Source organism: Nannobrachium achirus, assembly GCF_963921795.1.
Source record: "Nannobrachium achirus genome assembly, chromosome: 17".
NCBI lineage: Eukaryota > Metazoa > Chordata > Actinopteri > Myctophiformes > Myctophidae > Nannobrachium > Nannobrachium achirus.
In genome coordinates, this window is record NC_137824.1 from 31,051,996 (window position 1) to 31,196,174 (window position 144,179).

Sequence of the window (144,179 nt, forward strand, 5' to 3'; positions counted from 1 at the left end):
CATGGTTATGATTTTGTTCAATTTGGATGAAGCGATTAACGATTTCCTCTGACATGCATAATATTGAACTGAGATCACTCCGCAGAGACAGGACAGTGTCTTTCTCAAGCGGTTTCCCTCCCAGAACAAATTGCAGCAGCATCTCACGATATGCATGTAATATTAGTCAATACTGCGATGTTGATAATTATGCTGTTCAGCCTTATCTGTGTCAGTTGTGAGCCTCGAGTAAACCCTGCAATGAAGCCAAGCAGGTCCAGATGTTCTGTAGAGTTCACTGCCCTGCACTCTGCTCTGCTCTGCTCTGGCCACCGTCTCCTGCTTGCAGGCACGTGCACATATAGACATCTAAGGGGGCTTGAGCCCCTGCTCTTTTATCCATCTGTAAAAAGGGCCCTCTCTCCAGACCATGAATGCAAATGCCTCCTTTCCAAGCCATACCTGAAGGCAGCATTCAAGAGAATTGACTTGTCCAAACTCACCTGAACTTGAATGCCTCATCTTATGTTGAAAGAATTGCCCTCTCTGTGTAGAAATGCATGCCGCATCTCCTCTATTGACTTGATTATGCTTAGTTCAGTGTAGTATCAAGCTCCGAAAATAGCCGACCTCCAAGCTCACAACGCGTCGCGTTGCGACACGTTGTGAGCTTGGAGGTCTCCTTTTTCGATATTTTCATCAAAAAGCCCTTTTAGAGATTTCAGCCCCTGCCTCTCTGCACGTCCCTGCCTGGTTGATGGATCAGAGAGAGGTGGAGAGAGAGTGGGAGAGAGAGAGAGTTTGTGGGAGGAAAGGATGAGAGGAGACAGAGAGAGAAAGATACCAGCTGTGAGCCAGGCCCAAGTTTATGAATGAAAACAGGAAGAATGGATTGACAGACTTGGAAGGAGAAAGACAGGAAAATAAGCATCTGTAGGAGATGTAAATATTAACCCAGTACATTGACAAACAACTGTCGGACAGAAACCGCATGAGTCAAAACATTATACAGTACGTACATGCACGGCGACCGCACGCACGCGCAATTGAGAATGCTGTGTAATTGTTCTCTCACTGTGCGTGTCTGCTAGAAGAACTTTTCTTCTCTTCAGCCCGGCACGAAATGTTTTCATGATTCTGAAAATGGAGAAGGTCCAGAGACCGAGAGAGAAAAAGAACGGCTTCCACAGCCATAGGAGTATTTGGGTGAATAATAGCCCTGTCAGCCAAAACAACACAGCCCTGCGCACATCAGTGGACAGATCTTCCACTGCTGTGACTGCTTCAGCCATTAAGGTCAATAAGGGATTCTGTGTCTGAGCTGAAGATTGAGTGAGCTACACCACTGGTGCCCAAACACTGGGTCGGGACCCATATGAGGGTCGCGGACCTATTTTTATGGGTTGTGAGTAGATATACCCTTTTCTTTGTGTTCGTTGTGTTGTTTTTAATTTTTCCAAAATATACATACAAAAAATCCCCCCAAAATAAAAATAAAATCATGATTTAAAACTGATTTAGACATTTTTCAAAATAATTTCATAAATAAATACCAAAGGTCTATGAAAATCGACACGTTGTGATCTGCTATTTTCACTAGTTTGGGCCCCGGGCAAACTTCTAATTTCTCTTTTGGATCCCTAAAATGTTTGGGAACCACTGAGCTACACAATGCAGTGTGCATGAGGTCGTGTTTTCCTCTCAGCTTGGAGAAGATCTTTCGTCCAATGCTCTCAAGCTCCTGCTGTAGACCATGAATGTTTTATGAGCTATGGAATGTCTAAGAGAACCTCTTATATCTGTCTACTGTGTGTATCAATGCATCACCATACTGTGACTGTATGTACAGTATGTATGTATGTATGTATGTGTGTGTGTGTGTGTGTGTGTGTGTGTGTGTGTGTGTGTGTGTGTGTGTGTGTGTGTGTGTGTGTGTGTGTGTGTGTGTGTGTGTGTGTGTGTGTGTGTGTGTGTGTGTGTGTGTGTGTGTGTGTGTGTGTGTATGTATGTATGTATGTATGTACGTACCGGTGTATGTATGTATGTGTGTATATATGTATGTATGAATGTATCCACATCTATCTATCTACCTACCTATCTCTATCTCTATCTCTCTCTCTCTCTCTCTCTCTCTCTCTCTCTCTCTCTCTCTCTCTCTCTCTCTCTCTCTCTTCACCCATCTAGCCATTCATCCATCCTTTCAATTCCAATAGACTGCATATCTACTCCAACACTACATGTACTCAGGGGCGTCACAAGGGGGGGAGTGGGACTGAGTTACTAGGGCACAAGGTGGAGGGGCCTTAATTATTTTATACTTTAGCTATTGAAAAATAAAAGATCTACAAGCTCGCAGCGCGGCACTTGGTGCCTCACTGTGAATTCTTCAAAAATAGCAGATTTACAAGCTTGTAGCGTGAGCTTTTATATCTGCTATTTTTCAATAGTTAAAGTACCCAGGGCCTAGAATCTGGTGCGACACCCCTGCTAACACTACATGTACTCTCTTTCTCTCTCTCTCTCTCTCTCTCTCTCTCTCTCTCTCTCTCTCTCTCTCTCTCTCTCTCTCTCTCTCTCTCAGGCAGCTCCTGGCTCCTGGGTATCAGGACATATGGTACAGCCCCAGTGGGGAGCGCAGGTCCTCGTCTCCCAGCAACACGGTAAGTCTGTGGGACAGTTTGGAGCAGGGAATCCTATTTGTGGCCCGCTCCAACAAAATGGGTCAGATGTCAACACAGAGAAACACGTTTTGTGTTATATGCACATTGGGCACTTTCACGTTCCTAGGGTTTCTAATATGATACCAAATATTATCTTTGCTCTCCAAATGTTCAGAGAGATAGGTCATATTACATATCGGCCGTGACCAATCGGACAGTTGAGAAAAAACTGCCTGGCAAGTGGTCACTTAAAATACGCGTTCTTTTATTCTCTTACAGGAATGCAGATATTGTTTTCATGAAACATATGCATTACATGGCACATCCTTGAGTCTTAAAACCTCAAGCCTGGACTTTATTTAAATAATTTACCCAATTGTATCCAATCTGTATAGCAGATTATGTTCATACAATCTAACTAAACCCATCTGCAGTGATTGCAATGGAGGTGGTCTCCCAGGCCAACACTAACATTGAGAAATGTTAATGTAGATAGAATACAGACTGATGGACAATGTCAGTAAAGTTATTTGAAGCAGATGGATAACAACAAATTGCATTTTGACCATCGTTGTAATTAGCTCTCCGTCAGAAGAGAGAGAGAGACACAAGTAACTGATATAAAATGTACATATTGTAGCTTAAATAAACAAGTTCTGTCTTGAATGGTCAAAGCAAGCATGATTACTGTTTAACAACTCGTTAGCTTGTTCTTAGCAGTTCTCCACAAGCCCTTCACAAGCCTTTTCATCATACATTTACAAACCTCAGGAATATAATTTTTCGGGCGATTATATTTTAGACATGAAGAAGGCAGCAGTAGCTCAGGCGGTCGTCTTGGAATCGGAAGATTCCATGTTTGATCCCCAGCTCCCCCTGGCTATGTGTCGAAGTGTCCTTGAGCTTCTGAACACCAAACTGTTCCCGCTGAGCAGGTTGGTGCCTTGGTTAGCTCTGCCATCGGTGTGTGTATCTGTGAATATGAAATACATCGCCTTGGAGAAACGCACTATATGAATGAAGTCCATTTACCATTTATCTATGTTTAACTCAATTTAACTCAAACATAAAATCATGTTTCTACCACTTTTTGTGGTCACATGTTCAGATACTTGATTCTGATTGGCTTAAAACAGTGGTAAATGAGTCAACAACCTTGAGTTGGCTCATGGACCCTGCCCACTGTTGTGTTGCAGTTGTAACATTTCCAAGATCTTGCAAGTTACAACTGTGTTTTCTTTCATTTATATGGTAGAAGTGGTAGAAAAGCAATTTACCATTCGAGGGTTGTGGGTTGTTGGTTGTTGGTTGTTGCTGTTTCAGGGTTGTTTGGCACTCGGCTTCGTCTCGTGCCACAACCCTGAAACAGTGGTAAATCAGCCAACAACCCACTCCCTCTCATGGTAAATGGCTTACTTTTCTCCTGGTGAATGTTTGAATTTCTACATTGGTAAATAAAAAACAAAACAAAACGTAATGCTATTGTAAGATTCAGATGCGTCAATTGGGTATGGCGAGGTATCGCAGCTGCCCTACCTTGGCTACAGGGAATAAAATGCACCTTTCTGTTCCAGGATCAGTGTTTCTACCATGGGACGGTACAAGGCATAGAGGAGTCCAGCGTGGTTGTCAGCACCTGCTCAGGACTCAGGTAAGACACACTGCTGCCGTGGGAATAAATGGGAATAGAAGGAAAGGATGGGACAATATGAACATTTCATATAATGGTTATTGTGACAAAAGAATTGCGCCGCGTTTTGAGCTTGTAGATCGGCTAGACATCGGCAGAGGTATTTGATAGAGAGTGGAAAAAAAGACTGTATCAAGTACGTATATTATAAGTACCTTTTACCAATTATATAGATGGTTTAAGTGGTACTGGATATGCAGCTCGGCAAATAAAAGGTGAATTGGTCCCAGTGCATGACGGAGGACGATATCACGATACATTAACTCTCCACGATACGAGTGTTTTTTATCACGATAAACGATAATATCGCTTATCCCATCCCTAATAGAATAAGAGCAGCAACAACACTAGTATATCGTCATTGTCGGGTGGAAAATCCGTATCTCAAAATGCGTATGTTCTTTCGCAAAGTAAAGCTCCGCTTCATCAAACAAGGCCGTCGCACAAAAGTAGTGAAAACAGCAGATCTACAAGCACGGTGCGAGGCGATGTGTGCTTGTAGATCGGCTGTTTTCACTAGTTTAAATCATTTTTAAAATGATAAATGCAAAACGAACGGTTTTGGACATACAAGATTTTCACCCGACAACAACAATATCTGAACTGTCACTGGAGTAGCGGGAACGCCATCGTCACCCCCTGCAATGTTGGCTTGGTACCCTAGACATAATTTGGCCCTTTTTTATCACGATAAATGATAATATCGCTTATCCCATCCCTAATAGAATGTTGTATCATATCCCTTATGGTCCCATCCCTAATAGAAGGCTGCTTGTTGAGTACAGTAAGGCGTGTACAGTAAGCCAGTTCAGTGTGTCAGTAGGTCAGAGGTCCCACTGGTGGGTCAGTGAGTCCAGTCCAGCATGGAGAGGAGAGGAGAGGAGAGGAGAGGAGAGGAGAGGAGAGGAGAGGAGAGGAGAGGAGAGCCAGCAGTGATATTTCCTGCCACAGATGAGAGATCGGGTAGACAGCAGGAGAACAGACAGGCATTGACAGAAATCTCAGTGTGTGTGTGTGTGTGTGTGTGTGTGTGTGTGTGTGTGTGTGTGTGTGTGTGTGTGTGTGTATGTGTGTGTGTGTGTGTGTGTGTGTGTGTGTGTGTGTGTGTGTGTGTGTGTGTGTGTGTGTGTGTGTGTGTGTGTGTGTGTGTGTGTGTGTGTGTGTGTGTGTCTGTGCTTTGTTTTCCTTTCTGTGCTGCTCCAGAGAAAGTACATTTGTCAAAAGACGTATTCTTTCATTCATCTTGCAGATGTGGAACAATGCGCATGCACGCGCGCACGCACGCACACACACACACACACACACACACACACAAACGCATGCACACACACACATATACACAGACACACATAATATACACATAGATTATGCTGACACACTCACACACATGCACACTCCAGGCCTCAGGGGTTTTCATCAGGGAGATGTATAATACTGGGGACATGTGGGCGTTCGACCTCCAGATGCTTTCTACAGCTGCTTGACTGTGTGTGCGTGTGCGTGTGCGTGTGCGTGCGCGTGCGTGCGTGTGTGTGCTAACACGTGTGTATTTGCGTCTGTCCTTATGTATACATGCATGAGGAAGCCAGAGAGCCGCATAGCGTTCCAACGGTCCAATCTGATAATTTCTAAACAGCCGTAATGCACCTGAGCCCTGATGTGTCTCCATTCCACCCACACACGCACAACTCATCCTGTAATGCAGTTGTCTCCGTTTTTGATGTGCAACCATATGGTTTCTCTCATGCTTCAGTTTGACAATCTAATCAATCTTTGGGTGGCCGGAGATAGGATGAACTTTCGAATAACCTTTTGATCTGGATTTGCTATGTTTTTATTTTTTATTATTTTTATTATCAATGTTGCCTGCCAGAGGTGTCAATTGGGTATGGCAAGGTATGGCAGCTGCCATACCTCAGTTTTGTTTATTTGCAAGACACCAGTCATGTTGCCATACCTTAGCTTATGCTGAACTGACGCCACTGTTGCTTGCAATGAAAAGCGTTAATTTCTTTACAGCTCACCGCAATGACAAGATTAGTTTCTCAACAGCAGTGGCAAACATTAAAGCCCTTTTTTCCTCTCGGCTCCCGCGCCTCGGGGCGCTTTGAGCGGAACCATGAACAGTGCCTTCTTGTTTCCCCAGGGGGCTGATATCTCTGAACACCAGCGTCAGCTACCTGATAGAGCCTCTGCCCGTCTCCATGGAGACGCAGCCGCACGCTGTGTTCAGGGCAGAGAGCCTCCGCCTGCCTGGCGGGACCTGCACGCATCACCATGGCAACCAGGAGCGCCAGGAGGAGGGGCTGAGTAAATTCATCCAAGGGATGACGCTGCCGCCGTCCAGACGAGTGAGTTGATTGATTGATTGATTGATTGATTGATTGATTGAATATTTAACAAAAATGGAGAACAGTACAAGTAGGCCTATATCCCACTACATAATCAGAATCGCCCCAAAAAAATGCGTGTGTGTGTTTCCATCTGTAACTCCACGTTCAGCAGTTGTTCAATTGTCTAAAAAACACAATACAAAAATCAATAACGCATGTACCTTGCCCAACATCAACTTTATCACCTTCAGATGTGTCTCTACTTCTCATAATCCCAAAATGTTTAAAATTTTCCCCCACATTTTGGCCTGTAGGCGGCATATTGCGCAATCCATAGTTGGGAGCAAAGTGTCATTATCATCACCAGGTCTCAGGTTACAAGAGGGAAGGGGGGGGGGTCAGGTGCACACACACACACACACACACACACACACACACACACAGAGAGAGAGAGAGAGAGAGAGAGAGAGAGAGAGAGAGAGAGAGAGAGAGAGAGAGAGAGAGAGAGAGAGAGAGAGAGAGAGAGAGAGAGAGGGGGGGGGGATCTAGAACAAGAATCAAAAACATAGATCTAGAACACAGAATTCATAGTTCTAGAACACATAGAATTCATAGATATAGAACACAGAATATGTACAGTACAGTACAGCAAGGTACAGTAGAGTACAGCAAGGTACAGTAGAGTACAGCAAGGTACAGTAGAGTACAGCAAAGTACAGTACAGTAAGGTAAAGTACAGTAGATTACAGTAGAGTACAGTACAGTAAGGTACGGTAAGGTACAGTAGAGGATGGATGGATGTGGATGGATGGATGATGGATGGATGTGGATGGATGGATGTGGATGGATGGATGGATGTGGATGGATGGATGGATGGATGTGGATGGATGGATGGATGGATGGATGGATGGATGGATGGATGCATGGATGGATGGATGCATGGATGGATGGATGGATGGATGGATGGATGGATGGATGGATGGATGTGGATGGATGGATGGATGGATGTGGATGGATGGATGGATGTGGATGGATGGATGGATGGATGTGGATGGATGGATGGATGGATGGATGGATGTGGATGGATGGATGGATGGATGTGGATGGATGTGGATGGATGGATGGATGGATGGATGGATGGATGTGGATGGATGGATGGATTGATGCATGTGGATGGATGGATGGATGGATGGATGGATGGATGGATGGATGGATGGATGCATGGATGGATGTGGATGGATGGATGGATGGATGTGGATGGATGGATGGATGGATGTGGATGGATGGATGGATGTGGATGGATGCATGGATGGATGGATGGATGCATGGATGGATGGATGGATGGATGGATGGATGGATGGATGGATGGATGTGGATGGATGGATGGATGGATGGATGGATGGATGTGGATGGATGGATGGATGGATGGATGGATAGATGGATGGATGTGGATGGATGGATGGATGGATGGATGGATGGATGGATGGATGGATGGATGGATGCGGATGGATGGATGGATTGCCATTTACACTATTTTGCATTTTGGAAAAAACTGCATATTTAATGTTGAGCTATCCTACATTTGTATTGCTTAGCTGCCCACTGGACTGTATCCATCTCTGGGTACAGGGGACTTTCACATAGGAAAGGGGCCAGGCCCCCGCAGGGGGCTTTTTTCTAGTTCAATACAATAAAGAAATGTAGTACAGTACATGTACAGTTAAACACCCTGCCTGAAAGGAGCATCCCAAATAAGTCCTTTTACGGTCTTGTTTACGTCGGATGTCCTTGGTATTCAATTCATGGACATAACAAATAAAAAATAAAAACATTCAAAAATCATCGCAGTTATAAAAACACTATTTGTACAGGATAGGGGAAACAAGGGGATGGGCTAAGGTATGGGGGGATGTTGTCTCAACTTTCAAGAGTGCATTTTCTCCTTATGTGACACTCAACAGATTTGAGAATCCCAGGGCTAAATTATTAGTATCACAACCAATAATTATTATAATAATTGTGGTATAAGAGCAGCAACAACACTATATCTGCACTGTCACTGGAGTAGCGGGAACACCAGGAATGCCGCCTCCACCGCCACCCGCAATGTTTTGGCCCTCGGCTTGGTACCCTAGACATAATTTGGCCCTTGAGGGAAACTAATTGGGGAGCTATTGACACTGACGGCAGCCAATTGCCTGGGGAAAGTGAACAATTTGGGCAAATGTTAACTTTCTTTGTTTGAGTGTTTTAGAGATTGGGAAGCAACTTTTCTTTTTGTTTGCTAAGCTTAAAAATTAAATATTCCGTTAAAAATAGCCAATAAAATAATAATGTTCACACGTCAACAGTTGTTTAGTCTTTCAGAATTATAGTACATTCCTTCAGTAAAGAAAACATCCCACTGTCCCTTAAGTGTGAGATTTATTAAGCAAACATTGGCCGCAGCACACAAAAAGTTACTTTGTAAACACTACTGACCCATATAACAATTTTGAGTTCACTGTGACTCTTAAGTTGGCCTGCCAGGCATGGTCATTGTTTTTGAGAAATATTAACCCACGGCAATGTTTCAATTATAGCACAGGCCACCTTTACCCCATTTTTCTCCCCAATTTAGTAGTTATACCAATTAATTTCTCCCCAGCACAAATTTCTGTGTTGTCTCTGTTGTTATATCCTACTGACATAGGGAGGAAGTAGGTAGGGATGGAGCTCGTTCGTTTTTATTGATAATGAACACCTTATCGATCCTGCTTATTGAACTGGGCTTTTATCGAGCCCACTGTTGAGCGTTTTCTAATATTTTGTCGAAAGATGTGAGATGTAAAATTCTGAACAGAACTGGTAGCTTTTTGTATTGGCCAGTTGTTGGGACTGTGAATTTGTGGCTGACCACCATCTACGAAGATGACAATTGACAAAAATAACAAATATTATTATTAAATATCATTAAAACAATCATTCATTAGTGTGCAATAAGAGTTAAATGGCTTTATATTATGAATAGTACTGTAATCATTTCTTGATCGCCTCTTGTCTTGATTGTTTAAACATGACGTCATGCTTGATAAGCCCAAAGCTTATTGATACCGGGTACTATCGAGTTTGTAGCGGGCTCTTGTTTCAAGCTCCATCCCTAGATGTAGAGCCTTCGTCTTACGGGATGGTGTTTTCTGCTGGTGTTTCAGTCCGAGTGTATCAAAGGGTGCGTTTGGAAATGCGCACCGGGTGTGTGCTCAGTGTAGTGAGTAAACCTAACCCTAATCCTAACCCTAACCTCAGTAAAACTATGCCTAACCCTAACCCTAACCTTAACCTCAGTAAAACTATGCCTAAACCTAACCATAACCCCTAACCCTAACCACAAACGGGGCGCATTTACGAACGCACCCTTTGATACACTCGGACTGAATCACCAGCAGAAAACACTCTCCCTTCGTCTTACTCCACCTGTCCAACACTTCCTGCTGGCAGGTGCCACCCCAGTTCGTAGGAATACATATACATACAAATATCACCCTCCGCGCCAGACTTCCCTCCCCAATTGTGTTCACATAGACGCCCGACAAAGCCAGACATGAATGTGTTTTAATTGTTTTGCAGTTACTTAACAAAATTGTAAATACGACATCATTCTCTGCTTAAAGGAACGAAGGGACCTCAGCCAAAACATGAAGTATGTAGAGCTGCTTCTGGTGGCCGACCATGCAGAGGTGAGAGCACGTTAATGTCATTTGACCAGTTAACCCTAGCGTCCCTATTGTGAACTAATTAAAAACAAAATAAACTGGATAATAATAACTTTTTTTTTTTATGTTTCAAAATGTTTGAAAAGACTGAAAAAGCTTATATATAAACTCGCAACACGTTTCATCTTGAGCTGGTATTGTTGTTGTCGGTTGGAAACCGACCACACCTCCAAAACAGCTTGTTTTGTATTAATCATTTCAAAAACGTGTGCTTGTAGATCTGCTATTTTCACTATTCGCCTGCAACAGTCTTGTACAATGAAGCAGGGCTTTACTTTGCGAAAAAACATACAAATTTGAAACTTATATATCCGCAATTTGTATTACGATAAAGCACATGGACAAAGTGCAGTGTTAAGGATTCTTTAAATCAGGGAGGGGGGTGGTGGTGGTGTTGATGTGGTCTCTCATCACTCTTCAGAAATGATTCTTTGATGCGATGACATCTTCATGACAGCCCACAGCTCTTTATTCAGGCCTAATTAGCTGGCCCAGTGGGAGATGTGTGATCATCTGAGGCTATTATTATGCCTCTGATTCACTTCCTGTTGTCTCTGTTGATGCTTCACATATTGCCTTTTGAAGTTTCTAGAAGTGCCGAAGTAAATGTGTGTGTGTGTGTGTGTGTGTGTGTGTGTGTGTGTGTGTGTGCGTGTGCGTGTGCGTGTGCGTGTGTGTGCGTGCGTGTGTGTCTGTATGCGTGCGGCCACGTGCATATTTCCTACCCAGTTTGAGAAGCAGGGGCGAGATCTGGAAATGACTAAGATGAAACTGCTGGAGGCTGCCAACTATGTAGACAAGGTGAGAATTACCTGCAGTCAAATAGATATACCAGTGAATTGCAGGCCTTTCAAGGAAGTGTCAATGCGGTTGTAGTGTGAAAACCATAAACATGTCAAGCTCTGAAAAATCAGCTGAAACTCTGCATCTGTCTGTCATCACTGTCTCTGTATCTGTGACTGTTCTCATCTGCTGGGGGGCTCTGCTTTTGTTATCCTACTTTCAGCAGGGATATGTTTTATCCCTGCTTCTGGTATGACTGACTTATATACATGCATTTATTTTTGGGAAATGTGTAGACCCATATGCTTGATATTTATAGCATGTTTGATGTTATCACAATTTAACAATTACATAAAAATGTTGCATCCCTATTTTATGCATCTTATACATTTGTCAAAATCTTTCAAGAATGTTCTGTTTAAAAATAATAATAATATTCATTCTTAATTTAATAATAGTTAAAACTATTATTATTAATAATAACAATTCTGAAAATAGCAGATCTACAGTACAAGCTCAGTGAGCTTGTAGATGGGCTATTTTCACTATTTGTCACACAATGAAGTATACAGAGCTTAAATGTTTAAGAAAATGTCCCCCATCTGTTTTCTTTCATGGTACACTGCCACTCTCCATGCACTGCTCCAGTACTACAAGGCCCTCAGCATCCGCGTGGCGGTGATCGGCCTGGAGGTGTGGTCGCACCAGGACAAGATCAACATGTCTGCCAACCCCTACAGCACCCTGGGGGCCTTCCTGGCCTGGAGGCGCAAGCAGCTCCACGTACTGCCCAACGACAACGCTCAGCTCATCACGTCAGTAGCTAATAGGGCATTCACCAAATATTCGAATATTTGAATATCAAAGTCACTATTCGACGTTGTTCACCGAAGTCGAATATTCGCTTATTTTTATATTGTTTTCTCTTTAAAAAATATATAGTTTATAAAGCTTGGCTAGATAGGAAGTCATAAGAATGAGTTGTCAATGCCCCTGGTGGGTGAATTTGTTAATGCTCTATACCAGGGATTCTCAAACCTTTTTAGGCCGTGACCCCCAAAATAAACATATTTGAATTGGGGACCCCCACCCTGACAAGCACTCGGAATTGTAGGTATTACATTTAATGTGACTTGGTTCCGCAGAGGCGTTGCGAGGCGTTGTGAGCATGTAGATCTGCTATTTTCACAATGTCCGCCTCTTGCTTACTTAATATTTGCCAATTTGGCCAGTCCTGTCGAATGTTCGACTATTCGAATACTTTGAGATCGAATAATTCGATTACTAAAAATCACTATTCGTGAATGCCCTAGTAGCTAACCCTTTCCTCACAAGATAAACGTGAACACATGAAAGTTATTAGTCCATTAAGACCTGAGGCTGATGCTATGAATGTCCTCTAAATCTAAAACTGTTTTCTGAAAATGTCGCTATATCAGTGGTGCTCAAACATTTTTCCCCCAAATTGTTATTTGTCCGCCGACCCCCCCATGTCAAAATGTTTTGTTCCAAGGACCCTCAGAAGCAAAGATTAAAGTCGTTGGGTTTAAATATATACAGTATATAGCACTGTATATATTCAATGATTAACACACTTTTTCACGAAAAAAAGCAGATCTACAAGCTCGCAGCACAGCACGTGGGGCCGTGCTATGAGCTTAGTATATTTTGACGGTTAAGTAAGTAAGAAATGTATTCAAGATTAAGAGCTAAGAATAAAAGTAGGTGGACCTAAGGTCTGATCTAGCCATCTGCACTGAATTAGTGTAATGACCTGTGCAGACTATTGACAGGGGATATGATGCTGATATAATTATGTACAGTGTCAACCAGCCCATTTTTGATTGATTGGACACTTTATTAACAGTTTGCGTGTATATATGGATAATGGACAGTATATATACAATATATGTACAGTCAATCAACAGCAGCAGCAGCAGCAGCAGCGTATAATGAGAAATGTACTGTATCTGTCAGCTGTAAAACATTTACCAACAGTTAGACTACATTGTGCTGCCATATTGTGCCACAAATTGTTTTGTAAGAGGTGTCACTTTTTTGGAAGGCTGGATGTATTTTGGATGGAGTCTGTTCATGTCGTACAGTAGATCTCTCACGAATCCAACTTGACGTGGACTGATTACATTCCTGCGGGTCGTTCCCCAACTGGAACTAATCAGCTGTGGTGTGTGTTTTCATTCTCAGGGGGATGTCATTCGAGGGGACCACCATTGGGCTGGCACCTCTCAAAGCCATGTGTTCTGAGTACCAGTCTGGAGGAGTGAACTCGGTTAGAAACCATCTTTATTGACTGTACGCAATGGAAGAGGCGCATACATCACTTGCATTAGTGGACAATGCGGATGTGTATTTACAGTTCAAGTATCTGATTTCAGCTGTTGAATTTAAAGGACTTCCCAAATAGTTTGACTAGGCTGAGAGTTCTCACCTGTCGCCTCTAGAGACAGTACATGGAAGTCATTCCCAACTAATTGTTCACATTGGCTGCAGAAGTGCTGAGGTTTTTATAGGCACTTCTAATAGGCGTTGTGTATCATAATGGTTCTACAAGAAAGTTATTGTGTTTACTAGGTGGTTAAATAAAATTTACTTTTGAATTCCGCTATATAGCAAGTACTCTTGTACTTTAACTCAAGTAAAATGTAGACTGAGCGACTTTCACTTGTAGTGAAGGAGTATCTATAATTTGACTCGAGTACTTTGTCTACCACGATGTAAACAGAGCCTTGTGAGGGCAGGAAACATTCTAAACATTGTCTAGAGCTTGTGTGTTGCAACATTGCAACTATCACTTGAAAATTATAACATTTTGGCTTGAGAACTAAAGGGGTTGGTTTTTTAATGCTGCCTCAAACGAAGGAAACATACTGTAGGAAATCAGATTCTAACGGCTTTACGGTTAATATAAGTAGAACACCACACGTCTCCAGTTATGATGGTGTTTATAAACAACAACATTCATAAACATTGGATAAGCAGTAGAGCATTGACGACTTGTGATAATTTGCAAGTCGACTCGACTCAGTAAAAAGTTGAGTTGAAGTCGACTTTATCGCTTGATGACAAGTCGACTGAGTCGACTTGTCGACTTTTTCGTTAATGGCCTAATAAGCAGTTCCTTGTTGAATCGTCTCCAACCCCCGGGCCATCTTTTCAACAGGACCACTCAGAGTCTGCAGTGGGCGTAGCAGCCACCATGGCCCATGAGATGGGCCACAACTTTGGAATGAGTCACGACAGCTCCGGCTGTTGCCAAGCCAGAGCAGATGATGGAGGCTGCATTATGGCTCCTGCCACTGGGTGAGACACACACACTGACTGAAACACATGGAAGGTCTGCACACTGTAATTCTGCTAAGTGCAATTTATATTGGCACATCCACAAGTGCCAATAAATTGCACTTAATGGAGCTACGGCGTACGGACCTTCGTTCATCTTAGTATGTTGGTCCAGCACCTGCTTAAATCCATTAAAAGAATACCTAAAAATATCTTCTGAATACTAAACCTATGTTTCTTTATCTGTGGTGCTCAATGTTTTTTAATGTCAAGGACCCTATTTATATGTATTTGCATCCCCATCTCAGAACATTTTGTTCCAGGGACCCCCAAGAAGCAAAGATTTGAGTTTACAAGAATATATATTCAAAGATTTGCAAAAAATGAAAAAAAAAAAAAAAAAAAAGAAAATCTTCAAAAATAGCAGATCTACAAGCTCATAGCGCTATGAGCTTGTAGATCTGTTATTTTTGAATAGCCAAAAGTATTAAAACAAAAAAAGGTTTAAGTGATTACGTGGCAGATGCATTCCAGGTCTTAATGGCTTTAACCTGCTTTGGATGTGTGTATTGAGATGCACAAATCAACACACACACACACACACACACACACACACACACACACACACACACACACACACACACACACACACACACACACAAAATTAGTATGGTTAATTAAATAAACAGATGCTATGTGTGTGTTTTTTCCCCTTCGCCCTGGCCCAGCCACCCGTTTCCACGTGTGTTCAACTCATGTAACCAGAGGGAGCTGAAGCGCTACCTGAGCTCTGGAGGGGGCAAATGTCTGTTTAACATGCCCAACACCAGAGCCATGTACGGGGGGCAACGCTGTGGCAATGGCTACCTGGAGGAAGGAGAGGAGTGTGACTGCGGAGAGGAAGAGGTAAGCTGAGCACTGGTGGGAAAAGTACTCAAATGTTTTACTTAAAGGAGTAGTTCACCCCCAAAATGATTTTTTTTCTATTGATTACTCACGCCATGGAGAGTAGAGTTCAATAATATTTTTTGGTTTTTGTCACATTCCTAAGACAAAAATGTGATTTGAGTAAATTTACCCCCATTGATTCCGGATGGTGACCCGTTTCGAAACGGGTCACCATCCGAAATGAATGGGGGTAAATTTATTGTTATCACATTTTTGTCTTAGGAATGTGACAAAAACCAAAAAATATTATTGAACTCTACTCTCCATGGCGTGAGTAATCAATAGAAAAAAAATCATTTTGGAAAAAAATAGAAAAAAAGTCATTTTGGGGGTGACTACTCCTTTAAGTAAAACTATCAATACTGCAATATAGAAATACTCTGTTACAAGTAAAATTCCGGAATTCAAAATGTACTTGAGTAAAAGTATGAAAGTATTGGTATCAGAATATACTTACTTTCCACCACTGGTTGTGTGTGTGTTGAGTACAAAGATGACACATGATACGTGTAGTTCGCCAGTAATTCCCTGTTTTGATTAGAAGATATTCATTTGATGAATTCAAAAAATATAAATTAAAAAGCATTGAGATGACATAATAAATTCACAGATTTCAACCCTATTGACCAGAGTCCATCCAGGGTCAATACGCTGTCTAGTAGGCCATTCAAAAACAAAGTCTGTACACTGTGGCTTAAAGGGCTTCCAGTCAAAGCTTTATTTAAATAAAGCTTTGACTTTGACCTTTAAGCCACAGTGTGCAGACTTTTATTTTTGAATTGTCTATTTATCTACCCTTCAGTTGATGAGCAAGCTTGTTTTCTTTTCTATCCGGACGGACACACGCACGCACGCACGCACGGACGGACGGACGGACGGACGGACGGACGGACGGACGGACGGACGGACGGACGGTCAGGGGCGAAAACATAGTCTCCCCATGCCTTTCGGCTGGGTGAGACAATAAGGGACACTATAGGGAAGAAAACAGAAAAAGTGAACAATGCCACAATACATCCACATGGGCACACGTCCAGCAGTCATGTTCTGACCCTTGTTATACAATGAAAATGTATTGAGATCAGCCTGATGTCTAAATGCAGTTTGTTCTAGTTTATAGCACTTGATTCAATTAATGTATTGTGTTTTCGCTGTAAGAATGCACGACTAGTCACTGCAGCAACACAAACAACACCTGATTAAATTATTGTTTTATTGTTTCCTTTTTTTTTTTTTTTTTTTTTTTTCAATTATTTTTATTAACTTTTAAACATTTCATCCATGTTACAAAATTTTGCTTTAAAATCATTACAACACTATTACAAAATGCATAGCTATCAAAACCCCTACCCTAACCTATACCAGTACAAAATTCCCACAATGCATGATTCCCTTTTCTATTACCATAAGACATACTGTACATAACACATTTGAACATGATTAGACTTAATTATTATTAGACATGATTATTAGACATAATTATTGGACTTAAGTGAACATGGCATAATGTAGGCCACATACCACTGTACACATGTTTTATTGTTTCCTATAGAAATGTATCAGTCCTTGCTGTAATGCAAGCAACAACTGATTAGAGGAAATTATTGTTTTATTATTTCCTTTAGGAATGCACCAGTCCCTGCTGTAATGCAAACAACTGCACTCTGAAAGCTGGAGCAGAATGTGCTCATGGAGTCTGCTGTGAAAACTGCAAAGTAAGTTAACACTAGGTTTCTTTCTTTCTTTCTTTCTTTCTTTCTTTCTTTCTTTCTCTCTATTTTTTCCCATCCTTTTCTTTCTTTCTTTCTTTCTTTCTTTCTTTCTTTCTTTCTTTCTTTCTTTCTATTTTTTCCCATCCTTTTCTTTCTTTCTTTCTTTCTTTCTTTCTTTCTTTCTTTCTTTTTTCTCTCTCTCTCTCTTTTTATCATCTCAGCAGCTGTACTGTATGTAAATATCTGTTGATGAATACCTCCATTAAGAATGATTAACATTACCGGACTCAGTTCTTCAATATTTTACCAGTTAGGATTTACTGGTGACATCCAAGTATGTACAAACGTATCACTCCCACATAGAAAATAGAATAAATGTTTACAAATAACGTCGTAATAACAATAATTCTAACCGCTCCTCTGCTCTCCTTTTTCTCAATCTATGCAGCTGAAGAGCCCAGGTGTGCTGTGTCGCGGTTCCTCGGGGTCATGTGATCTACCAGAATACTGCGATGGCAAGGCAGAGTCTTGTCCTGCTAACTTCTACCTGGTGGATGGCTCGTCCTGTGCAGGAGGCAGGGCCTACTGCTATACAGGCATGTGTCTGACTCTGGATCAGCAGTGTCAGTCGCTCTGGGGAAGAGGTGAGTGTATGTTCATCGTTTCCCACTGATTCAGTTTTTCAGGGTTCCCACGGTCATGAAATTCCTGGAAATATTTTGAAATTAGAAAAATATTTTTCCAGTACTGGAAAAGTTTTGGAATGTATCAAGGGTCCTGGAAGGTCCTGGAAAAAATAGCTATGCTTTGTCTTTGATTATTGATTTTGTTAATACCTCTGAAATGACAAATTAAACATGGGCCAAATTGTCAAATATTAGAGGCAGAAATTGTGAAAATAGCCGATCTACATGCTCTATTTTCACAATGGAAACGTGTTATACAAAATTCCTCAACTCTTAGTGCTCGTCAGGTTGGGGGGTCCCCAGTTAAAACATGATTATTTCGGGGGTCATGGCCTGAAAAGGTGGTTCAATTCTAAAGTGACAAAGATTTGCGTTCCGGCCTAAATGGGTTAATAAAAGTGATTGCTTACAAGAAAGAGAAAAATAGAATGTATATTTTTTCAATTCATGTTTCAAATGTATTGCTTATTTAAAAAGCGTGAAATCCAAGGCATTCTATATTTTTTTAATTCATCATGTTGCTTACATTTGCAATGTTCACAAAATAACCTTGTTTAATGTTGAATCAGTCTAATTAACCTCTGTTCATTACCATAATGTGCATAACATTTGCATGGCTTTGAAACTAATAAAGCCAGATATAGTCAGTGTTGGACCCTCACTGCCATACATTGATCTGCTCTTAAAGCTGCAGTCCGTAACTTGTATGTCCTACCTTGGCATGTCATTATTAGGCTATATATATATGTTTTAAAGACAATTGTGTTGTGACACGTTGTGAGCTTTTAGATAATCTGTTTTATTTATTCACTTTGATATAAAATAGGATTAATATACTGTATATTATCTGCACATAACTACCTAAACCCCAGCATCCATTTCTGTGGAAAACAATCACAGAAAATAGCAGATCTACAAGCTCCCAACGCATCACCTTGTAGTTCGGCTATTTCCATCAAGGATACTTAATGTAGAGCGAAAACAGAGAAGTCACCTGCAGTACAGAGCCCTGAGGGACTCCGGTCAACCAAGCAAAGGGTTTAAGAGCTGTAGCACTAAATCAAGGTATCAGGGATTGTTATTGGATCGGGTCCAGGACTCTATGTGAGCGTTCACATTGGGATGCGGGGGTTTCCTGGAGCCGCTCTGAAGCCACATAGGAACAGCTCAGCACAGTATGGGACACCATCTGGTCTCCATCAGGTGTACATAAAGTAATTGCGCGCGCATGTGTGTGTGTGTGTGTGTGTGTGTGTGTGTGTGTGTGTGTGTGTGTGTGTGTGTGTGTGTGTGTGTGTGTGTGTGTGTGTGTGTGTGTGTGTGTGTGTGTGTGTGTGTGTGTGTGTGCACGTTCCTGATGGTCACAGATGGCCGTCCTGCCCCTGACCTGTGCTTCGAGCGAGTAAACGAGGCTGGGGACACCTTTGGGAATTGCGGCAAAGACCTACTTGGGAAGTACAGAGGCTGCAAAGAAAGGTGAAGAGCATTGCATCCGGTTCTACTTTTACTCTTGAGCTAGACTTCTTTTACTTGAAACCAATCAGACAACCATTTAGTCTTCGCCAGGTCAACTAAAGGCTAACCCGGGACCCACTGTCAATGTGTGAATACAAATGTTATCCCTTTATCACTTTTACTCTGACCCTTTATTAATTTCAGAATAAACACTGGTTTACATTACCCACAACAATTAGGATACGCAGTAATCCACTTTGTTAATTTAACTCTGAGATCATACAAATTGACCCAATAGGGTCCATTTATAGCAAGTGCTAGCACTACTACCCCGCCGCCCCATATCTTTTCTGAGCAGGGGTCTCGCCTCTCACGCAAACGGACATGCATTGATCACAAAACCTCCAAATTCACAACTCGCCAATGCTTTAGTGTCACAACAGGGTGTGACACTAAAGCCTATATGCATCAATAGACCTGTATAGTAGGTGTTACGCGATGTGCGCGGGACGTCTCTAGATAGGCAACCCCCCAAACATTGAATCACCAATGCACCACTGAGGCGCAACATTCAGACAAACAGAACTGTTTGGTTGTTGTTTTCCCAGGGATGCTAAATGTGGGAAGATCCAGTGTCTAAGCTCCGCTTCCAAGCCCATCGAGAACAACGCCGTTCCTATAGACACGACCGTGCGAGTGGGCAACAGGAAGATCCTGTGCAGGGGGACGCACGTGTACCGGCCCGGCCAGGGTGACGAGGGACAGGGGGATACTCTGGACCCTGGCCTGGTCATGACCGGCACCAAGTGTGGTGACGACTCGGTGAGACTCATGCAGATGCACCATGTATGCTTATGGCTTATCGTCACTGTCCGGCAGAAACCTTGTAACTCCAAGTTTCAAATGTGCATGTTCTTTCGTAAATTAAAGCCCTGCCTCATCACATTAGACCGTTGCACAAATCTAGCGAAAATAGCAGATCTACAAGCACACAACGCTGTGTGCTTGTAGATCTGCCATTTTCACTACTTTAAATCATTTTTAAAATAATAAAAAAGGACGGTTTTGGACAAACAAGGTTTCCACCCAACAACGACGTTATGGTACTATACTACCGGTATACTCATTCTGCTTTTTCTCTTCTCTTTTCTCTATCCCTCTCTCTCTCGTATACACCACCATTCAACAGATCTGCTTTGGAGGAGAGTGTCGCAACGCCTCTTTTCTGAGAGCAGATGAGTGCAATGACAAGTGTCATGGGCACGGGGTAGGTTTACGGGCAGCAAAACAGGGAAGGATGTGCTCCATTGTCAACACTCTTGGGGAGTGTTGGGGGTGGGGTGGGGCGTTTGGCTGTCAGCTATATGCAGTTGTACAGTAAAGTGTCATAATAATGTTCTCTGTCTTCTCCCCAGCTGTGCAACAACAACCACAACTGTCACTGTGACTCAGGTTGGGCCCCGCCTCTGTGTGAACAGAGAGGAACGGGAGGAAGTATCGACAGCGGTCCTGTCATCAGCCACAGTGAGTCACCTCGCCATCAACTTGTGTATAATATTAATAACGACTAGAACTGCACTCTGTCGAGCTGCCAACTTGCGCCTCACGCTCAAGCAGGCCACACATGGCCTACTTGTGCACAAGCAGAGCGTTTCACGAGGTGTGCGCTGCTGGCCTCATGTCCCTGATGTCTTCGACCGTTAATGAAGACATTACCAAGAGCGCTCTTATATACCAAACTCTGCTGACATCATCACCAGGAATGTTGGTCCCTCATTGGCTGTACCTACATACATACATACATACATCCCAGCCATTCCAGGGCTACAGTCTTCAAAAATCCCAGTCACCTACATACAGTACATACCAAACCGAACACAGTACTTGCGCGCTCTGCTTGCGCAAGTAATAATAAGGGTAATAATAATAATAATAATGAATCAAACTTATAGAGCACTTTTCTTCACACTCAGAGATGCTTTACCTCAATAGAAGAAAAAAAATAGAATAGTAAAACAAATGTTTTAAAAGAAGAGATAGTGAGGGCAGCTTTGATGTATAGGTAAGTAACTGCAACTCCAGTCTTCAGGAGCCCTGGTAGTACTCCTGGTTTTCTATCCAACCAGGTCTAACTAGCCCCTAATTACCGTGTGAATTCAGTTAACATCTTGGTAGGGCGGAAAACCAGCAGTGCCAGAAGTGATGAGAATCAGTAGTGGGAAACCAGTCAAACCACATACAGGTAGCTCAATATTTGTTTACTTCAATGATGTGCCGTTTTTCTGCCCTGATTTGACTGAAACTTTCTCATTGGTGTTTTCACAACAGGCAATCTCCTTCCATTCCTGCTGCTCCTCCCGCTGCTGGTTTTCGTCATACTGGCTGCTGTGGGCCTGTGGTGCTGCTACAGGCATAAGCTCCGTCCTCTGAAAACCTCCGCCCCACCTCCAATCCCAGTGTATGTAAAGCCCCAGCCGCCTTTATGTACTGACCTCGTATTACGTTGGTTAATCACAGCGAACACACGTTTACCGCATTCTAGGTTTACTATTTCATGATGCCCTACTGTACCTGACTGTGTGTTTTTAACCTCAGGTGTTCTGTCCCGACCGAGACCAAACCTCTCCAAGCTAACGGTCACGCCGCTGACCTCGCCAACGGTCACGCTAACCCTACATTCCTGTTAAAGAGACAGGACTCTGACCGACTTGTAAGGAACCTGTCTTTTTTCTTACTTACTACCTTCAACATAACATGGGGGGCCCAGGGAGTGGCTTAGGGGTAGAGCGGCCGCTTGGCAACCGGAAGGTTCCCAGTTCGATCCTGGGCTCCCCCAGACTTAGTGTCGAAGTGTCCTTATGAGCAAGACGCTGAACCCCTAGTTGCTCCCGATGAGCAGGTTGATGCCTTGCATGGTTTCCTCCGCCATCGGTTTATGAATGTGTGTGTGAATGGGTGAATGTAATGCACAATCTCTGTAAAGCGCCTTGGATAAAGGCGCTATATAAATGCACCATATGGTGACATATTTAACACGTTTGCTTCAGCGCTCATTTTTGTCAATATGAAGGATGTGTTTCTGATCTTCTGCGTGATTGTGTTTCTTCGCAGGCTCAGTCCAGTCCTCGTCCAGGCCTCTCCTGTCCGCCTCGACCCAGACACGCCATTGTGCGTCCGACCATGAAGCCTCCCCCCGTACCGGCCTACGCAGCGGAGCAGAGGCAGAGACAGGCTCAGGCCCAGTCCTCTCCCCAGGCACCGTCCCAACCCCGACCTGCTCCCCCAGTACCGGCCCACCCGACCAGGCCCAACGTAAGCCAGGAGGTGCAGCCTCCTCCACCTCCCTCCATACCTCCTCCTCTACACAGCCCGAATGCCAAGCCCCGTCCTTCGCCTTCGGAACCGCCTAAACTCCGACCGGAGCCCCCGAGCAGACCCCCGCCACCTTGTCCTGTCAACAAACCCTCAACGGTAAATGTAAAACCTTCCTGATGTGAAAACATGACCCACAAGACAACACAAACCGCAAACATGTGTGGTAGTAACCGCACACTCAGGCCCCAAACGTTTTAGGCAAACATGTTTCGCTCAGTGTTTCATCAGCGCTTCATCAGCACTGAGCAAAACACATTTCTTGCAATAAATATCCTTGTATGCACTAAATTCCTTCAGTATGAGGTTACAACCACAATGGCTTATCTTGTGTCTGATTACATTCTTGCTGTTGCCAGCACCTCTTGTCTCACAATACATGCTGTGCACTGGGCTTTTTTAGTTTTTAGTTTTTACAAGTAATCATGGTTTAACCTCCATTGCGAGTTCAATAGACTCAACAATAGTGCAGTTGTTAAAAACATTTCGGGACACTTCCCTGGTCAGAGCAATTAAAACTGTAAAATGTGAGAAAATGTGCAGGTTCTCGATATCTAATATGTCAATACTGATAATGTGCTTGTTGTTAAAGCAGGAGCAGCAAAAAAAGCAGAGGCAGGCGACTACAGACACTCTGGCTCCATCTGCTGGACAGAGCAAGCCAAACAGGTAAGTCTGCAGTTGCCTTTTTTAGCCAATCAACATCAACCTTTTTCTCATCATGGCTAGTTTTTATGCTGGCTCTGCAGGAGGATATCCGTCTATAAGAGGGTCGAGCCTGTGTGTGTCTTTCTGTGTGAATGTGTGTGTTCACAGTTCACACACAGTCTCGCAAACTGGACTGCAAATTGGACTGATCATTGCAAAAAAAAAAAAATTATAGTACACACTGACAATAGCCTAACTTACCACAACTCATTTGTTTTCACATAACATGTTTTATACTTTTTGAAATAACAACATAAATGTTGTTATGCAAGACGATGAGGCTCAGATTGTGTCACGACCACATGAAGTCTATGATTCCAATGTGGATTTTTGATTGGTTGGTGATAGATTGACTGACTGACTGACTGACTGACTGACTGACTGACTGACTGATTGACTGATTGACGAACAGACGTGTTTATTACATGAACATATATTTGTACATATCTGTCAAAAGAATAAAACACAAAAAAGGCTCAATAGCTAATTTCCATTGTGGGCCTTGGAGTACAATTTCAATATACTAGACAAGTTAACTAAAATAGCACAAAACATTGTGTACTGAGTGAAAATGGAGCCTGTTACATCTCCACTAATCGATGGTTAGGTCCAGCTGCTATCCACCCAGCTCTAAAAGACATCCACATGATTACATTTGTTAAATGCATTTGTGTTTGTATGAAAGTGCTTTACTTTACACATAGTTAAACTAAGTTATAAACTTTCCACACACTTTACATTGATTTGTGTAATTTTTTTGTCTTTTCTTCTAGATCCTAAAGCAAGAGCTCAGGGAGAAATTGAGGACCACCACTTTTGTCACATTATTATAGACTAGTCTATTAGACTCTGTTCTGACAGGCACAGGGTTGATAGAATGTGCCACATCATGTAAGCAAACATGAAATCACTCAAATCAAAGAAATAAGTTAAGTTACAATGTGCACTTTCATAATCGGTAAAAACAGAAACATTGCCGTGTCCTGTGTGTGTTTGTGTGTTGAAGCTAATGGTTGAATTAAGCCAAGTCAAAGATCAGGTCACACATCGAGCGGAAGCAATCCAATGAATGTGCTTTTTAAAAAAAACAGACTTGGGCTTAATCCACGTTCCAGTAAATGATATGTGAGTGAGTCTGCCTTAACCAGACATCCTGTGAATGCATTAAGATTATTGTGACATTGTTTGGACAGTGCTGAGACACTGCCACCTGTGTATTTATTATCTAAGTGGAGATAAAGCCAGATTTATACTTAGTTGTGCGTTGGTTTTTGTGTGCCGAAAATATTATCAACCTATGTTCGGCACGCGACATCGCTGCACGACAAACTATAAATGAAGCATCAGTGTTTACAGTGTAGTTTATGTACATGGTATTGCTACAGGAGCATAAAGCTGTAAGGGGCTTTTATCTTACATTAAGAAAACCTGCCTATAGTGCTGTGCTTATGCTTCTTTGTGTTATGAAGAAATGATCCGATTTGGACTGGATTCTAGATGGTCCTACACTCTTGGCAAAAAGAAAAGACTGTGTGAAATTGACAAAGGTTCTATAGGTGGCTTCATAGGCCGATATGACCCATAAATTACCTGTTTTTTAATTACCTCTCTAAATTACCTCTCTAAATTACCTGTTTTTTTTAAAGAGGTTCAATGTGTCTCCTAAACGATTCTATGTGGAACCATTTGAATGTGTTTTACGAATAAACTGTGTGGGCCTTCATTAGCACCGAATTGTTCCATAAGGACCCACAAGGAACAATTTGAAAACATGCGAGAATCATGGAGTCTTTATAAAGAATCGTCTAAAAGTGTGGATCCTGAAGCAGGCTCTAGAACATACATGGGCAACTGGCGGCCCGGGGGCCACATGCGGCCCCCACCTTCACTTAATGCGGCCCGCAGGTTAATATCAGAAAGCTGATACATTATTGATTTCAGCTGTTATAATTCCAAACGTGCAAACATGACCTGCTTTAATTACTTCAGTCGACTGTATATTAGTATCTTCTTGATGACTAGTAGCCTACAACTAGTCGTATTCTTTGTTCAATGCATTTGTGATTACGTTCATAAAGTAAGAAGTAACATAAGAACCTGTACATGCATTTGAAATGAAATAAAACAAATATTTTTCAGGATAAGAATTGAAAGATTTGCAAAAATAGCAGATCTACAAGCTCAATAAGCGTCGCAGTTTTTGCTATTTTTGACTGTATATGCATTGTGGCCCTCTGGAGTGTGTGTGAAAATATAGTGGCCCTTTACAGCATCAAAGTTGCCCACCCATGCTCTAGAACCTTTTTCATTTCCACGCAGGAGCTTTTCTTTTTGTAAGAGTGTACATGCATGCTGTATATACAGTATACACTTCTACTTAGGATGAGGGACATGTCTGAAATGTAGCAATAACTGTTCTGGAACATTTTATATTGTGTCTTATACTGCACTTTTAATAGCTGTGCACCTTTTTCAAGGTGTCCATCAAACACCAAAAAAAACAAGTTCTGTATGGTTCTATAGCTTGTATTATATAAAATAGTCCTATATGGAACCAATTGATAGGGTTCTTTATGATGAATGCACCCAGTTTGTATTTATAGAACCATGCAGTTATTTCCAATGCAGCTAAAAAGCGAGACCCTTCAGTCGGTTCCATATGAATGAATCAGGTTCCATGTTAAATCATTTTAGAGACCATTTATGAAGTGAGCTACGGTATACATACAGTATTCTGTTCAGTTCCATACAGAACGTTTTTTATTTTCTTTTTTTTTTAATGAAGGTGAAATCGAGCTTGTATTACTTAGTTTGGTCACTGACAATCAGTGAGGCTGTCGTCTTTGTTCTGGACAAATGCTTTTTTATGTTTTATGGAAAGCATAAATAATCCATGATTTTGTTTTCCATTCATTCCGTTACATAAAAAGAGTAGCACCTTACATTACTTTCATATTCAAATGTGACTTCTACAAGAATACTGAACTGATTGTTGGTTCTTGTTGAAAGGAAATTTCTTTCTTGAAATACAATGAAAAGCAATTATTTTACAATTTAAAGTTGAAAAAAGATTGGCAGCCTGTTTAACGGAATTTATGGAAATGCATCAGTTAGTTTTATCATCTAAAAAAAACCCTATGCAAACTCAGTGGCAGCACTGAACAGTGTGCCTTCAACTGGATATCAAATAAAATGTACATTTTGTTTGGGATCTGACTGTTCTTCTTGTTCCTAGTCTGTCTTTCCAACCATCCCTCCGTGTAGCTTCTATTGCTTCTTAATGGCAGGGGAATGAACGTTCTGTCGTTCATATGTGAAGAAGTTTAAAATTGGACCAATCCTCTGCCAGATTCACACCTACGCCACAACGATAGGTAGATACAGTACCAGGTACAGTAGTTGCTGTAGGTAGGTGAGAGATAGATAGATAAATTGACAGGCAGGCAGGCAGTAACCATGTTTTCAGTGCACTATACAAGGCAGAATGTTACATTGGCAACAGTGTGGCATTTCGTCAACCCATATAATTATTGCTCAAATGCCGTGCTGTATCGGACTGTGTTTCTCTCTAAAGTTATTGCTACACAAATGTATTTTTTTTATTCAATTCATTCCACATAATAAGAATTTACTTAGGAATTAAACTGTTTAACTTAGATCCACCCATGTGCACAACTGTGTAAAGGACTATGTACAGTAAATAAAGATCATCACACCATTATGGAATTTGTAAGTGGATTACACACGCCCAAATGTTTGCAACACTTTCGCTCTATTGTATGAGACCGCTGACACACACACAAGTGTGCACGCACTTTCAATAAACATTTCTAGTGTAAAACATTACCCTTAGTTCCGACTATTCATCATTCGACTTTTAAAATAAACATGTTTACATTGTTAGAATAAGAGCAGATCAAACATTTTGTTGGCTCTAAATCATCCCTTTGAAGTCTATGACATGGCAGGGCAGGGCTTTTGGATCCCATTTACCGGAGTCCTGGACAGGGTAGTTTACATCCCATAGCCTGAAGAGACGTAGTATCTAGAAAGGGAAATCTGCGGAGCACAGATCTCAGCCATGCGGCCTACCAGGCAAGTGCACACATAGACAGTGTTTACAGTCAAAGGGGGCTTGAGCCCCTGCCCTTTTACCCATAAGTAAAAAGTGCCCTCTCCAGACCATGAATGCAGTCTTTACTATGGTGAAAGAAATGCAAATGCCCCGTTTCCATGCCATTCCTGAAGGCAGCATTCAAAAGAATTGCCTTGTCCAAACTCTCCTGAACTTGAATGCAGCATCTTGCCCTCTCTGTGTAAAAATACATGCCGTTACGCCACATCTCCAGTATTCACTTTAGTTTAGTGTTCTATCAAGTACCAAAAATAGCCGACCTCCAAGCTCACAACGCGTCGCAGGTTGGAGGTCTGCTATTTTCGATATTTCCACCAAAAGGCCCTTTTAGAAATATCAGCCCCTGCCTCTCTAACATTCTCTGCACATCCCTGCAGCCAGGTGGCCTACCCAGGGCTGTGTAGGTTTCCACTAATCTCTCCACTGCCCTAAACATCATGTAATGCTGTTGTTAGTAGGAATGAACACAGAAGCACCCGGGAGGAAATGGACTAAAAAGGGGGAGGAGAGTCAAATCCATGTTTCTACACAATCAAGGAGGTGGTGGCCCCCAACCAAATGAGCTCCCAGATTGCGTTTCCATGGCATAGTATCTACAGTTCTGCAGTCCCTCTGCCTTGTCCATAATTACTAGGGGTGTAACGATACATTTTAATAGCGATTCGATACATATCACGATACATGGTTGACGATACGATACATGGACGATATTGGTTCATTCATGGCGATACGATACGATACGATTCGATTCAATGATTTAAAATCGATATAGTAACTATTTAGCCAAGAAATTAAATCTGTGTGAAAGAGTGCAGGTTTTTAAGCGAAACATGAATTATTATGGATATAAATAAGTAAACACAGTGATTATCTGCCAAATACATGGACATTGTATATTGACAAACCCGCACCTTGACATGAACCCAGAGATTACACACATTTATCGATAGACCAGTGTAGCTATATGGAAAGGAAAAGTAATTAAACCCCTCCTTTTAATTTTTTGTTCTTAAAAACACTAAATACAATGCACATGTAGGTAGTATCGATACAATCGATTCTTTGCACTGCCGATTCGATACGATACAAAATTAAACGATACGATTCGATTTTAGCTGTTTTCATTTCGATATACTTCTTTTTTTTTTTTTTTTTTTTATATAATTCATTTTTTTTTTGCTTTCATGCCTTTTATTGATAGTATACAGTAGACTGACAGGAAATGGGGAGAGAGAGAGATGGGCAAAGGTCGTCCGGATCGGGAATCGAACCGGCGACGCCACGGCAACCATGCCTATGTGGCGGTGCCCATGTGGTATGCGCCCTGACTAGTAGGCCACCCGACGCCCCATACTTCAATTTTTTAAGTTAAAAACGATATTTCGATGCAGTTACTATATCGTTACACCCCTAATAATTACTCCCTACTCTGCATTATACTGCACCACTAGTGAAAATGATTCTGTGTCTCACCACAAATCAACAATACACATGCATTTGAAGATGAAACAACAGAGTTGTCTAAAGAGATTTCACAACAGCTATCCATTACTAGCATCACGGAGGAAGGAGGAGGTGAAGAGTCCAAAAGATCAGTATCTGAATTTGGCTGGCAGAGATGAAAGAAATGTCTTGCCCCACCTTGAGCTGGCAGCGTTAACAAAACATGAGAATGCACTGAGGGTGGTGGTGCATTCACTTACAGTTGATTTTGGAATGCATCCAGTTATAATTTTTTCAACCGCATACGATAGGATTCCTATTTCCTCAAAACGGGCACACTATATAAGGACATACACTGGTCTAATCCCTTATTCTCCACAATGATGCTGATGTGGACTCTGTGTGTCGCAGGGAGCTTCCTCTATGCAGGTAACACTCTCAGAGGCCCCAGTCAAACATTTGAATTGTTATTTTGTTTGCTTGTTTTTAAATGAACAACAACGTGCACTGTAAGTATGACATTTTATGAATTACACTATGAAGTTCATGTTTTTGGCTTGTACATATAATTTTACATTTTTAATGCATTAATCCATTTCTTTGGTACAGCTGAAGCCCTTCAATGTTCAACTTGCAGTGATGCCACAGATCAGTGCAGCAAAGTATCCTTGGTTAACTGTTCTGATAATCAGCTCTGTCTATCAGCTACTCTACAGAGTAATATTCATATTTTTCTTTTTCTTAAGTATTTGCTTCAAGTTCACAATAAAATTAAAGAAAAAAAAGGATGCCTTAAATTCTTTTTAAATTGTGTGGCTTTTATTGTGTTTTGTTTTCGTAGGACTCTTGGGTGACATGATTGAGATAAATGTCCAAAAGTTGTGTGTACCAGCGGCCACCTGTTCCAAAATGGGCCAAGAGACAATTTCAGCAAACCTCGGGATGGGAAATGTAATTGTATCATCTCTCTGTTGCAATACAGATGGCTGTAACTCTGAGCCTTTGGTCGGTATGTAAAATAGTGGTACACTTTGATTCTGTATTTTTATAAATGATATTTTCGCTCTCTTAGTCAATTTCTGGCTACATATAACTTTAGATTATTATTAAAGCAGCCTAACTGGCTAAAACCAGGTTCACACACAAATATAACCACAATTTCATAAAATAATTGTACTTCTTTTGAAACAACTGTGTACTAATTAGAAGTTAAAACACATCAAATCTCAGATCTAAACTTGGAATTAAGAGTATTGATGAAAATGTATGTTTAAAGTGCCGTACCACATTGGATAAGTGTTTTATTACACTTATATGTGTATAGCCTGTGTTGTATTCTCTTTACATTGTGTTTACTTGTATTACTTTTACCAAAATCAAATCAAGCAAGACAGGTTTTTACATTTTTAACACTATTAAATATTAAACTATATTGGTTAATGTCTGGCTTCATTTCAGATCCTACTGTACAGACAGTTACCAGGCTAAAGTGCTTCACCTGTGACGAGACAGACAACAAATGCAGAAACACATTAGCTTGTGAGGGAATGCAGGATCGATGTGTAAATGGGAGTGGTGAGTCCTAATATTGAAACATACAGTATTATGTTCAGGATGAGTATTTGTGAACTACATTTAATGCATACAAATGTCTATTGGATCATTTATCATTTACCTTGTGATGTACTGGTAGGAGGTACTGTAGCTACAGAGACCATAAAATCCTAGAGTGCGTAAAAGTTATTGGTTCCACTTACACCACGAGTCAGATAACACTAACAGTTAATAACTTTACCTTTTACTGTGTAAAATGGCAGTCCTTTTCTAGAATGCACAGCAAAAGTCTGCAGCATTGTTAGATCTTATAGTAACGATGAAAGAGAAGACTTTGAGGAAGTGAGGTTTGCTGAGTAAAGGTGTTAGTTGTGCATCATCAACGTTTAAAGTTTTGTAAATAAAATAAATGCTAATATAAAACAATCTTTTTCCTTATAATCCATAGTGGTAACAACAGCCAACTCAACTCAAAACACCTTTGGCTGTGTTTCTTCAAGCTTTTGTGGTTCTTCTGCCCGCCTGGCTGTCTTTACCGATACTTCGCTGCCGAGCTTGGCTAACTACACAAATGGACCAACCTGCTGTAAAGGAAACTTCTGTAACTCTGCCAGCATACCCGATCCGACTCATACGAGTAACTCTGCCAGCATACCCGATCCGACTCATACGAGTAACTCTGCCAGCATACCCGATCCGACTCATACGAGTAACTCTGCCAGCATACCCGATCCGACTCATACGAGTAACTCTGCCAGCATACCCGATCCGACTCATTCGAGTAACTCTGCCAGCATAATCGATCTGAGTATTTCATCTCTGATGCTTTGGCTGGTTACTTTTACACTCACCTAATAGTTCATATAGGCATGTTGGTGATTTATCCCACACATGCCCACACACATTTAACATCCGACCTATGAGTTTACAATGTTCTGTGAGCTTATAGATGTGCTGTAGTCGATCTGTTATTTTACAAAATCTTTAAAACATTTTGAAAACTTTTGCCACTAATAATCGTATCCCTGCCTAAAATAGGGATCCCAAGGCAAACCACTGTCCACTTGAACCCAAAGCATCCCTATCTGGGTTGGTACATTTGCCAAACATAGCTGATGTAGCTTACACGCTCATAAAGCATTGTGTTGCAAGGCGCTGTAAGAGATTTGGTGTAAAAATGTTGCTATGATGCTAATGATGATATGCTTGTGTGCACACCACACCATACAAATAGCCTTCACATTCACTTCACATCTATAAACCCATGGAAGATGTACAAAATGATTATCAATGCACTCAAATAAAATGTTTTGTGGTTAATATTTTATCATTTAAATAAGTGGCCCTGGGAAAGTGAATCTTTTAGCTTGGGTTAATCCATTCTGTTGTAATCTCTGTTTTGTTTGCTGATAACTATACTATATTATAACCACTAAAAAAAATGTTTGTATGGACTATGGATCATCTGCTGTTTGATTTGTTAGGAAGAATAATGTGATAATGATGGCTTGATTCCCTTCTTTTTTTTCTCATGGAAAGAGAAAAAAAAGAGTGCACATTGCCAGAAGGTGACACAAGAGTCAGCAGAATAAAATGCTTTATTTGAGAAATTCTTGTTTTCATTCTTCTTTGTGCAAATGGTGTGTATTTCAGACGTCACACTCAGGTTCATGTCATCTTTATTGTAGTCCCATCTCTACATACTCTACAGTAGGATGACATTGCATATCTCCCAAGACCTACATTTATAGACATAAAGTATGGTTACTAAAACAATGCTCAAGACAGGGCAGATTTGTATGACAAGGCAGCAAACATATTTATATGACACATAACAATAACCTCTATAGCTTCTATATGTTAGAGGTTGAAGTTTTTGAGTATTTCTAACACTTTACTTGAGGGTGCAAATTCATACACATAATAAATGATGAAATAATGATGAGACCGACCCTCCTTGCTACTCCAACCCGCCTAGGCCAATAGCATTCATCATTGGCTGTGATTACATATATTCATACAGATCAATCCTGTGTAGTGCTGCGTGTGTACACTCACCCAGACACCCAATAATGAATAACTGTGACTTGGTTGACCCCACGTTGGGGTCAGCTATTGTCATCTATCCATTTGAAAGTTCTTTCTTATCCCATGAAACTAGGTGACATTGCTGACCTCAAGTCGCTGCAATTCATTATTGGGTGAGTAAACATGGTGCGCTCCAACGATGCTGCAGCGGTGACTCACCAACACAGGAGGGCATAGGAGCCTTATGGCTGTGTTTATGTAGGCCTAATAGGCTTACATGAAATGTGTGTAATATCACAGCAACCCATGCATGCCTGCCATGCATGTCCTGGGTAAACATAAACAACCCAGGCTGGCGGAGGTATGCGCTTTAGGGCGACGGAGGTCGCACAGTGTGGTTGCCCTAACAGGGCATCATCTGGGAATCAGATGTAGGTCAGCTCCATATATGGAGATCTAGGTGATGAACCAGTCGCCTCCATCTGGGAATCAGATGTAGACGACAGGGATCTCCATATATGGGCATAAAAGGGACAAGGACGTAATTCATTTGCAGGTGTGACTCGTGTCGCGGCAACCACACTGGTTAAACTGACACAATATGTCCATATATGGGCATTCCCAGATACCCAGGGCATCATCTGGGGATGTAGAGGTCAGCTCCATATATGGAGATCTAGGTGGTGATCCAGTCGTCTCCATCATGTATTGATATCCAGGGTTTGATCTTTGATTGAGGTGATGTCACAACAATGTGATGTCACAATGTCAACAATGTGATAGGTTAACAAAAAGGCTGCAAAACAGCCAAAAAGGCACGCACATCTAAGGCCATATAGGCTGGGTGCTGGACTAAAAGAACAGTGTACAAATAAGAAAATAAGAGTCCACACCAATGTATGTGTGTCCTACTTTACATGTTTGTTGTTGCTAGCATTAACATTTATGATACTGTGAGATTAAGACTATAACCATAATTTACCCTAGTATATAAACATCAATAGCAACATTAGGTTAGCAACTGCTGCTTTTCAGAAAGTTTACCTTCAGAGTTCAGGCTGAAAAAGCGCACCGTTGCCACACCCGGTGTGCATTTCCGAACGCACCCCCCGTTTCTCGGCGAGCTTCATTTCGGCGACTCTACCTGTTACCTCAGCCAATTAGTCCCATGCCCAGCATCAGAGTCACTAATTAGGCCTAGGCTACATACATGTCCCTGTATAAACTGTATTTGTACATCATAATCACACCCAATGTGAAGTGAAAAAACATACAAAACATATATCACCCAAGACCTGCGGTCGCAATAATCATTGATATTATTAAGAATTAATTAATAGCTATCAGCACATTACTTTTTACATTAGGCCTACAAAATAATTGTTTGGTATCCAATTATTTTGAAGTCCACATAACATACAGGAAGTTCCACATCTAACCCGGAAGTGTACCAGTAGTGTTGTTCAACTTCATTGTGCTAGCTGGCTGCTAGCATAACGCCTCGTAGAAGACAACGTTTCACATGCGTTCTTGTATTAAAACCTTGTTTATTACTGGACTGATCTGAGATCACAGTGTAAACATCAGACATGTATGACCAGGACGAAGGTAAGAACATGTTTGAATGAAGAGACTTTCTTAAAAGACACTATACCGACTTAAATCGAGGAAACGCTACTGGCGCGCTCTTGTGTGTTTTTTTTTATAAATCGCAGTCATATAATAATACTGATGCAGTTCTCGAACTTTTTCATGGCCAGGACCCCCAAATTGACACTTATTAGCCCGCTGAACCCCATTTCAAAAGATATGCCAGACAGAGACCCCTATGTAAGACAAGATTTTTACCTAGGCTAGCAGTGATTCTCAACCATTTTAATTTCAAGGACCCCCAGTTTGACATGCATTAGGGCTACGGACCCCCATTTAATGGCATTTCTAGACCCAATTTATACTGTAAAATCAATGTTAATTTAACTCCGAGAGTGTATAAATGGTTCCGTTTGTATGCTCTCTGAGTTAAATACCCATAAGTGTCCATTTGGTTCGTAATCCTAACTATAATTTACCTGGGGACCCCCTGGAACTCCCTCAAGGATCTCTGGGGTTCCCCGTACCCCACTTTGAGAACCAATGATATAATAATCATACTAATGGTTACAAAACGGTTATATAAACATGGTGGTGTCATCTTTTCATTTTGCATTTACTTCTCTGCTTTCAACACATACGTTCTTTGCAAAGGACTGTAGGTGTTTTTATTATTGTTAATAATTACTGTTATTACTATACTCCAGATATCCAGTATGATGAAGATGAGGACGAAATCACCCCAGATCTGTGGCAGGAGGCCTGCTGGATTGTCATTAGGTACTTTTATACTGACATAATCAGTTTAAAACATTATAATGTAAATTATTTAAATACGTTTCATTAAGTTTCATTTAATTTCATTGATCTTAATTCATATGATTGGCAGGGCCAATGTTTACACACATGTACACACGCACTCACACACACACACACACACACACACACACACACACACACACACACACACACACACACTGCCTAGACTGCTTCTATTCAGTTTTGACAGACTGTTATCTGGTTGCCGTTTTCAGCTCCTATTTTGATGAGAAAGGTCTGGTGCGTCAGCAACTGGATTCATTTGATGAGTTCATCCAGATGTCTGTTCAGAGGATCGTGGAAGATGCTCCGCCCATCGACCTGCAGGCAGAGGCCCAACACACCTCTGGAGAGGTGGAGGAACCGGTGGGTGGAGACATACGTTACTGCTAATAACAGGGCACAAACTTTACTAACAGGGCAAATTTATCATCTGGCAAATTTGTTTCTTTGGTCTGGCCCGGGCCTGCAATGCCAGCCTGAAGGCATGTTTCAGCTTCGAATCCCGTTTTCGATGACCTTTGCAGCGTGTCACTCCCTATATCTCTACCCATTTCCTGTCAGTCTACTGTCCTATCAATAAAGGCATAACATAAATCTTGGTTCTTTGGTCTAATTTTGAAGTAACTTTGAAAACCTCCTGGTAAATTCACACTATTATTTCTAAACTGAGGGGTTTATGGTGGTCTACTTTGGCTAAAGCCGGCTATAATGTAATGGTTTGTTGCTGTTGTCTCTACATTTGAAAGCTTGTTATAATCCAATAGTTTGTTGTGTTTGTCTATAGAAAGACTGGTATTATAGTATGTTTCTTCTGTCTCTACATAGAAAGTCTGGTATAACTAAAAGTGTGTTGCTCTTGTCTCTACAGCCTCGCTACCTGTTGAAGTTTGAACAGATCTATTTGTCCAAACCAACTCACTGGGAGAGAGATGGGGCTCCATCTCCCATGATGCCCAATGAAGCTCGACTACGCAACCTCACGTATGTTACCGTGATGCATCTGTTCCATTTTAGAGAGAATATACAATACAAGACTAGAGTCTTGTTTATCAGTAGAGAAGCATTTCTTTAACAATTATTTGTCCGATATGAAGAATATTCGTACTCTTACTTCTTACTCTTAGATTTGTCACCACTCTTGCACGCAATTACAGATGTTTACAAAAGATTACAAGCCATTATTTAGAAACGTCTATATGTGATTGAAGTTAATATTAGAGTTAGTATGTAGACTGCAATTCAGTATTTGACTTGAATTACTAATAATGTAATGAATTGTTTATTCCAGGTACTCTGCCCCACTGTATGTAGACATAACTAAAACCATCATTAAAGAAGGTGAAGACCAGCTTCTAACTCAACACCAGAAGACCTTCATCGGTAAAATACCCATCATGCTTCGCTCCACCTACTGCCTACTGAGCGGCTTGACGGACCGTGATCTCTGTGAGCTGAATGAGTGTCCGTTAGACCCTGGAGGTTACTTCATCATCAATGGCTCAGAGAAGGTAACCCAAACCTCACAGGTTCAATTCCCATTACCAGTGTGTAAAACACAAGAGATTATGATGTCAACTGCAAGTTTTCTACTCCAATTACTTCAAAATGACTCAGTGCATTTATTGATGCATGCATGGTCAAGACAACCTGCTGCAGTTCAAACTGAGCATTTAAATGGTTTGTAGACAGCGATTTCTGACCCTACCATCCGACTGTTGCAGCAGAAATCACCACTCATCAGACCAAACAAATTCCAAGAAATGCTGACAATAGCCAAATTACAAGCTCAGAGTGTTGTGAGCTTGTAATTTCAGTAGTTGGACATTTATGGACATGGTCACCTAATACAATACAATATAATATAATAGAAAGTCCTAAAAAAGAGACGACAGGTTTAAAGTGGTATTTTTTGCGTGTGTGTTTTAGGTGCTGATTGCCCAGGAGAAGATGGCCACCAACACTGTGTATGTGTTTGCTAAAAAGGACAGTAAATATGCATACACTGGAGAGTGCCGATCCTGTCTGGAGAACTCCTCCAGACCCACCAGCTCCATCTGGGTCAGCATGATGGCCAGAGGAGGACAGGTACTCATCACTTACAATGTTTCTGTTGAACACAAACTGATTTTAACACAAGGTGCGGATATTCTACTAATTGGGATTATTGTACAATATTTGGAGTTCCTGTTCCAAGATTTTAATGAGATACCTTAATCAAACGACAAGTCTATTGATTATACAAATATAATATTGTCGGTAAGACCAATCTAAATGGCTGTTCACACAGCACTATAACTATAAAAATATAGTTTTGTTTTAAGTCAAGTGGATGGCAGAGTTCACACCAACTATAAAAAAGAAATACAATGGTGAACTATATAGTTATAGTGCTCAGTGTGAATGGGGCTTAAGAAGAGACAGCCAGTACATACTACATATGCTGTAGAAGGAAAGAGTAAACATCCTGGGCTGCTCCTGATCGAAGCAGCCCTAAAAGGTTGTTGGAGCCTGAGTTATTACTATCTGCAGTATATTTATGTTTGTGTATTTGTATGGTTGATCACTAGGGTGTGAAGAAGAGTGCTATTGGCCAGAGGATCGTATCAACTCTGCCTTACATCAGACAGGAAGTTCCCATCATCATCGTGTTCCGAGCCCTGGGCTTTGTGTCTGACAGAGACATCCTGGAACACATCATCTATGACTTTGATGACCCAGAAATGATGGAAATGGTAAATATCTGCCCTGTGCAATGTTGTAAATAGTGTCGCTGACGGGTGGAAACCTTCCAAAACTATTCTTTTTCATTATATAGTGAAAATAGCCGATCTACAAGCTCACAAAGTGTCGCTGGTTTCTACCCTACATCGATGATATACTCATGATAACTAGTAATACTACTAAAAGATAGAGATCCTTTATTATTACCGTATTAGTTATACTATATATATTTGTTATTGAAGTGAGACATTTTCTAAATGTTGATTTGTCTTTTTGTGTTGGTTAGGTGAAACCGTCTCTGGATGAGGCCTTTGTGATCCAGGAACAGAACGTGGCTCTGAATTTCATTGGGTCGAGAGGAGCCAAGCCTGGTGTTACGAAGGAGAGGAGGATTAAATACGCCAAAGAGGTTCTACAGAAGGAAGTCCTGCCACATGTTGGAGTCAGTGACTTCTGTGAGACAAAGAAGGCTTATTTTCTAGGGTAAGAAAAAAAAAAGTGGCGTTTTATAGTATGTCATCGCCTTTAAATAGCCAAATTAATAGCTCTACAACGGTCTACAACTCGTAAGAATATGCGTTGTTCGCTTGGCTTGTAGATTGCTATTTCTTAATTTATTTTAAGTGGTTAACATCTCATCCTAACTTTAAACTTCTATTTACCCTGGGCACCCGCTGGACTACTGGACCAATATCAGAGCTCAATGTATTTGCTCATTATTGATGTTAACATTACATATTATGTTCTTTTTAAGGTACATGGTACACAGACTCCTACTGGCTGCTCTTGGCAGAAGAGAACTGGATGACAGAGATCACTATGGCAACAAGAGGCTGGATCTGGCCGGACCGCTATTGGCTTTCCTATTCAGAGGGTGAGACTTATAGTCTGACAAAACACTATGTTGAGACATTTTATTCTGACTTAAATGCATTCAGTGGTGATCTCACTAGAGAGGGAGAATTATAGTTATATTTTTATTATGTAACAAGACATTAGTTAAGAACTCAAAAAATATTCTAAGCATCATGATTTATTAATACATTATTAATATGTTTATTTTTTTATCTAGTATGTTTAAGAACCTGCTGAAGGAAATCAGGATTTATGCCCAGAAGTTCATCGACAGAGGAAAGGACTTCAACCTGGAATTGGCCATCAAAACCAGAATCATCTCTGATGGTCTGAAGTATTCTCTGGCTACTGGCAACTGGGGCGATGTCAAGAAAGCTCACCAGGCTAGAGCTGGAGTGTCCCAGGTCAGAAAACCTCAAATTATGTTAATTACCCTGCCTACAGCGAATGTGTGAAAGGGTATTATAATCACTCAGTCAGATCACGAACGGATAGGCTGCCCTGTGTCAAACATAATCACTCAGTCAACCATGGTGTGTAGCAAGAAATAGTGGTGAAGTCAGGGCATGCACCAGGTGTGTTTAAATTAAACCACTCAAGTCCTATGTAATTTGTTGTATGATGAATGGCAAGATTGGCCGACAATTATCCAACATGTCTCATAATGACGTTTCTGGGAGCTTGTAGATCTATACTTTTAGAAATGCCCAAAATTGGGAAGTATTCTCTGGCTACTGGCAACTGGGGCGATGTCAAGAAAGCTCACCAGGCTAGAGCTGGAGTGTCCCAGGTCAGAAAACCTCAAATTATGTTAATTACCCTGCCTACAGCGAATGTGTGAAAGGGTATTATAATCACTCAGTCAGATCACGAACGGATAGGCTGCCCTGTGTCAAACATAATCACTCAGTCAACCATGGTGTGTAGCAAGAAATAGTGGTGAAGTCAGGGCATGCACCAGGTGTGTTTAAATTAAACCACTCAAGTCCTATGTAATTTGTTGTATGATGAATGGCAAGATTGGCCGACAATTATCCAACATGTCTCATAATGACGTTTCTGGGAGCTTGTAGATCTATACTTTTAGAAATGCCCAAAATTGGGACACCAGGTTGGAAGTGGTTACTTCAGGTACAGCTATAGCGTCTTGTGTCACGCTCCTCCACCCTGTCCCAATTTATTAATTTGTTCAATTTTGATATTAATATTATTCCGTTATGTATTTTAAGGTGTTGAACCGGCTGACCTTTGCCTCCACCCTTTCCCACCTTCGGAGAGTCAACTCTCCTATTGGCCGAGACGGAAAACTGGCCAAACCACGTCAGCTCCACAACACTCTGTGGGGAATGGTGTGTCCAGCTGAGACCCCTGAGGTGAGGCTAATACACAGTTACACATGTACAACACAACTACATTTAAACCTTAATCTGCAACAGTGGTTCTCAAACATTTTCTTGTCAAGGACCCCCACATTGATATGCATTTTGCCACAGACACCAATTTGAAAAGAGTTTGTGCTAAGGACCCCAATACCATTCTTTTTTTCTCGAAATGGCAGATCTACAAGATCTACAATTTCTTTTCGATCTGCTGTTTTTGAATAGTCGAAAAATACAATTTGGGGACTTTTCCTTAGGGCCCCCTGAAGCCCCTTGAGGACTCATGGGGTGTCGCCAGACCTCGCTTTGAGAATGAGTAATCTACAACACAAACAATAAGAAATGTACTTGAATACTTGATAGTTTTTCCTGTTGATTTTAGGGACATGCTGTAGGCCTTGTGAAGAACCTAGCTCTGATGGCCTACATCTCAGTAGGATCTCAGCCATCTCCCATCCTGGAGTTTTTAGAGGAGTGGAGCATGGAGAACCTTGAAGAAATATCCCCTGCCGCTATCGCTGAGTATGGCCCTGTCTGTTTGTCTTTCTACTTGTCTAGTACCTATTGGCCATTTTAGCAATTTACTCAATAACCTTTCATTACCTGTATGCAATGTTTTAACTGATTGTTGCCAACAGATAGTTTTTTGTTAATCTCATTTTGATCCCAACACAATTATTTTTATGTTCCACAGTGAATGGGATATTTTCTTGTTTCTCTAGTATATTATGCAATGCTTTAGTAGTATTTTTTGTATTTGTAGTGTAACAATATGAAATGTTGTTCTTGTCTCCAGTGCGACTAAGATCTTTGTGAATGGATGTTGGGTTGGAATCCATAAAGACCCAGAGCAGTTGATGAACACACTGAGAAAACTGAGAAGGCAAATGGACATCATTGTGTCTGAGGTAAAACATCAGCTATAAACCAGAAGGAACTGTGATAAGACTTGCTGTATATTTCCTCTTCAGAGAGAGATAAAGATGTATACCGTCACCCCCCACTGTTGGTCTACAGTTTACACTAATCATAAAGACTACACTATCTTTATGATTAATAATGGCATTAACAATTATATTAATTATGAATAATATTGTTATATATTTGTAGGTGTCTATGATCAGAGACATCAGAGAACGGGAGATCAGGATCTACACAGACGCAGGCAGGATCTGTCGACCCCTGTTGATCGTGGAAAAACAGAAACTGTTGCTGAAGAGGCGTCACATCGATCAACTGAAAGAGAGAGAGTACAACAACTACAGGTAATTTGACTGTTCTGCCTGTACAGTATGTCACTGTCTGTCCATCTTTCTGTTTCTTTCTCTATCTGTCTTGTAAATCTCTGTATTTTTTTAAAGTTTTGAAAACCTGATATAAAGTGTGTTGTGATATTTGCAGTTGGCAGGATCTGGTGGCCAGCGGTGTCGTGGAGTACATTGATACGTTGGAGGAGGAGACTGTGATGTTGGCCATGACCCCTGATGACCTCCAGGAGAAAGGTGTAGCCTACTGCTCCACCTACACCCACTGTGAGATCCACCCCTCCATGATCCTAGGAGTCTGCGCCTCCATCATACCCTTCCCTGATCACAACCAGGTGACCAATAACCGACTTATAATCGAGAACCAATGTTTACATATTGCTTTTCTTGTATATGAACTTGACTTTTTTTTAACAGATGTTCTATAATTGACTCAATCGATTAGTCTGATTAACTAGTTAACCCTGTATTATATTTCATTTTACAATGGTAGCGTACTAGCATTCAAAAATGTTGAAAATAGCTGATCTACAATCTGGCACAGCGGGTCGCAGCGTTGTGAGATTGTAGGTCTACTAATTTCCCTTTTTTATCGTTCATTTATCGTAATCGAGGCAAAAGTTTTAAACAAACATAGCTGACTGTGACTTCAACACAATATCACGTTTATGTTGTGTGGTGTCATATCGTGATATTTTTGTCTATTCAGTCTCCCAGGAACACATACCAGTCAGCTATGGGGAAACAGGCGATGGGAGTTTACATCACCAACTTCCATGTTCGTATGGACACTTTAGCCCACGTGCTGTATTACCCCCAGAAGCCCCTGGTCACCACCAGATCCATGGAGTACCTCCGCTTCAGAGAACTGCCCGCCGGTATGGCACACGTTCAGAAAAATAGAATACTGTATATATATATACACACTCACGCATCCTTGTGCCCTTTTATGGGCATGTCATATTGTACAAATGCTTTGAAATGATATGACCCATGTTAGTTTTCTTTATATAGTTTTCTTGTTATCAAATCTTTTTTATTTTTATTTTCCATGGAATCCAGAATCAATTATGAAGGATACATGTATCATGAATAAAAAATAGAAATGTAACAACAAATTACAACAACATACATACACAACTAAAAAGACATAGACAACCTCCTTTTGCATACAAAGGAGATTTTCTTTATATAATTGACTTAATTGATAAACTGTAACATTGATGTTTCAGGTATCAACTCCATTGTTGCCATTGCTTCATACACCGGTTACAACCAGGAAGACTCCGTCATCATGAACCGCTCAGCTGTTGACCGAGGATTCTTTAGGTTGGATATTTTGCATTTTACAAACATGGTTATTTAAGGTGAAATGATATTTTAAATGTTTTATTTGTGTTATTGTCTTGCCATTTAATGTGTCAGTTTAAGGGTACAAAGTGATTTGTAAGGTGGTATTTTGTCCTCCAGGTCTGTGTTCTATCGGTCCTACAAGGAACAGGAGTCAAAGAAAGGCTTTGATCAGGAGGAGATCTTTGAGAAACCCACCAGGGAGACTTGCCAGGGTATGTCGGCTTCTGTTCTTCTGTGAAAATGCTAGGGCTGTTACAATTATTACATAATCGTCTAATCGTGATTTCTTTTTGACATAATCATGATTATTTTTCATAATAGTCATAATCGTAAAAACAATAGTGGAAAAAAAATTGTGGAAATAGCAGATCCACAAGCTCACAACGCGTCGCGACACGTTGTGAGCTTGTAGATCGGCTATTTCCACTATCAATGTTCTTTTTTAAGTATGAAGTTGTCAAATATGTCAGTAATTTCTTTGTATATTTAGGCTATGTGTCATATCTACCATGTGCAACTTAAAAGCCTAAAGGACAAACAGAAATTTAATTGTCAACGACAAAAACACAATTAAATCGTCAATCGCAATTATTTGAGTGACAAATAATCGTCATGTAAAATGTCATAATCGTGACATCCCTAGAAAATGCCAGCACCAGTTATTAAATGGTTCTTGAACAATTTCTTTCATTTGTACATATTGGGTGAAAACATAATCCACTTTATTTTTTACCAAACCTATCCTTCCAAATCCATTTCTCACCTTATGTACTATGACCTTATGTACAGACATTTATAACTTGCCTAAACCTCTAACCAAAATGTTTAACACAGTTTAACACAAATGTTCTACCTAAACCATCTTTAACCATAACATGTGTATACACTGTGTGTGGTGATTTGATGCTATAGCTGTTTTTTGTCTGTACTTCACCATCTTAAAGTAGTAAAAGGGCTATACACGCATATCAGTAAATAGCCATGTACACAAACAACACCATACTACATCATGACACTCATAATCCCACAAATAAACACACCATGCTATATTGTGTCATGAATTACAGCTATTTATGATGGTCAGAGTTAGACTCACCTCTCCTGCCTTTCCCCCAGGCATGAGACACGCCATCTACGACAAGCTAGATGATGATGGGTTGATAGCTCCAGGGGTTCGAGTCTCAGGAGAAGACGTGATCATTGGGAAAACGGTCACCCTGCCAGAGAACGACGACGAGTTGGACAGCACCAACCGGCGCTACACCAAGAGAGACTGCAGCACTTTCCTCCGAACCAGTGAGACTGGCATCGTAGACCAGGTCATGGTCACTCTCAACCAGGAGGGATACAAGTTCTGTAAGATCAGGGTGAGTCTTCAGCTGACCTCTGATGCCTGGAGTCCAAACTCTGAGTCCTATCCCTGAATGGTACCCAGCACATGTCCACACTGATGTCTAATGCAGGGGTCTTCAACGTTTTCAGGCCAAGGACCCCTTAGCTGAGAGAGAGAGAGAGATGAAGCAGGGACCCCCTCTACATATTGTATAAATGTGTGATGCAGATTTTCATCGATTTCATATATTCATAGACTTGTTTGACAGCACTGTCATCAGTCTATGTTGGATTCATGTTTTTAGTTAACTTGACCTTTCACTCTGTACTCGGTCTGCTTTTTTTTTTACCTCTACACCAAACCTATTTGCCGAAAATAGCCGATCCACAAGCTCTCAACGCCTCGCAGATCTGCTATTTTTGGCTAAAGCTCTCCTCAGAATAGGGATGCGAGGGTTCAAGTTGTTCATTTAAAAGAATGATCTATCACAAAGATTTGGCGGCCCCCCTGTAGTAACTCTGAGGACCCCCTATTGAAGACCCCTGGTCTAATGTGTTAATATTTCACTATTGTCCACACTACTGTCTAATGTCTTAATGTTTCACTAATGTCCACACTACTGTCTTCTGTTTGCAGGTTCGCTCTGTTCGAATTCCACAGATTGGAGACAAGTTTGCCAGTCGACACGGACAAAAGGGAACCTGTGGAATACAGTACAGACAGGAGGTAATGACACCACAGATCTCTATATATTGCTTCTGCAGTACAGATATACGGCAATGCTATAGTTTGGTCAAATCAGTCGGCCGCCGATTTATAACAAATGACTTGACTAGTGGCTATCCAAATTTCTGGATCTCTTAAAGCGATCAATGATGACCAATATTTATAATTGTAAAGTGATGATTGTGCTGTTTAACTGTTGAGCTAAGTAAAAAGAACACATTCTTTACTATGTAACAAGACTGAACATCATAGCAATTACGTCATCAAAATGTGACTTCTTAAAACACACAAAAAAAAACTCTTGGAAACATAACAGTTTATTCAATATTTTGCATATTTGATCAAGTTAATTGTGTGTCACATTTCTACAAATATTCAAAGAATCTTTTAAACAGCAGTACATCATTTGATTTGTACTATTATTCTGTTCAGTCATTCACATCCCTAGTTTGTACTAATTGTTTTATTAGCTCATTAACATTAGTTGTCAGAAATGACAATGATAGATGTACTAGTAGTAACGGTATTAATCCTTTTTTGTTGTGTGTATTAGGACATGCCGTTTACATGTGAAGGAATCACTCCTGACATCATCATAAACCCTCATGCCATCCCGTCTCGTATGACGGTCGGGCATTTAATCGAGTGTCTGCAGGGAAAGGTATGATTGACATTTGAATCATTTGTATTATTTAATGTTCACAACATTACAATCAACCAATACTAATAGATTTGTTTATTCTGCTGTTATTATATATGCTGCTGCATTGTCTGAAGCCAAACCACAATAGGTTTGACTTTTATGTACCTGTACACAAGATGTAACAATAAAGTACATGTTCAGAGCAAGTTCCTATTTATCACAGATGAATGAAAAGAAAATGTTCAAGCTCTTAAGAAAACATACCATATCAAAATCCATAGTGTTTTGCCAATTATTTGTGGGCCCGCTTGCAAATTGCAATACCTTCGTTGCCCACTGCTTGAGAACCACTGGTGTTTAGTAGTATTATCAACATCACTATTATCAATATAATAATGATAATAATAATTTGTTTTATATTGTAGGTGTCGGCTAACAAAGGGGAGATTGGCGATGCCACTCCATTTAACGATGCTGTTAATGTCCAGAAAGTTTCCAATCTGCTGTCAGAGTACGGCTATCACCTGAGAGGAAATGAGGTACCATTTCTTACCTGTTTGTTGTTTGTTATTTTGTAATCTGTTTCTAGATTGATAATACTCGATATAGTTAATTTAATAGTCATAATACTTTTCCTTTTCCTTTAGATCAAATACATTGAGATTAATTGATGTTTTTTTCCTTCTCTCTCTCTCTCTCTCTTTCTCTTCAGGTGTTGTATAATGGCTTTACAGGCCGTAAACTGACGTCTCAGATTTTCATCGGTCCAACATACTATCAACGTCTCAAGCACATGGTGGATGACAAGATCCACTCCAGAGCCAGAGGACCAGTCCAGATCCTCAACAGACAACCAATGGAGGGAAGATCACGGTAAAGAAAATACTAATGGCTGTCCTCCTGCGTCGCTTTTGGTCCTAACCACTTTTAAACCCATCATCCCTGAAAACCGGATCTATCATTCTACTTTTTATTAGCGTTTGAGTTAAAATACATATTCACAGATTGAGCTTCCATGAAATGGCTCATAAGCAAAACAAACGTCTCTTTAGTAATTGTAGATAACGCGGTGAGCTACGCTGTGCATTGTACTCATCTGTACTTGGAGACCAATGTTATTTTCCCAGCTCACAGGACGGCTTGTCCACATTTAGGCCTACAGTACTATGGTTAGGAGAGGTATGGGCGCATCAATGGGAGACATGTCAAGCAATTCAATGTATGTCATGTTCTGTGGAAGTAAGCACAATCCTTGCATCTCCCTCGCGCTGTTATATTTATGTGGGAGTAGCTAATATGTGAGCCTACTACCCTCACCTTATCAAACAGACTATTTACATTCTCCTGTTGCATGCTACAGTACATGTGTGAATGGCCAACACTGAACAACAATTTTTAAGGAAGGGTTGGATTGGATTTACAAGGTTTCCACGACTGCAACAAATGATCTTGACGGTTTTGTTTTGGGGACACCTTCATTTCGCTGACCTTGACTTTTGTGTCGCCACAGTGACGGAGGCCTTCGTTTCGGGGAGATGGAGCGTGATTGTCAGATCGCTCACGGAGCTGCTCAGTTCCTCCGAGAACGTCTGTTTGAAGCTTCAGATCCGTACCAGGTCCACGTCTGCAACCTGTGTGGGCTGATGGCCATCGCCAACACCAGAACACACACTTATGAATGTAGAGGGTGTCGCAACAAGACCCAGGTAAAAATGCACGCACGCACGCACGCACGCACGCACGCACGCACGCACGCACGCACACACACACACACACACACACAGACACACACACACACACCCCTATGAATGTGGAGTTAATATGCATACTCATAAACTACTTATATCTAATGATTATTTCATTCATCGATTATTCTGATTTACTGTATAGTAAAGGGTAGCATGGATCCAAAACATTTGACTCGTCCGAAATGGACCTGTGAATAATTGAACTGGTCCGACCTGGTCTCTCATTAATGCTCACTTCACCGTGGCTTTGAGGAGACGAGCTGTGAATGTCACCTATCCCTGCATCAGCAGAGCCTCCAGAGTGTAGAGGTCTCAGTCACAGACATACAACTATGTGTAAAACAAATTGAATAGAAGTTCATTATTTTCCGTATGTTTATCTTTCATATATTCTAGATACATTGCGCAATGTTTTGATTTAGATTTTCATGGCATATAGCTCATGAAAATCAAAAATCCATATCTCAAAATATTACAATATTACACGAGACCACTCAAAACAATAAGAGAAATTAGTTTAATATTATAATACATTTTAAAAGCTGGTCATCAGGTCCTCACGGGTCCATACGGGTCCATCCATATTAGATGGACCGACCGAGGCCCGTAGAAATTGAAACCGATTTGACCCGTGCCCGAGTGACAGGTCAAGATTTTTGGCTCTGTTTGGTTCTGGGCAGACCTGTGCTACCCTCTACTGCAGGGGTCTTCAACGTTTTCAGGCCGGGGACCCCCAAACTGATGGGGAGATGGAGCAGGGACCCCCTACCACCTCGTAGGGTGGGGGGGTCGGGGCTACGACATATTTTTTATTTTAAACATGTTCAAGTTACAGCGAGCAGGGTGGGCCGTACCACAACCATTTCTAAACATACTACTTATTAACTGAGAACAAATGTCAATACTATCAACAATATGTCAATTGCATAGTAATCATGTATTCAAGCTATTCAAAATGGATAGAATCATGATTTATTTTTTAAATAAATGTGGAAAAAGGCAAAAAAAAAGAAGAAAAAAAAAAAACATTTTTTGAAATCTTTTTTTTTTTTTTTTTTTTTTTAAGCAATAATTTCGCGGACCCCCTGCAGTACCTCCGCGGACCCCCTAGGGGTCGCGGACCCCCTGTTGAAGACACCTGCAGTCTACTGTATAGTAACATACTGATATTGATATTGATTGATATCATATACATATTGATAAAGTAGGCAACATGATAAGTTATTATTCTTCATACCTGCGCATAATCTTAATTTTTACTCTGTGTTCAAATCTATTTCAATTCATTGTTTCCTTAATTGTTTTTAAAACTCTGTTGTATTTTATACACTCTTGTGTTGTGTTTTGTTGTTTAGATCTCTCTGGTTCGGATGCCCTACGCCTGTAAACTTCTGTTCCAGGAGCTGATGTCAATGAGCATCGCTCCTCGAATGATGACCAGCTAGAAAAACTACCTCTTTTTGGTCTTCCTAGAAAAACTTCCTCTGAAACTTGGAAGGGATGATATTAACTAGTTCTTAAAATACACCCCCCCCCCCCCTCCATTGTCAGTAGTAATTGTGTTAGTTACAGTAAGATTTCACACTATTATCCCAGATTTGAAAGCAAAACTTTACATTTTTGTCAAAGATCTCACCATTTTGAGATATTTTTGGTAAGGATGATTGAAAGTCTGTGGTCATTAAAAAAGAAAGAAGAAAATAACATTTTTTTTACTTGACTACCTTGAGATGAAAAAAGGTAAAGAACAATTGTGACAAATAAAATGTAAGTGTGGGAAAAAAATACATTGAATGATTTATTGTTACCCATGTTTGTAAACATGAATAAACTTTTTTTTGCTATCTGAAAAACTGCTTGTTATTTGATTGTTCTTTTTGTTGAAAGGTGTGAGATCTAGCTCTCTTTCTAAAATCAAGGCGAAACACCTGAAAAAAGTGAGTCCCATCAAGGCGAAACACCCAGAGGAAAAAAAACAAAAACTCATGCAATACAATAGACAATAGCCTCTTTAGGTAGAATTATGATGGTCGTTTGGCTTGAGTCCTTTTGTGCATATATATAATGTATATGTCTTGGGTGAACAGGATTTATGTGTTATGTTTATGTAGGCTATATAATATAAAATAAATACAGAGACATCAGTGACATTGATCACTGATTTGGGACTAATTGGCTGATGGCTGATGGGTCACAGGTGTGGGATGTCACACTGCACAAAAGTCTGTCTGCACTTTTTGTGAATGTCTGATGAAGAGCTGTGAGGCTCGAAACGTTACCAAGTAAAAACATACTCTTTGGGAGCAGCAAATTGCTGGTGTGCAGACTATTCTTTTTTATATAAATGATTGAAAGAGGAACATTTTGAATAGTTTGGGTGCGCGGCCAAATACATATTGACTGCCAACATTGTTTCTCGACTTTGGGGCTTCCCTAACCTTTGAAAAATCATAGAATATTCTGCGATCAGCTTGCAGGGGCCCTCAAAATATGCACGGGTGTCCTGGAAATGGAAAGTAATCCTCGTCTAGAAGCAACCATCCGTTTGAAAGACAGGCTCTTGCGTCAAGTGCTGAACCCACTGTACTATATAGGCCATGACAAGATCAACATTGTGTCCAAAAGTTTTTTAATTTGGTTTGTAAATCAGTGTTTTCTTTTGGGACTATATTTTCGGCGAGACTTTTCAAAACAAGCCAAGCTTTGAGATGTTTTAAAACACAATGATAATATAACTTTGACAAAGACATAACCGCATAATCAAATTCAGCGTGCTGAATTACCTATCTCAAGCAAGTTTCAAGTCTCTGCAAGTAGATTTTCATACTGTGCTGAAATGGACGAGTCCCAATGGCTTCCTCGAAAATCAAACCACAGCTTGTTGCTTTTGAAATGGTCAGCAGTAATGTCAAGTATACAGCGAGTCATTATAGTAAATGGTCTAAACGTGCCAGCCAGACCACAGGTATGTTCCTTTAACACATCAAGCTGCTAAGACATTCTACGTCTATTCATCCTCGGGACAACTTTCTACACTGCCAGCATGCTGGCTTTCAAACATACTGTAAGTGTAAGAAGTACTCAGAATTTTTTCTTTTTTACTTGTTGACATACTCAGCTCGTCCTGTTTTTAAAATCTTACTTGAGTAAAAGTCCAAAAGAATTGGCATAGTATACTTAAACCACCCAGTAAAAGTGCTCATAAGTAAGTAAGTAAGTAAATAAATAAATAAAAATCCTTTGAAAATGGTACACGTTGCGAGCTTGTAAATCGTCTCTTTTCAGGTACAACATAGATAGGGCTTAATTTGTTAATGTGTGTTTTGTAATAATCCTATTAAAATTGGTTTAAGGGAGGACCTGTGTGTCCATGTCATGCTCATGTTCCCAATGCAGTTACGCCCAAATATGTGAGTGTATAGTCTAACCTCAATGTATTGTCATGGCATCAGGTGCAAACAAATAACATCCATATATGGGCACAAAAGGGGGCATGCCCATATATGGGCATATACTGATGACATCAGGGATCTCAATATATGGTCATATATGGGGACAAGGACAGACAGATAAAGAGATCTCCATATATGGGCATATCAGGATGCCCATATTTGGGCATATATAGAGATGACATCAGGAATCTCCATATGGGTATAAGAATCACATGGACTGGCAGATACAGAGATCTCCGTATATGGGCATAAAGGGGACAAAGAGTGACAGATACAGAGATCTCCATATATGGGCATAAAGGGGACAAGGACTGACAGATATAGAGATCTCCATATATGGGCATAAAGGGACAGATACAGAAGACGACAGCCAGCTAGCCCCATGGCCTCCACTAAGTAACAAGAAATCTTGTGAAATAAAATGTCGCCAACCAATCATCAAGGACGATGACACGAAAGAAGAAGATACAGAAATCTCCATGGGCGTATCAGTTGGATTGGCAGTGTGACGTAGAACCTCTAATAATCTAAGTACAAAGTAAATCATAACTAAGGTTTTCAAATATTTGTAGTGGAGTAAAAAAGTACAATATTTGCCTTTGAGTTGTAGTGGAGTAGAAGTATAAAGTTTAGAAAAACGGACCCACCCTAGTAAAGTAAAAATACCACAAAGGTTTACTTTATTCAATGTACCCATTTACTGTACTGCAACGTTTCATAGCAGCCTTTCTGTCGTTATGTGCTCTATTTGGAGGTGCATGTTTGGGGAGGGAGTATGTATTTAATACTAATGTTGGAACTCTTAAGCTACTTTCCCATGCCGGGGCAACTGACCACTTCATTGTTGCACCTGTCTAAATGTTGTCTACCCTTCAAGAGTATTAAGTGACGTCTGCTGTGAAGTAGAAGTTGTATTAGTGATGAAGTCTCTGAGCATAGAGATTCTGTGTTCAAATGCCAGTCCTTCTATAGTTAGTTGCTGGAGTGCTTTGACATGATCCGACTTTCAGCTCTGAGGTTCCATATTCAAATCCAAGGCCTCCAACAATGCTTTAATACTTTGACATTGTTTAGGTTAAAATACAAAATAATTACTCAAAAGCACCTGAACAACTCTGTAGTGGGAGATGGTGTAAAGATCATACCCTCAGTTCATAGGTTCCATGTTCAAATCCCATCCCTCCCACAAGTCTTTGCTGTATTATTTGGACCTTTTCAAGGTTTGAAATACAAAATAATTACTCAAAGCAAGCACTGGAAAATTTCCAGTGAAAGATGGTGTAGTGGTCTGAAGATCAGACTCTCAGTGCAGAGGTTCCATGTTCAAATCCCAGTCCTCTTACAGTCTTGCTTGTGAACTTTGATCTTTTCAAGGCTAAAATACAAGAAAAACTCAAAAGAACCAGGAGATACCTGTTGAGTGCCCAAAGGTGCCTTGGCTCAATGGTATGGTCGCTTGATCGGTTGTCCCTGTTACAGGCAGGTTTCAGACAGGTTCAAGTCCCATGCCCAAGGTATGCGGAGGACCATTGGGAGAGGTGTCTCTCCCCCTGTTTCCTGAGAGCTGAAGGTGGGGGGTTATATCTGAAAGAACTCTGTCCAACAGATCTTTTACATAAATAAATTATTTGACCCACATGCCTTGTGAGCAGTGGAAGTAGTTGAGAAAAAAATGTAGACAATTTTAGCCTTAAAAAGGTCAATGCACTCCAGCGAAGGATTGAAGGTGGAGTGGGATTTGAACATGGAACCTCTTGGCTGAGAGTCTAATCCTTAAACCATTAGGCCATCTCTTGCTGCAATTTTCCTGATGCTTTTGAGTTATTATTTTGTATTTTAGGTTTGAATAGGTCCAAGTAATAGAGCAGCGAGGGTGACTGGGATTTGAACACAGAACCTCTGCACTGAGAGTCTGATCTGTAGACCACTATGCAATCTCCCACCTCAAAAAAGTTCAGGTGCTTTTGAGTAATTCTTTTGTATTTTAAAATGTCAAAGTATAACAGCAATGTAGGAGGACTGAGATTTGAACATGGAACCTCAGCACTGGGAGTCTGATCTCTGCACCAGTACACCATGTGTACTTTTAGTGCTTTTGAGTAATTATTTTGTATATTTTAACCTTGAAAATGTCAAAGTACTACAGCAATGGAGGAGGCCTTGGATTTGAATACGGAACCTCTGAGCTGAGAGTCTGATCTTTAGAACACTACACCATTTCTCACTGCAGATATGTTCTGGTGCTTGAGTAGTTATTTTGTATTTTTGTAATATGTAATATACTGTAGCAATGAACTGTAGGAGGACTGGGTTTCGAACATGGAACCTCTGACATACCTGCCAACCCTCCTGTTTTAGGAAGAAGTCTCCTGTTATTTGACCTTGTCTCCTGTTCAGTTCCAGAATGTACCCCAAAACAGGAGATTTTCACCCTTTTTCATATTTGTAAGTAGCCTAATGATTCACACTGTAATAAGGAGCCTAACTAATTAGCAGTAGTTTTTTCTTTTTCTTTTACCATTTCTCATTTCACACTTTTAGGCTAATGTGTCAAAGACCCACTGATATGCAGCCACTGCCATTATACTGTAGTTCCTTGGCTATGGGGGGGGGGGGGGTATTTCATTGTTCTTTTTGTTGAAAGGGGTGAGATCTAGCTCTCTTTCTAAAATCAAGGCGAAACACCTGAAAAAAGTGAGTCCCATCATGGCGAAACACCCAGAGGGAAAAAAAACTCATGCAAATGAGGTCCAAGTCAGCCTAGAATCTCGATTACAGACAGATTTTCTAGAGGTCTGTCTTGGAACCCATTTGCATGAGTTTTTTTTCCTCCAGGTGTTTCGCCTTGATGGACTCACTTTTCTCCGGGTGTTTCGTCTTGATGGACTCACTTTTCTCCGGGTGTTTCGTCTTGATGGGACTCACTTTTCTCCGGGTGTTTCATCTTGATGGGACTCACCTTTTTCCAGGTGTTTTGCCTTGATTTTGGGACTCACTTTTTTGGGATTTTTTTGGTATTTTGGGACTCACTTTTCTCCGGGTGTTTCGCCTTGATGGGGACTCACTTTTTTGCAGGTGTTCCGCCTTCATTTTGGGACTCACTTTTTGGGGATTTTTTTGGTATTTTGGGACTCACTTTTCTCCGGGTGTTTCGCCTTGATGGGACTCACTTTTCTCTGGGTGTTTCGTCTTGATTTTGGGACTCACTTTTTGCGGGATTTTGGGACTCACTTTTCTCCGGGTGTTTCGCCTTGATGGGACTCACTTTTTTCCAGGTGTTTCGCCTTGATTTTGGGACTCACTTTTCTCCGGGTGTTTCACCATGATGGGACTCACTTTTCTCTGGGTGTTTCGCCTTGATGGTACTCACCTTTCTCCGGGTGTTTCGTCTTGATGGGACTCACTTTTTTCCAGGTGTTTCGCCTTCATTTTGTGACTCACTTTTTGGGGGATTAGCTTGATGGGACTCACTTTTTTCCTTTTTTTTCGCCTTGATTTTGGGACATACTTTTTTGAGTCGGTGGGGGTGCACGGAACTCCACAACGAGGGTCCGGGGTTCCCCCAAAACTTCTTAACAGAAATATAATATTTCCCTGTGTTCTGTTACATTTCTTTACATGTTTGATACATTTTATCAGGCTTGCTTTAGCGTGGGTACAATTTCAGCCTTAAAATGCCAAATGGTGTACAGATTTGATGCAAAGTAAGACATCTTGACTTATCATCTTTAAGTCATTACTTAAGTGAATATCTGTATGATCTTGCATTGCCCACACACCCCAAGCAGACCCCGGCCAGATTTTAACAAACATATTAAAGGTATTCTTCTTCTCAGACCTCATTACTAGTCCGCTGCGCCAGCACAGCGAGGTAATCTCACAATGCTTTCTGAACTGGTTTTGAAGTTATTCTGCTGGAAATCAGTCTTTAAAGTAAGATCTTCAGTGGGGCTTGAACCCACAGCCTCTGTATCATTAGCTGTTCCTACATACTTTAACCGAGCAACTTGAATCACAATTCAAAAATTCCACCTTACTGTGGACATGCATGCTTGAGATTGTTACTTTGAAATAATTTGTAGTTTTTGAAATATTTAACTTTAAGCACCCAATGCATTGTCAATGACAATGGACATTTAAAGGAGAGACAAATCAAACCATCAGAGTAAATTGCTCAGATGCAGAGGTTTCAGTGGATTTGATCTCATGACCTTTTGATGAAGAGTCGAGAGCTTTTCCAACTAAGTCACCCAAACACACATGCTTTGGGTGCACTGCCCAGTGCATTTTCGAAGATATTTTGAGTTACTTATGCACATCTTTACAAAGAACATTCCAAAGTACTCCATCATCAAACTACAGGTAGACTGGGGTTTGAATATGGAACCTCTCTGCTGAAAGTCAGATCATTAGACCACATTAGGCCCCTGGTTGATCATGTTTTAGTCAAAATAATATGAAATGTTGTAAAATGACATCAAGTGCAGCACTTTAAAATAGGTCCTCCAGGCCAGGGCCTAGAAGATCATGCATGTGCAGTTCTATGCGTGCTACCGCTAGGTGGCACTGCATTACCACTTCAAAAATTGCATTATTTTAGGTTACTGTCATACTAATGTAGATGAAACTTGTGGTAAATGTGGCACTGATGCTGAATTATGGACTTCTATGGACTTATGGAATTATGTGCCTACCTTTGATGGTTGAATCTCTGCAGCTATTATAATTGTTACAATGATGCAATATAATTATGTATCTGTGATAAGCCTGGGAGTGGGTGGACAATTGATGGTTAGTACAAATAGCACTACAATGCTAGTAAGGTACGCAAAGGGCCTAAGTGGAATTTTACAGGAGCCCTAAAGGGTGAGGTTGCGCCACAGTGATGTGGACATCAGGGATCTCCATATATGGGCATAAAAGGGATTTGTTCCCCTGGCATCACAGGGATCTCCATATCTCCATATATGGGCATAAAATGGATTTGTTCCCCCAGGCATCACAGGGATCTCTCTAACAGGGCATCATTAATATTGATGACATGAGGGAACTCCATATATGGACATAAAAGGGATTCTGTTAGTGTGACATCACAGTGAAGCGGCAACCCCATTCTGGTAAAGTGGTTCCCCTGACATCACAGTGACATCAGAGTCTGGGGGTGTTTGCAAAAGCCTGATTAGACGATAAAATGACCAAAAGTTTTTTGGAAAGTGAAATATACCTTTAAACTATAGGCAGCTCGCTTGCTCGAGAGACAGACAGAGAGGACCCTACTACTTGACATTTAAGTAAGTAAGATCGAAAAGAACAGTAGGCTATAATACCTTTTTTACAAGTTTTTGCTCATGTCTTTTGGCCTTGGTTTGGATTTTGAGCATGCTGCGTTGCGCAAATAGATCTACAAGCTTGTGCTCACTTATTATAATCAAGCTTTAGAGGTGCAGTGTACGGCATGGATTTCTACACAGAGGGCACTTCATATGTACTGTCTGTCCTGCAAACGTTCTGTGGTGGAAAAAATATGCATGATGTTACTCTCAGAAGGTCCAAATGACGCCCCTGCGTTTGTAACGTATTAGGAAGAAGGATATGTGACGTAGCAGCTTTGGCAGAAATCGTCCCAAACAACAAAAACGAATGTATACGGAACAAATTTGTAGACGGCACAAAAGCGGGGAAAATGTGAGGAATTGGGCTGGTGGGTCTGTGAGAGCATAGCTGCAATGTAGCAGAGGTACAGTACAGGGGCGTGGTTTCTTACTCAAATGTATAAGTAGATAATAATAATAAACAAAAACAACATATTTCAGCAATCTATGCTCCAAAAATCCACAGCAAATGCCATATACCCACACCATGTAGTCACTCTTTATTTAGTGATTTACAGTACATGTCATATCATAGTAACATCAGATTAGTACTCCAGAATACAAGAGAATTTGAACCGTTGAAAAGAACAACAAATAACTTGTCTCCGTAATAACGTCAATAACCTCACAATATTTCATAACAATAATAGCACCATTAGCGATAATATTAGCACCGTAGGCATGTGTCAATGAATTCCATCCCAAATCCTTTAATAAGCTTTTTTTCCGACTCAGTGAGTCCATACTTGTCTGTACAAAACCTCCCACACATCCAAGCTTGTTTCTTTAACAAAGCCTGCTGGTACAGAGACAGAGAGAGTTAAGCCTGTTGGTATGATAGACGGGCAGAGAGACAGACAGAGAGTTTAGTATGCCTGTCTTGTCACCTCACATCTGTCAGAATAAAGTCTAAAAGGCCTGTTGAGCCTTGTTTGCACAAAGAACAGAATGGAGTCAGGGATCTATCAGCTTCTAGATTTGTGTAAATGTCCCAGTTTTTTTGTCTCTCTCTCTCTCTCCTTCAGCTCATGCTGAAAATCTTTTTTTTTTTTTTATAAATCCAAAAACAATTCTTGGTATTTTATTTGTACACTCTGTTTTCTTACGTTAGCTAACTGCCCCTTGGGAAAGAAATTCAACTAACAACCAAAAACGCTCACAAAAACTACATCAGGAAGAGAGGATGTTTGGAAAAGAAGATGTCAGGAAGCAGAGGGGAATGATTAGAAAATGCAACATCCACAAATGATGGTACATGTTAGATTAGTCAGATTCTGATTCTTAATTGCCCTGTTTAACTGCAGTGATGATGTTGCATAGATCTTAGACTGTAGATAAACTACAGATATACCTTTATGCAGGTGGACTAATAGATAAGACAGTTTAGTCAGACATGTTTACTGACATCAGTGTGACTCTGGTCTTGTCTCCTTACAGCTCATCATCTTTGGTCACTGAAAAGACACAGAACAACCAATCAGACATTATGTGGTGATAACAAACCAAAGGTCACTGGTAGCCAGGGCTGTCACAATTATTACATAATCGTCTAATCGTGATTATTTGACATTATCGCAATTATTTTGTCATAATCGTCATAATCGTGAATGTTGAAAAATTTCAGACATAGTGGAAATAGCAGATCTACAAGCTCACAACGCGTCGCGATTGACGCGATCTTGTGTAGATCGGCTATTTCCACTATCAATGTTATTTTTTAAGTAATAAGTTGTCAAATATGTCAGTAATGTATTTGTATATTTAGGTTATGTATCATATCTACCATATGCAACTTCAAAGCCTAAAAGCCAAACAGAAATGTAATTATCAACGACAAAAACACAATTAAATCGTTAATCGCCAATTATTTGAGTGACAATTAATCGTCATGTAAAATTTCATATCGTGACAGCCCTAGTCACTGGTTAGAAAGCAATGACCTGCTCAGTAACCTACAGAACAGACTGGTTAGATCTGAGTAACCTACAGAACAGACTGGTTAGATCTGAGTAACCTACAGCACAGACTGGTTAGATCTGAGTAACCTACAGAACAGACTGGTTAGATCTCAGTAACCTACAGAACAGACTGGTTAGATCTGAGTAACCTACAGAACAGACTGGTTAGATCTGAGTAACCTACAGCACAGACTGGTTAGATCTCAGTAACCTACAGAACAGACTGGTTAGATCTCAGTAACCTACAGAACAGACTGGTTAGATCTGAGTAACCTACAGCACCGGCTCCCAAACAGTTCCCAAATCGCGACCCATTTGTGGGTCACGGACCAATCTTTACGGGTCACGACTCAAGTAAAAATCCCACTTTTCCGACAACAAATTAAATATATATTTCAAAAGCTAGAAATATATAATTGTATTTGTAGAAATAAAGAAATACGCATTTTGCGAATTCAAAGAAACAAACAAATCCATAAATAAAATATAACAATAATTAATAAGTAGTGAAAATAGCCGATCTACAAGCTCTCAACACGGCCCGAAGCGACACGTTGTGAGCTTGTAGAGCTGCTATTTTCACTAGTTTGGGTCCCAGGCAAGCGTTTAACTCTCACTGACCTACAGTACTAGACTGGTTAGCTCCCAGAAACCAGTAGTGGACAGTAATGAAGAATATTTACTTGAGTACTGTATTTAAGTACATTTTGAGTATTTGTATTTTTGGATACTGTGAAAATCATTGATATTAAACAGCAAATATACTTTGTAATTCGTACTTCTGAATACGTACTAATACTCAACCCTAAAAGCAAGTACTCCAGTACTTTAAAGGAGTAGTTCACCCCCAAAATGACTTTTTTTCTATTGATTACTCACGCCATGTAGACTTGAGTTCAATAATATTTTTTTGTATTTGTCTTATTCCTAAGACAAAAACTTGATTACAATAAATTTACCTCCATTGATTCCGGATGGGGACCCGGATGGGGAGTAATGCATTTGGGTCCCCATCCGGAATCAATGGGGGTAAATTTACTACAATACTTTTTGTGTCTTAGGAATGCAACAAAAACAAAAAAATATTATTGAACTCAAGTCTCCATGGCATGAGTAGAAAAGAAGTCATTTTGGGGGTGAACTACTCCTTTAACTCAAGTACAAATTTGACAACTTTCCCTTATAGTCGAGTAATATTTGACCAGGAGTATCTATACTTTGACTCAAGTACTGGGATTGAGTACTTTGTCCACCACTGATTAGCTTCCAGTAACCAAGAGTACAAGACTGTACACCGCCAGCTTTCCTTGAATTAATAAAGGTTAAAAAGAACACTCCAGCCCTGAGGGACAAGCCATGACATTTACAGTTGACAGAGAGTGAGCTCAGTATTTTTTGTTCCCTGGAGATAAACTTTTCAACATGAACTATGAGCCGCCTAGAGACACAAGTCGAGTCACAGCAAGTGTGTATGTGTGTGTGCGTGACAGAGAAAGAACGCAAGCCATTAGAAAAGATCACGACATGCAGTGGCAGGCTGAAATGCACACTGTGTCCACCTGTGTACGAGACTACACACACAAACACGCACACGCGCACACACGCACACACACACACACACACACACACACACACACACACACACACACACACACACACACACACACACACACACACAGAATGGTGTGTTTAGATTCAGGTGTTTACATGTGTTCAGGAATGCGTCAGTGTTTATGTGTTAGGTGTTTAAATGTATTCTCAAGTATTTGATTAAAAAAGGCTGAATGAAGCAACATCACTGTAAGCTAGGTAATCCCTCAAAAACCTTAGTTGCCACGGTGACAGTGAGCCTTTAATGAATTCTTAATCCATGTTCTGGTTCTGTCAACTACTTCTCTTTACTAAACCTGCTTTTGTATGTACAGTATGTATGCATGCATGCATGTTATGTACAATATGTATGTACCGGTATGTATGTTTGTGATAAGATAGTTAAGTTACCTTTCTTAACTGGAATGTCTTCCAGAGAATCAACAACATGAATACTTCCAACAGCGGATGCTTCTCCTTTAATGTTGACAGCGTGACACTCATATGACCCCTCTTCTTCTTTGGTGAGTGGAGAGATCTGACAGGAACGGAGAGATACAATAGTATTCCTAATAGTTAATTATTACTAATATTAATATTACTAATATTACTAATTTTAGTGTTAGCTGTTTATTAATTGCTATGTATATAAACAAATATAGACACACATATATATGAAATTCCCATTTTAAGATTGTTGCAGATTCATAATATTTATCACATTTTATTCATCATTGCCATTTAAAGAAAACACAATCTCACATCCGAAAGAGTGTCTGCAGCTGTATTCTGAACATGAAATGTTAAGAGATGAATAATCATAAATTATGAAGTAGCTTAATATGCTGCAGCTGTGTGGGGTTGTTTAAATACTTTGCTGTGCAGTCTAAACATGAAGGAGAAGCAGGGGAACTCCTAAACTCTGAAATGTCAACAAGTCAAAAAGGAACAAGCGTCTATTTTTATATGTAATCATTCTTTAAAAAAGAATCTTGTGGCTTTTATGCCTTTATTGATAGGATTGATAAGTAAAAGTATCAATACTGCAAAATAGAATTACCCTGTTCAAAATGTATGAAAGTGTTGGCATCAAAATGTAATTAAAGTACCAAAAGTAAAAGTACAAAATGTTTGAAAATAACAGATCTACAAGCTCACAACGCGTCGCGATGTGACGCGTTGTGATCTTGTAGATCTGCTATTTTCAAATAGCCTAGGTATAAAATAGGGCTCAAGTGGTTTATGTTCGGTATGTTTTATAATGTCATAATTTATACCTGCAAAGTAACTAGTAACTAAAGTGTTCAAATAAGTGTTGTGTTGTAGAAGTACAATATTTGGATCCGAGATGTACTGTAGTGGAGTGGAACTAAAAGTATTGGACATTGGAAATACTCAAGTAAAGTACTAATACCTCAAAATTGTACTTGGTTACTTTACACCACTGTCTAAATGGCTTTCTATGAGATTAACATGAGAACATTATCATCATTGTGCCGTGTGTGTTACTGACCAGCACCCAGCCAGTCACTTCATGTTTCTCAGGTCCTCCTCTGGTCTGAATGGCAAGGTTGTCTCTGTCTCCAGGCAACAACTCCATCTTAGTCTTCCCTCCTACAATCTAAAGGGCAGGGCACACACACACACACACACGCACACACACATGCACACGCACACAGTTATTTATCTGCAGTAAACAGATTTGCTCATTTATCTTCACGTTCTTTTCCAAGGACTTGAGTGAGGATGTAGGCCTGTAGGGGATCAGTGTCATAAACACAGCAGTAGAATATTGGTTACATAAATGTGTGTAAACTAAATGAATGAAATTTTAATTTAATGAAATAAATGAATTTTAAACTGGGATTCAAAACACCCTTTTTTAAGTTAGTGACAGGACACTTCCAGAACCACATGTTGGTCTAAAATCACATTCAACCAGTCTCATCTCCTGTCTGTCACTCCTTTTCTGTCTCCCTCTCAGCTTTCCTACTGTCTGTCTCTCCACCACTGTCTCCCTCTCAGCTGTCCAACTGTCTGTCCCAACAAAGTATAGGAGGAGTAGAGTGGGGTGCTATTAATTTAATGTGCAGGATTTTAACCCTGGGGTTCTGCTGACATTCAAGTCAGGCTCAGTCATGCCTCACCTGTCATTGCTTCTAGTTCCTCTCACATTTCCAGTTGATGAGATAAACCTCTCCACTGTCATTCACCATGAAAACTTCAATGACCCCAGGCTGTACAAACACCCACCTGACCTTTACACCAATCTATTCATCTAATGTGGAGAAGTGCAGAAAGACGCAGGGAGAGAGAGAGAGAGAGAGAGAGAGAGAGAGAGAGAGAGAGAGAGAGAGAGAGAGAGAGAGAGTTCTCTGCCTCACAAGGAATGTGAGGCAGAGAACAATATTTAAAGTCAGAAGATACCTGAAAAATGTTCTGTACGTGGAGTAAAGCTGACTGGAGAATACATATTTTAGTTTGATCTGGTGCTACAGTTACTGATCTAATTGTGTACTTTTCCTCTACTGTGTTTCTAATCCCGTTTTGCCAAGCTCAACATTATTGTACCAATGGTAAACCTGTAGTGCAGACAAGGAAATACAAACTCCCAACATAACATGCAATACAACATCAAAACATAAGGACAATATAAAACTAATAGTAACTGTGTAGCATTCTTTTCACACCAACTCTCTCCATGTCCAGGTCTGAGGTCTCATTCCTGAAACTGTGTGGCATGTTCTGTCACCATTCAGGTACACAGTAACTGTGTACCTTTCTATCCTATACCAACACTGTTCAGTTTCATGTACAATTGACTGTCAACTTGCATAGCTGTCAATGTCAATGTTATACATTACAGTGCTTATGTCCTCTCGCGAAGGACTCTCAAAGTGACTGTGAACCAGCCAAAACACTTACAGCACATTTCAAATCATAACCTTTGACTGATAAAAGAGACCTAATTGACACGACATTAACAATCAGACTTTGCACATTACAGAGAGATTTCAATGACAGCAATCTGACAGAGGTAGGACAATGAATGTGTATGACAGAGAGAGGGCAGAAGACAGCAGAAACTACACAACTGGTAATCACATGCCGTGCTACTGTTTAATGGCACTAGGCAGTAATTTCACCTCATACATTGCTATTATTATTAGGCCCTGAGATTTGCACTCCACTTGAGTGCACCTTTCTAATTATACTCCTCAAATAGTTCTAGCTTGACTACAGTCATGTCTGATTGGGTTACAGTTCTTGTCCTAAAGTCTATAATCATGTATTTTGTTTTAGAGGTGTTCAACTCTAAGTAGGATTTGAGACAATCATCAATGATTAGATAGTAGACCATGACTACACTCATTGTTCTATGAAAGACCCATCGTAGCAGGCAAATTTCAATCTAAAACTGTTCTGTTCAAAATGGAAGCCCGATTCCTTCATCAAGATAAAATCACGTTGGTTGAATCTCAAAAGTGAGAGCATAGGTTAGTTCAGTGTCAAACCTAAAACCATGCATGTTAAAGGTGATACACCATGCATTTAAAAAGTATTTATGTCATATTGTTTATGTCCCAAAAACGTTTTTCAAAAGGTTTGAGGCTAAATTATCACTCCTGAATAGAGAGCCTCTCTCATTTTTGAATGGCTCTGAGAGCATTTTCAGCTGCAGTACCACCTTTGGCCGTCGATGACGTCATCAACGGCAGCAAATCTGGATAGCCTGTTTTGAGAAACCGTGGGATGCTTTTAACCTTTGCCTTCCCAAAACCAGAGAAAGACACAACGGTCAGAAATGGGACTTTGTGAGGATAGAAGGTGCTAGTGGGACCCCAAAAAAGGTTTTAAAATAGGAAAAGTGTAATTTCATGGTGTATCACCTTTAATAGAGGTTATTGGTGTCTAAATCGTTCTAAATCTTTGATTTATATATATCTCATTTGTCTTTTAAGTTTCAGATTCAAGATGGCTTTGTATGTGTTTATCTGAAGTCAACTCCCTGTCTAAAACATTTTTTACCTACTGTACAATATATACCGTAGAACAGACCTAAAATATCTTGACATCCATGGTTTATCATTTGGGTAGACCTTTGTTTTATTATGGGAGTGATCATGTTGGTACAAAATAATAGTAGTGTAGGAATTAGCTGTTTAAGTAAGTTCATCAATGTCCTCACAGGAGTCCATTAACAACTCCAATTTGTAGTCAAAACACCCCACAAGCACAACACACCGTCCTCAGACCAGAGTTTCACTTCTTTCGTCAGGAGCTTTTCTTGTTTTAAAACAACACCTTCTTACATGATCTCTCTAGACCTCAGGACAATACAGGGACTGGCATGGTTGTTTTTCCACAGCATGAAGACAGTGTGGATCATGTCAGTCCTCAGTCAGCACATGACTCAAAAGGTCACCGTTTCTCGAACAATCGAGTCAGTCCTCTTCGGCTCAGAGATGTGGACCTTCATAACCACGGCCAAGAAGTCACTAGACGACTGCTTTACTATGCTAACACATGGCCCTTGATACATTGGGGCCTTTTCCACCGGCAAAGAACCGGTTCCAGAACCAGTGCCGGTTCAACTTTTTTGGGAACCATGGTTCGTTTTTGCGAACCGGCTTGCTTTTCCACCAGATTGAACCAGAGCCAAGGATTTGGCCCTGGAGCCACAAAAACCAAGGATTTTGTGGTTCTACGTAGATCAGCAAAAAAAACATCTAACCTTGACCATACTCTGACACTCAGCCTCAACCAAGGCGGCCCCATGAAGAAGGATCACAGAAATATCACACTTTTCAAAATACAGTTACAAAGTGCTTTCCATTACAATGGCAGAATAAAATACAGTGCAACAAGATGGAATAACAAGAACAGTTAATAAAATGTAAAAGGTAAACCGAAAACGAAATAAAAGCCTTAGTGTACAGGTGGGCTTTCAGTTGTGACTTAAAAGAATACAGTGAGTTAGCTAGTCTTAAAGCCTCATGCAGGGCATTCCAGAGCCTGGGTGCCTGGGCCCAAAAAGCTCGGTCACCCATGGTGACAAGTTCAGTAGCGGGAACTTTCAGGAGAGCCTATAGATCTGAGGCTCTGGGTTATAGTCCTCCAGCATATCTGCAATGTAGCTGGGGGCTAGGCCATGCAGGGCTTTAAAAGTAGTCAGTCAAATCATAAATTATATTCTAAAACTCGCAGGCAGCCAGGACATGTGTAACGTAATCACGCCTTCTAATGTTGGTCAGAGAAGACGGTAGAGAGCTTTTTAGCTGAGCCTAGAATACAGGGAGTTGCAGTAAGGAGGCGTAAGGAGATGAAGGCATGAATGACCTTCTCCAGGTCTGAATATGAGAGAAATGATTTGATTTTAGCTTTATTTATGAGTTTGAAAAAACACATGATTGTACAACCTTGGTAACTTGGTGATTAAAGGATAGGTTGGAGCTACACTTGTTGTGACTACATTTTGTGACAAGTTGCCAAGCTGTGACTGGAAAGAGGGGATGGAATGTGGGGGGCCAAAGAGGAGGATTTCAGTTTTTGCCTCATTAAGCTGGAGGAAGTTCAGGGACATACAGCACTTGATGTCCGAGTTTAGTTTTTTAAAAACATTTTGGGACCGTTCCGCTCCTTACATGCTCTTCATTACACCACTACTCACAGACTATAAATGACTGTAGATACATTCCCATTCATGTTATGCATATTTGAGCTGATGCTATTTATTTTGATATTTGATTTTACTCTTACTGTACTTTCACTATTATTCTTTATTTAAAGTGTCAATACAATTTGTGGTAAGCTTACACTGAAGTTAGTTTATTCCAAGTCTCCTAGTTGCTGCACATCACATCAGAGCTCAATTAGAGGTAGGTCTGTCTAAGTAAGAACTCAGCTCTTCCTACTTACGCACCTCTTGTTGTGTGTTACTACACTTGGTCTTGGAAGACTGTTTGGGAAACGGGGATCATAAGGTTATTCTTATTCACTGAATTGTAATGGAATGTTCATGATCCCTATCTTAACACAACCTTTCCTCAGTTGTCTCCTCTCCTCATCCCTACCACTCCTCTCTAGTCTCCTGTCCTAAATCCGTCCTTCTCCTCTCTTGTCTCCTCTCCTCATCCTCTTTAGCTATCCTCTCGTCTCCTTGCCATACCCCTATACCTCTGCTCTCTCCTCCCCTTATCACTACCTCTCTTGTCTCCTTTCCTTATCCCCTTCCCCACTCCTCAATTTGCCGCCTCTCCTCTCTCCTTTCACATCCTCTTACCCCTGTCTCTGCTCCTCTGGTAATATCTGGGTAGGAGAGACAGACAGCAGGGATGCCGAGAGGAAGACTGTGTAGGAGCGAGAGACAATTGAAAAGCTGAGAGGGAGACAAGTAGAGACAGACAGACGGCTGAGGGGGATAAAGTGTAGGAGAGACAGCCAGTAGGATAGCTAAGATTTATTAACATCACTGTGTTGACCCCACTTAAACATATTATGCATTCCTTACTTTAGTCACAGCAGGACCAAATCCCATCAGAGCCTTCCTCCAGTCTCCCTCTCAGTTTTCTAAACTATTGTATGGGGGAGTAATTGCATTTTTTCCAGGCTGTTTTCCTTCCTGCCTCCTCTCGTCTCGATTTCTCATGTCTTCCTCTCCTCCTACATAGCACATGTCTAATTTTAGCTATGCAGTTGTTTGTCTTCCAACAGAACATTTCTAAAGGTTTGAGAAGATGACACAAGGCCATTCCCAGCATTCACTCTGTCTGTTTGTCTTGGCAGACGCCCGAGGCTCTTAAAGGAGCATTTCACCCAAATCATTGTGATTTATTCTGCGTATAATCTCACACACCAACAATTCTCTAAACGTTGTGTTGTTTTAATTAATTAATGAATTGATTGATTAATAATTGCATTTCTGACCAGGGCACTTGTACTGTACGCCTCTGAAGTATACTGTCACTTCAAATCAAAACTAAAACCAACCAAAATGACATATTATGGAATGAACTACAGACTGATTTAATACCAGTCAAACTAAAACACGGCTCAAAACCAAAGGTGACGGGTACTGTTTGTTCTGTTCCTGCCCCTAGAATCTGGAATAGTCTAGTCTCCCATCCCACATTAAAGGCCTGTCCATACTCTCTCCGAAACTGAACTTTTCGTCAGAAAGGTCCGGTTCAACTACAAAATGATGTCACTCCGAACTTCTGAAAAGCATTACCCCAAATTAGAGTTCGAAAAGCTGCACATCGGGAAGTCGGAACTCTCCAACGAAAAGTTCGGATTCGGAGAGAGTATGGACTGGCCTTTATTCCTGTCCCAAATTTAAAGTCCACTCTTCTGTTTGTTTTTTTAACCCGTCTCAGTTAAGCTTTTAATTTGACTACCTTTGCTTTGAATGTATTGCCATTCATGTCTTCCGAGTCTTGCTTTTGTGGATTATGGTTTTATCATGGTTTTCGTATTTGAGCATATGCCTCAACTAGAAAGCACTCTGGTTGAACCCGTGTTGTTTTTAAATGTGCTAGGCCTATATAAACTTGACTTTGATAATGTTTCTTGGACAATCCCTTTGAAGGTTGACAATCCAATGGGTGAAATGTCCCTTCAAGCTGTTTCCACTCACTGGTGTTTTTCCTGTGTTAATGTTTCACATACCTTTTCTCTAAATATACTCTGGTCACAACAAAAGCAGGAACTAGGAGTTGTGTTATAACTGGATATAAAGCAGTGGTTAAAGGAGTTGCTCACCCCAACATGACTTTTTTCCTATTGATTGATTACTCACGCCATGGACACTTGAGTTCAATAATATCTTTTTGTATTTGTCGCATTCCTAAGGAAAAGAAAATGAGTATAGTAAATTTACCCCCATTGATTCCGGATGGGGACCCGAATGCATTTGGGTCCCTATACGGAATCAATGGGGGTAAATTAATTGTAATCACATTTTTGTTTTGGGAATGCAACAAAAAACTAAAAACATTATTGAACTCAGGTCTCAATATTTTCTCTTTTATTTTGTATGTTTATTTAACTATTTTAAATGCCTTCGAAGGAAGCTTGCACAAAATGATCTCACCACTCCTTTGTACTTGGAAACTTGACAATGAGAATGTTAAAGGTCATCAGCAGTATGCTACTGTACATATACAGAACAGGATACTCTTCTGAAAGTTACTATGATCATTTTCCCCCAGAATGCAGCATAAAAATTATACATATTATTTGTATGTATAAGGGGTTTGTGTTGAATACAGTATATGCCTACAGAGTAATCCGGTGTCTATCTCACACACACGCACGCACGCAAACACAGTATGGTCAGGGTCAGTAATTCGGGGTCAGGATTAGATGTACATTTTTAGTTAGGGTTACCTTCTTCCAGGTGACAACAGGGGTTGGGATTCCGATGGCTTCGCAACTAAGATAGACCTGAGAGCCGGTGACATTATAAACCTCTCCTGGAGCAGTCACAATCACTGGAGCTGTACAGAGAGAGGAGAAACAAGTATAATCATATATGTACATTAACTGTAACTGCAAACACTACTTCATAGTCATGTTAAATCTATTTATTCAAATAGAGAATGTTTTTTCTCGTTGTGAATAAATAAGGTTATGGGTTGGTAATAAACAATGTACAGCCCAGAATTCCTAGGAGGCCTACGATTCTTAGAATATACCAACGAGTAGTTCAGTTATGCAAACATATGTTAGCTATAGCATTATATTAATATTGTTAATCAAAACATTTAAACGTTTTCCTTCCTACAGTCTTCTCCACTCCTCGCCTGTTCCCATCCCATCTTTTCAACCCTCCACATCTCACCTGTAGGACATTTTCCTTTAGTGTGGACTCTGATCTCAGGCTGGCCATCCCTGACAGCCTTCATACTGGCGGTTTTGAGGTCACATCCCGTCTTGTAGGTCACTCCGTCACTCCCACAGACTTCGTAGTTCGTCTTACAGGCGCAGACGCCGGCTTTGCTCTTCTTGTCCTTGACGCACTCGAGTCCTGCAGCACAGCGCCGGGCCTCGAACCCACGACCGCCGCAGGCCTCGCCGTCACCAGCAGCGCAGAGTGTGCAGCAGCCGCAGGAATCCAGGACAGTACCCCACAAGCAGCCGTCTGCTGGGAGTGGATCACAGGTGCTCGGGTCGCAGGTGTCACAGCTCCGCGCCACACGACCGGCAGAGCAAAGTGACAGGGACAGCACGAGGGCATAGAGACCCAACATGGTCTTATCCTGGGTTTTGTCTGAGCTCTACAAGTTACGGTGATACACTGAAGTGAGACTGATCCACTGAAAAGCTGGACTGGTTTATATAAGGCAGACTGAGCATGCCCCCTCCCCTAAACACACCCCTCCACTGTATATGTATAAGCAGTTTAAGTGTGTGTGAGACTGTGTGTGTGTGTGTGAGAGAGAGGGGGAAAACGGAGTATTAAGAGTTTATAGTGTTAAATGCAGCTTAGTCAGTATGGCCAGCTCCCTCAGGGGAGTATTTTACAAAAAGGTTTGTGAATTCTCAAGAGGAAAACAAAAATACCCAGCAGAAAATTCAACTCTGTGTTAAAGTTGAGTTTATCCCTTTGGGTCAAACATTCCCTGAGGCTTAGCACATAAAACCTGCTACATAATGGTCAGAAATAGAAAACTATACTAGTGAAAGCAATAGGAAAGGAAAGCCAACCATAAACCAGTATAGCATTCCACCAGAGCACCCTCCTTGTCATATCAAGTTGAGCAGTGTTTATAGTGTCCATGGGGTCGTTCCTGTGATAGAAATTGCACCTCTGTACTTCCTCCTTCTCCTTTAATCAACAGTCAACCATCATTGTTTATTGGCCATTTATTTTCTTACTAACGGATGCACAGAGATTATTTAATATATCTTCTGATCAAAATGGCAATCAGGGACTTTGAGTGGCAACATCCAATAGAACTCTGGAGGGAATGGAAGCAGTTGAGGGCAAATACTTAGTTGTATGGAAACAACATATGGCCATCACAAATTTGTGCTCAGGGCATCCTACCCAGGAATTTGTTACAAACGATATAAAGAAAATAAAAAAATAAAAAACAAGGTATTGTTAATAATAAATAAACATCAATTAGGGAGTCCGGGTGGGATGCAGTTAAACCAGCTCTAAAGATTCCCAGCAGCAAAACCCACAAGTGTCTGTGGGTGTCAGAATCTGTGTCGGATGCCAAAAAGCAACGGGTGACTCCATGGGTATCAGGGGAGGCGTTTTCTGGTCTGCACCCTCTAACAATGAGGTTTGGCAGTGACTAAAATGGGAAAATGGGGGGAAATAAATATACACACTGAGAACCCACCTCATGGGCTTTTATCTTCGCATGCACGACTGGAGTGTCAGTGAGAACGGCTGCATTCATTAACATGGAGCGGAAGAAAATCAGCTTCCGCGTGCTTATGCTTGGATCTTTACACGTCCATGAACATTACATTTATAACCATTTTCAGCAATTATTCCTTTGATATGAACAGCAAATTTGTAACACAAAATCACAGATGTGTACTGTACACGGAATATGATGTGTATAAAAATGCAGATGAGATGTTCACAACAATTTTCAAACTTGAAACATTTTATATTGCTACAATATATACAATTGTGTCAACTAAATTTTACAAATATGTTAACATTTGTGAAATATTTGTCTTTCCCTTTTGTGAATCTTTGGAACCATGTTTAGTGTCCTCATTCCAACAGCAAATTTGTAACACAAAATCACAGATGTGTACTGTACACGGAATATGATGTGTATAAAAATGCAGATGAGATGTTCACAACAATTTTCAAACTTGAAACATTTTATATTGCTACAATATATACAATTGTGTCAACTAAATTTTACAAATATGTTAACATTTGTGAAATATTTGTCTTTCCCTTTTGTGAATCTTTGGAACCATGTTTAGTGTCCTCATTCCTTGACAGTGTTGTTTGTACCATAGCCTGGAGGTAGAGTCCAATACATCATGTCACCATCTTCCGTCCGTTAGCTGAAGTACTTCTTCCTGAAGGCTGCAGCCAGGTCTCTGTAGGGTGTGGCAGAGTGTGTGGAGCTAGTCTGGAGGTTTAAGAGTTTGCGGACACGAGGAGAGCGAAGGAGTAGGTTGTGGCTCAAACCTACAGCACTGGAACTTAACCAATAAAGAGACAGAGACTGGAGGAGGGGAGGGGTGAGGAACATACAGGAGGAGAGGAGATGAAAAGAGATTAGGTGATTTAAGATGGTGAACACAAAGAGCTTAAAGAATTAAAAGTAAACATTCATTTGATAATGAAAACAAAAATCTGTTCCAAGTCAAATACAAACGTCTGTCTGTCTGTCTGTCTGTCTGTCTGTCTGTCTGTCTGTCTGAGTGAGTGTGTGTGTGTGTGTGCGTGTGTGCGCATGCTGTATTTGCCAATTAAAAATGTCTGTCCAAACAGGCTGGATGCAATATAAATTGGTGAAGTCACTCGCTACAGCTTGAAAAGACATTTTGCAAATGGCAACATGCCAAAGAGGAGGGAGGACATATTTTTTTCCACATTGGAAATGCTCATTTACATGACATTTCCATTAATTACAGAATATTTCTCAATATTTACTGTTTGTCACTGTTTACAGCATTGTCTTACTGTATTCTACTGTACCCGCTTTTCTGTATTCTATGCTATTCGAAGTATTCTTGCTCACTGCCAAGTACATTTACATGCATGCTTGCCTTGGCTTTGCATCAACATTTCTGATGGGGCGAGACGCAGCATGAAGCCGATAAACAGTGTGTGTGTGTGTGTGTGTGTGTGTGTGTGTGTGTGTGTGTGTGTGTGTGTGTCAGGCCCAGCACACATACAGTACGCACACTTACTGAGGGCACTGTGGCTGCTATAGGGATCATGATGAGGGAAACTCCTCTGAAGAGGTTTGTGACAACATTCTGAAACCTAGACATCTCCTTCCTCTGAAGAGCAAATACCTAGAGAGGAGAGAGAATGTATAAATATTAACCAACACACACACGCGCACACGCACGCACGCAAACAAACTTACCTCCACTATAAAAAGGTTGACGAGACCTAGGCAGACAGGAAGTATCCAGGTCTGGTCTGGAAGAGTCAGGTTAGTCAACCACAGAAGGCCTCCTGTTGACAGCTCTGTATGTACACCTGAAACACACCAGAAGATGCTTATCTACTCTCCCTATGTCTCTCTCTCTCTCTGTTGTCATGGAAATTCCACTGCATACTAGGGCATTAACGAAAAAGTCGACAAGTCGACTCAGTCGACTTCATTACACAAGTCGACTCCCACCAGAGAAAATCGAGTCGAAGTTGTTAAAAAATAATTAAAAAAAAACAAAAAAACATTCTATTGTGAAAATAGCAGATCTACATGCTCACAACGAGCATGTAGATCGGCTATTTTCAAAATTTCTGCCTCTATATATTTTACAATGTGTGTGATGTGATGACGTCATCAACCGATAAAGTCGACTTCAACTCTGAGTCGAGTCGACTTGCAAAAATCACAAGTCGTTAATGCCCTACTGCACACAAGGGAAAACTCACTGATGAGATAAATCATTAAAAATGAATGGACAAATCACAGTGTGATATAGTTGACTGTCAGTATTATAAAAACATACAATGACACAACCTGACCCACACTTTCAAGCCAGCTGGGCGGTGGTTAATTGGATGCAGCTGTGTAGTCAAGTGTGTGTAATGTTTGTGTATAGGGCACAAGCTGCCCTGGGACAGTCAGGCTGAATGTTTGCAAGCTTTTGGAGATCACATCGGAAGAGAGTCTGAGTAGACACATTTCCACGTACAGCACAGTACAGTACAAATTTGGAAAGTTACATTGTTTATAAAGAGGTGGCCATTTTCTTTTCTTTGCAAACACCTGGTTTCACCAGCATATAAAAAAAAATATGAATAAGGTAGCACATCTCAAATCTAAGATCAAGGAGAACAAAATACTCACATTTCACTTCGGCATGGATCCATCCCCAGAGCTCTGAAGAACGCTCCACGCCAAAGCATGCGTTTATCCATTGTGATGTGACCCAAATAAACAAGTGAAATGTGAGTATTTTGTCCTCCTTGACCTGAGATTTGAGATGTGCTACCTCTTTCTTTTCTCACTGGATTAGGGGATTAGCACTGAGAATCCCATTGTTGAAGCGCAACATCCTTATCCAACCATATAGGGCATAATGTTATAATCTTGACCTTGGCTGCACAGAGCCTCAATGGAATGGAATGCTCAGCCACTACGTGCACACAGGACAAGAAATCCATCCATCTACTACTGCAGAACTAACTTGTCTCTATTCTGGTAATGGCACTTTTGTGAGTATTGTACATGTGTATTTACCAGGATTTAGACTGAGGTTCCGTAGAGCCAGAGAGACACTGACCCAGAGAGGAATTTGAACCCAGATTAACAAGCTGGCTTTAAACGGGTGACAGTTGTCTCTGATGTACAGTTCTGATATGATGCGACGTAGATTCTTCTTAAATTGATACCTGTTGATGATAATAGTAGTCATATGAATTAGTAGCTATGACAACCCCTCCCCCCAACACAGATTAATAATCTATGTAATTGACTTTATTTACCTGCAGTGTGCATCTGTCCAGTTGCTCTCTCTGGCTCGGATTGACACCTCGTAGCGTAGCCTTTTAGCTAGTTCAGCTATCTCCGTCTGTAGCCTCTCCACCTGAATGTCATTGATAGTTAAGTTATTGAGGGAGCAGAGATTGTTTTGATTTCCTCAGCAAGAGAGATTTCTGAGACATCTGAAGCCTCAACTAGAAAATGAACAAACAGCAAATGTGAGCGGTACTGCTATTATTGCTGGATGAGGTCTGAGAGGAGTTGATTCCACCAAATAATTCTCCTAGTCATTGTTGAAAGACAATAAGACATGCAAAAATAAGACAAATCCATGGCACTTCTGAGTCCAGTCAAAATGCGTAGGTGTCAGCCATCATCATCTTAAGCAGTGGTTTTCAACCTTTTTCATATCAAGTCCATTATTTATTCAGCATTTGAGCCACGGACCACCATTTGATGAGATTTAGTCTTCTACGTTCTCTAATATTGTGTAGACTTCTTGTTGTTTAACAATAATTTAACTCTTGATAGCGTAAAATGAAACCAAATAATGGACCCAAAAGTAAGGGTCCATTTTGCACTCTCAAGAGTTAAAGATATTTGATTTAAAGGTGTTTAAAACTTTTATTACACCCGAACTCTGAGTGCCTTGGATTCTATTTCAATATTCATGTCTATAACCCCCGATTCTGTTGAGTGTTTCAAAAAGATTGTGCACACGTTTTCATATAGAGATGTTTTTTTTTTTTTTTTTACGCAAGGACATAGTCCAGTCCTATCATTAAGGGTGGATTTTAATCTGCATTATGTCCTGATATGTAATAGAATGATCTATCTTTTCTTTGGTTGTACCCTTGGAATTGTATTGTCAGTAGTTGTATTTGTGGCATTTTGTGTTGGAGTTTATGGAAGATACCTGATATACATCACTGCGTTAATCCTACACTTGCAACTAATAACAATGCAATAATCAGTACCACACTAAACACTGCTTTTTTACGACTAGAATTTAAAAAATATTATATGCAATACAAACACCCACATACAAGTACTCATGCTGTAAGGGAAATCTACAGTAAATGTGCAGTTGGACAATACACCACAACCCATGCTTTTACTTGAAAACTTTGTATGCATACAGTGTCTGTCAACACTCTTGTCAATCAAAATCACGTCACGTCTTTTTTTAATATACTAGGCTTTATGATATGATGTAATATTTTCTGAATGTCTAAAACCAAATTTGGTTTAACAAAGTTGTTAAACCAATATTCTTGTTAGTACAGCACAACATGTCCCTCTTGTGGTCAAAACTGGTATGACAGGAAGTTTCAGTTTGCTGGGTTAGAGATCTAAAGTATATTGAGTACAGTATGTACATTTGCACGGTGTGTCCAGTATCTATACAACAGTATAGTGAGTGATTCACAATGTTTAGTTTGCTTACCTAGGCCTTAATGATTTTACTGCACCTTGAAATAATATCTGTATCCCTGTAATATTTCATAGTATGCCTCTATAAACTGCAAGAGTAATGCAGGCTTTCTCTCACACAGTAATATATTTAATGAACACTATGAACATGTAAGCAACATTAAATATTGAAATACATTACAAGAGTTGCTTGACTCAATATGTTCAGAGAAAATGCAACAATATTGACATAATGTCGATTTTGGAGCACTCACCTTAGCGATGATGACCATTTGGTAAGCTGCTAGTGGCAGGGTGATGGTGGTGCGGAGAGCCAGGGTCGAGCACACAATACTGAGCCACCAGGGCAGGCCGCTGGCCTGCTGCACACCAACCAACAACTCCTCCGTCAGCTGGACAGGGGTGGAGGCTGCTAAACTCTCATACAAGCTTCCCACACCTCCACGTCCATCCACACTGCTGCTGGAGAAACACCGGGACAGATGGAGTCTCTGTTTGTCTGTGTGACGTAAGCTGGAAAAGATCCTCCATGCGTAGCATCCAGCTGGGATGCCAACAGGTTCGTTCAGGGGTTTCGAGTGGAGGGGTTGTTGTGTTAGCAGGTTGGAGGTGAGAGCAGCAGAGCCGAAACTTCTTCTGAGAGACAACCTGACTACTACAGAGCCCCTGTGACACAGCAGCATCCTCACCTGTTAGCAACAGATACAGAATAAGTTACATTAGTTGCTTTGGTTAGCCAGGTTTTCTAGTGTGAGCCTTTACTGACTTCAGCCATTTAGCATTTAAACTCATGTCCGTGACATCGTTTAACTCCATACATGGAGTTCCGTGCTCATAGGTGACATCATTTATCTCCATACATGGAGTTCCGTGCTCATATAGACACTCATGTTCGTGACATCAGATATCATTCTCCATACATGGAGTTCCGTGCTCATATGGACACTCACACATACACACAAAGCCAGATGTAAGAATAAAGGCCCATTCCCACTGGCCAGATACAGATAAAAGATATCTGTCTGCAGTAATCCTGGTCTCAATAATGCCTCCCCCTGGCCAGCTGGGGCGTTTGATGGAGGGGAAAGGAACTGGTTGGAATAACGTGTTCCTTCCACGCGCTATGTCCATCCCGGGGAAATCCCCCCTGTCAGGTGAAAAGAAACAACTTGGACTACTCATGCATTGAAGGAAGCATGAGGTCAGTCCGTTGTCTCCCCAGGCGCGGCAGAGGGAGCGCAGAGCCCAGGATTACATAGGCAATTGGCACTGGGTGAAAATGGGTTGCAAAATCGTGGGATAAAAATTTGAAAAAAAAAGAAACAAATATATCTGTCTCCATTGAAGTAGATGAGACTGGGCTACCATTCACTTGAATGGATAGATATTTTGTATTAAAAGATATCTCTGTCCATTCAAGTGGATGGTAGTCCAGTCTCACCCACTTCAATGGAGACAGATATGTGTGTTATCTGTATCTGGCCCAGTGGGAATGGACATTTAAGCTTGGTAAAAGTGTCAAAACAGCATAACAAATCTTGTGACAAATTAACTGCATTTCATTCAATGTACCACATGATCTGCTACAGCTAATGCCAGTTTAAAGCACATCTATGCAGGTGTTAAAATACTAAATGTATTTATGTATTTTATTAATGATGTTTAAGTTCGTGTTTCAACTGTGAGGGCAGACGTTTGTCAGTTGCTAAGCTAGCTGTCAAGCAGTGTTATTTGAGCAGGAAAAAATAAATGCATCCTACTAGTACCCTGCAAGGCAACATGCAATCAAGACTACATGTCATTGAATGAGTTAGCTTAGCAACGCCGACTAATTCAATCATACTCACTGAGTCACGGTGACAACACAATTCGAATAAGCGTTTAGTGTGTTTAGTTTAGCTATAACGATAGATTAGACCCGTACATATAATTAATCTTCAGACCATAGCTTCAGACACAGAAAATATTTTCATTTTGCTTTGGGCTGAAGAAGGCTCTTCTGTGCGTCGCATAAACATGACGTCACGACGGCGCACACCATGGGATGGGTTTAAAATATTCTAAAAAATAACTCTCCAATGCTTATGTGTGGATTTAAATGATGTAAAAATAATCTAATCTATTTCCAAAAACAAGTGGCGCTATTCGCGTCATCGAATTTCCTTCAGACAGCTACATTCTGGCCGCTAGATAGCGCCATCATCGTAAAACATTGGTGAAATGAACGTAATTAATCAGAATGAATCCGGAAGTTAAGCAATTTTAGCTTCAGAATAAAAGCTTATGATATAGGTCTACTTTGTTCATTTGTTATTGAAAATCAACTGATTATTGTAAATTCTCATGTTTCTTTCACCTGAAATATTGGCAATTCTCAAACCTAATTTGGAATCTGATATAAAATCCTAAACTCAATCTCAGACAGACTGAATTAAGAGTCCACTCTGAGAGTGGGCGGGGTCTATGGTCTGGAAGCAGGCTACAGTGGTTCTCAACCTATCTGCACATTTCTAAAGTGATCATTTAAGGACTTTTTAATACCTCTAAAATGTAAACATTGGTCAAAGTGTCAAATATTAGAGGCAGAACTTGCATGTTATTGCTATTATCACAATAGAACCGTGTTATACAAAATGTATAATTCCTCAACTCTTAGAGCTCGTCAGGGTGTCACAGCCTGAAAAGGTTGAGAACCACTGCTCTAGGCAGTATAGGGTCATAGGGTCAAACTGTTCTCTCAAACTGAGTAAGATGCTCTTTTACCTTCGGCCAAGAGCACGATTTGTTGTCTGTCCAGACCGCAAGTCCGACCAACTCTCTCTCTGTCCTGTCTGTCTTCACCTCTATACTCCTCCTGATGGTTGTCACGTCATACTGCTGACCTCACCTAGTTCCCACTTGACCCTATGGAGCTTACAGGTACCTATATCCTTATATGGCTTTTGTTGTTTACAGTCTATCAGTACCACGCAAGCTCAGAGATGATGTCAGCCTCTGCCCTCTGAGTCTGCATACTTTCCATGAACACCAGTCTTGGATTATTTTCTTTGTCTTTTTTTCTTACTTCTCTGTAACTTTGTAAATAACCTTATAATGCTGTGCTGCCTCTGGGCAACTGACTTTCACCCTTGGGATAATAAAGGTATCCATCTATCTACATATGTAACGCCTGGGAATCAAACCCTGGTCTCCTGTGTGGAAAGCCAACATCTTATCCATAATCCACTAGCCTAAAGGCCTCCATTATCTATCTATAAATGCGACAAATCTCTGTCTGTTTGTTTGTTTGTTTGTAATCCGCGTATCTCGAGAACCGTTCGTCCCACCGGCTTCAGATTCGGCACGCGCGTTCCCCGCCGCCGCGCGGAGTGCAGTGCCAGGCCTCGACCCGACCCGACTCGCGGTTTTCCGAAACCGGCGCGAAACGTTCGGAATCTCCTTATGCGGAGCTGATTGTTGACATCAGGCTGTTCCGGAGGAAATCGGCGCAAGCGCTGAGTCATTGTGACATCACTTCATAAAAGGCTCTGACATCACGTACGCCACATGAGTCAACACAAAATCTCTGTGAATGTGTATGTATGTATGTAATCCGCGTATCTCGAGAACCCTTCTTCCCACCGGCACGCGCGTTCTCCAGATATGGGCATAAAGTCTGACATCAGAGTTTTCCGCAACCGGTACTGTGTGTGCAGAGATCTTCATATATGGGCATAAGTGGACAAAGACAAACAGATGGTCAAAACGGGTCCTATGACAACAGGTATATTGGGGTTTGCATTAAAGGGTGGGGCATTCATGGGGTTTGCATTAAAGGGTGGGGCATTCATTCCCTATTTCAAATTCGGCACGTGCGTTCCCCACCGCAGCAGGTAGTGCAGTGCTCGGCCTCAACCCGACCCGACCCACGATTGTTTGAAAAAGCGACAGAAATCTAATATATGGGCATAAAATGGACGCAGATAAACAGATATCTCCATATATGGCATATATGGGCATACAATGGATGCAGAATCACAAAGATCTCCATATACGGGCATAAAAGGGACACAGACAGACAGATACAGAGATCTCCATATATGGGCATAAAATGGATGCAGATAGACAGATATCTCCATATATGGGCATATATGGGCATAAAATGGACCCAGAACTATAACTGCAGTGATCTCCATATATGGACATAAAATGGACACCGACAGACAGATACAGATATCTCCATATATGGGCAAAAATGGACACAGGCAGACAAATGGTCAAAACGGGTCCTATGAAAACAGGTATAATGGGGTTTGCATTAAAGGGCGGGGCATTCATTCCCTATTTACATTGTTCCGAGTTGGCCAGGTCGCCGACTAGACGCTGGGCCGCCCGAAGGGCGGCCCAGCTTCTAGTTATATAAAATAGGCCTTTGATGGGAAACCGCATTTCATGTGATCCCTTCTCATCAACCGAGACAAGTCTGCCCAACTCACAGAAATAATATGAACACCAACCATAATATGAACATAGAATAACAAGCTATCTATATCTATGTAGGCCTATAGCTATAGGCCTACATAGATATAGATAGTGTTACTGACTAGCCAGTAACAATATCTATATCTATAGCTAGTCGAGTAACTATATCTATATCTATGTATAGGCTATACAATACATTGATCAGTGATAAGATGCGTGGAAATGTTAGGCCCTATTCATGAAAGATGTGCTTCATTTCATGTATAAAATATCACAACCATTCTAGGGCTACATAGACTTCAGACTCTAATTCTATTTAGCATTCAATACAAAATAATAATACTAATAATACTACTACTAATAATAATAAACTAATAAGGGTACCTGCGACATGATGTATGGTATCATTGGTATGCGATAAAATCTGCTTAATTTTAGAATTAAATGTAATCTAAAGTCGACAACGCAGCAGCTGCAGGCTGCAGCTATAGGCCTATGGATTTTATTTTGAAAAGTCTGACAGGACGTGCTCCTGCATGGTAGTGTGTGTGTGTTCAGTGTTGTTGTAGCATCCATAGCACAACTGACAGTGACAGCACACATCCAGCAGCAGGTGTATAACAGAATCATAACGTACAGGTTGTTTTTAAGGGGCTTTGCGGTCCCTAAAAAGACCGTTTAAAGCGCGAGATGGCAGAATACAGCCAGACGGGGATCCTGGTGGCGTTGCTGCTGTTCACAGTCCTGACGTTAAAAGACATTTACATCGGCAGGACTATGAATCAACAGCAGTACATGGAGCACCATGTCGGCCTACAGCCTGACAGTCTGCCTGAGCCCGAGGCCGAGCAGCCTGGGAAGCCGGCTAAACACTCCCTGTACACCGGGCCTACCCTGAAGTTTCAGTACTGGTGAGACTGAAGCACGTTTTATCTTTAGATTATTATTATTTTTATAATTTATTTATCATTATTATTTTCATGCTTTGATAAATAGACAGCAATCCCATGCTTTTATTCTTTTATTTTGTCTTTATCCATTGTCTCTGTTCTTAGCTATCTCTCTACTGCATTGCATCTACCGGTGCATCTTTTTTTAAATCTGTAAAGCACTTCACTTTGTTTTTGAAAAGTGATATCTAAATTAAGTTTATTTTAGTATTAGTAGGTGACGAGATGGAATGGAAACACTTTCATCTTTATCCTCAAAGATATAACGGTTGCAACACTCTTGATTAGGCCTATAGCACCAATTATATAGTAGCCCTGAAACATGATTGATTGATTGATTGAAGTATTTATTAGAAGTTTGCATAGGGAAAGGTACAGACAGAAGATCACCTGTTTTAAGTATTTTAATGTTTTCAAAACTGTAAAGAAAAAAAAAAGGCAAAAAAAAGCCAAAAGTCTGGTAGGATTCACCTTGAAACATGGGCTGCATATTGTTGTAGTGTTTTTGGTTGGTTTCTGTTCTGAATGTTTTGAAGGTTTGCACAGGGCTCTACTTCCTGTATTGTCCAGGCTCAGATTCTGAGCCTGGGACAACTTCCTGGCCAGGAATATCATAGCTTTGGCCCAGAGGTTCTTCTCGCCCCCCTAGTGGCGAGAAAAAGAACCTCTGGGAACTCAGATTGAGGGATACGAGGTAAGGCACTGGCGAAAATAACCCTGTCTTGTACAACATGGTGTGTTTCTCTGTTTGTGTTTTGCAGTATTTCCTGAGGCTACAGCAAGGTGTTTCAGGAGTACTCGCACTCAATCAGCCAACTGTACCCTGACATCCGCATAGAGGGAGAGAACTACCCCCCCACTACAATAAACAAGTTAGACTTTACCAATTATAACCACATTTATTTAACTTGATGACAAGAAACTTCTTTTCCTAGCTGGTGTAGAATCAGTGTGCACAAGGATCAGATACAATCAATGACATTACAATGAACCATCAGTAAAGTAGAAAATGGTTGATCTACAACTAAGTATAACTCAGGCACAAAATGCACGACTTTGACTTTCAAAGTCATCAGATTGCTGTGCAGTTCGCAACACAACTTTCGGTCTTCTAAATTGGTTGTTTTGAGTCATAGTGGTTTCCACACTAGGGATCGTGACAGAGGGTCATACACTACAAGATCATTCACCATTATGCATTTCCATCAAGTCTGGTCCAAAATAAAGCAATACTGTGTGAGACGGAGGATGCTACTTGCTTTTTTAAAATTTCTTTCTTCTAACTCTAGCTGTATCATCATGACCACCTGTGTTCTTCATTACAGTTTTCTAGAGCTGTTCCTCATTCAGGAAAAAAAAAAGCTTTTCTTTCTGATGTTGTTTCTTTAGGCCTCGGACACATAACACATCAAAAGCACATCATCTATTCTTTACCTGGGGGGAGGCGGGGGCAACGCAGCGTCCAATTCATTCCCTTTTTAAGTCACATGGTTTTGAAGAAGCAACTTACTTACTAGTTAAAAAAAAATGTTTTTCACACTTTTAGAGCATATCCATGGTAATCATAAAGGCCCCTCCATACTTCGACCGAAACCGCCGTTTTCGGTCAAAAGGTCCTTTTCTACCATAAAATTATATCCCTCTGGACTTCTGAAAAGCATTGGACCGAACGAGAGTTCGGAAATTTGCACGTCGGAAAACACAACTCACCGAACATTTCGGTCGAAGTATGGAGAGGCCTTAAGGGTATTCCTAACAACTGGCTCACTGGCCGTCTCCCTCTGCCTGCACCTGCAGGCTAATGAGACTACAAACAAAAACAATATGGATGACATGAGTCAGATTTTACTGTCTTATTGCCTGAAGACTGAAGGGCTGGGTTGTTTCAGAAACACAGGTCTCCTTTCAGAGTCAGACTGATACTTCAAAATAAAATGACAAAAAAAACATTTCAGTCTGACTTTAAGGCTGCCCTTCCCATATGACGCAGCTGTAAAGCAAGCTGCAAGTAATTTCATGAATAAACCTAAGAAGTTTCATAAAATATTAGAAAGAAAATGAGGTTTTCAGCTATTACTTTCAATGGTAAGATGTCATGTTCTATACAGATAACTTCTATAATTGTTTTTGCTACAGTATTTACACAACTTCTCTTATTTCTATAGGTATATAGGTAACTTTTTCTCATACTTCAAGCTGTTGGCCATCGCTCTAATAGTGAGCGGCCAAAACCCCTTCCCCATGCTGGGCTTGGCAACACCACGGGCCTGGATCTGGAGCCAGGAGAACAAGGTACAGTAGAACATACTATGGTTATGGTTTTTAAAAAAAGTACACTAAAAGCCCTTAGCTCGTTAAATGTTTTCTAACTTAAATGAAAGATTTGAAAAACTATAAAAACCTTGTTTCGAGGTGGAGAAAATGAGACATGATCATTTATTCCTAATGAAGGTCTGTGAAAAGTGTTGGATTGCAAGTTAACGCAAACTCATCTCATTTGACAGGATCAAACTTTGATCATAACTTTAGTTATAAACTGCCATAAATAATTTAGGTTTTACGATTAACCGTTCACAGATGGTTGAATGAGAATCATGACTTCCAGAGTGATTTTTCATTTCACTAAACTATGACCGAGAACTTATTTCATCCTGACTGTTGTTGCCATTATTGATCTGGTCCAGTAACTGTTATATGTCACCTTGTTGTGTTCATTTCATTTGTGTGCGTTTCAGATATTCTCATGCCTCATGGGGTTCTTCCTCAGTAACATGCTGGAGACTTACTTCCTGTCTACCGGAGCTTTTGAGATCACACTAAATGGTGAGTCTGTTTGATTGGCTACACCTTCAACCAATCAAAACCATAAAGGACACAAAATGCTGAATATCTGAGGCGTCAACCTGAGTTAACAAATTACAATGACTATGATGGCGCCATGCATGTCATGCGCCATGCATGTCAGGAATAATGCAAGTCTGCACAAATGTTATACCACTTCCACAGCAGCAGTTTGCTTTCACAATACTAGTTTTTAACATGCTGTGCTTTGTGCTGTAGATGTTCCTGTGTGGTCCAAACTGCAGTCCGGTTATGTTCCAAACATCCAGGAGCTGTTTCAGATTCTAGACAACCATCTAAAGATGAATCACATGCCCTTCACATCCCCATAGGCCTGCTGGGAAATCTCACAATGTGCAGGTGTGGACCCTACTACTACTGGTTTTCTGTCCTACCAGGACCTCTAGTACTCCTGGTTTTCTATCCTGTGACCTAATAGTACTGTTGTTGGTCTATCCTACAATATTAATATATTATTATTTCATAATATACCATAGCCTGGAGTGAATCATTTTGCTTTTATGAAATGGTTAAGCATGGAAGTTGCACTGGAAGTCCTAAATCACAGGGGGAGCTGTGTGTGGAAGGTGAAACTTTTTTTTCCTGGTTTTTGTGGAGAGATTATTCTTAGTTTACAGTATTTATTCTTTTGCAGTAGTAATACACAATACTTAATAGGTTAATATAATGCATGTCTTACCATTTTGGGAGAAAGTTCACTCTCTGGTGTCAGCTGCAGCTCAAATATAAACACAACAGCAGTCTAGACAGTGCAACCAATAACAGGTGTCATGTGTCAGGGACCCACGTATTAAAAGGTTCCTACCAACAAAACAAAGGTTCTCCTTGCTGCCACCAGGGAAAGCATGGCATTATAACAATTATAGTCACAAAAACATTATTTAATATCAATTAGCAAGGTTTGCATATAGGTTTTTGAGCGGTGCTAACCGCCCCTACATCTGGCTTTGTGTACAGTATGTACAGTATGAATGAAACATGACAGAGGTCAAAATTTACCATCTGTCCATCTTTTATATATTTTAACAGTTTGTAGTGGATTCTCTTAGCCACTGTGTGATACAGAACTATACAGACAAGTATATGGTTATTAGTGTATATCCACAGCTATCAACCAATGAGATTGCCTGATTTGAAGTGATCTGTTTTATGGTACATAAATATGTATATAGTATATAATTATTATTATATTATATTAAGTTATATTATTGTATAATACATTATGGAATGATCTGTCTGTCTGTCTGTCCTAGGAGTGTTGAACAGAGACAGAGACACTGTGTTTGCTGGTGTTTATGAAGGCCTGGTCATAAAGCAGTCTGTCTGCCTGGCTCGGCTGGATGTCTCATACCACAACACAATTCTCTGTCCCCTGCACTTCCTGCACTGCAGCCCATGGCGCCATTCAGGAAAATACCCACAATGTACATCATCCATTATGGACAGGGATGAAGCTGACCTGGTGTCAGTTTTAGTGAAGGGATATTTCAACACAGTGCATCTAATCTTTTTATATTTCAGCCTGCTATGTAACTGATTCTCCAAGAGACATTTTAACTACAGTGACAGTCTGTTTACATATTTATTATCTCTGTAGTAATGGTATTAATAATGCAGTCTGTAGTTCATTCCATATTTGCTTGTAATGCCTAGTTTATATATTAAGTATATAAACTATCCTAGTCATCTTAATCAACCTGGCACTTTTCGACTACAATAACAAAGTGGCACAAGTGATACGTGCCTGAATGCCAACCTTAGTTCTTCAATACATAACCAGAATTGTCTATAGTTTTGCATACTTTCTGATCTTTAATTACCAGTGTGATGAGGGTTAAGGCAATATTTAACACATTTAAAGCGCAATTCAATCTTTCTTCATTTGAGCGTCTGTCAAAATTTCATAAATTATGAAATTGTATTTTTTGTATTTATTGATTTATTTGCACTTTATATGCCAATAATTTGACTGAAACACACACAGCTAATTAGAGCAGCTGGCTGCAGTTTTATTACATACTGTACCCTCCATTCACAGTTAGTTCTGGTTATCATGGAAAAGGAAACAAAAAACAATCACTTCACATCACAGGTTCTGAAAAGTTTAAGCTTTTGGAAGGTTCAGGGTTGCCCTTCGTAGTCGAGAAGCGTCATGTTCCAGCAGTGAGGCTTTAGGCCTCGTTCTCACAGCGAGGCTGTAGGCCTCGTTAGTTTTTCTTTCTTTATGGAATAGGTCTTCTTCCTGATGATGACATCATTGGGTGGGGTCAATTACAACTCATTATTGTCAACTCGAATGAAAGTAAAGTGTAATGATCTGTATGACTTACAGCATTTATCTGTTTTGGTCAAATGCTGCCTGTGTGAGGTGTCATGGTGTTGGGTTCTATCGTCTGTCAGAATGATGATTTGATAATTGTTAAGTTGTACTGGTAACAAGCCCCAGATATTTGGCCCAATTAATAAAATGCATTTTGTTCATAAATATGAAAAGGATGTGGTGTGAATGTTTGATTCTGTCCTGTTGATGATGTGTCCTGTCCTGACTCCTTGGGAAAGTCACCCTACCAGTGTCTGGTTTGGGGGCGATAAACATTCATGTTTATTGGCTTTACAAATGATTTAGTGTGACATGCGGAAGTTGAATCGGTATAATCAAGGGTTGTCTTGTTTTCCCTATGCAGTCCAAGTAAAGGGGAAAGGGATGTATGTATCAGTTGGTTATATATATTATATAAATGCAAAAGGCATATAATACATACTGTGTGTATACTGTACTATATATAATTTACATACACACAGGTGCATCAGTGGCATCAGTACAGCAAAAGCTAATGTATGGCAACATGAGTGGTCTTAAAAGCGTGCAAGACACCAGTCATGTTGCCATACCTTAGCAACAGGCATGATGAATCTATTTTAGAAGAAGTACATTTTATTATGTTCCCCTGGTCCATAGCGTTAGTGGAGTTCTCCACTAACGCTATGGACCAGAGCTAGGCAGATGTCATACCTTGCCACCAATTGACGCCTCTGAGGTGCATTCCAGAACATTAAACTTAAATATATTCCAGATTCTTAACAAAATGTAATATTTCAAGCCTTTTTGCCAGACCCATGAAATGGGTAGGCCTACATAAGCAAATGTCGGTCTGTCCGGGTTTTCTATATAAAGGGTATATATGATGATGACATGATGATGACATGCCTACAAAAGGCATGATGTCATAAATGATGATGACAGACAGGGGGTTGGCAGAACCAGGTTGACCTGGTCTAGTTTTATATATCATACAGCTCATGAAAATCAGAAACCCAATATCATCATAATCTGTTTTTACGACTTGGCTCAGGGCAGAGCTGAACCCATTTGATATGGCTTTGGGAACCATGGCGACTGCATAAGACCAATAAAAAAAAAGTTTTATAATACATAAATATACCTTCTGAAAAGTATGTTAATTTATGCATAATACTTAGTTGGGGCTCCTTTTTGAACAAATTACTGCATAGATGCAGCATGGCATGGAGGCATTCACCCTTTGATCATAGTATTTGTGCAATGCCTTTTGGACCAATTGTGTGTTTTCATACAAGGGGTGTTGGGAGTTGGCATAACGACGAAATGATAATTGTCTCTGACCAAATTGTTGTTCCACTTTGAGCACACTTTCCTATGAAAAAAGGGGAAATAACTCCATATTTGGGCAAGTATATCCATGAACTTTGGCTCCAAGGACAAAGTTTAGGCACAAGCCGTCCCCGACCCCCATCGCTTCTAATATAAAATGAAGTTCAATATTTCAAAACCTACACAAATTATGTGGAAAAACAATGAGCTGGGGTACTTTCTTCACCTCCAGGCGTGCACAAGAAATGTGGCACTGACTGTTCCAGCAGTTCACAATATTAGGCCCAGATAGACACAGAAACAGGGGTAAAAACATATTCACACCTCTTGCCTGCAGCCTGAGGGAGGTAAAAAATAATGGCATGTTTCCCCTTGTATTTCCCCATACATTTGGGCAAGGTTTAGCCCGATCCAGACACCATCGACTTCCATGTTAAAAATGTGTAAAGGTAATTTGGCCATCCAGCGGTTTGTCGTTTGTGAGATTAGTCACAGAGTCGATGTATTTGGACAATCCAAGCCACGTTGGCTTACATCAGGGGTGCCCAGACTTTTTTGACTTGGGAGCTACTTTTAAATGGACCAGCTCAACATGTCTACCCACCCAAAAATATTTTACCTGAGGTGGCTTTGGAATAGCAACACTGGCGTTACATATGAGACAATTGTAATTGGAATGGGAAGCGGTAGGTTTCCGGGTTCTTTGTAATGCTACTGACTCTTGAAAACAAAGGCATTGCATTAGAGGGTTTGCCTACACTCAAAGCCGGGAAGGGAGTTGACAGGCCCTTTTTGATGTCAACCTGATCTTTTTGGCATCAAGTGACAGTCCAAAAAGATGGGTTTTGTTTATAAATATATATTTTAATTATGTATATTCTTTTAGGGGCATCCTGCACAGCCTTTGTGATCACGATCTATTCTACCTTTTGGGCACCCCTGGCTTATATACATTATAATTATAATGTTCTATATAAATATTCAAAAAATCATACCCGTGCGAAGTGAGCGGTGCAAACAGGACGCAAGTGCATATCTCCTTGTATGGGCAGTTCTGTCCATGATGTCAATTACTTTATGTGTATGAGGGATCTCGATCCGTACTAAAACAACAGAGTGAAACGTACTGTAGGAGCAGTTTGCACCGCTCAAAAATAAACAAATCTATAACATCTATAACATCTCCAAACATCCAAAAGACAAAAAAAAAGTCAAACACTGATCCTCTTTAAGACACACCGGTTAAAAGTACCAGGTACTGGTTACCTTTGAAAATCAAAAAAGGGACTGGTGAGCTAATTCCAAGCAGTGGAAAAGTGACATAGTGTAAGTCTCCCAAAAAAAAAACAATCAAATAAAATGTGGATAAAGGGGTAGTCTGTGACATCAGTCGTTTGTGATGTCTGACTCTAAATTTGGTCAGGTTTTCAGCCCAATTCAAGGTGGTGGAGAAACCTGCTTGGCCAACCTGCCAACCTGCCAGCATGAACAGTAAGTATGGCACTGATCAGTCAAGCGGTGTGGGATTAGCTCCAGACAGACACCCACAGACATTACCATTTGTAGTCTCACTTGCCTTTTACAGTACCGTGTCAGGAAAAAAAAACATGAGTAGTGTTCATAGAGCCATTCAGGATTACATGGAATACTCAGGAAAGCGAGCCTTCATCATCAGTATTAAGAAAGATGTATACTTAGTACTTAGTGTGTATACAGTATGATTGACTACTGGTGTTGACACTGCATTCTTTCTCCTCCCCCCTCATAATCATCATTCTCTTCATGGCTCTCATGCTTTCTGGAACCACCACCTGCTGAACTCTGGTTGCAGTCCTGCAGTTCGACCTCCTCAGTGTCACCGCTGATGACTTCTTCTCTTGACCGTTCGGGCAGCAAGGCCTCCAACTCTTTGAGTTTCTCAAGGCTGGTCCAGTTGTGTTCAGGGAACTGGATGTCAAACTCAATGTACAGGTCTCCCTTCTCAAAGGGGTTGCGGTGCTTCGGCATGCCCTGCCCCCGCACCACCCTCTTTGAGCCTGGCTCGATGACTTTGCCAGCGGGGCATTTGATGACGATCTTTCTGTTGTCCAAGTGTTTAATCGTGAACTGGAATCCACACAGTGCTTCCACAAGGCCGATCTTATGGGTCATTTTGAGGTCATTGTCTTCTCGTGTGTATGTCGCGTGTGGCTTCTGCTGCAGTTCAAAGATGATATCCCCGGGTTCCATGTTGGGTGCCTGGTCACCTTCCCCAGTGAAACAGATCCTTTTGCCATTTTGCATGCCTTTGTCCACATGCACTTCTAGAATCTTAATGTCCTTAACCACCTTCGACCCCTGACACTTTTTACAGCGGTCCTTCTCATTGATCACTTCACCCTCTCCACTACAGTCGGTGCACGGGGTCTGCAGCTGTTGGACCATCCCTGGAGCCAGTTGTCTGTGATGGAGGACCACGCCACGCCCCTTACACGTATGACACTTCTGTACAGCCCCCATCTTTCCCCCCAAACCGTTACAAGTGCTACAAAGAACGTTCTTGTTAAGCTTTATTTTGGTTGTTTTCCCATTGTGGAGGTCTTCCAAGGAGACCCTGATGAAGTGGACCGTATCTTCTCCTTTCCTTCGACCTCCGTTACGTCCACGCCCTCCGTGCCCTCTCACGAAGTCAAACAGACCACCTCCACCAAAGATGTGGGAGAAGATGTCCTCCATGTCTGCTCCACACCCACCTCCTTGCCGCAGGCCATTTTCCCCATAGCGGTCATACAATTGTTTCTTCTCTGGGTTGTTCAGCACCTCATAAGCAAAGCTGATTTCTTTAAACTTTTCACCACCAGCTGGGTTTTTGTCAGGGTGATATTGTATTGCCAGTTTGTGGTATGCCTTTTTGAGTTCACTTTCTGTGGCAGACGGAGACACGCCAAGAATATCATACAGCTTGGTATCTACAACACTTGCCATGATGGAGAGAGAAAGACTTCAATTTCCCACCCGTGAGCCATTTTAAATATCATTTGCCCGTATAAGGTGATGTCACTAACCCTGCCCAAATATGGTGTCAAGTCAACTGTAACCTTGTAGTGCATTGCCATGGTGATTGGTTTTGTGGTTTGAAGTCGCTTAAATGTTTACATGTACATGTATATTGATTGACCTGGCACAACATATTTTATCTGTGGATATATATATATATTATTACATATTCATTTGGGAGTCTTTGACAGGAAAATGTTTGAAAAGTACTGGTTTAAACAACATTAGGGAACAAGTCCAAACAGGCAACTACATTACACAAACAAGCCCAAAAAAACACAACAACCAATATTTACAAGCAACTTAACAGAAATACAAGCCCAAAGTCGCTTATATTAATAGGCTGACATGGCAACACTGTCAACGACGCTAATGCAATAAATTGCACGTGTCCAAGGTCATGGGTGACAGCCCGTCACTGTATGTCAACAACACCGTGTAGGGCTAGGATATGTCTAGTTGGAGAGAATTATAATTTATTTTGACTGGAAAATAAATGCTTAGGCTACCAATAGCTTTCTTCACAGATGTTCATATTAGGGCATTCACGAATAGTGATTTTTTGAATTCGAATTATTCGACCTCAAAGTATTCGAATAGTCGGAATTCGACGGGAATTATATATATATATTTTCATCCAATAAAAACGAGCCATTCTCGGCCTCTCAATCATTGATGCGCTGTTTCAAGTCTTGAACACAACATGCGAGTGAGGGTTAACCACTGGAGGCGGGACAGACCTGAAGGTTAGTGAAATACGATTGGCTATTGACCGTGGCATTTACAAATGAGCCGCGACCTGATTGGACTAAGCGACCAGCAAGTATGGGTGCGCTCAGTGCTTCCCCTGGAACAGTACATTTGACAGCTGTATAGTTTGCCTGCATCACAGCGCAACAGTTTCTAATCAGTTTCTCTTTCATGCTCTAAAATAAAAAGACTTTAACCCAGCGGTTCACATTACCAAACAGTTTAGCCCGTGACCCAAAATAGAAATTAGACAATCGCCCAGGACCCAAACTAGTGAAAACAGCAGATCTACAAGCTCACAACGCCGCGGCTCGCACCGTGAGCTGGTGGAAATAATAATAAAAAATGACTGTTCAAACAAATCTATAATCAGCAACAGGCAGTTAGGGTCGATCCATACCGTTATAATTTCGGTTCGGGAGGACGCCCCGACCCGAAATTATTTAGGTTCGGGGGAAGTTCATACTTTCTTAACGGCTAGTGCCCAAGTCGCTTGTAAATATTGGAGGTCCGTGGCATGACGATGTTTGTGGCCGATGAATGAGCATTGCAGGGCGGATACTAGCTCTGGTCCATCGCGTCACCTCCCGCATCGCTCCGGGAGCGATGCGGGAGGTGACGCGATGGACCAGAGCTAGGCGGATACATAATTCTGACTACACTGAATGACTGGAGGTCCAGTGAGTAGCAGCTCCAGCAGGCAGCAGCACCAGCGGGCCGGGGTCTCTTCTCTCTCACTCACACTCACAAACGCTCGGCTCGAGCTCTGTCAAAAACATTTAATCTACAAGCTCACATTATAGACGTGCCGCCTCCCTTGCTGCATGTCATCACGCAGTCACAACTCGTCGTGGAAAAGGAAAACATATCAACACAGAACACTAGCAATTATCAAAGTTGTGTTTAAGCTCCTCTTTTCTCTTTAAAGCGGTCGGCGACGCGTTAGCAGCGATTAACCTCGCCTACCAGGCTTTCTCCCGCAGCGATACACGCAGCAAAGGCGCGTGTGTGTGTGTGTGTGTGTGTGTGTGTGTGTGTCGCGCGCGCGCCTCCCAGTCCACCAGCTGAATATGTATCCGCTCTCTGATGCCCAATACACGGCCACACAAGCATTTGGAAGTCGGCGTGTCTCCCACTCAAACGACGTCTGTTTCCTTGGATTCACAGCCGAGAATATGAACGTGAAGCCGGGATGAATGAATGAGAAGACACCGCTGAGTACCGAAATTAAGTCGGGAGGTCACAACATCAGCAAGCATCATGACATCAGTATATAGACTGCACCAATTCATCCACCAGGGGCATTGACAAATCATCTTTTATGACTTCCTATCTAGCCAAGCTGTATGAACCATGAATAAACAATAATAATGATAATAATTTAAAAAAAAAGAAAAAAAAAAAAAAGAGTAAAAAAAATATTTTAAAAAAATAAGCGATTTTCGAATTCAGTTTACCAAGTCGAATAGTGACGTTAGTATTCGAATATTCGGTGAATGCCCTAGTTCATATGTCTACTAACACTTCTGACTTTGTTCCAACCCAACTCCCTTGGGAAACTTTGCAATTGCCCAATATGACCTTGTGGGATGTCTAATTATGGGTTTTTGGGGGTGCTGAATCCCTTCCAACTATTAGTTTTTTAGTGAAAAATTACTCCTGGCCATAAAATTGGCCACGCCTACTTTTCAGCAGGCTTAACCATAAAATTGTGGTGGCCGTAATTGCCACTTACTTTGTTGAGTGGGAGTGACTTCCATCCACAGTTCTTGGACTTCATATGGCCAGTCTGTGATGTATCTATGATATATGACAAAAAATATATAATATATAATAAAAATATAATATTAATAATAATCATGACTAGAAATACTGTCCCTACGAAACAGTGTGGGCTCGCATGGAACACCAGAACACCATGTATGGGCATAAAGAGCTACCCAACGGGCACTCCAACATTGAACAACATATATGGGCATAAAGATCCAGGAACATTACTTCTGAGACTCCTACTGTACATCCAATCCCTCAGATACTGAGGGATTGAATGGGTCACTCTCCCTCTCTCTCAAGACTCATTTCCCATTGGAAATGCATTGGGTGCTTAAAGTTAAATATTTCAAAAACTACAAAAGATTTCATGTGGGTGTTGTTGTTATTTATATCAGGTCGCACTTGTTGGTGGTGATGTCACCAAGAACACTGCTCCCTCATTGGCTAAAGGCCCTGCTTTTGAGGTGAATAACATTACTATATAAAGATTTGGGAGAACATATGTGCCCGCTTTCAGCTAGCCCACAATTATAGATAGATAGTTAGATAGATAGATAGATAGATAGATAAGATAGATAGATAGATCTGAGATAGCCGATTGATTTTGTGAGATTAACCAAGACAAACAAACATATAGCGGTAGACCCATTTGTAGTGGTCGTCTCTGTAGCCTCCTACAAAGCCACACCATAAAGAGACGGAGAGGATAGGGAGAAAAGGAAAGATGAGCAGGATGCTGCTTACCTTTCTAAAGTTGCTTAAGTTTCTAAACCTGGTGCTTTTTTAAATTATTTTTCCTCTACCTCCTCACTACAAACGCCTGCAAGTTGGCCACATGGGAGAGTGTAGACAACTATTCAACATATTTTAAGGGGTGGCCCACCACTTGTATTGACTAACTCCTACAAAAAGATACATCAATGGTGTTTGTCAAAACCCATGCAACATGGCCAAAATGTGGACTTTCTTCATACAACAGTACATACAGTAAGTAAATAAGTTATGAGAGCAGTTCAAGGACAGAGCACTGTTTTGAGACCACAATCGAATGGCTTTCTTGGAGGAAGGCAGCAACGAAATGTACATACATACTGTACACTGGACTCAACTTCGACTTACTAATGTTTTCCACTGGAGATGGGACCACATCAAAGCTAAAATTAAATAATGCTAACGCTAAACACTCTTATCTTACTACTATAATCCAACAAAAAAACTTATTTTAGGCAAGAAATAGGCCATGCAGTTGGAAAAAATGTAATAAAAAAATCACACCTGTGCAAAGTGAGCGGTGCAAACTCGAAAGATGCATATCTCCTTGTATGGGCCGTTCTGTCTGTGATGTCACTTACGTTATGTGTATGAGCACCGTACTAATACATTCCACACAAAAACACACAAAGGGAAATGTAGGAGCGGTTTGCACCACTCAAAAAATAAAGAGAATGTCTCTGACCAACAAAAGATCATCTCTGACCCATCAGCTGTCTGTATGGGGAAAAGGTACTTAAAGGCAATATAATGATAATTAAAAAAGAGCCCTGGGTATGTCTGGTTGAGGTGAAAAAATACAAAATGACACAAACAAAGGAAAACAAGAAGGGTCCTTAATAACGGCACTGCCAGAGCCACTTGGAACTCCTGTGGGTTGGTTGACCCCTTCGGTGAGATGCGGTAAAAAATACGGAGGTGATGACATGTGAGTCATCTCCATATTTGGGCAAAAAACTCCATATTTGGGCAAAATGAGAGGGTATACACGGCGGAACGTACAGACAATTGGACTGCTGGCCCCTTAAAAACAGAATTGAGGTAGTTCTCATACAGTAGCTTTTCTGGATGGGAGCGTGTCAATATAGCGACATAGTATCTGTTCGACCGTTCATTCCTAACCCGACATGGGTGAATGTTGACCGGTGAAAAGCTAACCTGCCGACGCTGGTTAACCTCTATGCCTAAACCTAACCTCAGTAACCCGTGATGCGGGTGAGTAGCTAACCTGCCGACTCCCTTAGTCGAAATGATGGGACGTAGAAATAATGATATCTCCCCTTTCTGTATTGCGTGGAATAATCAGGACAGAGGTCGTAAGCTAACGACGATTGCCTTCACGGCCACGTCCAGAGCTCTCCTTCAGAGAACGCTGGACGTTCTTCTCAAACAGCTGCCGGTCTGTCCTCAGAACCTCGGCTGCTTCCTTGTTCAATGGATCCTCTGGGTTAGGCTCAAGGAATACATGCTGGAGACCATAGACGATGGCGTTTATTGTCAACACAGGCTTCCAGTCCTCTCTTAAGATATTTAGGCAAACGTTTCCTTCCAGGTCAATGTTGGGATGATATACACTGGTCTCACACTTCACCTTGGGGGGGTCATGCGGGTAACCCTGTCCAACCTTAAAGGTGAAGACAAATTTGCCTCCTCTGTAAAAACCCTCATCTGGTGAGATGATGATTTTGAAGTTGAGCAGGTCATCGGGATCAGGGAAGCTGATTTCACATGTCTTTGGCAGGTTCAGATCACTGATGTCTTTCTGTATTCGTAGCTGGGCTGCACTTGATTTTTTACCTCCGGCCTTGTTTCCTCCTGTAGGTTTCTCCTCTTTCTTCTGCTGCTTCATCGAAAAGAGCATCATATTCAGTTATTTTGATTATAATGAGCTTAGAAGCAGCAACGTTCCTCTGGCAGTGCAAGTCAATTATCAGTTGGAAAACCTGGCTGAGCCTTTATAAATAGTATTCCTGGTGACGTCACCAAGTGTATCGGGTCCTCGCCGATACGCATGCTGACTTGGTCTGACCCATATATGGACATGACCATATGGGCATATTGGATGGGCTTGCATGGAACACCATGTATGACCATAAAGAGCTACCCAACGGGCACTCCAACATGGAACACCATATATGGGCATAAAGATATGCCCAACGTGCACTCCAACATTACTTCTGAGACTCCTACATTCAATCCCTCAGATACTGAGGGATTGAATGCGTCGCTCTTCCTCTCTCTCCAGACTCATTTCCCATTATAGTACAGGCAATCTAAGAAATAAAATGGGCCAACCTTGAACAAATTGCAACACAAACTCTTTCAACTTTTTTTGTTTCATAAATATGTTAGTAATAACATATCAAAAGTCCTAAGAAATCCAAGTGGTGGAACATAGTGAAGTGGTGGAACATAAGTTGGGCTCCCATCGACTTTCTATACAGGAGGAAAATACCCAGAAAAAAGATCTGCTTTAAGTAGGATGTGAGGGGTCTAACTAGGGGTTTGTCATGATGCTGAATCCATTGCAAGCATTTGTATTGCACAAAAAACATTCCTTGGCCCCAGAAAACGCCCACAAAACTGATGAAAAGTGAATGAGTCATCACTTTTCATCAGTTTGTGTTGCAATTTGTTCAAGGTTCAACCCTAGAATGCCTGTACTATTATGGATGATTCTGGACCACTGTCCAGTGTTCATTTTTCTTCAGCAAATTTGGATTTAGTCTTAGTCTTTTGAATAACACACCATTTAGTCTTAGTCTTGTTTTAGTCTTCTGAAATTGTTTTAGTGCATTTGCCCTGTTATAAAAGGTTGGCCACCATAAATATTATCTATGACCCGGTAGGAACACAACCTATATGGACAACCCGGTTTGGAAATCCAATATGGCCACATCAATATTGGCCCCTATCAGAAAATAGTGTTGGTGATAACTCTTCAACCAGATGGGCTAGAAATGTAAACTTGGTGTCTATTCCATGGTTTCAAAGCATGAAGAACTCAATGGAATACTTAACTTTATGATTGGGTGTGTCTGGACCTTTAATTTGCATATTTCCAAGATGGACGCCACCCGAAAATTTGTTTTACTATAACTTTTACAGTGACAGCTGGCTGTTATGGCAAAAGTTAGCTTTTTAAGAAATATGAACACATTTGGTCAGTTTCAGCTGTGACAGTCAGATTGGGACAGGTATCTCAACTGACAGAAGCAAATGATCAGACTTTCAGTGAGTACTGTACTGTAATATAAGAGCATAAAACCCGTATGGGTCCACTTGGTTTCATTTTACGCTTATAGGGGGGGTTGAAGTAAACATTTTTTAAGCACAGGGTCTGTGTCAATGATATACGAATACTTTTTTTTATGGCATTCTGTCTTTGGATACAGGTGAATACTCAAGTGCACAGAACACTCTGTGTTCACTGTTTAGGTCTCTTGTTGGTAAGGCCCTTAGTCTGTGTTATTATACCATAAAACCGTGATGCTGCATTCTTTATCCAGGATTCTTTGTATCCTCTATTCTGGAATCTATCCTCCAGTTCCTTGGCTTGGATATTGTAGTCTTCATTGGAACTGCAGATCCGTCTAATGCGGTTGAAGTGGGAAATGGGAAGATTCCTTTTGAGAGAAAGGGGATGATATGAGTCACCATGCAATAGGGAATACCTGTCTGTAGGTTTTCTGTACAACTTAGTTTTTAGCCATAGTGAATTGCATATGTCTTGGGCGTTCATAAATTGATGAAATTCATTAAGCAAGGGTTCTGATCCAGACCAAATGAAGAAAACATCATCCAGGTATCTCTTCCAATTGGAGATGTATCTTAAGAAGGGATTTACCTGGTTATTGAAGATGACATCCTGCTCATAGAATCCCACATATATGGAGGCAAAGCTGGGAAACATCCTGGATCCCATGGCCACTCAGGAGGTCTGCTGATAAAAGGTATTGCCAAATTAGAAGTAGTTGGACTTGAGTACTTCCTTAACACTTCGAATGTACCCTTATATATAAATTTCATTCTGGTTTATATTTTGGAAATAAAGTTTCCTAGGCCTAATTGTGTGTGATTTTGTCTGATTTAGGCCACTTTGACATTTGTATGTGTGAATGTAAGTTTTGATCAACTTTATTCTGGGGCTCCCAGACCGTCAACAACGTTGCTCTCCCACAATCGCCTCCTGGCTCCAGCAGGTCTGAATTGAGGATAGGTGGGCACGAGGGACATCCTGGGCACCTCGATGTAAAATTGGCTATTTTGTCCAAAATGTTAAATGAAATATTTGATATATGGTCTTAAGTAAAGTAAGCCTGTGGTATGAACAATTATTATAAACAAGAAATACGGTTCCTACGAAACAATGTGGGCTCGCTCGTGACTATATTCTGCAGCGTGCTAACTGTCATGTCATGTGAAGCCCAACCAATACTACAGCTAACACCACTCCCAGATGTTTTTCCGACAATTTCCAATTGCACCTCATTGGCTAAGGGCCCTGCCTTTGTACTGTCGTGGCGGACCTTGATAAACTAGAAATACTGTTCCTACGAAACAATGTGGGCTCGCTTGTGACTATATTCTGCAGCGTGCTAACTGTCATGTGAAGCTCAACCAATACTCCAGCTAACACCACTCCCAGATGTTTTTCCGACAATTTCCAATTGCACCTAATTGGCTAAGGGCCCTGCCATTGTACTGTCGTGGCGGAACTTGATAAATAAATAATGAAGATAACAGTGTTCTCGCCTTTCAGTCGAGCCCACAATAAATAATGAAGATAACATAATGTTCTCGCCTTTCAGGCAAGCCCACAACTAGAAGCTTGGGCGGCCGAGCGTCTAGTCGGGGAACGGCCTACTCGGGAACGATGTAAATAGGGAATGAATGCCCCACCCTTTAAAGTAAACCCCATAATACCTGTTGTCATAGGACCCGTTTTGACCATCACCTGTTTGCCTGGGTCCATTTATGCCCATATATGGAGATATGTCTGTCTACATCCATTTTATGCCCATATATGGAGATCTCTACCTGTCTGTCTGTGTCCCTTTTATGCCCGTATATGGAGATCTCGCTATCTGTCTGTCTGTGTCCTTTTATGCCCATATATGGATATAGTGCAAAGAGAAAGTGTGGACGAATCGTCTATTTGCACAGGAGTGATGTCAGAATGAGTCAGCAGAAGTGATGTCAGAATGAGTCAGCGTTTGTGCCGGTTCCGGAACAGCCTGATGTGAGACATTAGCTCTTCACACGGAGATTCCAAACCTTTCGCGCCGGTTCCGGAAAACCGCATATCGGGTCTGGTCGAGGTGCACTCCACGCTGCGGCGGGTATTACCGGGGAAATCCCGTTTGGCCGGTGTAGAGACGGCGAAGTGGACTAACAGGGGCAAATGTACGAACGGGCTCTCCTACCGTACTGATGAGCAATACAATGGTTATATGTCACAGTTATTGTCCACGACATTGCAAGCTGCGCGAAGGCCAGCAGACCTTGGTCCTGCTCTTCGCGCCCGAGCGCCGCAGGCACGAAGCCATGGTGAATGCAATCATTTTATATTTACGGCCTGGGCAAGCGCACGATAAACGCATGAATGGGATGAAGATCGCTTGCTTTACAGTCTGTTGGAAAGGCTCCCCCTGTTAGTACAGTTCGCCTTATCGCTACACCGCCCTATCGCTACACCGGCCAAACGGGACTAGCCCGTATTACCGCTATTGCATAACAGGATGGGGAATTCCCTATTTGCAACTACTCGTTTGCCTACTCGTTCCCGAGTAGGCCGGTGCCCGGGCACTGTTCTAGTCCTTATTAATGATAGTCATATATTTTTCTATGGAACACAAAGCATCCTAAATTTGGTACTAACTAATTGGCAGTTTTATGAAATATGGCATCTGAAGTGGGCAGGGTACAGACGAGGTGGCCGAGTGGTTAAGGCGATGGACTGCTAATCCATTGTGCTCTGCACGCGTGGGTTCGAATCCCATCCTCGTCGGTGGTAGTTATTTGTTGTGGAACACCCTAATTTGGGCATTCTTTCTGGTATATTAATCATTAGCCCTATTCACGGCCCGCCCACCTACTTCCGTTTCTCAGTATCCCCCGGGTGCTGACTTCAATTTAGAAGGGGAAACTATACTGGACTTAAAGCCAACAAATCGTTATTTCTAACGGTAAAGTAAATTATAATGCTTTGTGCCGTTTACTATCTTGTGTTCTTGATCATGCTAGCCGTATTTTATACTTTACTATTCGGAAATGGCATTAAATTTGCGATTTCTGTGCTAACTCTATAGGCTTATAGTAGGATTTTCCCCTTCAAAACGGGACTTCAGCACCCGGGGGATGCTGAGTGGGCGGGTCGTGAATAGGGCTAATCGCAAGGTGGGTAATGCTGACCTTCTTCCCAATTTTAGTCTCTGTATTGTTCCACTGGGGCATTCAGGGCATGCATAGTGTGGTTCAGAGTGGGGGGGGGGGGGCAGTGTCCTGACACAGGAGGGGGAGGGTTGTAAATGAGCCAACAGCTGTCCCTGGTGGTCTAGTGGTTAGGATTCGGCGCTCTCACCGCCGCGGCCCGGGTTCGATTCCCGGTCAGGGAACAAATGTTTTTCATTAGAGCTTAGTCATTACACAGCCGCAGTAGCACAGCCACAAAAGCAGCATTGTTAAGCTACCATGTCGTTGTCCGAAAGAATCTTGTAATTCAAACTTGTACAAAGCTAATAAAATATAACATTTGAGAGTCACACAATTAATTATTTATAATAATTATTAATTAATTTGCATCTGTCTTTTTTTTACAATCCAGTCAGTTACACACCCCGTTACGCACCATTGTATGGAGAAGAATAACTCTTGGTTAACACCATTGTAGGGTGAAACAACTCTCTCTCGGTTACACACATAATAATGGAGAAGTTACAGCCTAACAGCTCATCCGCACTGCCAGCGACGTGAGCGATGAAATCTCATTAAAATACATTTGTTTCAATGAGGCCGCCCTGACATACTGCGAGCAACAACGCCTCGTGCAGCGACGTCTTCCACCCCTCATATATTCGCTTGCAGAGTCTCTATTTGAGCGAGGTTTTGTGGCCACGTCCCGCCCCATAACACTTTTTATTATCATTTATTTACTTGATATGTCGCAACGCAATGGCCGACACTCCATATGAGGATAGTTTTTCACGTGTCCGAACGTTCGCTTGCTGGCAGTGTGGATGAGCTGTTACACTAAACACCTGGTTATAGCACCAATGTGACCAGTTCATCCACACTGATCCCAGTACAGCCTAACACTAAACACCTGGTTATAGAACCAAGGTCCACACTGAACCCAATTTCTTTTTTCAGATGGGGGCCCGCAAACAAATAAATATGTGGGGATCCTTGACATGAAAATGTTTGCGAGCCACTGAGAAGCCCAAGGATCTGGGTGCTGGGGGGAGGCAATGTTCTGACACAGGTGGGGGTGGCTTGTGAACGAGCCAACAGCTGTCCCTGGTGGTCTAGTGGTTAGGATTCGGCGCTCTCACCGCCGCGGCCCGGGTTCGATTCCCGGTCAGGGAACACGTTTGTTTTTCATTAGGGCTTGGTTATGACACAGTCATTACACAGCTAAGTAGAACAGTCACAAAAGCAGCATTGTGAAGATACCATGCCGTTGTCCTAAATAATTTAGTAACTGAAAGTTGCTAAATTGTACGAAACTAATACAAAAAAGTGAGAGTCACCCAGTCATGGCCAAATGTGCTATAAGTAAGCCTTGCCGAGCCATGAGGCCCATTGGGCAGGAGCCCTCCTGTTGAGACAGCTTGATGCACAAGTACACCACCTGGACATGACACTAGTATGTCGCAGGGACCAACCCCCAGTCCAACCCTTGATGCTGAGTGCCAAGCAGAGAGGCACTGGGTCCCATTTTTGGGTCCCAGTCTTTAGTATGACCTGGCCAGGGATCGAACCCTGCATAGCCACACAAGTTATTGCTATGATATGAACCAAAAGCAGCACATGCCATAGAACACCAAATCATCACTTGACTGCGGAAACTTCACACTGGACTTCAAGCTACTCTGACGCAGTGCCTCTCAGTCTCCCTCCAGATACTCTGGGACCTTGCTTTTCAAATGAAATGCAGAATTCAAGTTGCTTGATGGTGTCATGGGTCATGTTGGGTGGCAGTGGCTCAGGGGTAGAGAAACCGTCATTAGAACATGGAGGGTTCCCAAAGGGTTCCCAGTTTGATCCCGGGCTTAGTGTCAAACAGTCCCTAGTTGGTGCCTTGCATGGTTTTCTCTAGGTTGCACACCTAGGTGTGCAACCTAGGTGTGCATCACATTTTCTATATTATTACACAACATGACACATTTTTCATCAGTCAATACAAGCAGTCAGTTATACTGAATACAATATGTAAGTCAAATATCTAAATAGCTATGAATGTATGGGTTCACACTTGTTATTTTATATTTGTACCATCAGTCAAAACAGCACATTATAGGCCAACAGTGCTGTAATTTTCAGTCGGGTAAGCAAAAAGCAAACTCCACCTGCAAGTTGTATTTATCTGCCACGGGCAGCCAGTGTCAACTGTCAACCCCTGCATAAAACGTCTATAATAATCGATTATGTCACGTTGCTGTAGGCTTGTCACGATACTGAATTTCTAACTTTGATACGATATTTTGAAGAAATATCGATACTCGATACCATTTTCGATACCACGCAACCACGGCGATTGTAGTGCAAACATTTATTTTTATTTAAAGAAAAATACATCACTTCTTGAGGTAGATGGTAGTGCACTTTTTAAATAAGGCAGTGCAATCTGTATTTTCATAGTAACAACTACCTATTAAACAGCATTGACAGTGTTCAATGAACATTTCCAAATAATAATTACACTTTTTCACATGAATGAAAACAATGCTCTTGAGGTATTGCACTTCCCAAAGTAGGATAGGCCTACACAAGTAACATTGTGAAGCAGTAGTGCAACAGCATCTAAATTAATTTCTTTCTGACTATAGTCAAAGCCATTATCTTGGTTTCCAACTAATGCACCGGTCTACGGCCCGCCTACTCAGACTGCATCCGTTCATATCCACACACTGAGAATCTTTTACGTATCCTCTCTCCAGACCGGATATGCTCATTGTTGGTAATGGTTACATTGGTTAGCTTTAGCTGTCGCTAACAGGACGCCAACAACAAACTCATCAACAGGTTTACTGGGCTGTGGGCTCGTGTCCTGTGCGGAGTTTAATGCTTCAAGTTAGTTCTAGTTTTTTGTAGGCTTTTGTTGGCACAGTTTGGTGGGGTATCCGAGCTCTAGTCTAGACCACGTCTATAGTTCGGGACACTATATGCGGCCCTCACGCCTACGTTGCAACGCTGATGGAGATCTCTGTATCTGTCAGTCCTTAATGGCCCATATATGGAGTTTCCAAGCAACCTAGCATCATTCATACACTCTCTAGCGTAATCACTGAAATCCATGACATTACGTATTTTTTAGTCTTTGATGGTGAGCCTTGGATTTTGAATTACCGATTATGTCATTGGCGGTCATTGTATTAAGACTGCATTTTTGCACTCTGCATAACGTTTTATGAAGGCACAGGTTGGTAGCAGAAATCCAAAATGGTGAATGTCAGCTGCTGTTAAAATGCACAGGAAGATGAAAGTATGAATATTTGTCACATGCTCATTGTGAGTCGTGCCACACATTTTGCTACTTGCATCTTTAAGTGAGTGACAAAAGAAGCCTCTTATTTCTGTGTTTGTGCAGCAAAAGGTTTTTAAAAGGCAATCTTGCATTGGCCGGGAATCGAACCCGGGCCTCCCGCGTGGCAGGCGAGAATTCTACCACTGAACCACCAATGCATACATCCCATAATCTTACAATTACATCATAAACATGTCGCACACGATGAAAGCTTTACAACAATAACACAGAATCAAAATATAAAGGACATATCTCATAGGTCAGAATGATTATATACAGGACATCTATTTTATTCTGCTTATAAAGGGAAATCGCTTCTATTTGTTTATACTGTTTTTCCCTTGCAGCCCCCCGCGCCCCCACCGTCGTGCATAGGGTCATTGGGAAAAACATGGACACGTTGGTGCCCCTTGGTTTGTGAAAGTTCTGCTAAATGACTGTCTCTTTGTTATGCGGAGTGTTTGCCGTTTGCTCTGCCCTGTGAGACTCCGTAGTGTGTGTGCTCAGAGGGGGCAACTTCATCAGGCAGGAGGGGGAGGGGTGTTAACCGTAGTGTGTGCTCAGAGCGGGAAACGTCAGGAGGGGGAGGAAAACGTCAGGAGGGGGAGGAAAACAGGAGGAAACGTCAGGAGGGGGAGGGTTGTTAACCGTAGTGTGTGCTCAGAGGGGGAAACGTCATCAAGCAGGAGGGGGAGGGGTGTTAACTGAGCTGCTACGGAACACCAATCCTGACTTGCAAAACGGCTTCTTACCCCATTACCCAGCATGCCTTTGCCTACACTAACACCGCAATGGGTACAGAATTATACTTACAAAATCAAGGCATACGAGTCGAAATGTTGCATTCTTCCAACCTCTACCATCAACTATGTTCCAATAACATATTCAAGAAAACATAGTAGTTGTGTGGATGAGCATATGATGTAGGAGGCATCACCGTGACTCGTACATCTGTGAACGAGTTCCTCCATTTCTCCATGTACAACTCATACTTACCTGGAGACACCATGATCAAGAAGGTGGTTCACCCAGGGCGAGGCTCGGCCATTGCACTTCCGCGCTTTGCTGACCCCTGCGAATTCCCCAAATGTGGGAATCTCGACTGCATAATTTCTGGTAGTGGGGGACTGCGTTCGCGCTCTCCCCTTATTCAGTTGTGAAAAATTAAAATATCTTATGGCAGTTGTAAGCGTAGACTATTATAGCCTGCCTTTGACAGCTGAGGGGTCAAGATTTTGTCATATACATTATAATAATTTTAAATAACTGTTAGAATGCATTACAATGTGATTATAAGTCACTTTAAGTGGCCACTGGGTGCTTTAAATGAAGTTAGGTACAATAAATATCATATAATTTATGCAAGAAGGGTTAGTCTTAAGTCTTGTGCCTATACCTTCAGGGATGTAGTTGCGCTACTTAAAGCACCCGATTACATTGTGGGATGTACTATTATTGTAACACTATAATGCACTATAACAGCAATTGTAATACATTCTATCATTATAACAATGTATTACAACTACGGCAATTATAATTACACTATGATGCATGCAGTTATAAAGTTCTGTGAGTTATAAAGCATTAATAGTATATAGACCATCCCACGTGGCTACAACAGGAACTACATCCTGGGTTAAGAGAGCAGCCGCCTTCTGTGTGACCACCAGAGGGCTAGTTCCAGAGAAGAGGTGGACCTGACTGCAGCAACACTGATCCAGAGGATGGACGTCACCCGCAGGACCAAATGGACAGAAGTTGTCGAATCACTCGACTTCACCCACTCTAGTCGCAAGGCGTGGCAGACCATCAACCAGCTTACAGGCAGAAACACATCACCTCCCAGCTGCCCAGTCACAGCAGATGCCATCGCCTCCCAGCTCCTGAAGAACGGCAGTTTCCCGGATGCAGACAAATACTTTGCCCGGCGGACATCGTATGAGGTGTCCTGCATCTCGGGAGCAGTGTCGATTCCAACCTCTTGGGAGACTTTACAGAAGATGAACACAGTGAGGCCATGAGGAAGCTCAAGCCGGGAAAATCTCCGGGCCGTGACAACATCCACCCGGAGTTTGTCATCCACCAGAGCAAAACAACATCTTGCTGGCTCTGTGCTTTCTTCCTGTCGTGCTACCGGAGGTTAAAGTTCTGAAAGACTTAGTGCAGCACCTCAGTAATAGCTCTGCCGAAGCCAAATAAACCTGCAGAAGACCCCAAATCATACAGACCCATCTCGTTGCTCTGTGTCCCATTTAAAATCTTGGAGAGGATGATCCATAGCCGCATCGACCCAATGTAGTGGTGGACTCACAGATCCCAAGGGAACAAGCTGGTTTCCGTTGTGGAAGATCAACAGCAGACCAGGTAACACTACTCGCCCAGGACATCGAGGACAGCTTCCAGGACAATGAGAAAGCTGGGGTAGTGTACCTGGACCTGACTGCCACTTATGACACCGTGTGGCACTGTGATCTCCACCTGAAGCTGCTGAGGACAATACCGGACCGGCACATGGTGAAGTTCATCATGGAGACGCTTTACAACCGCAGCTTTGTCCTCCAGACCAGCAGTGGCCAGCGCAGTAGGCTCAGAAGACTGAGGAACGGGTACCGCAGGGGTCAGTTTTCTCGCCGATGCTGTTCAACATTTACATACATGACCTACCTGACACATCATCTAGATTCTAGAAAGTATAGCTACGCAGACAATCATGCTGAGATGACCAACAAGGAAGACGACAGAAAATGGACCACACTGAACCGCCTACGAACTGGAGTCGGTCGCTTTGAAACATCAATGAAGAAGTGGTGCCTGCCTGACGGACAGTGCGGCATGCGAGTGCGGTGACCCTGAGCAGACTGACGAACAATGCGAACATATAATCATTACCTACCCCTTATGCAGACTGTTGGTATAAAATTACATTTTAATATCTAGATTATAGATAGATTATGGTGAGATGTGCTCCACTAAAGGTCTGTGCAAAGGTGATGACCAAAGATATGTTATAATGTCCTGGGACACTTGGATAAAGTGAAACCAAAACATTCTTCATCTTTGGCTACTGAGCTCACGAAGACTCAGTGACGACACCATCTCATGATTCATTGTTATGTTTAATTGGCCAATAAAGTGAAATGTCAATTTTTCTGTGCACACTGAACTATATTTGTGAAAGGAATATACCGGTACATTGTATTCAGAAGAGAAGAGAAACCTGATTATTGTACCACTGAATATTATTATTATTTTGTATGCTGATTGATTACTCTAATCGGCCTAGTGATTACTCTAGTGACTAGAGTAATCACTAGACCGACTAGAGTCTAGTCGGCCTAGTGTTGTCGAGAGGGAAGGCTTCAGTGAGCCTTGTTTTGGGAGCAGCGCATTTTGCCCTCTTTATTCTCAAGTGCGCTTTTTCCCACTCCCTCCCGAGATCGCTGGATATCCGGGCGTGTGGTGATTTTCAAATGGCCTTAAAGTCCGAGAGACATAAAGTCCGAAAGGCTGTTCAATTTAGTAGCCTATGAGAGCGGAGACACACACACACACAGGGGGAGAGAAAGAGGAAGAGAGGCGGCGGATGCCGACGCTTGCAGCATGTGATGTTTAACAGTTTTACTGCCAGATTAGGGATGGCCAAATGGAGATTTTTTCTTAACCGATAACCGTCAGGCCTTATCAGTTGATTAACCGTTAACCGTTAAGGAAATGTGTTCAAAAATGCGCTATTTTAGCGATTTAAAAAAGGAAAATAGGCCTACACACGTTTTTCCCCATAATAAAGTGCTATATTTACACATTAAAAACAATAAAACTGGGAGAAACAAGAATACAAATGTTTTCTAAAAGAAATGTGTTTTTGCAAAGAAACGGTGGGATTGAAATGAGTGAATTACCAAATGAGTGATCAGTCTAATGTGATGCGCTCGCCAGGCACGTGCGCACATACAGCAAAAGGGGCTTGAGCCCTTAACTTTTATCCATCTGAAAAGGCCCTTTTAGAAATGTCAGCCCATGCCTCTCTAAAATTCTGTGCACTCCCTGGCAGTCGCCTAACAAAACAGCAGCAGCGAGACGGCGGAGACGCTCGCATGTAGCCGCATGTAGAGCAAATAATAACTTCCAATCGTATGACTTTTGGAATGGTTGAATCAGCTAAACGTCCATTTCATTCATTTTCTTCTCTCTCGCCCGTGTTTTGTGTGTGCTGATGCAGCGATCATTGAATTTGCGACTCTGAGCTTTGTTATTTTCGCATAGCCAACTATGTATTAAACCAAGACGTTAGCGTTCCTCACGTCATCAACATGTAACATTAGAAAGTTGTGTTTTAAGCTCTTCTTAAACGGGATTCAATGTGACAACGGGGGTCTGTCTGTAAAATCCAATCGACGAGGGAGCATTTGTTTCCTGATGAACAAGTCAGCGTGTACAGCAGCGTCGCGGACTTGCAGTTGCATGAATGCATGGATGTTACACAGACATTGGTGTCCAGAAATGTGTGACCACAGCGTGTATAGTTGCATGGTTGGTGACTTGATGTTGCGTAGATATTGGTGTACGGGGATTTTGGTGTGACACATGGGTTGATTTCCCTTTTCTGTTCTTTTTTTATCGGTCAAATTTAACCGTTAGTGCTTACCGGTAACCAATTTCTTATCGGTTTAGCGGTAACGGTTAACCGTTGGCCATCCCTATGCCAGATGTTGTTATTTATTTATTGGGTTTTGTGCCAGCAAAAGCACCTTACCTTTGCGATGTTATTTTTTTTTCATCATTATTATTTTCTTTTCTCCTTAAATAGGTGTACTTTTCTATACTAGCAGTAGAGGGCAGCCTCATGCAAGAATTAATGTGAAAGGGCCGCGGTAGGCTACCGTCCGTCAAGACAGCTCAATCGCTACAGAGCAATAGACCCAGAGAAAATAACAAGGAAGAGTGTTGTTACTCCATTGATGCTAACGTCCAGTGGGTTTTTGAGAGCACTTTTACGGGAGCTGTCTCTACGGTACACACCCGCGCGACCCCTCATCAGTTTACAGACATCAAAACAAGGTACAAAAGAGCGTACAATTGGCATCGCGCCGCCGGGAAAAATGGGGCGAACGGGAACGTCCAAAGCGGTAAAAGAGTTAAGATGTTTAAACTTGGTCACACTCACACATAGGTTTGAGTGATTACTTTGTTTGATGTGAAAGCATGATGGATAAAGACCTGGATGTTACCTCTTACTTGTGTGATGGATCCAGACAATTTGAAGAAATAATAATCCAGCGTTTACTTGAGGTGAGGACAATAAGAAAGCACAGGCCTACATTTTCATTCACAACTTGGCTGAAGATTCATTCTATAGCCTATTATGTCATAGTTTAAACTAGGGAGCTGATTTGACTCTTTTCATAACAGCGCTGACTGGAGTGAGAGCTTAATTGAAATGACCTACATAGACTAATATGCGCAAGTGAACTGGAATTATATAATTAATTATTTGGAAGCAGGTGTGTAAAGTTTCTAATCTATAACCATCTCAAATAGCTTTTATACTTTTTTTTAATGAGATTTGGCCTTATAGGCTATATTGATATGTGCTCAGATTTGGCTATTTTATTTGCTGGCTTTTAGGCTAATGAATTAATTATTTTAATCGTGCAAACCTCTGCGCATGAAGGGGGGGGGGGGGGGGCTCTCTCTCTCTGGGACATCGGATTCGGATCTCTGTGCCGTCGGACTTTCAGGCCGTCGGAATATCGAGATTTTGCCGGATATCCAGGATATCTGGCTAGTTTGAAAAGGTATCAGATATTTCACTTGCACAGCGGGATATATCTGAACCCGAATTCAAGAAAGAGGATCGCTGTCATTTGAAATGATCACCCTATCTACGATCTACGATCTTATTAGATATTGTTATCGTCTGGGAGGCCCTTTAGTGTGTTCTGTCCTCTGTAGCTCTGTGAGTCTGTCATGTTAATAGTGTGGGTCTGGGGGGGGGGGGGGGCATTGTCCTGCCACAAGAGGGGGAGGGTTGTAACAGACCCTTTAGCTAGCAAAGCCAGTCCTCCCGTATTGGCCTACTACCCATGTTACAGACATGCATCTGTCCCTGGTGGTCTAGTGGTTAGGATTCGGCGCTCTCACCGCCGCGGCCCGGGTTCGATTCCCGGTCAGGGAACACATTTTTTTTATCATTAGGGCTTGGTTATTACACAGCCATTACAATGTAATTACACATTACACAACGAATTAGCACAGCCACAAAATCTATGCTACCATGCCGTTGTCCTGAAGAATCTAGTAATTCAAAGTTGCAAAACAAACATTTGACATTCAAACAGTCAAGCCAACGTCCACGGCAAAGAAAGTTCAACATAGCTACCAAGGTTTTATTGCTATGATACCATACAGCTTTCCTGAAGTTGTTAGGCTGTCTGTTCTAGTGTTAGTTTGAGTGAGTAAGTGACAACCAATTTGAGTTTAAAAACAAGACCAACGGGGGTAAAAAGCTATACATACTGGGAGAAATATATGCGACCACAGCAGCAAGATTTGTGAACTGTTGTGATAATAGAAGGTTAGCCAATAGAATACAACCGGATAAATCTCGATATTCCGACGGCCTGAAAATCCGAGGGCACGGAGATCCAAATCCAATGTCCCAGAGAGAGAGAGAGAGAGAGAGAGAGAGAGAGAGAGAGAGAGAGAGAGAGAGAGAGAGAGAGGTCCTGTCGGGTCCATTTGAAGAACTATAATCCAGCATTTTGAGGTGGAAACATGGAGAATTATAATCCAGCATTTTGAGGTGGAAACATGGAGAATGCACAGGCTTAATCATAAATTTGCTGAGAGTGAGAACCATACGTTTAATGTAACTTGGAGTTGGAGGAGAGCAGAGCTGGAAAGTTATTAGAGGGTCCAGACCAGCTGTGGCTCTTGCACTAATTTGGTTTGGTCTACTTTTACAGCTTTTTGATTGATTGGTTTTGTGTGTGTGTGTGTGTGTGTGTGTGTGTGTGTGTGTGTGTGTGTGTGTGTGTGTGTGTGTGTGTGTGTGTGTGTGCGCGTGTGCGTGTGTGTGTGTGTGTGTCTCCGCTCTCAGGTGAACAGTGGCATGTTATAGTTTCAGTGAGCTTGAAAATCGGCATGTTATAGTTTCAGTTTTAGTGAGCTTGAAAATCTCTCTCTCATATTTGAACAGCCTTTCGGCTTTTAAGTCTCTCGGACTTTAAGGTCATCGGAAAATCACCACGCGCCCATACAACCACCATAAGGACTACTAACCATTACGCATATCCTGCACTGTATAAAGTGGACCTCTGACATAGGCCTACTGCACATATAAAAACAGAAGGCCTACTGCACATATAACAAGAATTGACACAGTCAATATATGAGCTGGTCACTGGGTTAAAAAATAGGGGTGCAGGAAAAAATCGATTTGAATTCGAATTGGGTTTCTAACAAAAAACGATTTTTTTTTTTTTATATATATATATTTTTTTATGATTTTTTTTCTTAAATTTTTTCATTAGATATTATGTTTTGTTTGTACAAGTTAAAAGAATGTGTGCAAGCCTGAATAAATCAGACATGTTGTCTTGGATTTACCTTTGTGTGTTTACATTATTGCAATAAGTTGATAAAACCTTTACAATAAAAGCCACGTAAATGTACTCTGCTTTCAGGCCAGCAGACTGGAGTAGATCCTGATATCCTATTAATTGAATAGAGAATCGTTTTGAATTGAGAATCGTTTTTAAATCGGAAAATAATCGTATTTTCTATATGAGATTGGCATTACAGGAAATTCTTGTTTCAACAGCAATTCAGAGTTTTTAACAACATCTATGATCCTGTGAACATTTTGAGAACTATGACTGAATTTCTGAAACAATAATATTGTGATGCCTACATATTGTTATACATGTCCTTTAAGCCCCAATGAGCACCAGGCAAGATGCATAACACTTAACCACTTTAACTCTGGTGTCCTGGTTTGGGGGATTTGAGGGGAGCATCATTGCTATAATGGAAGTAAATCTAGACTTTTTGACTTGTTAGCTTTTAGATTATTTTTGCATGACATAATCATATGACTAATTTCCATACTTTAGATAACTAGACACATTGTTGCAACACACCAAACCATTCTTCATATTGATTTGGGGGCCCACACATGACATTCATAAAGTGCTATCATGTGTCACTAGTTTGTGCTTGAAAAGTTACCTATGCTTTAATAATGATGTTGGATAAGAAAGAAGAAAGCCAGGAAGATGTTCTGTTGCTTGCTCACCCACATGGTGCACCTGATCCCCAAGTTATCATACATCACTTTCTTCCTTGAGGGTAACGTTACTATCTCAAATGTAGCGCTGTGTATGTTTCGTTGTTTTTCTCTCTCTCCCTGTCTGCTCAACGTGTGTCTGTGCCGAAAAAGCTGATCTACAAGCCCATATCGGATCACTGATTTGACACTTTATGAGCTTGTAGATCAGCTGCAAAACCTGTAATATGATTGGGTGGAACCCCTCGAGCCAATCAGATTTCAGCTACATTTTGGAATATTCCTAGGTAGCGGGGGTATCACCAGTCTCCCCCCGTGTCAAACACTCAAGCTCATTAAGTGGACTGACCCATCATCCCAGTTCATTCTCAGGTCAGACAGCCAGGCACCGGGGCAGCACGCATCCTTTGATATTGGCTGCGTGACACCCGACAAGTAGAAGCATACACACTTGCACAGGCAGTGCGCACTCGCAGCTGAGAGCTGTAGCAGCTAATTAGATCGTGTGTCTCACTCGGCCGTCCTAATTCATACCTAGGCTTTTTGAAAATAGCCGATCTACAAGCTCACAAACGTGTCGCATTTGTACTTTTGCTACTTTAAGTACATTTTGATGACAATACTTTCATACTTTTACTCAAGTACATTTAGAATTCTGGACTTTTACTTATAACTGAGTACATCTACAGTGCAGTATTGATACTTTTACGATACTTTTACTTAAGTAAAACATTTGAGTACTTTTTCTAACACTGCTAATTTCCCCCATAGCCTGGAGGAGCGACCCATTGTCTGGAAGGGCGCTCCTGGGGTACTGTCCTGTGATTGGCCCTTAGCTCTACCATGTGACATGAATAGCCTATCCAGAAGAGGTAATCAATGGTCGTCTAAGAAAATGATCTGATTACAGAAGCTGGTCCTTCTGACGAGCTCAAAAACAGAGCTACTACCCTTAAACTGGGGAAAATGCTGGCAATTGTCCCAAAAACAACTGCATAATCCAGAAATTGTCTCAAAAAGAAACTTATGTTTTCTCATGCCAGTAAAGCTCATTTCAATTAAAGTGAGTGAGTGTTACCTGCAGCAGTGTGTAGTATGTCATTCTGTGTTAGCGTTGAGAACCAGTCTGTCTCTCTCCTCAACTTGCAGTGCATGCTAGTCTGCAATCGCTGCCAGTTGATCCGGTGACCTCAGCCGGGGTCTAGGAAAGGAGTACAGACACAATTATTACAGTACAACAACAAAGAAATTGCTTCAACGCTCCAAACAGAACAGTGGTTCTCAAACGTATTCATGTCAAGGACCCCCAGATTATGGATTTATGAATACACATATTTCACTTCGGGTTCCTATCAGACAATATTTTGTGCCAGGGACCGCCATACAATATTTGTGAGAAATTTTTTTTTTCAAGATCTTTTGAAAATAGCAGATCTACAACCTCACAACGGATCAAGCGTCTATTTTCACACAGGGTTAATTAAACTGATTGTGATGCTACTATGTGACCCCCAGACCCCACTTTGAGGTGGCAAACAGAAAAAGTATAAATTCCATTTAGAAGTTCCAATCTTCATTGCCAAACACACAATTAAATGCACAATTATATGGATGACAATTAATCGTCAACTAATCTTGTTCATGAATGTGACAGACAGTCCTATGCAATCATGTTACAGATCAGCCATTTAAAAAAAATCACACTCGTGTGAACTGAGCGGTGGTGTGTGTGTGTGTGTGTGTGTGTGTGTGTGTGTGTGTGTGTGTGTGTGCCCCCTGTGTGTGTTTGTGTGTGAGTGTGCCTGGCCTATGCCTGGCCTATCCTGAACAACAGCGCCCCCTGTGTGGTCAGAAAAGGTTACTGCAGGCTACATACCCGGAGACAGACAGACAGACAGACAAACAGACAAACAGACAGACAGACAGACAGACAGACAGACCCACACACACGGCCACGTATAGGAGCGTTGTGACCACCGCTCAAAAAGCGGTAAGATAAAATGGGGCTTAAATGTTTAAACTGTTCCTCGTTTTGCTAAGGACCCACTGGAGGTATGGCAGCATTGGCAGCTACCATACTTTGGCTACAGGGGAAAATAATAAAATGTACTTCATAAAACAAATTCATCATGCCTGTTGCTAATAATTGGCAACATGACTGGTGTCTTGCAAAATTCAAAAGTTTGAGAACCAGTGCATTAAATCCACAGAACAGAACAACATCCTTAAAACTCTGCGTCTGGCATTTGGATTTTGTTTTAAAATGCAATATGGTCATGGGTGGTATGGTTGGCTGACCTGGAAGTAACAAGCTACATGACATTACATTAAATTGACATGACATGACATTATACATTGGTCAGCAGCAGAGGCCTAAATCCAGACACTAAGTAAACAGCAAAGTAAACTTTTGGGCACAGCTTCAATAGATATCAACGCACAGCATGTGATATGTCCCAGCTGCATGGTTGGTGACCAGTGTGTTAGTCTGGTTGAACCACACTAAAGTAGGCTACTTGTCTGACTTTCTTTATTCCATATTCCATCTTTCTAGATAAACTTTATTTTGCCACGCTACTCCTCCTACAGTTTTGGTGGCACACACTTGGGCCATACCGGTATGTCAAATCGACCGGCTTCATCAGGAATGAATCGTGTGCTTGCATTTTGCTAAGAGTACGTTACATAGTTTAATTTATATTATTATATATTATTTTCTCTTTTGACTTGAATGGGAAAATGCCAAAAATTTAACTTCTCCCAAATATGGAGATGACTGACATCATACATGTCTGACATCATAGACCTCAAAGACATGGAAGCCAAAGGGGAAAATGATGATTCAACCAGTATGTCCATATATGGGCATTCCAAGATATGGGCTTAATATTGATGACATCAGGGATCCCTATCTATCTATAAATGCGACAAATCTCTGTCTGTCTGTCTGTTTGTTTGTTTGTAATCCGCGTATCTCGAGAACCGTTCGTCCCACCGGCTTCAGATTCGGCACGCGCGTTCCCCGCCGCCGCGCGGAGTGCAGTGCCGGGCCTCGACCCGACCCGACTCGCGGTTTTCCGAAACCGTCGCGAAACGTTCGGAATCTCCTTATGCGGAGCTGATTGTTGACATCAGGCTGTTCCGGAGGAAGCGCTGACTCATTGTGACATCACTTCATAAAAGGCTCTGACATCACGTACGCCACATGAGTCAACAAAAAATCTCTGTGAATGTGTATGTATGTATGTAATCCGAGTATCTCTAAACCATTCTTCCCACGTTCTCCATATATGGGCATAAAATGGGCATAAAATGAATCCCCGAATGCGGAGCTGATGTCTGACATCAGAGTTTTCCGCAACCGGTACTGTGTGTGCAGAGATCTCCATATATGGGCATAAGGGGACAATGGCAAACAGATGGTCAAAACGGGTCCTATGACAACAGGTATATTGGGGTTTGCATTAAAGGGTGGGGACAAAGGCTAACAGAAGGCAAACAGATGGTCCAAACGGGTCCTATGACAACAGGTATATTGGGGTTTGCATTAAAGGGTGGGGACAAAGGCTAACAGATGGTCAGAACGGGTCCTATGACAACAGGTATATTGGGGTTTGCATTGAAGGGTGGGGCAGGCATAAAATGGACGCAAATAGACAGATATCTCCATATATGGGCATATGGGCATAAAATGGACCCAGAACTATATCTGCAGTGATCTCCATATATGGACATAAAATGGACGCCGACAGACAGACAGATACAGATATCTCCATATATGGGGAACTGATGTCTGACATCAGAGTTTTCCGCAACCAGTACTGTGTGTGCAGAGATCTCCATATATGGGCATAAGGGGTATGGGCATAAAATGAATCCCCGAATGCGGAGCTGATGTCTGACATTAGAGTTTTCCGCAACCGGTACTGTGTGTGCAGAGATCTCCATATATGGGCATAAGGGGACAATGGCAAACAGATGGTCAAAACGGGTCCTATGACAACAGGTATATTGGGGTTTGCATTAAAGGGTGGGGACAAAGGCTAACAGAAGGCAAACAGATGGTCCAAACGGGTCCTATGACAACAGGTATATTGGGGTTTGCATTAAAGGGTGGGGACAAAGGCTAACAGATGGTCAAAACGGGTCCTATGACAACAGGTATATTGGGGTTTGCATTAAAGGGTGGGGCAGGCATAAAATGGACGCAAATAGACAGATATCTCCATATATGGGCATAAAATGGACCCAGAACTATATCTGCAGTGATCTCCATATATGGACATAAAATGGACGCCGGCAGACAGACAGATACAGATATCTCCATATATGGGCATAAATGGACACAGGAAAACAGATGGTCAAAACGGGTCCTATGACAACAGGTATAATGGGGTTTGCATTAAAGGGCGGGGCATTCATTCTCTATTTACATCGTTCCCGAGTTGGCCAGGTCGCCGACTAGACGCTGGGCTTCTAGTATATATAAAAGGGACAAGGACTGACACAGAGATCTCCATATATGGGCATTATGTATTAGTGAATTTTTTTTCCCCCACTGACTTAAAAGGGGAAAATTCAAATGCTAAAGACGGAATTAATTAATTTGCAATGTTGGTGACTCGCGTCACGGCAACGGGCAACCACACTTGCAATTTCCTAGAATTGCATCTTTCTAGTTTCGTTTTAGACCCGGTCTGGGCTGCTAGCCCCCCCCCCCTGTACACAACACAACAGAACATTTTATAACATCAACAAAGTGAACTTAACTTATCAAGCGCAGACTGCAGCCTAGACCAATTTATTAAACAAACACGCACGCACGTGTCTTCATGACCAAGACCAACCGTCAACCAAAGGTTGTTCTTTTTTTTACACACAAGAGTTACCTTAATGCAAACAAACACATTGTCGAACAACAGTAGGCCTATTGTTTTAAACATAAAACATAAAAAAACATGAGTGAAACAATCATGTTAAACGCAAACATGACATTCATTGTTCAACTTATAGTCCAGTAATTTTAGGCCAAAATTAGGCTAAACCTAAAACAAATTGCAATAGTAGCAATCTCAACTGATTTTGTATCCTCAATATGTCCTAAGTGAGAGAAAAAAAGTCCCAAGGAATCCCATCAGGGGAAAGTTTTGAAAACGACCTACCTACCTTCACTTACTATACACTACACTATAAAGGAAAAAATGACTCCCAAAAAAATCTGCTTTAAGTGGGATGTGAGGGGTCAAACTAGGGGTTTTTAATTATTCTGAATCCATTGCAAGCATTTGTTTTGCACAAAAAACATTCCTTGGGCAAGAAATGGCCCCTCAAAATGATGGTTTAGTGATGAGTCATCAATTTTCACAGTCTTTTGGGTCCGTTTTTAGCCCAAGGAATGTTTTTCATGCAAAACAAATGCTTGCAATGGATTCTGAATAATTAAAAACCCCTAGTTTGACCCCTCACATCCCATTTAAAGCAGATTGTTTTGGGAGTCATATTTTCCTTTATAGTGTAGTGTATAGTAAGTGAAGGTAGGTAGGTCGTTTTCAAAACTTTGCCCCGATGGGATTCCTTGGGACTTTTTTTCCCTCACTAAGGACATAATTGAGGATACAGAATCAGTTGAGTTTGCTACTATTGCAATTTGTTTTAGGTTTTTTCATATAATGACTGGACTATTAAGCAGACGCACCTGTTGTTTCATCCTTTCCTTTCGACAGAATGTCTGTTTTCTTCTGTCTGAAACCAAGCCACGTCAAACTGTGGACGAAGCGCCAGTTTCATGACGCATGAAAGAGTTGTGACGACGTGAAAAAAGTTTGACGTTGTCGTGTAAAGTTGGAAGAAAGAAAGCTCACTCACTGGCTCAGTCAGGCATGCTGACTCCATCAGTGTCCACAAACAACCATCCTGTCCTGAGTCTGACGTGCACCGCACCGCCACGACAGCATCATTTAACAAGGCTACTTCACAGTGGTGCAAAAAGTAGGCCTACATATTTTACTTACGTAGAAGTATCAACACTGCAATATAGAAATACTCTGTTCAAGTAAGAGTCCAGAAGTCAAAATTGACTCGAGTAAAAGTACAAATGTATAGGTATCAAACTATCAATTAATTCTATCAAAACGTATTAAAGTAGGCCTAGCAAAATAAGTAGGCATACTCATTGGCATAGCCTAATGTCCTATTTCAAGTTGAATAAATGTGGAGTAACAATTACAATATTTGGATCTGAGAAGTAGTGGAGTAGTAGTCAAAGTATTGGCAATTGGAAATAGTCAAGTGAAGTAGGCAGGCCTACACATACCTCAAATTGTACAGTACATTTGGAGAGACGTATTCAACGCGTGTGTTGCTTTTCATCCAGCTGCGGTGCATCATGTAAAATGGTATTACATCATGCTGCGTGCACACGCGTGCACAAACGTTTCGCTGCCTGCAAACATCGCCACAACCAAATCGATCAGCACCAACGCGCCTGCGCAGTAGCCGGCATATTTATTGATCACGTTTCACCCGCATGTCACCTGCACCTGTGCGGACCGCGTGCGGACCCCCAGGACAGGGACAGGACCAGGGGTCCTTCCTTAGGGTTCGACGTCGGTGTCCACAGGAAAATTGATAGTTTCATTTGTATTTTATTTTTTTAATTACGAATGAATGGACCCTTACAGGTCTGTTATGTGGGTCTGTGGCCTGATATACCATTGGGGAATTACAAAAGAAAGTTGGGGAACCACAGTCGACCCACCAAAATATTAATATTTAAATTGACAGATTGTGGACCACATTACAGCTAAGTAAAGCAGAAATTACCAGGTGGAATTAATACGACAGCAGTCTGGCTGCATCACGCGAATGGTACCGAGGCGACGAAAGCGATAAGATGCCAACTTATTGCCAAGAGAGGTTAATGTTGTGACGAGGAAGTGTTAAATTCAGGAATTAACTGTGGGAAAATAAAATTAGCAGAGGATGGTTTCGATCCATCGACCTCTGGGTTATGGGCCCAGCACGCTTCCGCTGCGCCACTCTGCTTTCGGTCTCGATTGCCAACGGGATGGTTATATATTTTAAACTAGCCAGCCAGGCCATGACACTATGAACACTAGAGGGAGCCAGATGTCTATAAACAAACAATCCACAGCACGGTAGTTGGATTTTTGAACTAACCTTTAACTATAACTATACTATAATACCTTTTGGAATTGCATTTACGCTTCATCAAGTTACCAATGTTAATGATAATCTTTCATTCCATTGTCCTCATATCACATAACATACAAATGGTAGTGGTCAGTTTCTCCAAAATAAAATATAAATTGGGACCCGGGACATATCTTCTCCATATATGGCAACTGCCAATTATCACATTGGGGTATAAATTATCCTTGTCCTAGCTCATCTCAGACCAGTAAACTTACCTAAACTCTGTATAAACAAATACATGAATAGTACATAGATCATCAATATCTACATTTAATTTTAGGATAACACAAACAGCAGAAGATGGTTTCAACCCATTGACTTCTGGGTTATGCTTCCCCTACGCCAATCTGATTTTAAGACCCTTTTCCACTGACATTAAAGAAGTTGATGGCAGTGGTGGGATTTGAACCCACGCCTCCAGAGAGACTGGAGCCTAAATCCAGCGCCTTAGACCACTCGGCCACACTACCCCTATGCATGCATCGATTGTGTCCTTTAATCAACATGTCTATTTGACAAAGGAGTCTTTTAAATAGAGGGCACGCGCGTGACATCACTTTGCTGGAAGTTATGTGGGAACACGCCTACTGAGTAAAAAGAAAAAAGAAAAACACTAATTTCTGCCATTGACAGCCCATACATCCAAAACAGAAAAGTCCTATCTGATTGTATTAAACAAAGTTAACTCACCAACATTGCGGCTGTACTAAAAGCTTGAATTATCCTCTTTCTATCTGCAAAGTTTTTGTTTCATAAAAATCCACCATAGGCATGTTATGAACTACTTTCTGTCAAGACATTCTGTGCAGGTTTTTATTTTTCCCAGTGTCAGAGTTTGGAAGCTACAACACAACTTCCTGCTGGCTCCGGCCTGCATTATGAGCAAATTAGAAACAGGTGGTATGCAGGGCCGTTGACTGATTTGCACTTCCAAACTCCAATGCTCCATGCTGCTCAATGTTTTGCCACTCGGTCTAGATTAGGGAGGCGGGTCCCAGTGGACGTGTCGTGCAAGCAGAAATTAAATGATTTAAAGAAACAGATTTTGGACCACATCATAGCTAAAGAAGCACGGTTATTCTCAGAAACTACGTTAGGTGTAATTTGCCAGTAGTCAGGCCGCATCATGAAATAGGCAAGTCAGCCAAGGTTGATGTTGTGATGAGGAAGTGTTAAAAAAATAATTAACAGGAGTTTTACTTCCAGAGTATTTCTACATCATGTTATTGCTGCCTTAAACTGCCCTTGAGTGTGAAAATCCTGGGTTTATAATTATGTATATATTGCATACGTATGCCTCTCCAACATGCCTAGAAAAGCAGACCTAATTGCCCCTGCATCTCAGAGAATAAATCCATTTGAAACCCAGGGAATATTGAAAAATAATTGTAGATCAACTATTTTTGTCAATCGTTTGCCACAGAACAGGGCTGCTGGTGTTTAAGGATTCAATGAATGGGTTACGACCAAGCTAGATTAGGGATCTCTGATGAACGACTAAGCACACTCCCAAAGAGCAAGCAGATATTTCTAAATCTAGATTCTGAATAGATGGGCCAGTGAATCGGTCAAAACTATTTGAGATCAATTTCAACAGCAAAACAGTGAATCAATTTGAAAAGTAAGGATTTTATTGTTTGTGGGTTTTATAAATATATATAAAAGGTATAAACAAGTATCTGTAATGGTTTTGGTCCAAAGGACATACAGTACCAAAGAACAAAGGCGAGCAGACTGCAGAGTGCTCGAGAGTTCAAAAGGCAAAGACTTCAGTCCAGATGACAAAAGGTGCTCACAAAGTCAAAACAAAATCATAGACAAATCCCATCAACAGGCAAAACCTCTAGTACACTCCGACGAGCAAGGACTTACTTTAAAAAGCCTTTATTTAAAAACAGCAGGGCTATACATATTTAAAAACAATAAACATTTCAAAACTACTGCTGAGCACACTGGTCTTCCATGGTCTCCTTAGAGCCGACATGGATAACCTCCACCGTGTGCTGCTTCCTCCTCCTCTCATCTGCCCAGGTTGTCTTCTCCTGGCGGGTGGCATTATCCTGGCAGTTTGTGTTTTCTTGTGTCTCCATCTCCTCTTTTTCCTTTTTCACGTCATTCTGAGGAGAGCTTGGGTAAAGACAAGAAAATATATTATTGTAGTGTATGGACTGATTTCCTGAGCGCCTCCTTGTGTACTTTTCATAATAGCCAATGAGACAGCAGAAACTGTCTATGATGCTTGTGTACTGACCTAGGGAAGTTGGGAATTGTGACTGGAGGCTCTTCAGAGATTCTCACGCACTTGGCAGGCGGTTGCTCCGAATCTGGAACTAAAACATTTAACAAAATGTTAATTTGTTTGGTAGATCAATTTCTTGTCCATTCTTTGTTACTGATAAACTTCAATCATCCAATTCAGTCATCCAAACCACTGACTTGACTAAATACAAAGCATGAGTCAACTCTCCTGAGCTAGGCCCAAGTTAGGTTCTGAAAACCTTATTTGAAACAGAGCCGTATAGTAGCATAATGTGGAAAAGAGACAAACTGTAGAGACCTTGTTTGAGGACATCTGTATCAGTGACGAGCTGGGCTTTGGGCTTGGTTTCAACTGGTTTGTTGGTCTCCAACTCACAAGCAGCAGCAACCTCCATCTTCTATAGCAGCAGATATATACACACGGTTGAAATAGCAACTGAAAAATAGCAGCAGCATAATGGATACTAATCAAATATAATAAATATATTGCATACAGGTGCGGTTAAAAGTTCCACCTCAACGGCTGAAGGAGGGACGATGTCGACAGGAAGCTTTTCCTTCCTTCTCCGCTGGATGGCGTGCTTGTTCACCTCTGCAGATCAAAAATCATGTTATGGTCCTATTGCTGGTTCATTTAGTTGCTGGCATAAAGAAACCTAATATCTCCATATTTCAACTTTTTTTCTTTCTTGTAAATGAATGCCACACATACAAGAGTTGTGCAAAAGTAGCAGGGAAAAGGCCAATCTGCAAGCTCAAAACGCATCGTGAGGTTATAGATCCAGTGATGTTAATAGGTTTTTAATGTAATGAGTCCCGGGACCCAAGAGGGGTCTTTCGGATGAGTCCCAGGGATATTTTATGGGTCCCACAAAAATTCAACGCGTCATGTCATTTTTGACAAAGTGCAGCATTTAACTTGAATTGGTTATTATATGGTTATGTTCATGTTACGTAGAAATGTGTATGAAAGAAATTAACCACAATTCCAAATCTTACAATTTGGAATTGTAAGATTATTTTATCGAAAAATAAAAACATATATTTTCTTTATTTTTCAAAAGTTTTTCCCCCAAAAAAGGTTTTAATCGTTCAAAACGTTATAAGCGTTAATGTTTTCCATATGTGAGAGGACCGTGTGTGTGTGTGTGTGTGTGTGTGTGTGTGTGTGTGTGTGTGTGTGTGTGTGTGTGTGTGTGTGTGTGTGTGTCGGAGACGAGTGCATGCCTGTGTTGTGCATTAACATGCATGCGGCGCTAGTCAGGTCCGCGGACTACTGATTGAGAAACACTGCTGGAACGGGCTGATGCGAGCGTCATAGCAGTGCGCAAATGCGCGTTGACTTGCCTGACTGTATCAACTCTATGGACTGGATGCTTTTGTTTACCTCCTGCCTCTGCATGCATGCTTGACACGAAAAGCTCGCTTGTTAATGGCAGCGTCGCCGTCGTGTGCGATGATCGCAAAATACACGTTAATGCGACACCACCGTGGACGCGGTCGGGGAGAGAGCGAGGCAGACACTGCTCCACATTTAATACACTAACACTAGCCTTAGCTACACTAGCCTGGGGTGCGCTAGCCTGAGCGCCCCCACTACGTTCCATGGACTCTGTAAAACTCCGCTTCTAGTCTCTAAAGAACAGACTCCATGCTAACGCAAGGAAGAGCAATTATTTATTATAAATATTATCAGGGCTTTGATGCAAGTTCTGATGGGTGCAGCTGCATAAAGTGTTGCTTGCTTGTTGTGTCGCTGCAGTGTAGAGACGTCATATTTCAGCGCTGTGCCTTGCACACGTTCTGTGGGGGAACCCTTTTCGGTGTATCACCAAACATGCTGTGCCACTATGGTCAGAGAGCGGCCCGGTGCTACGCTAAAACTCAGGCACCCATTGAATTCTGTGACCATCTACGGTCGCCCAAAATGGCATCGGTGGACGATAGAACGCACTGTCGTTAGTTCTATCGTCTGTTTTAAGACCTTCTACGCGGATTTCATTTGTGTTAACATAGCATTAAGTAGCATGCCTTCACCCATGAACAATGGTGGCGTCTGGACTTTTTAAAATATATTTTTTTCGCGACGTGGTAAATTATTTTAACGTGGATGCGTCCATGGGACCCAAGGACACTGACGTGAATGCGTCTTTAGGCAACGTGAATGCGTCAGAGACGCGTGACGCGCACGTATTGACGTCACTGTAGATCTGCCTTTTTTAGCCATTTATATATAAAAAAAATAAAGATAAAAATAAACTTTATGTCTGTGGATTTTATAAATACTGAACTAATGGAAAGTATTAAAAAGAGCTTGTGACTAAACAATAAACTTCCATTTACTCAAAAAACAGATTTGGACGTACAAGGGTTTTCCCCCCAGCAGTGACGATTTGAAAGAAAGTAATGGTTGGGAGTAAGTACAGTACGTGTACATACCGTTGGGTTCATATTTATGCTGGAGTTCCTCAACTCGCAGCTGCAGTTTGAGCTTGTCACTCTGAGCCTGTAAAGGATGAAGGAATGCTGCAAAGGTTACTGCATGAATTACAAAAACCCGGCATGGTTAAACTAAGTGATTATATAAAAGTGCAGTTTAGAGTTGTGTATTTTTATTTACTTTGCTTGTTCACCGTTGCATGATTCAAGTGAAATAATCTTTTCATACAGTATAATGACGTGTTATATACTATTATATATTGACTTAATGAATCCATGTGGCATAAGAGCTTTGACCTGTTTGAGCAGTCGTTCAGCTGTGAAGAGTTTCCTTTCCAGCTCCAGAGCTCTCTGGCTCTCTGACAGAGCCTTCATTCTCTGACGAGACAGTTCATCCCCCTTACGTTCTGCATCCTTACTGGAGATGGACAAAAAAAGTGTACGTTCTAACACTGAACAATGTTCACGCGTGTTTTTTACCTTTATAATTCTTTACAGGGCATCAAAGTCATAAAAGTGGCCAGTGTTATTTCACACTTTAGAATATTCACTCCTTATTTTAAATGATTTTAATTATTGCATAATAAGTACATTACTGACAAACCGAGCAACTGACAGACCAAGTACATTTAAATAGTCAAACTCACGTCGAGTTGTTTAGCTTCATTAGGAGCAGGTCAGTGTAGTATGTTTCATCTTGACCGTTTCCACTGTCTGCTGGAGTAGGACACACTGGCTGCGACTTCAACATTATCTGCAAAACAAACACAAAAGTATGCAACTTCCAATAATGATTCTCTTGTAGCAACTTTCCAAAACATAGGGTCAGGAATGGATTGGTCCCCTGAATCTCCCAAAAAGGAGGTGTTCTTTCTTTAGTATGTCTACAAACAAAAACTAAGCAGTATTTATTTCAAGGGTTAGGGTTAGGGTTAGGGGGCGATCACATCACATTAAAACATCCTAAGCCACCTTCCTCCATGCTGGGAGGAAAACAGCATCTGAAAGTTTGATGGAATGCACTTTTACACACGAGTGCTGTGACCACTTTCCCATTTACATCTATGAGCTGTTATGCACGGCACGCGCATACTGGTTCTTATCAGTGTGACATTGTCTGAAAAGGCATCTATAAAGCTATACCTAATCTAAGTCAAAGCCAAGATTTCTTTACAAGCGACCCTCTCTGGAATTGTATAATTTTTGGTTTGAGCTGTTAGGTTAGGTTTCACTTGGTTCCTAAAGACCAGATGACAACGATGACTGTACGATGTAATCAGATCGTAACCCCAAGAACTGACGTTCCCTTCCCTAAAGTAAGTGCAAGACATAGAAAGATTCAAAATAAGGGATTTATTATTTCACCTCCACTTTCTCCAGTTTTTGGAGTTTGCTCATGAGGCTCTGGATCTCTGCGTTTTGGTCGGACAACATGGACTGGAGCCTCTCCAGCTGGGCCGGATCAGCCCGGGAGCCATGGAGCTGCATCAGAGTGGCCACCTGGACCTAACACACGATGCACACAACACACATGATACATACGTACACTCATATGCTGGACCTAACACACATGATACACTCATATGATGGACCTAACACACATGATACATACACTCATATGATGGATCTTATGGACCTAACACACATGATACATACACTCATATGATGGACCTAACACACATGATACATACACTCATATGAAACACAAATGATACATACACTAATGAGATGGACCTACACATTTATTTAATGTGTCACGCTCGGTTTGACACTCTGACATACCACACCAACAGTATCTCTTTTATGCCCTTATATAGAGATCCCTGATGACAATATTAAGCCCATATCTAACAGGACTAGACATTATGCGTCTTTCTGGTGGTAGTAGTATCTGTGTGTAATATGTGATTGTGTCCTAAAGCTAGTTCATCAGTACAGAGTGTGCGCGCGTTACCTTCATGCGGTGAAGCTGTTGCTTGCTGAAGGCATGTTGTTTCAGTAGCGACTGGTACTGGACCTTCATAGTAATCAGCTTTCTCTCCATGTCAGCACGCTTGTCCTCCAACTAGGATGGAAAAATATATACATTAGCATGCAAGTTTAACATATTGGTCATCAGCTTAAAATGCATTTTTTTTGGTAGGATTTGAGATAAAGGTAAGGTAAGTGATTTCACATCAGTTTCCATGTAGGAGACAGGCAGGGGCCTTCCTCCAGTCATGATCAAGTGGGGGCCGGCAGTGGTGGGCATAAGGCCCACCATTATTGGAGGAAGGCCCCGCTCTATCCTGATCACCCAACAGTTTTGGTGGAGCAACTGAAACTGCTTTTTGCTCCTCGCAGGGGATAAGGCTGAAGTCCAAATATGGACCAAACACTCCTTTTGTCCATAAATAACTAAACAACACATTTAGTTATTTGAATTAAATGAAATCACTTACCCTACCTTTTAATATGCTTTTGTACCTATAATATGCGTTTGCACCTACTGTATACTTTATAAGACTGAATGACAGTATTCATATTTTACAGAATAATGTGTCTAGACTTCTTCACTAAGTGACACAATGCATATTATTTTTGTAAGATCCTGTTACATAGATATTAACTTGTTTTGTATTTCAAGTCTTCTTGAACATCTTTGTCTTTTGGGAGACCAAGATGGTGAAATTCACATTTTCTTCTTAGATCACCAATAGACTCATCTCCTTTCTTTTTGTTCTTTTCTTAACTTAAATCCTATATCCTTTGTCATACGACAATAGAGAAAATAATTAATGACCAGAGGGGGACATGGATCCCCCTCCCTCCCCCTGCCAGATAGACAAAGATATATTTTACCTCAGCGAAGAGGGAGTTTCCCTTGCTGTTGGGGTCTTGGGCCTGTTGTTGAAGCTGTTCCAGCTGAATCTGTAGGTCCTGGTTGGCCTCACGGGATTTCTACAAGAATGCAAGACAGGGATGACTCGACACTTTTCCTCAATCATAGAAACCAAGTTCGCCCTTGCCCTTACATGCCATTTTTACACTTGGCTCTTGGATTTCCAAATGTGAAGTATTCTTGTTAAAAGTGTGCCATATAAAGGGAATTTATTCTTCAAACATTCCATTCCTACTAAACATACCCAAAGTGAGAGCTACAGACACCTTACTGTAAAAATGTTGTGCCAGGAAAGGAATGACCTACAAGCTCAAAACACACGTCACATTGCATTGAGGGCTTGTAGATTGGCCATTTGAATAATAATAATAATCTCAAATTTATATAGCGCTTTTCTGAGTACCCAAAGACGCTTTACATCTTTGCAAAAAAGAACAAAATAAACAACTTTATTAAAGAATAAAAAACTCTAAGACTAATAAAAACAATTAAACATAAGGTAGATAGGCTGGGGAATATGAAAGAGGTGGGTTTTGAGACCGGTTTTGAAGGTTTGGATGGTGGGGGCGTCTCTGAGGGTTTTGGGGAGTGCATTCCAAGGTTAGGGCAGCAAAAGCAAAAGTTCTGTCGCCCCAGGTATGTTTATTGGTCGTGGGGACAACAAGGAGGTTTGCGAATATCCCAAGTATTAACAAGAGACAGTGTAGAAACTGATTTTGAAGCCAGGGACTTCCTGAAATCCCCCTCTAGGACCCCCATAGGTCCCCAGATCCCACTTAAAAAAAAAAAAAAAAAAAAACAATGGTGGTGAAGTTGTCATTATGTTCACCTCTAGAGCATTGAACCAGGATACTGCCTCTTTCTCCCTCTCCTCTTTGTCATCTGTAATTCGCTGGAGCTGACGCTGCAGATTGCCATTGGTCAGTAGCAACTGCTGCTCTCTGTACTGGGTCTCCTGTAAGGATTGCTCCAGCTCCATCTAGGACGAAGACAAGAAACTATTAAATTACTTGAGGAAATGCAGACGCGGTAAATATTAATTTATCATAGTATAATGTTGAATGACAAAAGACATGTTCCATTGAATATTTGAATCGAAACCAAGGTCGCAAAAGGTGCTTTCTCACCGGGTATGACACAAGCACAAATATTGTTCATCACAGTCAGTAGACAAAGTAGGTGGAAAAGACGACATACCAGTCCAGGACTTGTCCTAATAAATATGGTCTGAATTGCGCTAAAAACGAATATTTGATGCATGAAATGCATCACTGCTGATTGCCTATTTTTAGTGAAGAGATTTAGTGTACAGGGAAAAAGGAATGGTCCAAGTACAGACCCCCTAGTCAAACAAAGGGTTCAAGTGGTTAAATTAAAATAATCCTAAAAAATATTCTACACTCTAGAGTTTCTTACCTTAGCTTCCTCCAGCTCCATGCTCTTGGTCTGCAGTTCCAACATTTCAGAGGACATGGTGTCCTGGGCGCGTTCGTTCATTGCTCGCAATTCCTCCATCTTGTTGCTCAGAGTCGCAGTCTGGACTTCCAGCTTATGTCTTAACTGTTTCTCATTCAGCTGTGATTCTTCCAAGTCTGACCGCATCCTCTCCACCTGAATGAGCCGACCAGACACAATGATTCAAGTAACTGACCGCACTTCTACATCTGAATGAACAAACCGACATCCCCAAACTAGGATTATTTTATTAACTGATCAATAGCTTTTTATATTCAACTTAATCGATTCGTTTGATTAACTGTTGCCCCCACTAGTACCTTTTCCTTGAGTTCAGCTAGCACAATGCTATGGTTCCTCTCCAGTTGTTCTTCTTGCTGTTGCAGCTGTTGTCTCTGTTGGCTTTTCATGAAGTCATAGTCTGTACGCAAGGACTCCAGCATCTGGATTTTCAAATCCACCTCCCGCTTCAGAGAATATTTCTCCTGCTCCAAAGCCTAAAAGACACAAGATTACAATATCTGTAATCCAAGAGAAATAGAGGTAGAGCAAACGTATTCAGCTCAAAAACCCAAAAGTGACATTTGGCGTCTCCCCGAAACAGGAACTTACAAAAGCACTATATGAATTACCCACTTGGGCCATATTTTAAAACTAGTGAAAATGGCAGATATAAATGAAACAAAAACTGGATATTTACTTTGATCGATTGTTTAGGAATCATAGGTTGAAAGTTAGTAATTTGTGCTCTTGATTGTATTCTACAACTACATCTACACAGGACTCAGGAGCACCGGCAGGAGAGAAAAGGTCTGGGGACATACGTGGTGGTGACGTCATTACATTCACTGCAAGCTTTGGTGTAGCTCCGAAGAAATGGACAATGACCCATCGGAATTGAACTAACTAACTATAGCTTAAGCACACTCCAAGTAGCTCTGGATACATTTACAGACCAGATTGTAAATATTAAAGTAACTTTCTATTTAGGGGACATTCAAGCTTAAAGGAGGACTTCACCACTTTTCAACCTATCTTCATAGTTTGAACTACTATCAAACATTAGATTGCATTTCAATAAACAGCACAGTAGATTATATAGGCTATTACACACATACTTGTAAAGCTCTTCACGGGTTCAAAATGAGGGACCCAAACCCTAATAGACCCCTGAAATTGGTTTCGAGATCTGAGAGGGGCCGACGTAAAAAGAAAAAGACTCATGTGTGAGGCTGTTCTACTAGGCTCTATGCACATACGCCATTTTGTTCTACTTCCGGGTGTCTTTCGACTTCCTTCACAGGTGTTACTGATGATACTAATTAAGGCTCTGTTTGATTTATTGTACAGTGGTTCTTTAATTTCAAGGACCCCCATAACTCTGTACAAATGGAATCAAAAAATGGAATTAAATGGACCCTTGCGGCAAGTTGCGAGTCCATTTGCTTCCATTTGTACACTCTCAGAGTTACACACCTGTATGGGGACATACACTCAAGGACACTTTGAGACCCACTGGTGTAGCAGAGCCAACATGCACAATATCAGCACCCTGACTCAGTTTGACCAGAATGGAACAGACCCTTCATTAGTATCATCGGTAACACCTGTGAAGGAAGTTGAAAGACACCCGGAAGTAGAACAAAATGGCATATGTGCATATGAATATTCACACATGCCACCATGCTTTTGATTTCTCAGAGGTTTGTTTGGTGCGTTTTGTGCATGTGCTCTCACTTTCAGACCCTTCTGACCCCTCCGGCTCCTATGCATCTACATTAGGCATTACGCAGACAACTTTGAAAGCATTCATTAGTTTATTGGTCAGTGAGTGTCACTCATCATACCTCCATAGCATTTGTCATCTCTACTCTCTGTTCCTCCAGTCGAGTCTCTAGTGCCGTCTGGTTCTCGAGGAGGTCCAGGCCTGCCCGGGCGGCCGTCTGCAGCTGCTCAGCCTGGTCCTTCAGCTGGCTTCTCAGCCGCTGCACCTCATCTGCCATCGAGTCACTCATCTGCAGTGGTGGAAAGTAACAATGTTTACCAAGAGTATCTATCTAGGTGCTCAAATTAAAAATAAACTAAAGGCACATCGAATTTAGTTTTAAAAGATCATACACTACAACCAGTTGAATTATAGTGCGTGCGTTTCTATCTATAATAAAACCAACCTGTCCTTAAAGGAGTAGTTCACCCCCCAAATTACTTTTTTTCTATTGACTACTCACACCATGGAGACTTAAAAATCAATGTTAGATTTTTTTTGTCGCATATGTCGATGGGGACCAAAATGCACTTGGGTCCCCATCCAGCATAAATGGGAGTAAATTTACTATAATCACATTTGTCTTAGGAATGTGACAAATGACGTGTATTCACATAGCAGAAGTCCAAACGTTCTATTGAGTGCATAAATTACAATATGTATTAGCCTATACATATCCTATACTTGACATATAAATATCAAAATAAATGAACAGTCAATGACGCTATACAGACCACAGCTCCTGAACACAGTCACAAACTGTTTGCCTCTGCCACTGGTAACACCTGAGGCTGATTACAGAGTGGTTAAATACCTAGGCAATTTGGGTGTGGCCTAGAGTGGGCGGGTCTATTGGCTGGAGCCAGGCAAGTCCGTGTCGCCCTTTCTTCTTTGACGATGGGTTCCCAGATTGGGCAAGTCCTAAACGGCCATGTTGAGGACCAACACAGGTGTTTCTATTTGTCTGATTGGCACAGAACTAATGTTCTACGCAAATCAGAACACCTGTGTTGGTCCTCACTCCTCAATATGGCCGGTGTAGGACAACAAATGCAAGCCATGAATATATACTAATGCAGCAGTTGTTTTAACATGGTTGGATTGTTTAGCTGTACTAGGCTAGTGTGACCTAGATCTGGTCCAGAGCTGACAGGTGTGACCATGCCCTTCACTTCAGTGACATCATCAAGTAACATAATGGCTCAAATAGCTTTACACTCGAAGTAATACTTCTAGCTTTAGTAGTATCAGTAACAAGTACTAACAACGTTTGATATTCAATCAATACTTTTAGATTATTTATGGATGGGGGAGGGAGTAGGCCATCAATCAGCATAAGGATGAGAGATGTATGACAGCATCGGGTGTAAACGGACACCAACATGTTATAAATACAAAATGTAAGAATTATTATTCCTCAAGGTCCAAAGGTACTGTGGAAGTTTGCTGTTTTGACATGAGCAAAGTGGCAGAACTGGGATTTCTTGTAGATCATTGGTTCTCAAAGTGGGGTCCAGGGGTCCACGAGGGAGTTCCAGGAGGTCCCCAGCTAAACTATAGATAAATTAGTTAGGAACCAAATCCATTTGGTTCCATTTGTTCAGTCTCCGAGTTAATTCAATATTGGGGTCCCAGATATATCAATGCCATTAAATGGGGGTCCGTAGCACATAATGAATGTCAAAATCTTCACTTGTGGGGTCCCTGGAATCTCTTTTCAAATGGGGGTCCGCGGGCTTAAGTGTCAATTTGGGGGCCCTTGACATGAAAAATCAAACCTCGGTTCGAAGTGGAGCTGTGTGTGTGTGTGTGTGTGTGTGTGTGTGTGTGTGTGTGTGTGTGTGTGTGTGTGTGTGTGTGTGTGTGCAGCGCGCCCGCGAAAAAATAATAGGCCTAATATTTTTTATAATTTTTTAATACATTTTATAATGGAAATATGTATATATATATATATATATATATATACAGTATATAAAATATATATATATATATATATAAATGAATAAATAAAAAACAACAACAACAGGCAACATATTTTTGCTATGTTTGAAAAATAATAGGCCTAATATTTTTTATAATTTTTTAATCCATTTTATAATGGAAATATCTATATATAAATACAAGTATATATATAAATGAATAAATAAAAAACTACAACAACAGGCAACGTATTTTTGCTATGTTTGATTTGTTCTTTTCTTTTTTAAAGCTATACTGTGTAAGATGCTCAACTAGTGGTCAGTAGCCCTATAGCAAACCGCGGTCGCGTCTTTCGCCCGTTTTTCGTACCTTCACACCCCCGCGTCTGCCTCCACAACGCCGAGAGCTATCTTTAGAGGGGTCCCTGGTTCCTGTGCGTTCAGGCATTCCGGAGAAACGGACTACTTCACCCTGCCTGGTAGGCGAGATTACCTTTTGAGTAAAGAGACACACGGGCGACTACAAATATGGCGACCCCACTTCAAGATGCGCTGTGATTGGCCGGTAGTGTACCATGTGTGCATGATCGGCGATGTGATTGGGCAACGTATACACAACGTATACAGATGATGCAGATTACGTCATTTTGGCGCGAAATCCGGTCCACGGCCAGGATCATAGAAAACATATAAAGAGAAGGCTTCAGAAGCTGAAAATAACGGAGTGGGTGTTCTAAAACTTTAGCGATTTAACAGTTAGGACAATTTTAAGATTTGTTTTATAAAAAAAGTTACATGGTACAACAGTCCTGCACAGTGGCCACTGTGCCAAATTCACTTTCACTTTCAGGGTGTGGATGCTCGGAAGCAAAGAAAGTCACCACAGTTTGATTTGATCATTCCTTAGTCAATTATGAATGGATTTAAAAAATTAAAACGTCTCCATAGTGCTTGGGAATTCTACTTCGCAGAGAAACCGTGGCCTTTGCGATTCGCTAATCGCGGGATTTCGCATCGCGATTTCGGTTTGAAAACGATTAAGTGTGTGTGTGTGTGTGTGTGTGTGTGTGTGTGCATGCGTGCGTGTGCGTGTGTCGCGCATGCGCAGATCCTGTTCAAACTCAACGGGACAATTCTCACTTGTGAGACTGGACACACATTCCTGCCCATAGCGGAGCTCTGTTCCACACAGCTCCAAAAAGTTAGTGAAACACTAGACTATTCAAGACTACGATAACATGATCCTAGCTAGCTAGCTAGCAAGTAGTCGACAGTTGTCCAGCTGTAGTCAGAGACTCGCACTACAGACTAAACGAGTCCACGACGTATAAAAGTAAAAACAAACTGAAACACACATTAATGAGATTGAACATGCAAACAGACAGACAATAGCTTAATGTGAACCTACCTTTTACAATCGTTACACAAACTTAACTCCAGACTCAAGTACGCGATAAAGGACTGCGCGCCGAGCAATTTGAAAACACAAACAATCTCTAGTATCGATCTCTCGCGAGACGCGCTCAACTCTCGTCGTCTCGTTCTCCCTGGTGTATCCGGCAAAAAGCACAGCACCTTCAAACTAAAAGCTCGACCTAACACAACACAGTAAAAAACACACTAAAAAGTCGAAATTACTTGTAAAATCATTGCATAAAAATCTTAGCTTTTTGGGGAATTTTAAAATAATCAAATTAAGGGACCCATAAAGATTTGTCCGCCACCCACAAATGGGTCCCGACCCCGAACAGTGTTTGGAAACCAGTCATATAATAGTACGTCCTTTATTGTGAAGGAGGAACAAATCTCTTCCGATTTTACTGTTGTCGCCTTGCTAAATGAGAAGAGAAGTAGCCTTCAGTTCACCAAGGGATACGAAGGAACGATTGGGAAAGAAAATTAATTATCTAATTAACGTTATGGTAATGAACATATTATAAATGTTTTACACGTTATATATATAAATGCTTAAAACAAAATACTGATAATATAAACGATGAGTACATGAGAGGCACCAAGGCTGGGGGCTATCTTGTTTATGTTATTGTGTCCAGCTGGACTATGTGTATGTAGTCTTTGTACCTATACATTGATACATTGTTTTTTTTTCTTCTTTATAATTGTTTATGAATGTCTTTCATGAATGATGAGTTTTTTAAGTTTGTATTTTTTCTCAGCTCTTTGTGTTTTAAGTAACTGAAGAGGCGATGATGCTGAATGTAGAGCAGTTGTGCTGATAATAACGCAAATGTAAACAACACTGTGGACACAGTAAAACTGACATTGTCCAATAAGTCCATATGGGCTGGGCTGACACTTCAATAAAGAAATGCTAATCAAATCATGTAAATATATTATAACACCCTAAGCTATCATCCTCTATCATTCTCATCTTTTGATAGATGTAGTTATGATGCAGCTGCACTATATATTCATCACGTTTGTCTGGTTATTGAGACTTGAACACACATAAGAATGTTATTTTAGCATGTTATTATAGGCTGCATCATAATGTGCGGTTGGTTTGATGTTTATCCTAGTTTCTTTGAGGCACTACATTGTGTAGATAATACGTTTATGTTTCTCTGTAGGTGTGGTTTTGATAGATAATGGCTATTAGGCTATACATTGAATGTCATGTTTTGATTGATTGATTGATTGATTGAATACTTTATTAGCAATTCGCATTGGAAAAGCACATGACAGTAGAGTTCAGATACAAGGTCTACCAATAGGATTTAAACCCAAGAAAGCACTGTGGCTTGTTTACGTCAGGGTCATTTTGTACTAATATCATTGAGACATTAAATGTATACAGTACTGTGCAAAAAACATCATACAACAGAGAGAGAAATCAGGTATGGGTAGGCTTTGACTTTGCCTTTTTACAATTTTCGAGTTGCAGCTGTAAGTGATTTTTTAATGAGGTTTTAAAGGAGGGTAGGGACTTACAATAATTTAAGGCCGTCGGTGGGGCATTCCTCATTTTTGTGGCATGTTTCTGTAGGTGTGATTGTGATAGAGGATGTATACAGTATATCGTCGTTGTCGGGTGAAAACCTTGTATGTACAAGACAAAAATGAACTAAACTAGTGAAAACAGCCGATCTACTGCGAGGCGTTGTGTGCTTGTAGATCGGCTGTTTTCACTACTTTTGTGCGACAGCCTTGTCTGATGAAGCAGGGCTTTAATTGGTGAAAAAACGTAACAAACTTGAAACTTGGAGATACAAGGTTTCTGCCCGACAGTGACGATATCTAATGTTATGTTTCTGTATACTGTAGGTGTGTATTTGACAGATAATGGATCTGGAGCAGCAGAGGGACAGACTTTCAGAGCTTGTGGAGGAGTTGACCACATCAGGAGAACCGCAGCTCAACCAAGACAAGATGAAGGAAGTCAAGAAGATTTGCAAGTAGGCTGCTCTGAGTGCGCTCCACACACATACACACACGCACGGGCGCGCACATGCAGGCCATGCACACGCACAAATACATCAAGCTGTGTACCCATGGCCTGGACTGCTGGCCTAGCGGTCTGGGCACCAAGGCTCCAATATAGCCTGACAGTGCATTGCAGGTTCGAGTCCCATTCCCTATGATCTGTACTGCATGTCTCTCCCCATCTCTCTCCCTGTTTCCTGTCCGTCTCCACTGCAATGGATATATCTGTGGATATACCTTTCACACAGATCGTTCCATGACAGAGTATTAACACATTATAACACAAATGACCATTCCTATCAAGAACACACACACACACACACAAACACAATTTCAAATCATATTTTGTAAGCAAAATTACATAGAATGTTCTTTAGCAAATCCTAGCTAGGATAATACGTTACGTATTATCCTAACTAGGCCAATTACTGTGACACAATCATTTTAACAATATTCAACCCTGGCGTCCATTTAGAACATGTCATCATTATACGTGATAATGTTCAAAACTAGGTTTGCTATTCGTCGTACAACAACGATAATATAATATAGATATAAACTTTAAAGTGGTTAATATCTACACATGGAACTCACTCAAGAATGTCTAGAAGGAAATGAAAAGCATACCTTTTCCTCTCTCTCTCTCTCTCTCGCTCTCCCAGATGCTCCAACGACTACATAGAACATGCGTACCGCTCTCTCATGTCTCAGCTCAACCAGGAGCACGCAGAGATCAGGCTGTCTGCCTTCCAGATCGCCACCGAGCTCTTCTCCAGGTCACACCACTTCAGAACACTACTGGTGGATAACTTCCAGGTACTGTGTTCTTCCACTGTGACAGCAGCTTATAAATGTTCCAGTATGGCTGTCACGATTGTGACATTTTACACAACGATTATTTGTCACTCATATAATTGCGATTAAGGATTTACTTGTGTTTTTGTTGTTGACAATTACGTTTCTGTTTGGCGTTTAGGTTTTGAAGGTGCACATGGCAGATATGACACGTAACCTAAATATACAAAGAAATGACAATGGCTGGGTTTCCCAAATCGCTTTAGCCCATCGTAAGCCCATCGTAGCTCACGCATGGTCGTAGAGACCAAGCCCCGATCGTCATGTTCCCGTGTTTACATGGGTTTGGACAGAGCAACTTATTTAGCCCCCTACAACTATACAACTACACCATCATTCAGATTTCACAAACAAAGTGTTTAATAAAGTCTCACACCTGTCTAAATATGGTCCGGCTTTCTATAATTACCTGTATCCCCTGTGTTCTTTAATAAGAAGCCTTTTTATCCGATCACTGTCTGTTTTTCTCAATGGGTTTGGTGCGCATGGGGAGCGCCAGGAAATACATGGGAAAACAGAACGCGATCGGATAAAGGCTTCTTATTAAAGAACACAGAGGATACGGGTAATTATAGAAAGCCGTACCGTTACCGTATTTAGACAGGAGTGAGACTTTATTAAGCACTTTGTGAAATCTGAATGATGGTGTGTAGTTGTAGGGGGCTAAATAAGTCGCTCTGCCCGAACCCATGTAAACCCAGGAACATGACGGTCAGGGCTCGGTCTTTACAACCATGTGTGAGCTACGATGGGCTAAAATAGCTTTGGGAAACTCTGCCAATGACAATAATTGACAACTTAATACTTTAAGAAGAACATTGATAGTGGAAATAGCCGATCTACAATGAGCTTGTAGTCTATTCTACAAGCCATGAATAGATTGACAAATTCAGCCACAATTTAGTAATGCGTTTAATTAGAACAGTGAGAGTATAAAACAGTATTCCAACATCAACTTAAAAACTAAACGTTCAAAATAAGCAAGAACAGTACAGGTACAGTATCATCGTAGACCTTGTACCAGTGAACTGTACCGTCATGAAACTGTACCTTTCCTATGCAAACTCCTAATAAAGACTTCAATCAATCAAATCACAAGATAAATTGTTTGGCACCGAATCGGTGCGTAGACCGACATACTCGAAGATACCAGCATTTTAGGCTGTATTGGAGTAGTAGTTAGCTTGTAGATCTGTGTGAGTCCACTGACCTTGGGGGGATTCTGTGGCCTAATGTATACCAAAATGGTATAGGGGTCCTTGAAATTAAAACTTTGAGATTGTATGCACATAACCTTTGCGTTACACTTATCTTCCAGCAGGAGTTCTTAGAGTTGACAGTGGAGACCGACTCGGAGCAGCCCCTCCCTCCTCCTAAAGAGGTAGCAAAGAAATTGAAGTCATTGGCTGTACAGACTGTCCAATCTTGGCAGGCCTCCTACGGAGCAGCCTACAAGAAGCTAGCGCTGGGCTATCACTTCCTCAAACAGGTCAAGAAGGTGAGGGAGATGTTTGCTAAATGTCTGTCTAGTTCTTTGTTTCCCCGCTTAGGTGGGCGCCAAATATCACAGTGAGTTCTTGTCTGTTTGGAGGTGGTCCAACATTTTAAACACAAAATCATTAGTTGCTTTCATCCGCTGTCTGCCTGTATAATCTCAATGTGATATCAGTCCAACTTGTCATACAGAATCTATTGTCATGTAACATTAACATGGTCATAGTGTAACATCATTGTGAAGCACAGTAACACATTGTTATGAAATTTGACCACTTTCAATCTGGCATCTCTATTTTAGGCATCAGGCACCAAAATGCCAAAATGTTTTGTTCATGGGAAAAAAGGGTTATTGGCTGCATACTGTAACAAGTTACAACACAGTGATAGAAGATTTAAACAATTACCGATATACTGTATATCGGCCAAACTGATATATCGGTCGAGCACTGCTGCAGATTATGAAATCACTCCACCATTTTCTCTGTCTGTCTGTCTGTCTGTCTGTCTGTCTGTCTGTCTGTCTGTCTGTCTGTCTGTCTGTCTGTCTGCCTGTCAGGTGGACTTCCATGACGTGGAGGCCCGGACCCTGGCAGAGAGGAGGAGAGAGGAGGAGAGACAACGGAAGATGGAGAGGATCTATGGAGAGAGAATGGAGAAGGCTTCCAAAGAGATGGAAGGTTAAAATAATACCATTAGTAGAGCGCGCACACACACACACACACACACACACACACACACACGTAAAGGTAAATTGTTTATGTTAATTTATCTCTTGAGAACGTACAAATATAACACATTGACAGTTACATTTACTGTTACATTCGTACGCTCTTGTTATGAGTTTTGTATGGATAAAATAACATTGAAGATTTTACATGCACAGTGGAGTTATAGAATCGTGTTTTGGTTTGTTGTAGGTAGTGTAAGTGATATTTTAGGGTTTAAACGATTCAATCAGGGGATTGAATTGATAACAAGTCAAATTGGAAGTGATGACACAAAGAAAGGCGCAGATAAAATTTGAAAAACATTACTGGTAAATGGGTACTCTCACCTGATTGGATGAAATTGGGTACCAACCTGAAAATGCATTTACTGTTTACTGAAGAGCGGGAGAGACGGGGAGTCTCTCAATGATTACCAGAATATAGCACTATTTACCGGTAACACTCATTGTAACCAAAAACAATATCACTTACTGGCTGCGCTTTTAAACACGAAGTGACTTTTTATCGACAGAGTCGCGCCAGGAGATCGAGGAAACTCTGACAGAAATGGACTCTTGCATGAAGCTGCTCCTCGCCGACTCGTTCGACCCCTCTGACCTCCAAGTGACCGAGGGGAGCCCCCGGCACCGGCAGACAGCCGACAGCAGTCAGCCATCGTCCAGCACCGCTGACACCTCAGCGACATCAGCCGATCCTAGCGCCAGGACAGACGAGGGGAACAGGCATGTCTTTCATTATTTTTGTATCGTCTCTGTCGGGTGGAAACCTCTGTCCAAAGCTTTTCGGGATTCAATTAAAAAATGGCAAAAGTAGCAGACTGGCAATCACACAACAGGTCACATCTGCCATTAATAATAATACTAATAATAATAATAATAATAATAATAATGCTGATGAGTGGCATTTTTTGGCACAGTACATTATCCATTTTGATTATTGGTGCTGTATATTTCAGTAATAGGTTTAGGTTTTACTGAAATAGGTTATTTGTCATTCTGTATCTGCCCTGCAATAATTTCTTTCCACTAGTTCCAATTTTCTATGTGAAAGAGACAACTAAATCATGAATCACTAGTATTTGTATGACAAAATGGTCAACTGAAATGTCATGCTGGTGAACAGCCCTGACAGGAGAGACGGGAGACGCGGAGACAAAAGCAAGAAAGGGAAGATAGTGGAGAAAGGTGGAGAAAAACACACAGCTGTGGAGGAGGAGGAGGAGGAGGAGGAGAAGGAGGAAAGAAGAATGGACGGAGCGATGCAGACGCAGGAGGGCACCGATGAGTCGTCGTTCATTCGTAACTCCGGACTCATCTCTCACTGTTACAGCCTGGACATTCACCTGAATCCAGGTGGGTAGAAGACACACACGCACACATGCACACATACACACACACACACACACACACACACACACACACACACACACACACACACACACACACACACACACACACACACACACCACACACACACACACACACACACACAGATCTACTATTTTCCATGCACAGTGCCAAGTGAAGAGTGTGAATATGGTACAACGCATGCCATTTAAATACAATGTTACCAACCAGCTTTATTTTAAATATCTGATCCTGTCCCGTTCCAACTTTTTTTCTTTTTCTCTCGTGTCTTTCCCCCTTTCATCTTTGTTTTTCCTCTCTTCTCTTCTCTTCCCACTCTTTTCTCTCTCCTCTCCTCTCAGACATCCATGTTAAAGAGACAGAGGACAACGAGGCAGTGGTTTCCACGGTGATAGACCTCCATCGACTCATCACAGCCAAACACTTACCAGCTGTACAGGGCTGGGTTCAGGTTAGTGTGCAGGCACGCACACACACGCACGCACGCACGCACGCACGCACGCACGCACGCGCACACACACACAAAATCACTTATTGCATCTTTCATGTGTTGTGTTTTTATACGGTTGCTACTTGGGCCAGGTCTCAAATGAAGAATCAGACCCTTCCTCGATCACCCAGGAGTCAAGCTCCCCATCCAGACATCAGTCATATCAAAACAATACTCCTATCTGATTCAATACCATTTAGGAGAAGGCGCGCTCTCTGCAGGAGTCTTGTGGAGAGGTCTGTAGTTTCTTTGGGTGCAGATTCATGTAGAACTCAAAATGAAAGGAATATCCGCACTCTCTTGAATTATGACTTTAAGAATTATTTATTTATTCATACATAGGCACAGCAGCAGCAGTCTATCTAGAGAAACGGATGTGTTTCGGCCTAAAGGCCTTCCTCAGCGTTTCAAGTTAGTTTGAAACGCTGAGGAATCAGTCATATCAAAACTTGACTCTAGCTCGCTCCTTATTCTGGCCACCCTGGCATTTGCACGTAAGCCCCTCCAAGTGATCTAGAATGCTGCAGCTCGCTTGGTCTTCAACCAGCCAAAATCTTCACATGTCTCCCCCGTCTCCGCTCCCTCCATTGGCTCCCTGTTACTGCCTGAGTACAAAACACTGATGTTGACCTACAAAGCAACCAAAGGTATGGCACTCCCTTATCTCCAAAGCCTGATCCAGCCCTACAACCCCTATAGCTCGCTCAGATCAGCTAACACAGGGAAGCTGTCAGAACCTTCCCTAAAACATCTGGGACAATAATAATGCTCCACGCTCCACGACTCTTCTCCCTTCTGGCTCCCAAACTGTGGAACAAAACTCCCCATTGCAATTAGAACTGCAGACTCACTCCCAATCTTCTGCCCTAATCTGAAGACTCACCTCTTCAGACTCCACCTTAGACAGTAGCTCTTGCCGTAGCTGGCCTAGAATTATTGAATGCTTTAACCAGTGACAAATAGCAGATATACAAGCTCACAGGGCGAGCTTGTAGATCTGCTATTTTTTGAAAAAGTCGTGAAAATGTGTGAAAATCTTTGAATATATCTATTTTCAAAGCGAATGTTTGTAACTCAAATTCTTCTTCTGGGGGTCCCTGGAACTAAATATTTTGAGATGCGGGTCCGTAGCCAAATACATATCAGTTTGGGGGTCCTTCACATAAAAAGGTTTGAGAACCACTGACATAGTAGTCTCTCAAGAACAGACTAACTGAGCTCCAGTTAAGTGAAAAGGACCGTTTCTTTGACGATGGCTATAGCCAGATTGCTGACATAGAAACATTGATTCAAAAGACACTTATAGAATAGAATTTTAATTTTCAAGATTTTTCAAAAATAGCAGATCTACAAGCTTGTATATCTGCTATTTTTCAATAGTTAAAGCATAAAATAATGATACACAATAATGTGTACCCGTTCTGAATGGGTTAAACTGGTGATATATTCTTGGTTTATTTGAATGAATGAATGAATGTTGTCCTGCAGGTGTTCAGTAAGTCAGGTCTGGACCAGCAGCTGTTAAGGCAAGCGTTGGACCTGAAGAAGTGTCTGGAAGCTGCTGTACGGAAGCACAAAGAGCTGCACATTGAGTATAAGAAGAGACGACGCAAAGTGGTGAGTCCTTGCACACACACACACACACACACACACACACACACACACACACACACACACACAGAGTGGGGAGTACTTCAACACACCAAATGCTTCCATACCAAGTATGGCATCAGCCACGTCAATCCTATTTTATACGGTGGTGTTGCTAGAAAATAATCAGTCTGCTATTTCAGCTATTTAATTTTCTTATTTACTGAAATGTTTTGAAAGACAGTAAAGAGAACATATCTCTTTAGTGCAGAATAGCTTAAAGGTTTTACTTGGCTTGGCTTTGATATGAACATCATAGTAATGATTTATCATTAAATAATTAAAATCCATCCTAAACTCAGTTCCTGCTGTGACAGACCCTAGTCACTAGGTGGCAGCAATTTACCACAAATAAACAGCAAGCACCAAGCATAAGCTGCTGCTTGCTAGTAACCAGCAAGCATGCTGCTGAGAGACTATGGTTTCTTGACACACTCTTCTGTGAAATATAGACGCTGTCAAATACTGTGTGTTAATTTAACTCTGAGAGCCTACAAATGGAACCAAATGGACCTATAAGGTTAGGGCTTTGCTGTCTTGCTAAAGGACACTTCGACACTAACCCATCGAGAGCCAGGGAAGGACAGATAGACAAAATATAAACTTTTATCGAATCAAAGTTCTTCAAATTGATTTCAAGATTATGAATCTTTTTTTTCTATGGTTGCTCACCCCAATTCACACTCACCTCGGGCAGGTATCCGGCGGAACGGTAGAATGGTCTCTGCCTGGTATTCCTAAATGTGACCTCGGTAAACTATGCCTAAACGGTTAAAACCTAACCTTAAACTCAGTAAAACAAATACATGGGGTCCCTGCCAGGACAGATGCAAGCAGCTGTTGATGCAGTTACAGCCTGGGGTCAGACCTACTGCCTTGCAGCCAATGCTGGAAAAACAAAGGACATGGTTATTAGTCTCAGGGAGCCTCAAAACAGACCAATACCTCCTCCTATCGTTTTGAACAACCAGGCAGTAGAGAGGGTTGATACATTCAAGCTCCTTGGAATACAGCTCTCCTCTGACCTGAAATGGGATGCACAAGTTCAGTTTATGCTAAAGAAGGCTCAGCCAAGGGTTCACTATCTGAGCGTGGCCAGACTAGCACAGCTCCCCCCAGATGTGTTGACCCAGGTATACGTGACCTTCATCAGACCAGTGCTGGAATATGCATCACCTGTCTGGGCCGGCCTTCCAAAACACCTGACCCAGGAACTGGAGTGTCTGCAGAGAAGGTGTTGCCGCATTATTGGGATACCAACTAATTCCTTCCCTACTCTGGAGGCGAGGAGAGAGGAGGCCACTCTTAGAGAATTCAATCGACTACTGAGAGAAGGGACCAGTCCGATGATACAGAGCCTGTCTGCAAACACAAGTCGCTACAACCTGAGGAACGGGAGGACACTCACACAACCTGTGAGTCACACACAAAGGCACCAGATGTCATTCCTCCCAAGAGCATACAAGCTTTACCAGAAGTAATATAAATGTTTTTATTGTTGTATTTTCATATTTGATGATCTGTTTTTATTTTTTAATAGAGCGGTCCTCTTGTTTTATTTTTCTGAACTGTAAGAAACATCAAAATTCATACTGTTATGCTATGATGTTTTCTAATAAAACTTGAACTTGAACAAGAATCCAAGAACCGCCCCAACGAGTGGTCGGCGTGAAGTCGAAAAGTGAGTGTGAATTGGGGCGAGCTATCTGGTTACCAGGACTCCCCAAAATCGATATAACAGACAAGCTTTCAATGAAATCAACTTATCGATTTACCACACAAGTGTTATTTTATACTTTTTCACACAATAGTTTCATGGAAAGATAGTGAATATAGCTGGGCTGGCACAGGCTATTTTCACACCTGTGTGAAGTGAGCGGTGCTGATGAGGTGTTGATGATAGAACCACATGACTCACTGGATTGGGACAACACAACATCAGCATTTGATACCAAAATAAGTGAGTGCCGCGCTGTGAGATATCTGCTATTTTGTAATAGTTAAAGCATAAAATAATTTTATTACATTACATTACATTATTACATAAAAGTAATAATGCGTTCCAGATTCTAGAAACTACTCAAGAGAGCGGATAACTCTTTCACTGTAAGATATAATGAAGGTTCTTCAAACTACCAAACCAAGTTCCAAAGTCTGATGACACTTCCGTTACCCCTCGTGATCATGGAGTTGTTGTATATTATCCATTCCATTTCCTATAGACTTTATTTTGTTTGACATCTCATCATATAAGAAAATACAAATAAGTCAGGATATTTTGCTCTCAACTGAGGGTGAAAAGGTTCTAATTTAGCCAGAGTTAGAAAATAAAGGGCCGCCTACAAATTAACTACAAATATCGGGCTTAAAAATTAGCCAAAGACTACATCTGCCATTACACATGTCTGAGTCTGAATTACGGCACTATCGTCCGTTGCACGTAATCAACATCACGTTGCATTTGGATTATTTTCCTTCTGTAAAAGAGTTGCATTCTCAGTTCTCAGGTGTTTTATCAAACAAACTAAACAATAACACGCACTGACAACAAATTTCATGAAATCAAAGGAATGTCAGGAATGTTTTTAACGCAACGTGACATGTTTCAGTGGAGAGAGTGAATTCCTACCGTAGTTTCCAACGCTGCTTCTTGCTACCTTCACAGAATTAGGCTAATTCAATAATTCGTTTTCTCCGAACACAGACGTTATCAAATAAAACTAAACATCATAATCACAGGAATTGTACTTTTTATTCTTGGAAAACCGTTCTTGACGTGATGTTGAAAAGGTTTAGAATGGAGAAAACAACTCTGTGACCCAGGGGTTCTGCGCTCTTATTTTGTTATTCTTTTACAATCCATCCAGCAGGGAGCAGCATTGCAATGCATTAAAAATTAGAGGCAGCAGTTGTAGCAGGCTGTGAGTGAATGGCTGAACAGGTGTGTGTGTGTGGTTCACCACTGCAGGGTCACGGATCAACAAAATTAGCGTTTCAGGGGACGGTCGCTTCACTTCTCTGAGCTTTTCTGGACTTCATAGACATAATGCAGTGGTTCTCAAACATTTTCATGTCAAGGACCTCGAAATGAATATATAGACCTCCTTCAGAAAGGATTTTGTGCCAGGGACCTGCATAAGAGAAGATTTTCTTTGTCTTAAACATTTTCAAAAACTATCATGCTTTATCCAAATGTTTTGAAAACAGCAGATAAGCTCACAACGTGTCCCAAGATAGAAGTTTAAAATATGAGTTTTACATTCTCTGATTTAAATGACCGTATTTGCCTATTTTATTTATTTATTTTACTGTATTGCTGCATACCGTTCCTAGTCTCGTCAAAGTGGGTCAGGATCCACATGGGAACAGCGTGGGTTCAATGTGAATCTTGGACTTAATGTGACCATCCTGTGATGTCAGTCATCTATGACATACTGTATCTATGATCCCCCCCCCCCCCCCCCCCAAAAAAAAAAACATGACGATCAGGTATTATGATTATACTTGGAGGA

General features: G+C 41.3%; 7 protein-coding genes and 1 long non-coding RNA gene across 8 annotated transcripts in view; 4 read left to right on the forward strand and 4 right to left on the reverse strand.

Annotated features, from left to right (window-relative positions):
* adam19b (ADAM metallopeptidase domain 19b) overlaps positions 1 to 24,158 on the forward strand; it is a gene marked incomplete at both ends in the record, with an annotated part of 37,907 nt that extends 13,749 nt beyond the window's left edge. The window contains 20 exons of the mRNA XM_080746665.1: positions 2,561 to 2,639; positions 4,214 to 4,290; positions 6,476 to 6,680; positions 10,313 to 10,378; positions 11,144 to 11,215; positions 11,846 to 12,012; positions 13,403 to 13,487; positions 14,379 to 14,518; positions 15,226 to 15,403; positions 17,071 to 17,160; positions 17,606 to 17,801; positions 19,211 to 19,319; positions 19,907 to 20,120; positions 20,488 to 20,565; positions 20,714 to 20,822; positions 21,627 to 21,756; positions 21,894 to 22,008; positions 22,410 to 22,769; positions 23,263 to 23,339; positions 24,152 to 24,158. Of these exons, the coding sequence (XP_080602791.1) occupies positions 2,561 to 2,639; positions 4,214 to 4,290; positions 6,476 to 6,680; positions 10,313 to 10,378; positions 11,144 to 11,215; positions 11,846 to 12,012; positions 13,403 to 13,487; positions 14,379 to 14,518; positions 15,226 to 15,403; positions 17,071 to 17,160; positions 17,606 to 17,801; positions 19,211 to 19,319; positions 19,907 to 20,120; positions 20,488 to 20,565; positions 20,714 to 20,822; positions 21,627 to 21,756; positions 21,894 to 22,008; positions 22,410 to 22,769; positions 23,263 to 23,339; positions 24,152 to 24,158 (2,554 nt within the window). The remainder of the gene's footprint in view (positions 1 to 2,560; positions 2,640 to 4,213; positions 4,291 to 6,475; positions 6,681 to 10,312; positions 10,379 to 11,143; positions 11,216 to 11,845; positions 12,013 to 13,402; positions 13,488 to 14,378; positions 14,519 to 15,225; positions 15,404 to 17,070; positions 17,161 to 17,605; positions 17,802 to 19,210; positions 19,320 to 19,906; positions 20,121 to 20,487; positions 20,566 to 20,713; positions 20,823 to 21,626; positions 21,757 to 21,893; positions 22,009 to 22,409; positions 22,770 to 23,262; positions 23,340 to 24,151) is intronic.
* Positions 24,159 to 34,005: 9,847 nt separating this feature from the next.
* Positions 34,006 to 48,786, forward strand: polr2b (RNA polymerase II subunit B). Its single transcript, XM_080745857.1, has 25 exons — positions 34,006 to 34,146; positions 34,836 to 34,908; positions 35,163 to 35,313; positions 35,819 to 35,931; positions 36,239 to 36,458; positions 36,877 to 37,035; positions 37,518 to 37,682; positions 37,958 to 38,154; positions 38,426 to 38,545; positions 38,744 to 38,930; positions 39,756 to 39,899; positions 40,288 to 40,427; positions 40,702 to 40,813; positions 41,016 to 41,170; positions 41,307 to 41,505; positions 41,880 to 42,048; positions 42,403 to 42,499; positions 42,641 to 42,735; positions 43,640 to 43,890; positions 44,493 to 44,582; positions 45,136 to 45,243; positions 45,651 to 45,764; positions 45,938 to 46,098; positions 46,736 to 46,931; positions 48,329 to 48,786. The coding sequence occupies exons 1-25, from the start codon at positions 34,128 to 34,130 to the stop codon at positions 48,416 to 48,418; spliced, it is 3,525 nt and encodes a 1,174-aa protein (XP_080601983.1). The 5' UTR covers positions 34,006 to 34,127; the 3' UTR covers positions 48,419 to 48,786.
* A 7,621-nt stretch (positions 48,787 to 56,407) lies between these two features.
* igfbp7 (insulin-like growth factor binding protein 7) lies at positions 56,408 to 68,629 on the reverse strand. The gene is made up of 5 exons (XM_080745744.1): positions 68,188 to 68,629; positions 67,734 to 67,843; positions 60,859 to 60,966; positions 59,757 to 59,883; positions 56,408 to 57,251 (listed from the first exon to the last, which is right to left on the reverse strand). The coding sequence occupies exons 1-5, from the start codon at positions 68,594 to 68,596 to the stop codon at positions 57,229 to 57,231; spliced, it is 777 nt and encodes a 258-aa protein (XP_080601870.1). The 5' UTR covers positions 68,597 to 68,629; the 3' UTR covers positions 56,408 to 57,228.
* Positions 68,630 to 70,336: 1,707 nt separating this feature from the next.
* Positions 70,337 to 76,359, reverse strand: LOC308301722 (cytochrome c oxidase assembly protein COX18, mitochondrial-like). Its single transcript, XM_080745801.1, has 7 exons — positions 76,282 to 76,359; positions 74,689 to 75,123; positions 73,003 to 73,103; positions 72,758 to 72,909; positions 71,429 to 71,544; positions 71,247 to 71,354; positions 70,337 to 70,555 (listed from the first exon to the last, which is right to left on the reverse strand). Exons 2-7 carry the CDS (start codon positions 75,115 to 75,117, stop codon positions 70,388 to 70,390), a joined length of 1,074 nt encoding a protein of 357 aa, XP_080601927.1. The 5' UTR covers positions 75,118 to 75,123; positions 76,282 to 76,359; the 3' UTR covers positions 70,337 to 70,387.
* A 3,129-nt stretch (positions 76,360 to 79,488) lies between these two features.
* selenot2 (selenoprotein T, 2) lies at positions 79,489 to 85,154 on the forward strand. Its single transcript, XM_080746246.1, has 6 exons — positions 79,489 to 79,806; positions 80,607 to 80,717; positions 82,011 to 82,137; positions 82,581 to 82,668; positions 82,906 to 83,046; positions 83,961 to 85,154. The coding sequence occupies exons 1-5, from the start codon at positions 79,586 to 79,588 to the stop codon at positions 83,016 to 83,018; spliced, it is 660 nt and encodes a 219-aa protein (XP_080602372.1). The 5' UTR covers positions 79,489 to 79,585; the 3' UTR covers positions 83,019 to 83,046; positions 83,961 to 85,154.
* LOC308302064 lies at positions 84,818 to 117,088 on the reverse strand. Its single transcript, XR_013962927.1, has 5 exons — positions 117,017 to 117,088; positions 111,782 to 111,904; positions 96,516 to 96,611; positions 96,146 to 96,294; positions 84,818 to 84,949 (listed from the first exon to the last, which is right to left on the reverse strand). It is a non-coding gene; the product is annotated as an uncharacterized lncRNA (long non-coding RNA).
* Positions 117,089 to 119,855: 2,767 nt separating this feature from the next.
* Positions 119,856 to 128,955, reverse strand: spdl1 (spindle apparatus coiled-coil protein 1; the record flags this gene model as incomplete). Its single annotated transcript, XM_080746666.1, has 14 exons — positions 119,856 to 120,045; positions 120,170 to 120,248; positions 120,476 to 120,575; positions 120,693 to 120,769; positions 122,617 to 122,683; positions 122,914 to 123,034; positions 123,264 to 123,370; positions 123,982 to 124,122; positions 124,571 to 124,681; positions 125,458 to 125,556; positions 126,327 to 126,476; positions 126,914 to 127,108; positions 127,273 to 127,449; positions 128,800 to 128,955. The coding sequence occupies 14 exons, from the start codon at positions 128,953 to 128,955 to the stop codon at positions 119,856 to 119,858; spliced, it is 1,770 nt and encodes a 589-aa protein (XP_080602792.1).
* Positions 128,956 to 132,484: 3,529 nt separating this feature from the next.
* The window catches only part of uvssa (UV-stimulated scaffold protein A), a 52,123-nt gene continuing 40,428 nt past the window's right edge, over positions 132,485 to 144,179 (forward strand). The window contains exons 1-9 of the mRNA XM_080746142.1: positions 132,485 to 132,558; positions 133,922 to 134,052; positions 134,743 to 134,896; positions 136,257 to 136,433; positions 136,989 to 137,109; positions 137,672 to 137,882; positions 138,283 to 138,512; positions 138,869 to 138,978; positions 140,506 to 140,634. Coding sequence (XP_080602268.1) covers positions 133,940 to 134,052; positions 134,743 to 134,896; positions 136,257 to 136,433; positions 136,989 to 137,109; positions 137,672 to 137,882; positions 138,283 to 138,512; positions 138,869 to 138,978; positions 140,506 to 140,634 — 1,245 coding nt within the window. The 5' untranslated portion in view covers positions 132,485 to 132,558; positions 133,922 to 133,939. The remainder of the gene's footprint in view (positions 132,559 to 133,921; positions 134,053 to 134,742; positions 134,897 to 136,256; positions 136,434 to 136,988; positions 137,110 to 137,671; positions 137,883 to 138,282; positions 138,513 to 138,868; positions 138,979 to 140,505; positions 140,635 to 144,179) is intronic.

Excerpts from the sequence above, each read along its gene's own strand:
- polr2b (XM_080745857.1), top strand. Across the intron at positions 45,765-45,937 it reads ATCACCTGAGAGGAAATGAG|GTGTTGTATAATGGCTTTAC; the intron begins GTACCATTTCTT and ends CTTTCTCTTCAG. Across the intron at positions 46,099-46,735 it reads CCAATGGAGGGAAGATCACG|TGACGGAGGCCTTCGTTTCG; the intron begins GTAAAGAAAATA and ends GTGTCGCCACAG.
- igfbp7 (XM_080745744.1), bottom strand. The coding sequence starts at position 68,596 with ATGTTGGGTCTCTATGCCCTCGTGCTGTCCCTGTCACTTTGCTCTGCC. Across the intron at positions 60,967-67,733 it reads CTGTTGTCACCTGGAAGAAG|ATTGTAGGAGGGAAGACTAA; the intron begins GTAACCCTAACT and ends CCTGCCCTTTAG. Across the intron at positions 59,884-60,858 it reads AAGTGACTGGCTGGGTGCTG|ATCTCTCCACTCACCAAAGA; the intron begins GTCAGTAACACA and ends CGTTCCTGTCAG.
- LOC308301722 (XM_080745801.1), bottom strand. The coding sequence starts at position 75,117 with ATGCTGCTGTGTCACAGGGGCTCTGTAGTAGTCAGGTTGTCTCTCAGA. Across the intron at positions 73,104-74,688 it reads AAATGGTCATCATCGCTAAG|GTGGAGAGGCTACAGACGGA; the intron begins GTGAGTGCTCCA and ends AATGACATTCAG. Across the intron at positions 72,910-73,002 it reads TGGACAGATGCACACTGCAG|GTATCAATTTAAGAAGAATC; the intron begins GTAAATAAAGTC and ends TATCATCAACAG.